The sequence below is a fragment of the Leptonotus elevatus genome, chromosome 12, assembly GCF_054856555.1.
Source record: "Leptonotus elevatus isolate MCC_2025b chromosome 12, RoL_Lele_1.0, whole genome shotgun sequence".
Lineage (NCBI taxonomy): Eukaryota > Metazoa > Chordata > Actinopteri > Syngnathiformes > Syngnathidae > Leptonotus > Leptonotus elevatus.
This window is the reverse complement of record NC_141250.1, coordinates 15,082,639-15,226,817: the sequence shown is the minus strand read 5'-3', so window position 1 is coordinate 15,226,817 and position 144,179 is coordinate 15,082,639. Positions and strand designations below refer to the sequence as shown.

General features: G+C 39.0%; 1 protein-coding gene across 6 annotated transcripts; it reads left to right on the top strand.

Moving 5' to 3' along the window:
- Positions 1-34,812: 34,812 nt before the first annotated feature.
- Positions 34,813-135,921, top strand: epha3 (eph receptor A3). 6 transcript variants are annotated; one of them, XM_086092115.1, is made up of 18 exons: positions 34,813-34,996; positions 41,505-41,569; positions 50,167-50,827; positions 82,935-83,090; positions 85,395-85,754; positions 92,451-92,575; positions 99,202-99,364; positions 99,516-99,621; positions 100,767-100,831; positions 102,340-102,465; positions 105,667-105,852; positions 108,939-109,000; positions 112,170-112,379; positions 114,537-114,686; positions 114,818-115,011; positions 127,098-127,253; positions 130,809-130,927; positions 132,564-135,921. In XM_086092115.1, exons 1-17 carry the CDS (start codon positions 34,903-34,905, stop codon positions 130,885-130,887), a joined length of 2,958 nt encoding a protein of 985 aa, XP_085948241.1. In that variant the 5' UTR covers positions 34,813-34,902; the 3' UTR covers positions 130,888-130,927; positions 132,564-135,921. The 6 variants fall into 6 exon arrangements, with proteins under 6 accessions (XP_085948241.1, XP_085948240.1, XP_085948239.1 ...); XM_086092114.1 differs by having other exon boundaries at positions 130,806-130,927; XM_086092113.1 differs by lacking the exon at positions 130,809-130,927 and having other exon boundaries at positions 99,519-99,621.
- The last annotated feature ends 8,258 nt before the right edge of the window (positions 135,922-144,179 follow it).

The following is a 144,179-nucleotide window of genomic DNA, read 5'->3' as shown; positions in this document are numbered from 1 at the left end:
TATTTATGAATGAAATACGATGACATACACCAGACATGTCCGCTGAGCACAGAATCTGTCTGCATGCGGCCCAATCACCAAAAATGCGTTATACTACCTGCGCCAATAGTTAGACGTGGTTCCAGCAGACGTAGTCAACTTTTAGCTACCAGCTTGTCATGTGTGCCAAATGCATATAAAAGGAAACACCGTCCGTATGCCAAAATGCCTACCATGGCACAGACTGGTCTGCCAAATTCAAAGTAGCAAAATATTGTGACACATACATATTGTGATTCCCATCCAAAAGGGCTAGAAATGCATCCATATTATGAGTGGACTGGTAGTCGTAGAGGTAGGTCAACTGCTTCCTGTCAAAGCTGATATACCCCCATATCGCATCTTTCTCAAGGGTATTTTGACAAGAGAGAATATTCATTTTTCCCTGCTGACTAGGACAGGAAATGGTCAAAAACAACTTCTTCGTCCTTGTGAGGAGATGCATTTATGCTTGCGTTAGCCGAAACTCTCTGAATGTGTGAGTGTGTGGACACAATACCTTGCTGAAGGAGACAGCCAGGGGGATATGGGAGTCTGAAGTGGCTAATTGATGACTGTATGTTTAAGCTGCTCTTATAAACACAGCATATATTTTGGCAAGCGGAACAGAAGGACAGAATGTTTCCACCCAGCTGCCAAATGATTCTTGAGTGGACTTCTGAAATATTGCAATATGGTATATTGTATAATGTCTTATCCGTGGAGATATCACGCAGTAGGAAATTCCCTGAGCAAACATAATAGATAAAAAATTCATAGAAAACATTGTGTAGTGCATATTAATCAATAGATGTGATATAAATTAAAATTGTGACAAATTATGTAATTATACTGTCTAGAGTTGACAATGTCCAAACATGTACAGTTAATAATATTTTTACAATGGTGATATGCTGGATCAAATTATTTCGGTTTCATAAAAAAAAAACATCTCAACTGAAAAATAAATCTTTGGGAATTAGAACACATTTGGAGATGATCGATCAATGTCATGGAATGGAATGTACTGTATAATTTAGCGTTCCACTGTTATTGTAATAATTATAATTAGCGTTATGAGGCATAGCAAAACAAATGTGAAAAGCCACAGCTGCAATTGGCAAAAAAATCCTGTCTGACTTTAACTTCACACAGTCACATTTTCAAAATCAAAATGTTAAAAAGGACAATTGGCCAGTTTTCCTTAGTGTGCTTACAGTATATCTGTATTGCATATGTGTGTCTAGACAGGCTTGCAATGTTTCAATGACTAAAGTGTGCCTTGGCTTCTTCTTTGTGTGTGGGTCTGGGAATCTGTTGCCAAACATAAAGCAAAAGGGATTGTCTCAAATCTGGCCCTCACTATGTTTTTTTTCCTGTCCTTAATTTGTGTTTTTGGGTACACAGAGAGATTTACTCAATACAGTGAAGCCCAGTGTCCATGTGCTTACATCCAGATTGCCACCCACCAAACACCCGTGTATGGCATGCTAAATAAATCGCGTTTCAATTATGCAAAAAAAAACTACGCTCATTTGAGTGAGTTCAGCTTTACCCCAATGAACTCTGGAGAAGCAAGACCTCACAGGGTTGCATAACCTGGATTTGGAAAAAATACAAGTAGTCTTTGTTCAAATCTCTATCTTGCAAAATTACAAAATACCTGGCCTTAGCATCAATGAGGATATGGCAAATAAAATAAATCTGTTAGGGAGATGGAGGTTCACTCTTAAAAAATGAGAAAAGTTTTTCGTTTGACCCATAATTGTGTTATGATCCAACAGTTTTTAGTCAGGTCAAAAATAACCAAAAATCTATAATATAAAAAAAATAATTATTATGGGTCCCCCTTTGACACATAATTGGGTTATTTTTTATCCAACTTATTTTTAGAACAGATGGGTCGAAAATTATGGAGGATCAAAATTGCCAAAATTCAAAATAAATAAATGACTAAATAAATAAATAAATGACTAAAATTGAAAATAAAAACAGATATAAACAAATATATAATTTGTTCACTTTTCTGGATAATAAGGGTTGTAATAATACTTTACATATTGGAGCCTTTAGGAACGAAAATACAATTTAAATGGTGGTTATTTTATATTTCATGTAGTTGACTGAAAATCCACACTGTGTGCTCAAACCACATTGCTAATAAAGAGATGATTTATTTTGGAGTTGAGGGCTTTTTACACCAGAAAGGCAATTACCAGACTATTCTGTTGTTGTAGCAAACAAAGATCCTCGTCATTTTCATTTAATGAGCCAAGAGCTTTCTGAGAATGTGAATATCTGTAGGAATCTAATAATGATGAACTCTGGGAAAGAAATTCCAAGGTTTCGCAACCTTGTTGTCACAGTGTTAGGTAGCATTCAAGGATATTAAGCAAAAACAGACCCTGACAGTCTCATTAAAAGATGGCCACGTTGGACTCCCAAAAGACTTAAGTCATTCTCTCAGATGTTCAGAGAATGCATTTGTGGAGTCTTCTGCAAGCATGTGACCTTTCCTTGGCTCTACAGTATATGAACAAGTGTACAGTATATTGTATTCTACTACTCATTAGATGTATCCAAAATACAGTAGTACGTCGTGCTGATGATCGGTCAATTTTTCTGCCTTGCGTTGTAAGCAAAAATTTGAGTGCTAAGTGGTAGCAACAAACTTCACAGCAGCATCAGCAGATGGTGAACAACTCTTCAAAAATGAGGCCAGCAGCTTGCTTCAAGCCTTTTATAGGAATTCCCTGTTAAAAGCCTCATCGAAACAAAGATAATTAATTATAGGTTGCGTATTTAGTCAAACCACATAACTCATGGACGTCAGCTAGCTCAATGCTAACACACAATGGCTAACCATAGGCATGCTAACGAAAGTAGCATCTAGTTTGCCGTAGTCATAACTGAAGTCAGGGCAAATGTTATCACCTATTGCTTAGCCCTCAAAAGTCATGTTGTTTGGGTAACACGCTACAAAAATGAAATCCTTCATTTTGTAAGCTATATTCATCAAATCTAGGTCATGAAAGCTCTTTATCAAACAGATAGAAGTTTTATTGCTAATGTTTGAAAATTATTTACTTAGGGACAGAAAGCATTACGGGCTGACTTTCAGGGAAAATAAGTCCCCCCCCTTAGCATTCAAACTATAGCATTGTGGCACTAATGGGGCATTAGATTGGGGTTAAGCGGATGAATGGGGAATGGTCCGTTACCTCTAGCCTGTGGCTAAACATACAGGGACGCCGCTGTGCATTAGCATAATTGCTGGACACCGGAGCACAGCGCTGTGATTGAGCTCAGAGGACTCGCACTGAACTCGAAGAATGGCTCTTGGATGGGAAAAGAGGATCTGGTAAAATGGTTAGAGGGGATATAAAACAGCACGGATGAAGCAACACTGTTTAGACTGCAGTGAATGATCACTTAGATTATTCGCTGAAGGGGAGCGGTAGTGGAGGACAGAAAAAGAACAGGGCAGCTGCAGAGAAAACTATCATGTGACTGCTTGTAATTAACTGAAAAAAAAAGACTTTTATTCAACAGACAGCACAACAGTGCTTCATGAGATAAATGATCTTAGCAGGCGGCAACTTTGTCGTGTGTTGAAGCATACAAGCCATTCCACTATTAATTTTCTGTCTGTGCTGGCATATCGTTTTTTTCTTTTACTTTTATCAAGGCAATGTTCAAGTTTTGCTCTTATTCGTGTTTTTCAAAACCCGTATATTTGGTCATATAAACACGATCGGGCTACCTCCTTTGAACGGGACTGGTTTGTATTCTGTGCATGCTTCATTCACAAAGAATCTTGGTATTCAGGAACTACTTGTATGTGCGGCGGCCATTTTACCCTGGCACTCTTGAATACATTGATCTCTCCCGGTGATTCCACATTATGAAAACGCCACAATATATGCACATACATGTGTGACGTGTGTATATAAGCACGTGCATCTGGCGCGCAATACACACGCAGAGGTAAACAAAAATGGCGAACACTTTTGGAGCTAGGAGGAAACTGACCACTTTATGGTGAGTGACATGAACATAATGTCTTTTATCAATCGTATAAAGTTGAAAGCGGAAATGATGTCTATTTGCGTAATGACGTCCGTCCATCGCGGTTTAGGTCGGGATACATATACGGGAGTAACTGTGTTTGCTCGTGCATGCATACAGGGTATCCCGACTGTTTCAGAAATCGTGATTTTGACCTTAAACAGGAATATTGACTCCATTAGAACATAGTCAATGTGCAGGAAGCCATGATCCTTTGTTGCATGAATGGCAACGGGTTTGTTGTACCTTCTGCCATCTAATGAAAGAGCATTTGATCGTACATTGCTGGCATAGACAGATGGATGGATAAATTGTCATTTGTTGGCAAATTAAGTAATATTAGATAATTTCCTGTGGTACCCTTGATGGCTTCTCATGGCACTTATTGGTTGAGAACGACTGCAGTTACATTTTGCTTGATGTCTTACTGTCATTCATTGAACATATGTGCTATGTATTAACTGTGTTACTATGAACTGTAGAAGGGAGTTTTGTTGTGGGCGACATTGCTGTTATTATACACAAGAATGAATAAGTCAAGTTAGTTTAATTCCTGCCAAATTTCAAAGGCCAGTGAGTAGGAGTCCATCTTTAGGCTTAGGATGGGTTTAACATCTTTGCAGGGATACTGAGCCACAACCTCAGTGGGGCTTCCAATCAGGACCCATGGCCCTTACATTACGCCTGTGAGGGTTCCCTGAACCCGAACAAGTGTTTCCCCTCCCACCTCGAGCTATTGCTCCGCTCCCCTTGCTTTGGGTTGCTATTCAGCTTGTTTACCATACCAGCAGGCCTATTCAAATCCGCAGCGAGCAGGTCTTAGAGCCTTACAGAGCCACTGAACTCTTCCTAACCCACTAATCAGACCTCTCCTCCCTTTTGAGCCCTAAAACATAAGGCCCTAACTTGACCACCATTTTGTAGGTCAGCCACTGTGGGCATTGTGCAGCCAGTAGCCCCACCAGAGAAAGATCCTCCTCCTATTGATGCATCTTGTGCATCTCACCCAGACACCTCCCTTTGCAGATGGAGGCACCCAAAGACGTGCAGTTTATTAAGCTGTCACCGCGCATCTAAATCTGCCCCCTTTTGCAATGGTACGAGCGTTTGCAGAGAGCAAGGCGCCCATTGTGTGACACCAAGGTATTCACGGAAGTATGTAAGAAAATCCCACACGTTTAAACTAGCACACACACACAGAGGAAAATGAGATGCAAATCCAACGATTTGGTAGGCAGCGTGAGTGTGAGTTTAGTTGTGTGTGTGTGTAGTGTGTAGTGTGTAGTGTGTGTGACATTGTTGAGTGCATATTCACAAAATTCCTGTTTCTCAGTGTGCGGTAGTGGAACAGCACCTGTAGTTGTGCCATTTTTGCAGCGATTGTGTGCTGAAACAAGGAGGAAACTCACAGATAAATGTTACCAGTTAGTCATGACAGCGCTGATGGCAAATGTTCCCCAAATACACCCGCAATGTTGGAGATGAGGTCAGAAAACAAACAGCAGCAGAGTGAGCGTGAAGGGGGAACTGGATTCTGATAGTGAGGACTTCCAGCTTTTTTTCTTTCATTTAGACAAACACTCACAACACTGGTTGTGCTATTACTTTAGCTAATGCTAAATGATCACCAGTATCCGACTTTTTGTGCTCAGTTCAAGCTGCTATTGGAAGCTAACTCTGCCGTATACCTGGCGGCGGTTGGAAATATGCCGGCAGAAAAGCTCGGGTTGCTTGGGTCTCACCGGCAACCGCTGCATTAGGCTAGTAAGACTACATATGATATGATTCTTAGACACGGGCAAGGAAGTAGTTCTAGTTTCGGTATGACGAAAACACACCTGCTAGAGATTAGATGTGGATGAGCATGAGAACGCAAATGTGAATGTGAAAGTAAATAGGAAATAATGTAAGAGTTAAATTCCCTTTTAATTGGTTCATTGTATGAACCGCTATGACATCTGTGTGATTGACAGACATGGCGAAAAACCGGGACACCGGGGCGAGACCTGCGTGATAGGACAGGACAATGGCGACTGTCCGGATCAAACAGGACATCTGGTCACTCTACTCCACCCCCATTTTTGTACTTTTGGTATTATTTCCCTTAACTCGGTTGATCCACTGAATCCTGCCTCAAGTATACATGTCTCTTGGCGCATTATGCATTTTAAAAAGTATTCTTATAGTTGTCACTCTTATTTTTTCCTCTTTCTGCCTGGACTTAATGGCTCATTCAAAGTACGGCAAATTACCTTGTCAGACCTTAAACCATAATAAACCTGCCTTTGCTTGCTACCATACTCATGCAGGTGGTTTTCTGCGTGTGAGCGTGTGTGTGTGTGGCTGGTGGAAATTATAGGCTCAAAAAGGTAAATGCGCGCATTAGGAAGTAAAACTAACAGTAAGCCATTCAGTGACACCCTCGGTTGTTGATCCACTGGCCAGGCTCTCCGGTTTTAAAATACACACACTGTGTAAATATATAAACAGATATAAATGACGGACAGGAACATGGTGAGGGAAGAAGCATTATCCATTCAAATGCAACTTTCCCACCAACTATTGCACAAATGTAAGAATATATATGATTCATTTTAAATGAACTTGTTCTGGAGCACGTTTAACTAAATAGCTCTTTTTGGTGCTTAGAGGACTAGGTTACAGTAAAAACATTACAGTCTTGCATGTGTTTCAATATCATTAGGTCAGCCTTGTGTGTGAGATGAAATATGACCCAATTAGCAAGGGCAGCAGTTGTGTTTTCATTTCTCCTTGAATGAATCTGCTGGAAACCGAACTGTAGTGTGGTTTGGAATGGTAGATATTTCCCAAGGTATTGCTTCTGTGAAATGGTTTACATATGTACACTGCCCACTTAGGGCCTGATTTACTAAGATGACAAATAGCGGGCGCTAAATTGCGTGGTCGCTCTAACAGATTGCAGGCACTGTTGGTGGGTGTGTTGCGTGTGATACACTTAGTCATAATTTATTTAAAGATTGTTATTGAGTTGAGAAGAAATGTAATAGATTTTATGGCATGACTCCTTCTTGTGATTGGCTCTAAGTCAGCCCTGAGTTTGTTTAGAAGCTCAAAAATTGCCTTACTGAATTGATGATATCTCACAATATTTTTTGCTGGCATTTTAAAAATCTTTACACACCTTACCCAACAAAAACATTCATGATACTTCTGTTCGACACAATGTTCCATAATTTGCAAGTGGCTTAGGATGCCTAATACAAGTGGTTCTAGGATGCAAAAAAAATAATCACTTAAGTAGTTAATCTATTTAGAGTAAAGCATCATGCACAGTTACATAATACAAAATATTGTTTATGACATGGATAATCGTTATGACGAAAGGGTTTTTCATACTGCACTTAGTAATGAACAGCACACTGTCAACAAACCCCTTTATTGTCCTTGTGCTACAAGGGTGTGAGGACGAAAGTGATGCGCAAGGTGGGTGATTGCCGTGAAGTCAAGCGTTGGAAGGCGCATCCAATAGGAGAGGGGCTGGCGGAGTGATTTTCAAAGTGCTAACAGCAGACCTAGCAGCACAAAAAGCCTCTTTTTTACTTCCTGGTAGGCGACTACGCAAGGACTTCCAAATATGGGCAAGCTTGCACCAGGGTTGCCGTTGTCCGTGCTCGCTCGTCGCTGCCCCGCAGTGCACTCCTAGAAAACCAAGTGCTGTGTGAAAAGGCCTTATCATTACAAGACTGCATTACAAACTGTAATGACCTATTGTTTAGCTTTGGAAATGTGTTTGCTGCCATGGAATGCATATAGATGACTTTTTGAATATTTATTATGTGTAATAGATGTGGAAACGAAATAGTCTAACGGTGCTGAGTTGCAAATAGCAGACACATAAGAACCCTGGAGCACTTCCAGAAGCTCTTTCAATTACACCAAGTGAATTTCACTTTGTTTTCCAGCACAAGATGGATAACTTAGAGAATGGGCTGTCAACATAGTAAACAGCACCGTGGATTTAATCACAATAACACATCTAAGAGCTTAGAGATTGTTGAACAGGGGTACGTCTTAACGGGCAGCTAGACAGGAAATCGATAAGTTGAGCGGAAGGAAGAGCTGTTGTGTGACGGACGAAGCTTGGCGAGGCAAAGGGTGATTGAGATGAAATGACCAGGAAGAGGGAGGAGTTTATTAACTAAAGGGAACTGTCCTTTCAAGAAAGAAAAAAATAGATAATTTAAGTGGTGCATAGATAAGGGGAGAAAAGGAGGAAATAAGTTGAAGAAATACACCTTTTTGTACACAAATAAAAGTTTGTTATTAGTTAGGTCACTGTCGTCTTAGTCATTTTAAACTTGGAGGTCATGCAATCATGCTAATTTGTTGTAGTTGCAGCCATTTAACCCTTTGAATGTGTAAAAGGTACAAACAGTGGATGAGTCTGTAATTATTTTGTATCTAAAAAAAAAACTAAACTTGCTGCTTTTGATGCATGCATCGATATGATAATACTGACAACCATGATCGTTTGATGTCAACTTTTAACCTGAAAGTCAGCTGGGACAGGCTCCAACCCCTAAACAGGATAAGCAGTAGTAAATTGATGGATGAAAACTACAAAGTGCTCAAAGATAAACAGGCTGTACTAAATTAACCCAAACCAAATCCCTCTGAAACAATTTCTAATCAAGTTCAGTTAGCTATGAAGTTGTTACCACCCCATAAAATAAGATCTATTTGGGCAATGCAATGGGAGAATAATGTGGTGATGCAGTTTAGATTAGTTCTGCAATATGAAGATGAACCGACAGTTGAGTTTGTCCTCAATTCAGCTCTTTGTTGCCCGTCTCAAAGTGGGGGAGGTAGACAAAATTCCCACTCTTATCAGTGTGACTCATAACATCCAAGATAAAGGTGTAAACAAAACATGCTGCTCCTGGCTGATAAATCTCGGCCAAATTATCAGAGTGTATCAGAGTGTGTGTATATATATATATATATATTAGAGCTGTCAAACGATTAAATTTTTTAATCAGATCAATCACATTTTAGAATTTGGATTAATCACGATTCATCGCTGAATAAAAAAAAAGCCTTTTTTATAATAAAAATATTCCCGCCAAATTTGAAGAGCAGTGGTTATGTGTTCATTATTTTGACATTTAATGTTATGAAGACGTCTTCAACATGTTTTGATCCACTGCACACGCTCTCGTCCTCTTTTTCTAATCAGTTAATTACTTGCAAAATTTAAAATACCCAATATTTTGACATGAACAAATATTCTAAATGTGATACGCAAACATTTATTAAATGCTTTATTTTAATGCATGTAATTTTGTTTATTGCTAAAACACAACCTGTGCTACCGTAAATGTAGCCATCCGCTGTCACGCTAAAGGATAATCTATGGTCAAAATTAATAGTGCGATTAATATGCGTACATTTTTTGTGGTTAATTACTCAGTTAACACTTTAACTTTGAAAGCACATATATATATATATATATATATATATATATATATATATATATATATATATATATATATATATATACATACACATATACATACTGCGAGCCTGCACACAAAGCCTGGTCCTTACTGGTCTACTGATATAGACACACAGGATTTTTTTCACATGTTGGTGGTTATGTAGGACTGGCAGTAGCACCACCACTTTTAAGAATTGCCCAATTAAATTACATTTAAAAAGCATGAAAACAACACCAATTGGCTGCACCAACAGATGACCTCAACCGCTTTAGATCAGTTTGACGGCTTCCTGATACTCACATTTGCCTGGCACAGTACAAGCAGGAAGTAACATGTTTCTACAATACTCTGCTGAAATAGTCCCTGACATGTTTACTTTTCTTCATTGGATGGTGGTTATGTTGCCCATGTGCCTTCTATTGAGTGGATTAGTTGAAAGGCAGGCTATATGCCTGAACATAGGATTTCTGTTCCTATTATATAACTGAAGACCATAACGCCTTCACCTTCCTGCAACTTTTGGGATGCTTTGAATCAAATCAGGAAATGCTTCAATGGGAAGTGTTGGAAACAGTCATCTGTGTAGAGAATAATAGTTGGTAATCAAGCTTTTTCTGTCTGCTAGCAGCATTTCCCTCACTTTTGTTCTCTCGCCATGCACCAAACAATGAGCCATATACGTCACAGCCAGTGAGCAGCCACATTTGTGAAGAGCTTCTCATTTAGGTCATTTTCAACATTTATGACATTTGATAATAAAGTCTGTGTATTACCAGCTCTACCGAAATCTAGTTTACATCATTCTCGTCATTGCAGAATTTCCTCCTGGATCAATAAAGTGCTCTCCTAACCTAATTCCAGTTACTACTGCTCCCTTTGAATGTGGTGGTGTCCCTGCCAGGACACGCAGCATCCACTCAATGAAAGACCAGTCTGTCAATGCACTCTGAAGTACTTTCTTGCAGACATGTGGTTCTTATTTCGAAGCCGGAGGAGCAGATTAACATAAAAGAGGGTGTGTAACAGTTTTCGTATTCAAAACCAAGCCTGGAGCAAGAGGGGGCCTCGGTGGGATTACCTCATTTAAGATCCCTTAAAACTCTGTTTACCTTGCAAAGTGCACATCTTAAATGAAGTATTGCTGTGGCAGCAAGCATATCAGGGTCATTGCCATTAACTACCTTATTTCACAGAGAACTTAGCATCCATTGACAAGCTAATACAAACGATGATGTTCTCAATCCAACATAAAATTTGTTCATACGATTGAGTCATGGTGCTGAACAAATCAACAAAAAAAGATGGCTGAGTCATGCATGCCGTGATTGTGATTGTGACGTAAAATAGAAAAGCCAAACTACAAGCTATCTTAAGGTTACACTTTTGTCAGATTTAATGAATTGAGGACAACCTTGTTGAGTTTTTTTTATATCATGTGAAAAAAAGGTAGCAAGCTATTTCCACGGCAATGTTGTTACTAGAGAAGCTAAGAAGTTGTTACTAGAGAAGCTAACAGCTAACCTAGCTTTCTACTGCTAGTACACCTACCACTACGACTAGTACAATGGAGTACCGCAAGATATACGTCTCCACATTGAATTAATATTCATGAGTTTAGCGAGGGGGTCAAACCGGCCAGGCATGCTAGACGCATGTAAACAGTCTACTAGTGAGATGTCTACTGCGCTAAATTTACAAATTCTGTCCAAAAGCAAAAAAAAAACAACAACGTTCATGCTGGACTCAGCTCATTCTAGTTCATTTAGATGTAATGCTATATGTTCGAATCCACATCCAACATAGCCCTCTCCATGTCTTTTCTACCAGATCATTTTAAAGATGGTTCCTCCTTCATTACTGCACCCTCTCTATACGAGTTTATTTGTCCCACAAGAGGCCTGGAGAATGGTTAACTGGAAAATACCTGATACGAAGAAATCCACTGTATAAGAGAAAAACTATTTAATTCTGAGCGTTTTGAATAAAACATAATACAGCTGGTAATGGATATCCCCTTTTACTTTTTCATTACTCTGGCCAGTCATGTTATTAAGCTCTAAATATAACCTCATTATATATTCTATTTCTATCAGCTTAAGTGGAAAACCAAATGGTTCTCTGAACGTCAGGTGTGTATTTCACTTTACAATTCATGCACAGACTGGGGCCCTTTCTTTTTTTTCCTCTCTTGCTCTCACGACATCTTTAAGAGTTATCACCAGCATTCACACCCACTGAGACCAGATAAAGGTGGTGGAATTGGAAATAGTTGAGAGAAACAGGTTGAAACTCCTCAATGAAAGGATGAAATTATTTTACTGATTGGTGCCCGGACATCACAATGACACTAATTTATTTAAAGTATCTTTGTGGGGGTAGGGAAGCTGAAATGAATCACCAAGATGTGATCCTTTTGAAAAATACATTTGTGAAAATGCTTTGCACCCGTGTGTGTTTTAAATGTATTGAAACCCATTATCCAATGGGATCGAATCTGTAATTAGAATTAAGATGCTACTTAATGACCTTGACCCTTGGAGGTGGGGCATATGATGTCTGAATCTGAGTCAATGAGCTAATCCATCTCGACAGAGAAGTCAAAGGTCATGGATGAAGCTGCGATAACAGACAGAGCTAATGAATAACAATAGGTGGATTAACTGGATGGCAATCCTAGTTAGCGAGGACGTTTGACCAATGATGCCCAACAAATTTCACATTAGGGACAAAAGTAATTGTATCCAATGCACCTGAAGGTCTTAGTTCAATATATATTTATATATATATAAATATATATATATATATATATATATATATATATATATATATATATATATATATACAGAATATAGCAAGCCTTTGTGACCCAGTCAAGCCCATTTTTCTTAATCGGCATTTTATCAATACCCTTCCTGCTGCCACTCTCCCTGGCAAACCTGCAGTTTGCAGCCAAGTCTTTTCTTCAGAGTCTAAAGCTGCTTGAAGTTGTTGGCCTTTGGGCCGACTGTCAGAAACCCATCCTGTGATTATGTTGTGGCTTTCGATCTGACAGACCTCTTCCTGCTAGTTTCCTCCACTTTACACTGGACCTTTGATGGAAGAGGAAACCATGTTCACTGACTCCTCGGTTTTCTTTGCAGGCCTACACCTGAAGGCTGTTATAGTCCGACTGCCTTCCTGTAGTGGAATAATCTGTTCCAAATTGAACCGTCTGAAGGTTGAAATGTTATCACCAACTGTCTTGGATTCATTTCATTCATTTAGTTGAATTGCAGCCAAGGATCTGGGAGCTATAAACTTTGTTTATATAATGTTTTCCACTTTTCTTTTATCCCTCATGTACAACCAAAGGTTACGACAAAGTTATAGAAACCTCAAATGTAAAAGACTTGACCCTCCCATACTCCCTGAAAAAAATGGGGGAAAACAGGCCATATTAGAAAATATACGGAACAGTAAACCAGTAATTGAATGGCACATTCCCTTGGTTCCCACAGTTGAGAAATACATAAAATATCAAGCTTGCAAAAATAAATAATGTCATATGCAATTATTAATTAAACTGCATTATTATATAAAATCCAATGCATACTTAGTCAATTTATTTATTTTAGAACTTTTTATGGCATTATTTTACAAAACTTTACTTCCTATTAATTCTAAATGAGAGCGCTATTAGCTGAGGTAATTTTCTGTCCTGATGTTCAAGTCATATCATTTAAACCAGGGGTACTCACGTTCAGTCCTCGAGAGCCCCTATTCAGCCTGTTTTCCATATTTCCCTCCTGCAGCACAGCTGAATATAATGATCAGCTAATCAGCAAGCTTTGCAGAAACCTGATAATGATCCTGATCATGAATCAGGTGTGTTAGTGGAGAGAAATATGGAAAACAGGCTGGATAGGGGCTCTTGAGGACCGAATTTGAGCACCCCTGATAAACCTTCCGGATTTATTATATGTTAAAGAACCATATATTTTAAAATATGTATAATGTAAATTGTTCTGTACCAAGCAAAGATCCTTGGGGTTCTCCATGAAAGTCTTAAAGGTCATTGTGGGGGAGGATACCTGCTTCCACCCCCACTTTTTTTTTTTTTGACCCACAGGGTCACTGGAGGCCTGTATGATGGAGATAGCTGAAATGAGTGAAGATAACATGATGGAATAACAATATGTGTTGTGCTTAACAGTACATTTGCACATACATTCAAGCATTAAGTGCACATGTGCTGATGAGGTCTCCAGTCTGTTGGCTTGTTTGTATGGTCAGTGCTGCATTAAATCCTAGCACTTTGCCGCTGGCCACATGCATGAGCCGGAGATAACTGTGTTTGCATCTTGGAGTCCACAGCCCAAATATTACTTTGTATTTTCCCTGTAGATTAAAACTGGTGCTTGGAGATAACAAAGGGGCTTAGAGAGCCTATCGTGTTGTTTACAGCTGCTGCCCATCTTCCACATCATTATAGATAAACTTTTCCTCCCCTCAAAAAGATGAGTTAAATATTTATTTTAAGATTTATATAAAGAGCAGCATTTAATGTCCGAGCTGTAGCACAGTGTAAATGTAGTCAGTTAGTAATTGTAAATTGTATGTAAATACAAAAAATAAATGAACATATTTGAATGTGCTGTTTTCTTTTGTTGCACACTTGATATTTTTTTTTAAAACAAACTTATTTGTGTTGCCTCTTGGGCACAGAGCTGCATATTGACACAAATGCTGGACTAATGTTGGTCTAATTGCAACTGTGGTACTCCTGGACTGTTTTTCAGAAAACCTAATTGTGTGGACAGGCAGAGTGAACTAATTATCTGCATGCTGTTTTCCCAGCCAGTGCTGGTAATTTAACAGCAATTGACCTCCTGCAGTCTGCTTGCAAATGAAAACATGTAGGCCGGTTTGCTAATGAGGGGACCGGAGACCGCAGGGTTCTTCAGGGCCCTGCACTCGACACAGAACCCCTCACTTCATTTTCAATTTAGCTCTGAACCACCTCCAGGGAAGACATCATAGTCCTCATACTGTGTAATGGCTGAGGCTTACAAACATTAGTGAAAGAGATGCCTGTCAGGAAAACAATCAAATCCTTATGAGTGTAGAGACAATATTGACGGAAGACAAGTCCGGGTGGTATCCCACCACTACGATAGGCCACGGTTTACTTGTGACCCTGAAGATTATGCCGTAGATGCCACGGACTTCCGACTTCCGGGTTTTACACATCAGCGCCATTTCGGGCCACTGCTGGCTGCGTTCCAACACTCGCTCCCCCACCCCTGCGTCCCCCAACCGCGCGCTCCCGCTCATCGGCGGGAGGGCGTCTCGGCTAACTGAAATGCTTCGGACACTGGGACAAACACTACACACTCGCAGCCTCGCACCCGTCGACGGGAACGCGTAATTGAGGGGCACAGAGGAGGAAGCGCAAGTACTGGGACGCGGCCCACACGTCGCAAACCGGAAACGGAAACAAAGTTGATGGGTGAAAACCCGAAAGTCCGAAGTCCCGACTCCTCCATGGCATATAGTCCATAAACTGTACAAATTGAGTGAATGTCAAAACAATTGGAACTTCATAATTCAGGTTATTTGATACATTTACTAACTTCAGTTTGTTCACTCTACTTAACTTTTTTTTTCCTGTAACAAGGTAAAAATTACAAGTTATATACTTGTGTCCTTGTCTCATCATTTACCTCATCTCCACAATTGGTGACCCCAACGTGATCATCTATAAATTATTAGTTAGTCTTTTTATTATATATTAAATTATAGTATTGCTTACAACACATGCTAAATGCACAATGGGCGTCAGCGCAGCCATTTTGGCTTCGTCTGCCACTTTGACTAAATGGCAAGCACACTTTAACAATGATTGACAGCTGTTGTGGTCCAGCTGCCACAACGAGAAGAGGCAAAAAAAGGATCAAGCGTTCTCCAGGCTATCAAAAGAGGAACCAATGCGTGGCTAATAGATCACAGCAGCCATAAAAAGAGTGAACAATAAGACAGAGGATTTGGGATCCTCCTCATTGCTTGTGTAGTGATGACTTCATATCAGGTGAGTCAATTACAGAATCAGTTAGTCGTGTAGATGTAGATTGGTTGGATAGTTATTAAATGAAGGCAAAAGACGTATCCGGGGACTTTGTACATGGTGGCTTAATCAGCAGATGCAAGTTACCACACACAAAATATTGGGGAAATAATCAATTTTGTTCGTTTGTGCTGCTACGTTGATAGATATTACCCAGTTTAATTTATTAACTGACCATAAAGGCTTTTTACGGCATAAACGACGGCGGTGGCGGCCGATTTAGCAGATGCTAAGTTGCTAACGTACCTAAACAACACTGCCAAGACTTGCGTGAAAATGCTAACTTTAATGGCATTTTGACCACACATAAAGGGGAAATGAATCCGGTTTGTACATACTTTGTATGATCAGATTTGAAAGCACTCACCGGTGTAAGAGGGGGTAAATTCCGCTTGGCAGTGTCGGCAAGTTGAAAAAAAAAGGACTCCTGACAGTTGACGGATAAACGCTAGTTTTAACCCTCCTTGTCATTTTAGTCCATTAACCACAGGAGGAGTGTTCAGAGAAATAGTCACGTGATATCCGGATCTCTACTGTGTGCATGGGTGGAGTTTTCGTTCTTATGTTATTAGAGACGGGAGCTAGTAGAAACGGGCCTGCCTTAGCTTTGCTCCGAGCCAGTCTAAAGTCTACTTTCAGTCACCAAATTTTCTGCTGCGCTGCGGGCATGTAAATAGGAAAAATCCTTGATCTGTCCAGCGAGGTACAAAATTCCCAAACATGGTTAGCGAGACTTGTGCTAGCACAAAAATGAAGATTCACTAGTTTTTACACCAAGCGCACGTGCGCCTGTCTACAAAATTAGAGCTCTTGAGCTAAATCTTAAGTGCTCTTCATGGCAAGTAACAGCTGAGCAGACCAGCTGACTATTTTGCAACTCCAATCAACAAATGCTTACTGAAACCATTTATAAAGAATACATGTAAAGCATGTTAATAGGAGACACAAAGGATACGCTAGTGTTTCAAAAAGTTTATACCCTTGGAATTTTTGACATTTTTGTGTATGCTCTTTGTATATTTTTACTTCATGCTGTGGCTTCTTAAGCAAACATGACTGCTTTATGAAGACTAAGTAACTTCACCACCATAGTGAGTTTCTGTGTATATGTGTGCGTCGTGATCATTCACCGCAACCAAGATGGCTGGTGGTTGTTATCATGACTGTGTCGGTACCCAGTAATTTGTGATGCCAGTGACTGGCTTAGACAGAAGACAGCTGTCGTCAACATGTCCAGACCCAAAACATGCGTCAACTTGTATGTTTTGTTGAGGCAGCTAGACAAGGACGCTAAAGTTAAGAGTGGGGAATAATACCAGAAGATTAGTCTTTTCTTTTTTTTTCTTTTTTTTTTACCAAATACCAATGTGTCTAAGAGGAGCTCTCCCACACCCATTTCCAGAGTCAAAATAACTTCTGGACTGGAATGTATTAATGGCCCGGGCCAATGCACAATGCAACTTCTCAAGGAAAACCAAAGGGAGTGTGTCAATCTTTTGTGTGGAAAACTCATCCACAGCTAGGATTTATATTTTCCCTTGACATTGTACTCAAATTAACATTACACTAAAGAATAGTGTGTGTGTGTGTGTGTGGGGGGGGGGGGGGGGGGGGCGTATATCAAACGCAACAGCTTTCTGGCGAAGATCGAAATCTGCAGCAAGCACATTCTTTGCTGGCAGTACACTGTAAGCTGTTGATGCTCAGCATGTGCTGATTTTGCAGCAACAATCTGAACTGCTGAATCACTTTCCAGCCTGTGAGCAAGTCCAGTAACTTGTGGAAAGGTGGGCACGAGCCACCATCCATCTACCACCTGTTTTGGACTTTCTTCATAGATGTACCCGCCGTGGATGTGACACCAGATTGATTTAAGGTTTATGCGTGTGGGCTCAAATTGGATTGCTAATGCAAAAACAGATGTGGAATCTGATTTACTAAGTGAACGCACCCAGGATTGCAACTGCCAACCGCACATTCTGGGCGGAATACAGTAAGAAAATTAATTCAGCATGCACGATGTGATTTATCGAACTTGGAAGAAATTGCGATTCAAAATTTTGTCTCTTTGAATATTTGAAATACTTTATGTGCATCAGGGTCATTTCAGCACACTGTGACAAATGGTGCTGGTCTCTCCCAGAGCAGTTTTCTGTGCTTGTTTTTCTTCCACTAACACTTCCAGTTCCATCAATTAAAAGTTCATTTTGCGCTTGTTTTGGTTTACCTAAAGCGCAAACCTCTCTTTTAAATCACATCTAAACCCGTTGCCAACACTTTGTGTATTTGAGCAATTTAGCGCCCACAATTTGAGATCTTAGTCATAAAAATGGCATTCTTAGTAGCTTAGGTCCACTAACAGAATGTGAAATTGTTAGAATGAACATTAGAAGGCCATGAATGATTACAGTTTTAATTTATGCCATCTGGATAATTTTAGTTAAATAGTTTGAACTGTAATTGTTAAACTATGTGAGGTAATTTTGACAAACTCATCGCAGTAAGGATGTTTCCCAGTATAATACTACAAAATTCCCTTTTTTTTTAAAACTTAAATAGGTGCCGCATCTCAATTAATTGCCATCTAGATTAAAAATAAATAAATAAATACAATTCTTAGACATAATAGAACACACAAGCAGCAGTTAGTTTTAATTGTATCCGCCATTTTTAAATTTAGTCTCAGTTTTTTTTCAGTTTTAATCACGCTTGTTAATTTTTATATTAGTCAACCTCATCCTGTTTTTATTTAGTCCATTTTTACTATAAATATAGCATTTTAGTCTTTATTTTAGTCCAAGAAAACATAATTGTATTCATCTAGTTTTAATCAAGAAAAACTGCCAATGTTTTAGTCAGGACAATCATCAAATATATTTTTTGCCAGCAGGTTATGTTGAACATTTCAGATCTAAAACTATTTCACATAAAATGTGTCTTATCTTTTTGATGAAAAACTACTTCCCACACAATTACAGTATATCAACAAATGGCTACTATGGCCCCATGCTACGAGCTAGTAAGTTAGCCAGCATTAGTTAGCGGCCGGATTAACATTATTGTTGGAACGTTATAGCCGTTGGATAAATGTTAATTATAACTATATTTACTCTTCTTTTTTTTTAACCTTTCATCATGAATCCTCCTGTCTGTCCCATGTGCTTGTGGATGTTGCAGTTGCTAGCTGCAGATTTAAAGGGGGGGTCACATGATAGTGTCACAGTGGCAGAAAATCATATAATTTGCGTCTCGTTTTTTGTTCATGAACTAAAATGTTCATAGATTTTAGTCCAGTTTTTATTAAGTGAAGTAGATTCGTCTCATCTTATTTAGTCGACAAAAATGCATTTAGTCCCAATTTTTGTTTATTAATAAGGGTTTTAGTCAAGTCTAGTTTTAGACCGGTGAAAAATGTGCATTGACGGAATTATTTATATTTAGTTTTCGTTGACAAAATTAACACTACATGCAGTAGATATTACAATGATAACCAAAAGAACATTAAAAATAAAATCAGAACGTACAGTAAATATTTCGCAGTTTGATCATGTCATGAGGAAAGTTGCCACAACCAGAACGGAAACATCAATTTGGTCCCCGCAGCCAGAACATCATGTAAATGTTTTCAATGTCAGTAAAACAGTGTTCATCTGTTCCCAATGAAAGTCATTGTTCATCATCCGCTTCTCATAGTAAACATTTACATGACAGACTCAAATAGGGACCATGTATACAGTAGTGTCATAATCAGTTGACAACCAGTTGACATGTGACTTATGTGTGGTCAGCCTTTATTATATTGACCTGCCATTGATTGTTAGCTGTGAATGAATTCATTTGTTCCTCAGTTTAGACATCAGTCATAACTTTTCCTAACTGGACAGCTGCAACGTTCGAGTGTGTTTGTGTTTTTCTTTCACCTCTGCCAGTGGTTTGCTGTAGATCAACATGATTGCAGAAAATCAAACAATTTAAAAAAAAAATGGCGGTAAAATAGAAAGTTGGGAATCTGGGTGGCCTTCCTGGCAGTACATCTGTGCATCTGTGCTTTGCAGACTACGTCATCCAATAAATCATGCTAAATGCACCATGTTAATGAAAAACATCTCATTTGTGTTTGTATGTCTGGACATATGCAATTGATGCCTTCAGCAAGCTTAATCCAAAATGAATCGGACTGGATTCCAGATGAATATTAAGAAGTAGTTGCGTGGATATTACGCAGCATGATAAAAATATGGATTTCATGGATATGATGATGAAAAATGTGGATTTCAAATCGTTTTCAGGTCGCTGTCACCCTGCGCCAATGTCCTTAAATAGCCTCCCCGGCAATCAAACCACCCTATGACAGTTGCTAACAACAGTATCATCCTGCACTGTATGATCAGCTGTGCAATTAATTTCCTCCCTTTTACGACATGAAGGGCAGTTAGGATGCATGACGAAAGAGGGCAACCTTGCGTGAGAGAATGGGGAGTGTGAGGTTGGCAGAAAAGAAGAAAGGGAAAGGGAGTGTGTCAGAGTGAGATGTCTGACTTGCAGCTGAGTTCTTTGACCTGGCAGGGCCTAGAATGGCTCGGGGAGAGAGAGAGAGAGAGAGAGAGAGAGAGAGAGAGAGAGAGAGAGAGAGAGACAGAGAGAGAGACAGAGAGAGAGAGGTCACGTCTGGAGAAAAAAAGGAGGGGCTTCCCAATTTTATTCAAACAGACAAGTGAATGGACTATTTTCGTTCATGTAGTATTTAAGTTATGGTGATATTTTTCTGGGGGGACTCACCTGGGTGTTAAAGGCCCATGTCCACATCAAAAGATATGGGGATTGGAGGGAGGGGTATGGGCGGGGGGGGGGGGGGGGGGGGGGGGGGGGTTGTTCCTCGAGTATTCTGCCAGACAGTGTGGCACCTTTAATCACATCCAGTTAAGGTCCAAGTCACGCTAAACACTAAATCTGCACCAGTCTCGCACCTTCTGTCATATATCCCATACGGTTTATTTTTAACACTCAGCGCCTGCTACACACAACATCACCATCAGTGGCATCACTCACTTTGGAAAAGTGGAACTTATTGTTTACCCACCAGTGCTGTTATGCAGACATTTTTGGTTACTAAACAGTGATGCTACAGTTACTTTGAAAACATTACTTAATTACTTTACTCATTAACTTGATTTGTTATGTATATCTATTGTTGATAATAATGGGGGGAAGTAAGTATGATGTAAATTTTGCAAAAAAAAAGTTGATCAAATCAGTTTCTCTGCCATGGCAAATTCAGCACAACAAGATATCCATATGCCCGCAAATTTTGTACATCCACTGAGCACAAGAACACTAGGCTGTTTTTTTTTATGTGTTAGTTTGCTCGTACATTGTTACCGGCCTTGTTATTGTTTGCTCCTGTTTGTTTATTTTGTAAAGACGGTTATTGCTTAAGAGAATTGTCAGGGTGTCATTTTATTTTACATTTCTATAGCATTTTTAACAATACATATTGTATTTTTAAAACAAACAATAAGTGAATTTATTGGCATGTTCTTATCATCATTTGAATACCAATCCAGAATTTAAACAAAATTCCATGAATGATGAAAGTTTGGTCTGTCAATAACAACAACCTCTCTTAAATATAGTTTATGTGTTCAGCTTGCCTTTATTATTTTTTTTTTACATTGGCAGATTAGCTAAAGTGAGCAAAGAGATAAAGCGTCTTTATGTCTGAGTGCCATTCCTAGTTTGACACTCCACCGACCCGGAATGATCACTTAAGAAGGGCAACAGTACTTTAAGTATTCTTTGCACAGAATCAGGAAAAAGAATCAGAGCGCTTTGCTAAAGTGATGCATCACTCAACAAACACAACTTAAACACATTGGATTCATCACTTAGAACAATTTTCATTACTGACTGATGAAAAATGGTGATGCAGGCGGCCAATGTCTGCTGTAACACTAAAGTCAGGAAGTAAATTTAAAAAATGGTCATTTAGAGGTAAGGGATGACGTGATGCTAAGCGTGTGTGTCAGTGAAATTGTGCCACTGGGCCTGTGTCACAATGCTTTAGAGTTTAGGCTGTCTAACAAGCGTGCGTGTGTATGTTGGTCGGATATACACGCAAGCCAAGCTGCACCCTCAGGCCAATTTCAAACTGAAACATATTGTTTGCATACATAGTTAATGATTATAGAACAATTTCCGTTTCATTCTCCGTTATCATTTTCTGTGTCAACAATGATGTGTAATGTTCCGCTACTAAGTTAACTACAACAACCACTGTATGCCATCTTTCATTTTCATTTTGATCTCCTTGATTACACATGATTTTAAATAATGTTGATGTAATAAATCACACTGCAACTGGTGCACAGCAGAAATAGTCCAATCAATTATTGATTTTAGAGAGGCAGCACTCTAGCTTCACATATGTATATTGACAACTTATGGCCAGCAAATTCCAACGCCTCATTCTGACCTGAACTCTCTGAACTCGACTTTTACTGCTTGATGCCTAGGCAGGCAGCTTAGCAACCACAGAACCGCAACAAAGCCATGCAAAAATATCCCCTAATTGGCCACAGTTGCTGGAATATTGTGTTTGTTTGTGCCTAGCAATTAGCCACATTTCAGCTGCCAGTTGCTCTGTTTTACAGTACACACTTCATAATTTCACTCACAGTCTATTGCGATCGTCTATGTATTAGACTAGATCAAACATCAAACATCTACTCACTGGCAGGTGCTATATATGCAAGGATTTTTATTTTTTATTTTTTAGCTTTCATCTAAAATAAAGCAAATGAACTTAAATACCCCACATAAAGTGCATTCCGTCTAAAGATTGTAGTGAAAATGCTCATATTTCAAAACCTTGATGTCGGAATTATTCTTAATCAACTGGCCATCCACAGTATGTTTGATGAGAGTGATTTCCTCTGTGTTTTCATATACAATGTGCACGTTAGAGATAACAGTAAGCAGCGTAAGAGTCAAGGTGAAGTTCACCTCTGGAATCCCTTTATTACCGAACCACACAAACACATCGCTCTATAGATTCCTTCAGTGATTTAGTTTAAAGATATCTTAGCATTAGAGCTGTTTCCCACGCTTGCTCTAGCAGCAAGACTGTTAGCTAATATGCTAATGAAGACTAATGGAGGTTATCACCCTGTGCACAGGATAATTCCAGCAGCAAAGACAGAGAGAGCATAATAGAAATGTTGATTAAAGAAAGTCACCGGTCTATTGGTGTATTTATTTTTCAACCATGCAACACACATTTCCTACCAACCGACAATACAAAGGCCAAATGGAAACACAAAAGATCACAGCTTGTGATGCTAACTCCCTTTGCTGACGGTTAATCCCTCTCCATTTAATAAGTCTGAAACAAGACAGGAAGAGCATGAGACAGACATTCCTGACATGAAAGATGTGATGACTGAAAGGCTTCTGACTGCTCAGGTTCAATTGAATGTGATGCAAACATGCTTTTAGTTTTCTGGGTCACATTGTGTTTAAAAAATTGTGTGTGTGTGGGGGGGGGGGGGGGCATTTTTGAAAATTAGAGTAAAACTCGACTAACTAAAGATTGTTGGTCAACTCTGTACATCTTATGTTTGTCGTTTATTAACAAGCTGGACAGACAAAATAGATTAGGTGAGTCCCATGTACAATACATTTGTCACGTGAGGAGCGGAATTAGGACCTAAATGCATACAAGACACAAGAGTTTGGAAATTATTTTTTTATATACAAAAAGTAACAGCAAAGAGCAGGGCTGGAGTCAGATGGCCTCGAAGAAAACACAAGCAGGGCTGGATGCAGTACACATAGAAGAAAAATGTTTGTTGGAGAAACATTGATTGATAAAGCAGGGCTGGATACATGGAAGCAATCTCGATCACATGAAAAAGTAGGGATAGGAAGCCTCAATGTGCTGAGAGAAACCTCGGCTAAGGAGCCTCGATTTACTGACAAACGTGTAATTCATTAACTCTAACTAAGGAAATGCACAAGTCTGTATGTCAGAATAAAAACGTATACGACAAAAAAGAGTGACTAGACAAACTAAGAGTGACCAATACAAAACCATAGCAACTGACAGCATTATCATACATACTAACTACATAGCAACTTCAAATTAAGAGTGACTAGACAAATTATTAGTGGCTAATACATCATCTCATAAAGGATAAGGCAACTGCATAGCAACTGACAACATCATCACACATAGTAACCGTATAACATAATGACCCCATGACCCAACCCAAAATACAGTTGTAACAAAATTCATACTTTAATAATAAATCTATTCTCCTCAATTGATCTAAATTTCTTTACCAACTTTACGGTTTCTTTTATCCTTGAAATTAGATCACGTTACTGTGGTTTTCTGTTAGATTCCACAAAATGCTTGTATAAAGGCTCCATTACACTAACAGTTTTGTTGCATGTTAATTGGTAAGCATTTCCAGCCATGTAAGCAACAAAATTCTCTTAGTTTGAGTCGACAGTTTATGTGGTTATTGTGGTTATTTGCAACTGCGTAAACAAAAATCCGCTTCTAAGAAGTATGCATCATTATTTGATTGCTCACATCTTAGCTCCGCTCAGCGCTCTCACCAATTTAATAATTGATTTGTGAGTCCATCACTCAAGTACATTCCGCTTGGCATCCGGCAGGTCAACTGAACTTTATGTATCTATAAATTTAGGAAATTCTCATTTAGCACATTGTAAAAGTGGACCAATGCACTCAAACCTCTCAGTACTTCTAATGAAAATCTAATGAAATCAGTGCTTCATGTTTAATCTTGCAAAAACAAGTCGGACAACAACAAAACTAAACACATTTGCTGATATGAAAAGTGGATCTTAATGATTGCTCAACTTAAAAATCCTTACAAATATTAAACTATAATGGTCAATAAAGACATAATGACATTGCTGTCTAGTAACTTGAAGCTATGTTGTCCCATGGGTTGAAAGCTTCGTCAGGTGATGTTTGACTTCCAAACACTATATTGGAAGACAGTGTTTACCTGTTATTACTGTGGGTTTTTAATTTGCATATTTGCATGCAAGCACTTTGGAAAGTGTTTCCACAAAATACTTTAAATGAACAAGTGACAACGGACACTCAAAGCTAAAATAAATGGTCTTTCCATAGTAATAATATAATTTGTGCTAAATCCTGAAGAAAAAAACCCCCGAAAGATGTTTTAACTTAAATTAATGGACTGATCAAAATTAATGTAATCCATTGCTGCAATAAAAAACTGTTTTTAGCATTCTCCTTTTAGGGCCTGGCAATGATTATATACAGCACATTTTATGTTTTGAACAAATGTTGACCCAGACAGAAAAATTAACAACAAGCTAAAAGTATCTTCCTACTGTGGAATCTCTGAGTTTGAACACAATTCTGGCCGGGTTGCTGCTTGGCCTCTAAATTATACAAGCATTGTACAGTATAATATGTACTATGAACTCTGGCTTTACTTCTGTAGAAACTGACGACATACTACACCTAACCCTATAAGACCGATTTCAGTCATGTTTTTTTTTTGTTTTTTTTAAATAACTTTGCTCTAGTTGTGCTCTATATTGTGTTGTGTGTTTATAGTCTTCCTTGTTGTCTTTACTTTTGTGCCTCTCTTTTAGAATCTATGCACTCAAGCAAGATTTGATCAGATTTAAAACTATTTATTGCACGTTTTCATGTACTTATTATCTTGCCTCCATACATTATATATTACACACATTAAAATATATATATATTATTTTTTTTCCACCAGACCAGACCCTAAATAGGTGTGGCACACCCACCGCCTTGCCTTTTACCAGACATGCCCAACTATTCATAGTTACAAAAGTGAGACCAGTGGGAAAGGTTTACAATTACAACTGAGGAAAAAGTATATTACCATTAAAATGTTTATTTTAGTTTCTGTTCTGTTCCCAAGCCGGTTTCTTAAACAATAGTCAGTATTAGTATATTTGAACATTTTTTCACTTGTTTAACATCATCTGTCTGCGTAACACATTAATCTTAGTGTAGTGTGTTTGCATCATAGTCATACATTTCCCATTCACAAATAAATCAACTCAGTACCTCTTTTGAGAATACTACGTAGGTCCACAGAGCACAATTACTTGAGTAGGTGTTGAAATAATCAAAATGAATATAAGTTGTCGCGCATTTACAATACAGTTTGGCGTCACTTGATGCCTCGGTTGCCTTTTCTTTGCATGACTGCTCGACTGAAAGTTGCTCAGGTAACAGCCATGATTAATGAATAAGGGCCTGCCCATTAATAGCTTTGGCAGAGAGCAGGCAACAAGTGAGTGCTTTTGTACAGAGCGTTTCCTGACTCCAGTGTCGTCCTGTTTATCCCAGAGCTTAACACAAAAGTCCCTATTAATGTGCCACACTTAGTTTGAGAGCAGATTTAAACAGGCTTGTGAATGTGAGCATGCACAAATCGTAGTCTGTCATGCAAAGAAAAATAGTGAAGACAAAAAACTTATGAAAAACTTGAACTTGTGTTCCATGACTTGACAAGTCATTCTGTTTACATTTGAAAATCTATTATTTAATATAGTTTGTCTTCTGGTTTTGAAAGAAAGGTTGTTGCGCAACAATCTGGCAACCACGGCCATAGGCAAGGGCTGACGATGACCCATTGAGCAAGTGTCATAAAAAAATAATACTTTTAAATTTAAGAATGATCATTTTCATGAAACGGGCAAAAATCCTAATGGCAACATGCCAGGATTGAAACTCGAAGATACGAGACATCACATCTAGGGCATTTACTTTCATCTGTCGGACGCAAGGTAAACTAGCTGTGTGAATTTAGAAGCTAATCTAGCTATCTTAGCTCAACAGTTTAGCTCGCCAATAGCTGCTCAAATATGAATAAAACTTGATGTCTGTTATGTATTTAATTGAGAAGACAATAAATCGTTATTCAAGCATAGATATATATACTTGGACTCCATTTTGCGTACTTCACTGGTAGCGAACGTGTCTGCCGTATTTGATGTGGCAAGGCCCAGATGAACTCAACTTCACCGAACTTCATAAAGTGACAACTACAAAGTGAATGCCTCTCATTCATCAATTTACACACACTAATAGTTTTGGAAACCAGATTGGCACCATTAAACATGTGCCATTTTAATCTGATGATATTAAACAGGTTTGCTCCCACATTCTGCATATTTCAGTAGGCTATTTATCATCACAGTGTTATATTCATACAAATGCAAGCATGCATTCATCTAAATAATCTAAGTATTGATTTCATACATAAACATGGCATTTCTTTATTTTATTTTTATTTTTTTTAGAGATAATGGGCTTTTTGTGTTATGATCAATGAGAACATATTTAATCAACATTCCAATATACATATTGTGACTGAGCAAGATTTTTTATTTTTTATTTTTTGCTTTGCTTGAACCAAATAATGCCTTGACTCGACCTGCTTGAAATTTGGTGACAGTAACTTGAGACTTGAAGGTAGACTTACTTGCACATATGTGACTTACTGTCACATGCACACAAAGACACAGTATAGTAGGGCCTACTCTCCATCATCTGTATAATTAAGGTGTTTTTCTCCTGAATATTTTACTTGAAAGTCTCTGCAGCAGTTAAGCAACAGAGCCGCCAGAACCGCAATGAGTGAAAGCCATTTAAACATAACTTGGCATGCAAACAGATCTTATCACACTGACTGATGATCCCTTAATGCCCAGATCATTTGCTGGGTATTTGCTATCAAATGAGTCCATATGTAATTATCCAATAATGTTTAATTTGACTTTGACGGCATGTGCGAGGCTTTGAAGTCAAATTGAATTAGGAGGCAGAAAAGAAGAGAAGCATTTGTGACTGCTTGTTTGATTTTTTTGTGCAACTCCCGTAGACAAAACCAAACCTTAAAAAAGACCATATGGTTTTTTTTTCCCTCCTCTCCAATTAAACATTCTTGTGGTTTACTTTTTTGTTTGGTCACTTTCCACAAAATAAGCGCTCTTACGACTGTTATGTTTGGGGATGTTTCTCAACTTAATGCCTTGCCAATTTATAGATCCCCTCAAGCGATAGCAATTGTGAAAATGTGAAAAAGTTATAGGGGCACATTTTGGTATGTTTGTTCTGAAAATTTTCTAACTGCTCTCTTGGGAAAAAAACTAACAATTGGTGATCTACATAATGCTTTTTTTGGGCAGTGTCCCTGGGGGCCTATGAAATTAAACTGCACACTATAAAATTTTAACCGTTAATCATTAGGAACAATGTTAACTTCTCCCATGTTTAAAAAATAATCCTCAAACAACCAACTTTCACACAACATTACCTTCATATTGTTATTCCCATCACTTCCCACTGCTCCATTTGATTGACATGACGGTAACTGGCTGTAGGAAGTCAGTGAATTGTTTCTCATAGGGCCTGTGCATTGTGGCAGGTTGGTCCTTAAGCAGAATATGCCAAATGAAGCGTAAAACAATTAATCAGTTCTAACCAGAGGGGTTTTTTGTGTCATTTGTGCAAATGACAGTAAATTAAACACACTATTGCAAGATAAGAAAATATGTACCTAAAATGACACAGAAAATTCTTATGCCCAGCGGTAACAGCTTTGTCAGGAAGCAACAATTTCAATAAGGAGCACCAACTTTCATTGCTTTGACACGTCATGGGGAGACCGGGGCTAGTTGTATTGCGGGTAAGTTGTCACATTGTCATTTTCTTCTCCACCAGAGGGCTTAACGAAAAACTGGAATACTAGTTTTCGTCGCATACATGGCCAGGGGTTGTGTACTGTCTGTGAAGAGAATAGCATATTGTGAGCTGAGATGAGAATATTTCAACTTCATATATTTTGAAACAGGTGTCGTACATAGACAAATTCTAGCAGCAAATCATGTGGACTCGTTAGAGGAGAGATTCAGGCATCTTGTCATGCCTCAGTCACGGCTCTGTTTTAAGCTAACTTTAAACTAGAGCAAGTATTAGCCAACATGGTAGTTTGGAGGCAACTTGTCTCAGTCATTTTGGGGTTTGTTGTCACATATGCAAAGAATCGGCCAATAAAAATTGCAACTCTGGCAACTCTGTTTACGCATGCCAGAATTGTTCTTCAGATGATGAGTCTGAAGAGTGAGGAAATTAGTTTACCCGGTTGTGTTTCATTGTTTAAAATGTGATTTTCTAGTTGTTGGAACTACAGTATGCTCACATGTCAGGACTGGTTTAAGTTTCATGCTGATCCATCCATCCTTTAACTGAAAAGCTTTATTTAAAAAAAAAAAAAAATGTAATCTAAAATTTCCAGTTTAAGCAAAACAAAACAGGCATTTGAGGCTGAGAACTATGATTTATAGGCCAGCAGTTCTTCAGGACTTTATTTCTATTTCAAAATATTTTATGTTTGCTCAGTGACCATGGTCAATTTTCAAGATCAATAATAAATAATTTCTCTGGCTATAAAAAAAAAAACTAATAAAAAAATAAATTAAGAAAAACAGGAGACCAAGAATAATTGTGTCCTTGTTTTATTAGTTGCAAAATCAAGTGTGACATCTTACCCCATATATATATATATATATATATATATATATATATATATATATATATATATATATATAGTGTGTGACAACTTACCCATTGGTGGGGCAACATGTCACATGTTCACTCCCTCTATTTGATAGCTTATAACTCTGCACTGTCACAAAGTATGTAAATGACATGAATACAACAAATATACCTAAGACCTTGGTCTTTCATTTTGTATACGTTTTGTTCATAAAATATGTATTGATTCCAATAAATATATAAAAGTATAAAAAGTGATACAACTAGCCCCGGTCTCCCTATAGGGAAATGTTCCTGCTACTATGACAAGCCCAATTTCTGAGGATTCTGATTTTACTGTAGATCCATAATTATGCTAGTATTTTTAAAGATACTGCTAGTAAATATCTGTTTTCACTGAATGGTGAGGTCATCAAAAATTGCAATCCAAATTTCCAGCGGACTTCTGGCAATGTTAAAAACCATGAAAAGCGCCACTCGTGAGATGTTTGGCACATCGGGATCGTGTTCCATGCCAGCAGCCCGCTAGGCTCTCCTCCCTCACTATGCTGGGAGTATGAAGGAATGTGCTGCCCGAGAACCGCAGGGAGGAAGAAGGTACTGACAGCAAGCAGGAAACCCAGCCAGCCAGTCTTTGTTTGTTGGTGTGTTACTGTGTAACAATGTCAGGCCTTGGCAGCTTCATAGACGTTCAAAGCTCTCTACAGCCGCGGCTAGATACTTCGGGATTTACATTGCGGCTCTGAATCAATATTTGCTTGCATTTCATACTGGATTGTTCCACTGGCAGAGGTTCAAGAATGGTCAGTATTTGGGGAGAAAGGGTGGGGAAAATGGATCTTATCGGACCGAAGGAAATGGCAAATCTGTTTGTGTTGTTGACATTTTTCTTGGTGTGAATCTTCTTTTTGCTGAAAGCGTACACAGTAATAGTTGTGCAAGACAATGATGGAAACAGAATTTCATTTAATCATCCATCTTATGCTTCGTATCCTGTTAAGATGTCTTACTATCACAGATTTTTTTTGTAGTCAACTCAAACGTGACAAAAGTCGAGTCAAAGTCGATTACTCGATGATGTCATTGATATTTTTTCAGCAAAGTAGTGTAGTAGCCAACCTTTTTTGCACCACGGACCAGATTCACGCGAGGCCATATTTTGATGGATCAGCATAGAAACAAAAACAAATGATTAAAAATACAACTTTGTCTCATCTTGTGTTCTTTAGCATAGCATGTTGTATCATTGTATCCATGCTTCAAAAAATGTAACATTTCTTTGTTTTACTATCGCTATTTGACTTGTTCCTTTACTGCATTTGAGGAGAATTCATGTACATGACTGTGCTACCAATCAATTTTTTTTGTCAAATATTTCCACACACTTGTAGCATAGTTGCTACAAAGTGTTACTACATAAATGTTGCGATGTTGGTGAGTGCTGTGATATAAAGTTCTTCACCATAAGTCCCATGGTCCCTCTGGTATGAATATTTTAAGACTTGAAAAGTCTGAACAAGATTCAAAACCAAAACTTCTGACTGTAAAGCAGAAGTAGCCTGAATTCACATGCTGCCGCACATCTTCAAGTAATGCTAAAATGACTAATTACCACAAAATATATATTGTTTGAACCAACAATATAAACCTTGTTTGGCATCTCTTATACCAGCATACATTTTGACTCTATTTAAAAATATATATGCAAAATAAATATACAATATATGTATTCATAAAATAAATATTATAGAGTCATCAAATTTCCTTCGGTAGTTAAATTACTCATGACATGACATTGACTTTTTTTTTCTTTACTCTAACAGCTATTTAAAACAATAATGAGCTAATTTGAACAATTTGGTTGGCAACCTTCCATATTATTTTGCATTCTGCCATTCTGCTTGGTTATCTTTTCTTGCAGCAAAATAAAGTGTTTTGTTGTTCTGGAATTGCCTTTCATTTTTGTGCAAATTTCTAATTGAATCCACTGTGATTGTTTCGTAAACAAATACCTGCATTAGAATTGGCTCGGCGGTGGGAGGAGGATTTGGAATAATAGTTCTTCCTGGTGCTCAGTTTATCTATTTTAAACAGGGTTAGGGTTAGGGTTTTTACTAATGCGAGAGCGAGCAGCAGCCTATCCCAGATGACTTTTGGGCGAGTGGTAAGGTACACCCCAAACTGGCCGCTTGACAATCCCCAGATTAAAACAAAGTTATAACTTGAAAAAAAAAGTCTACTTTCAAATCTAACATTAAATCTCAGTCAAAAAGGCTTTGAGCGTGTGTTGCTCTTTTAGACCATCATTTCTAGCTACTCAGCAATCTCCTCCACCTGTTGGAATAGGGTGGGACTTCCTAAAGGAACATATGACAGTCAGTCCAAAACCAATCATCCAAACAAGTAATTATAAAGTAGTGTAACATTCTAATATATTTTAGTCACTATACGCCAACATTCCTTAACATAGTCTACCTTGCATGAACATGGCACGTCTCTTGTCATATTTACTATTTAGTATTTGTTTGCTTAAACAAACAACTTTTTTAGGGCTGTTTCCATTCCTAGTTTGCTGGTTGTACCAGAAAACTCCACATCAACATTCCTGCACCACTGAGGTAAAGGAAACCCCATTTTCTGGTAACCTCATGGATATTAATAAAAGAGGAAAGGTTTGTGCTAAACAGTTGGTTGACGTAGCACTGGTTAGCGAGAGCAAAGTTATTGATCGTATAAAGACTTTCAACAAAGACCAGTGAGCACTGGCTTGGCCTTGCACATGATTTAGCTTAGCACAAGCTTTAGCTTAGCACAAGCTCAACAGGCATGGAGCAACCCCGTGACATGACCCCATGTCAGTCAATTTTAATCCAAAAAACAAATCCCAGTTCGGGTGAGATGGATGAAAGCTAAAGGGCAATTTATTTATTTACTTATGTATTATTATTTTATTTTATTATTTTATTTTGCCATTTAAGAAGAAAATAATAATGATAAGAAATCTGGAAAAATACTGGATTTGAGAAAATCTCACTCACTATTCCAAACTGGATTGAATCAGTTGCCCATCTGTCATAATAATGTGAGTCACAATCAGTCTTGACATGCTGTTGAAAACAGGGATTGAACTGTAAATGCAGCGAAGCCCACTGTTAGCGGAGTCACACCATCAGGAGTGGCAAACCAGGCCCTCCCTGAAATGAAATGAAATGTGAGGAGCCCCTAATAGCATACATATGCATATACAGTACACTCTATATAAAGATTCCAAAAAAAGCTATGAAATTAAACAAGTATTGCATTTATATATCCAGCCCACTCCAGATATTTCCAAAAATGTAGTTGACATAAACATGACATCAGCATAACATCAAAGTGTTGTGAAAATCCACAATCACACTGTTAAACCTGTTTGTATTGATTTCAACCACATTTGTATTAGTTCCCGGCTTTGTAACTTTACGTGAGTTCTGGATGAAGAAATACAGTCATTTAAATGCAGACGTTGTTTCCAAGAATCTGAGCGAGTAGCCGTGTTGTTAGTTGCTGTCTCCTCTAACTTTCCCCATACGTCAAATGCCTTAGCAGCCGTCAACCCCCCACCACAACAGCTGGTGTCTCAGCACGGACCCTGACGTTACACTGTCAGTGCAGGCTTTTGCCGCGGATCAAGTCTAGTGGTGTCAGGGGCCCCTAATGGCCCTCGCAGAAACATGCACACAGTAGGATATAATATCCCTCGATGCCCAAAGATTTGGCCTTCAGTCGTAAATTGGATGTATCCTCTTCAACCAACGGTTTGGTCCGACTCTCCGCATTTTGATTTACAACACATTATAACCATACAAATGTTTAAATATCCATTTCTGTCACTTGTTATGAAATGAACTCGACAACTGGAATCTCCCAAATGACTTGCTATAAAGTGCCGTTTTTTAAACACAAGAACGTTTTTGTTAGGCTGGAGGAAGAATTAAGACAAATCGTACAAAACCGCAACATCCAAAACTTCCTTCAACTTTACTGTGTTATGTTTATTGCTGGAAGTCCAAATCAATTAATTCAAGACCAATGCTTATGTTCCATTTTCTACCCAATCAAGCTTAAATTTTAACATTTGAACTTCAAAAAGAAAACTGTCAAATACATGAGTCTTTATGTACTGTGGACAAGAAGACTGGCATGTTTTCTTTTAGCTTCATATATGCATCGTTAAGCCAATTACCTTTTCTGATTGCTGTTGATCAATTTCTTAACCTTTCTATTGAGTCACATATTCTTTACGTAACTATTATTGTTATTTTTACCTTTAATGGAGATTACATGTTTCTTTTTTCTTTTTTTTAAGCTCTCAGTTTTATTGCCGTCCCGATGTTTGAACCACGAGATGTTTTTGGCTAAGCTTTACCAGGAGTGGGCAAACTCGGTCCTTGAGGGCCGGAGTCCTGCAGGTTTTGGAGGATTCCTTCTTCCAACACAAGCTGATTCCAATCAACAGAATAATTATCAGGCTTATGCAGAGCTTGCTGGTGATCTGATCATATACCAGCTACATGTGTTGGAGAAGGGAAACATCCAAAACATGCAGGACTCCGGCCCTCAAGGACCGAGTTTGCCCACCACTGCTTTACATGATCAGGATTTTTTGGGCTGATCACTGAATTTGGATTCTGCTCATCCAAAATGGCCACCACATTCCACAATGCACCATGGCCCCCTAATCATACACTGCATGCAAAAGCTAAGAGTTTGTATAGTGAATTACTAAAGTGAACATTACATACCTTATTGCTTTTTAATAAAGTGAGTTTTGATTTATTTCATACTGTATTTATTTTTTTAGCTACACATGGAATAAAGTAAATATAACTTTGTTCTGGGGATAGAATGGATTAATTGGAAATGGGAAACAAGATCAGTCCACATACGTTTCGTTTCGTGAGTATTACATTTGTTAACTGAGTCATACACAAGTGGCTGAAACGTCTTGAGTTTTTCATTTGTCTGTTTACAATATATTTTGAAACATGCATTATTAGTTGTCTGTACAGTGTATAACCTTTCAGTCAATGACTTTACAAATGCGATTCAATTGTGCAGTGTGAATTAGAAATAGAAAAACAACACTTGTAAAAATGTAGTGTAAGACACCATGAGTAAATCTAGAGAAAAAGGAATAGCACTGAAGGATATTTAATGTCTTGTATATGTGTTCCTTTGCTTTCACTCTGCGTTTAAATGGTCTCTCTCTCTCCTCCAAAAAGTTTTTTTTCCTTTATCTTCAGAAACTGCCATATTTATCATTTGTAATAAAATTACAAGAATTTTATTTATTACAGCAATTGGTGTCAACCTTAATTTGTAAATCGAACAGATTTGCACATTTTCACGTCACGAAACTCGTGTGACAGTTGCGGACCACTCATCTATAGACTGACCGGTGGAGTTGAGCATAGCTCTCTCTCCCCCCTCCCTTTACTCCCTTTTTATTGCCGACTCTGTAGGACCCAGCGGAAAAAGCGCCTGCACGATCTTGTAGAGTGGGCGAGAGCAGCGCGCATAGTAGAAGCTCTCAGACCAGTCAGTGGCTTCATGGAGTTATGCACCTCTAATGCGCCGCCATGGATTGCAATTCGCGATCACAGCTTTTCATTTTACCTCTTTTACTGTCTGTCGCGCTTCCAGCTTTCAGCGTCGTCTACCCTCCAAATGAAGGTAAGCAAAGTCTGCCTTCTTTTTTGTCTGTCCATGTGCTCTTTAGTGTGCGTTCTTTGGCCGGTGCTTTGCGCTCGAGTCCGACTTGTCCAAATGTGAGTAATTCAAACTAAACACTTCAATGGAAAAGGTGATGTACCGTAGGCTATGTCATAAGAGAGTTAGTATAGCCTACATATGTATCCATCGCTGAACATTGTGACAATAGACACAACACGCCAGACAGAGTTCCGTAATTTCGGATTATCGCTCCAATAAGGATTAAGTGCTTGAATGGGGGAGAATGTACGGATTGCCGACCAGACATGTCGCCAAGACATCGCAGAGTTACACCAGGGTGGGAAAGAAGATCAAAATAAACAACAGGTTTCGCCGATCTGTTCTGTTCAATAAAGCCACGTAAATCCAGATTGCAAATCTATTTTTGAAGCAGCAGTAAACGATGTAGGAGACGCACGTGCGTAAATACGCGCACATTGTTCTTTATGTTTTCACACGCTTCGCCAAAACAGCTCGTTTATGGTTGGGGTTTTTGGAACGCGCGTCGAAGTATTCCGATATTATAATGTAACTCAACACACGAAAACAAGTAACGGTACATATGACTGGCGCGGGAATATGAAATGAGTCACCTCTATTTTTGCCCGATCTTTGTCACTATTACAGTGTATGGGGGGGGGGGGGGGCTTGGGGGCTTTGTGAAAGGCGACAGAAGGAGAAGCGCAGTCCACTGGACGTGGATCGAGTCACCTGTTTAAACAGTTGATAATGCCCCGCAAACAAGTGAAAGTCGCACATGTCCTGTAGGTCTACAGCAACTGCAAAAAAGTTGTTGTGCTTCATAGTTAACGCCAGATATTGGTTGGTACAGTTGAGAGATCAAAATAACAAGCAGACGAGTACGCGCGTGCTGGATGACTGTGGCACTATCGGCCAGGGTCGAAGTGCATAAATTAACATGTAGCCTATTCCATATTGTCTATTATAGCCTACCGTGATTAGAGTAGCTATCCTACATGTATTTACTTTCAGCAACCAATGTCACTTTCTTTCCGTTTATCCATTTTTCTGAATGTATTTGACCCCTTTTGGTTAGGCTATCAATACATGTTTTGTGGCAGATATTGACAGATGAGCCCGTCAATGTAATCTCTGAATGTGGTTTCTAACACCGCTAAACGCTTCTTTAATTATTTTTTTTTTTTAAGTCGGCAATAATAACATTTTCAATCAGAAGGCTATGACTTGCTTGGAGTTTGAAAAAGTTAGACATACAATGATGTCACATATTCACATGGGACAGCAACAGTCAGAACGGAAAAGGTGACATAGACGTTGTATGATGAGTTTGGATTGTTCTGTCATCCCGAGAAATGTCACTTTATAATTTGTATTTTATTGCCAGCATGCAAAATAAGAGAAACAATTAAACACTAAAACATTTGTGAAGGCGTAGTTAAACTATTTCAAAAGTATTGTTATTATTATTATTATTATTATTTGGCCTGAATTGTTTTTCTTTCGTTTTTATAATTTAACTTCTGACCTATATGTGATCTTCCCTATAATTAAAAAAAAGTTGTAATAAATAAATAACTACATCTGCAAATATATTGAACTCTCAATATGATGTTTTACAGATATACTTTTTTTTTTTTACTCTAAGATCAAGCTGAGCTAATAGTCACACCAAGAACGAAGTCTAAAAGTATATTCTATTATATTGGAGTAGGCCTATGGTCTTGAATACCGTGTATATAGCAGTGTGTATGTGTGTGCTTTCAAATGAACTGGAAAAAAATAATCATTGGACAAATAGAAAATAGAGTAGCCTGTGGGATATTCGCATTTTTTTTCCTGTAGCACTCACTGAAAAAGTTCTTTAATATTTTGTGTGTGTGTTTGTGTGTATGGCAACCAAGTTGAGAATAAAGTTATAGTGACGTTTAAGAATTGCAACAGTTTAATTTATATGTATTTTTCTCTTTCTGGTTAATGAAATAATAGTATCATAATGAAAAGTGATAAAGACAATGTGTAGTTGCAATTTAATGACCTCTTAATATAATCTTTAATGCGTGGGACTATTTTACTTTTTTAAATTGAGGTCATCGATTATTTTTTGACATCACCTCTTAATTACAATTAGATAATTCCTATCTAATTTACTCTTAAAATACGTATTTACTTAGATGTGGTCAATTTTATCAGATTAGCCCAAAATTTTTGAAAACACAATTCATAATGTTCCTCTTTGTTTTATTCTTTATTACATTGTCTTGTGAATTGAGGGTAATTTAGAGGACATCTCTGTGTTTTGCCTTCATATGAAGCAGATACGATTTTATTTTATTTATTATTATTATTATTGTTTTAGTTCTTGTATTGTCAAGTACAGTAACGTGTTGTGAATTTGGCCCTTGTTGCTGCGCGTCGCGAGGCCTCGGACCCGCTATTTTTGGGCGGCGGTTGGGGAGCTCTGGCCCCGCGAGCCCCGCAGAGGATCCCCGCTGAGAAGTTCAACGTTTATGAGCGATGGCACCTTTTTTGAAAGCTGCTGAAATCAGGCTAAAACAGATTCCTTTAAAAACATCCAAAAACACGCAACGTCACGTGACGTGACGTTTGACAACCAATCACTGAGCTGGAGTGACGTTGACAAGAAACAGTGTTATAAAAGACAGGTTATTTTCCGGGAAACCACAAGTTCATGTTTTCATTTTTTTTTCACTATTGTGAACGTAAAGGTGTGTGATAAATAGCCTATACACTATAAACGAAAAGAGAAAGAAAGAAGAATGGGGCCAGAGGGGTTGGGCACGCAGAGCAACATCAGACAGAGCGACTCTGCGTTTGAATTATTCATAATGGGAGGTGAACACTTCATCCTTTAACACAGACACAAGTCGCCATGCTTTGCCTGCAGTGCAGCCTGCCAACCTTCACATGCTCACAGCCATATCAAGACAAAGCCCTTTGACTTATAGCGCATATACCATCTGCCTATTCTATTCTATTCTATTCTATTCGTCATGTGATTTTATCTGAGACCGTCAATAGTTCTCATTATTTTGTTAGGCATATCAAAAATGCTGATATCATTAATTTAACATACACACTAAAAAGTGAACATGTATTACAAATATTTCCCTCAACAAGTGGTGTCCATAAAAAAAAAAAAAGATTGATAATTGTAAAAAAAAAAAAAAAAAGGATATTTTGATTGCCTATAGCAGTTTGACCTTTACTTGAGGTCATTTTATGATCACAGCCAACCTATCTGTTATATGAAGATTTACCTTTACATTTCGCATAGTCTGACTCAGTTGTCTAAAAATACTATACCGTTTCCCGGTTAGTGGCACTCCCTCGCACCGGTAGGGGCTAGCAACGTCATGCTAGCATGCTAAGTGCGAGTACACGAACGAGGGGGCTGCCTCCGCTCGTGTGCACGCCTCGGTCTTAGTTTGTGTCTTTTCAGTTGTTTTGTATGTTTCAGGTTCAACATATGCATATAATATAAACGAACATGTTTTCAAGTGTGCGCACTTTGATGAGGACTTTGGTGTGAATGTGTGTATTTTTCCGGAAAACTGTGCTCCAGTTGAGTGTTTATATGCGTGTGCTGAATTCTCGTCCGAGAGCAGCTGGATGGAGCATCCCCCCCCCCCCCCCGCATGCGATATAAGAGCTGTTTAATTTTCTGCTCTCAAATTCCCCCGCTCGGCTCAATTTGAGTGGTGGGCTCGCCTCATTGAGAAATGTAAATTGGAAGCAATGGCCCTGGATGCTGAGCTGCTATTATCTGACATGAACAGATAGCTTCATTAGACTCTAATAGGAATGTGTCTGCTGCCACTCAAACGTGCTGATTGGCTAAGGAGGCGAGAGTTCAGGTGGATCCAAATTCAGTTTTGTATAAATGTAGATCGACGCAGCTTTTTTTTCCAGTGTGAAACTACAAGATGTGCTCAGAGAGCAGAGGGTTGGCTTTGATAATGCTGCTTGTGCAGGGGAAGTCTTGTTTGACAAACTAGGCAGTGGAATGTGACTAAACGGTACCATCTTCAGCAAATGTATACTCCACAATGGCATACAGAAGTTTTATATTGTCTGGTTCTGGCGTCACTTCTCTATAATCTAGTATGTGTTTTTGTACATGCATGCAAATAAATAGCTACCATTTGTTTGTGTGGGATGAGATAAGATGAGATCTCATTATAATGCAATAGGAAACTCACTGTTATGTCCAAATTGGACACTTTTCTTGTAACTCGAGTAACTTGTTAATGCGCCAATGTGTGGTCCATGAATATAGGCAGAAACCCACAACAAGACACCCCCACAAAATCGTCGAGTTTGGCAGCAGCACATTTCACCAACACGGCAGACATTCTGTGCTGAACGCATATCTTGGAGCAAAAAATGTCATATTTTGCCATATTTTTCAAAAGGGTCGCAGTTAGGGAATTATGGTTTGAATATATTCATGAGAAAATGGTCAGTATATATTAAAATCTCATCAGGGGCATTTTCACTTTTGTGTTTGGACTCACTGAGGGAATAATAATGTTTTTCTTCATTTCACTTTCTCATACATTATTTCCTTACTATGTTTTTCCACATTGTTATTGATTATTTTATTGTGAACAGAAAAAACTAGTTCAATGTGTTCAATAGTCACGTAACTTTTTTTTTTCTGAATAGAACAAAATAACATAATTGTACCTAAAACTCAGGTGTCCAAACCACAGGCCGGGGGCAATTTGCGCTCTGCCATCCATTTTTCAGCGACTCGCGGCATATACTAAAAATGTCCTTTGGCGCGGCCAAGTACTAATACGTTTTTTTTTTAAAGTAAGCTTTTCAAAATTCCCAAAGATACAAATAAACTATTTACGACAAACACAATTACAGTATTCTTCAAAAGACTGTGGCAAATAAGTACATTTCAATTTTAGAAGCTTACCACAGCAGTTTTTGCTTGTTTCGGTTCGAAATACTGTGTTGGGTTTCGGCTGCTGTTTGGAGCAGGGCCGGATTTATTCTAGTGCGATGCAGGGCTGTGGGACACCCCAAAATAAAATAAAATAAATAAATCCCAAACGATTTGCCTTATCACCTTTAACAGAAAGCTGTTAATCAAGTTGATCAAATTCACCAGAAAATATTAACAATTTATGTTTGAAATATTAAAGTCAAAGAATTTAAAGATGGTCCTTGCTTCCTTCCTCAAACCAAAAAGTTTGAACACCCCTGACCTCAAAGGTTCCAGTCCAACGAAATAGCGATTTGTGGCTATCCCTACGATGTGTGTGTGTGGCTACTACTGCTTCGCCCTGCTTTTTCCTCGCATCTCAGCAATACTGTAATGAAAATTACATGGCATACTACGCTGACAGCTTGTGTATAGGACCCGTGTCAGGTTTGTCGGGTTGACGCTCACCAACGCATTTTAAAATGCAAACCCCTGAATCGGCATTTAGATCAGATTATCTCCTTTATTCAAATCATGTTTGAGAAACTTGTGAAAACACTGACACTGAGTCGATGCAAATTTCTTTCCTTGGCTCACTTGAACATTTTTCCATTTGTGTAAATACAAATTAGAAATAAAATGCTCGCTACATAATCACTGCAAATGAAAATTGGTCTGCAGTCAAGTTTGATCCCCCCCACTTTGCCAATAGCGCTGACAGGACTGAATGTTTTCCAGCCAAGAAACTGCTCGTCACATCTCACCGTCAACCTGGGATGAATAATCAGAACCAAACTTCTGGAACTGTAACTCACCCACAATAGTTTTCTCACATATGTTTTGTCAAGTAGAGTGTCCTTCTGGGGAAAAGAATACTGAATGCCAGCTTATCCTCTTTGGAAGAATGTGTTTATAATCATAAAATGTTCAATATTTGTTTTGAGGCAAGACCTGTTCATTATTTATTGCAAATTTTATGCCTTTTTTTTCTCCACTCTTTTCTAAATGTTGTGGGTGGAACTTTCCGTATATTTTGCATCACAACATAAATTAAGTTACTCTTTATCTGTCATCTCAGTCCGGATACTTTACTAGCAAAAGGCCCGAACTGCGCTTCGATTTGTTTTATCTTTTGTTGTATGGCACTTTTCCGAAACTAGCAGTTGCGCCGCTCCCCTCAAAACGAACAACACGATGTTGGTCTGACAACTTGCAAAACGGGTCAGAACCTCACATCGGGAAAAATGACCTTTTTTTTCATTGCCGCGTGTTTTCTTTTCTGGTATCTGTGCCTAGCAACTTCTGCTTGTATGCTTGCGTGTCACTCGCAACTCTGCCTTTACTGTTGCCAAGCACAGAATATGTGTATTGTGTGGCAGCTGAGTAAACAGTGACATGATCAGCACAAGAGCGCTTGAGGTCGGGGATCTCTCCTGTGGGATTAGATAAGGGGCTAATTGGGGCTAACAAGGACTAGACACTCATATGTTCTTTGTTTTCTTCCCGCCCCCCCACCCCCCCCACACACAGTGAACCTGTTAGATTCTAAAGCAAGCCAAGGAGAGTTAGGATGGATTTCCTACCCGTCACATGGGGTGAGTATCCTCTGTCTTGAGTTAACTTAGACGTGTGATGCTACTGACATTGAGGAGCTACTGTTATTTCCACTGTGACGGTATTTTATGTGGGTTTTGATTGTTTTCACAATTTCTCTCTCTCTCGCAATGTAATGTCAGACAAATAAGCCAAGTGTAGATTAACCCATTTCTTTAGACATTTTGGTCCATTTTCCAACTCACAGGTTAAAGGTTAAACGTCTAGCACCCGCCATATGGTCGAGATGCTTAAGAGAAAATGTTTGTATTGGTGTTAACTGTATTTGTGTGTGTTAAAAGAAAGATTATGGTATTAAGGGATTTTGGGTTGTTTGGACAAAAGCATCCTTGCCGGAATGTTCAATAGGCTTAACCTCTTTCTGGCACGATACGCATTCAAAAAATTTTTCCAATGCTCAGTTAAATTAATATTGTCATAATACCATCTATTCAAAAAAATCTCAGCTATTTATGTTCAAAAGCAAAATAAAGTTCTTGGAGAACAAAAGTGCAGTTGAAATAACTTAATACAAATTAAAGTAGCGCTGTTTGACCCATTTCCTTTGTTTAAAAAAATATTTCATAGCGTGCCACATTTGACTTAATTTTACTAAACCTACAAAAGGTTCACAGAATCTCTCAGATTTTACAGAACAAAACTAAATCCTGCCTGCATACCAGTGATATAGCTTTTCTGGGATACTAAACAATAACGATTGCATGCATCCACAGAAATCTTTTTTTATTTTTAAACCACAACAATTTGCATTATGTAAATTTCACACTTGAGTGTGCTTTTTGAAATGAACTTGCACCATACTTTTGGGATAAAAAGGAAAAAAAATCTGCAGACTCATCTGTCAGCCTTTCTCCACTACAAAGTGTCTGCAGTGGGTTCTCGCTCAGAGTTTATTTGTCTAACTGGTTAGACTACTGTGCCTCAGGGCTGACCGGCGCACTCACATATGCACACGCACACCCACGCACACACACATTCACATAAGCGCATTTTCTTATTTTTTTCCCTGATTAAGTGTTACTTTTTGGCTGTGACTTAAAATAATTTTCATTTGCTCAGAAGAGCTGCCAGAAGTTTTTTCCTCAATCGCACCATATGACTGGCACTACATGAAGTTTTAACTTTACATATAAAGTTAATATTAAAAATATACTTAATGTGAAGACAGTTACAATTTCCTGAATCATTTGTTAAATACATTGAAAGGCGTCAGACAAATAAGGTATGTAAACTTTGCCTTAAATGAGCAAAGTAATAATACAGTGGAAGCTAGAAAGATGTGTATCCATGGAGAAAAAAATATATCATACAAAATGACTAAAAATGCAAAATCCAACATTAAAAAAAAAGTCTTAAAATAGAATCGAATAGAGATCAAATTGTGACATGCGTGATGTCAACAATTCTTGTGAGACCTCAATTCACTAAGCAGAAAATGTGTGGTGGTCAGGGGGGTGGCCCGATAGCCACCACTGGCCACCACATAGCTCCGCCTTTGAATGATCGGAGTAAAAACCAATTGAAGTTAGCAATAAACGCAGGTCCCACCCATGTCCAAAAACATTTTATTTTATTTTTTGCAGATTTTATTTTGTAGTAATGAGCAACAGAAATAGATGGTTAGGGAAAATATATGTGAGTAAAAGTATACATTTTATTGAGGAGTTGTAGTGGAGTAAAAGTTACCAGAAATGTAAAGAATATAGTAAAGTGCAATATGTGAAAATTATATTAAAATACAATAATGACATTATAAAATAGAAAATAAATAACCCGTGCTGTCACAGTCCTGTCATTTCCCCCTATTTTGTTCTTTGTATTCATATAGTGATTAAAACAAGGTGGATTGATGTTGTACTATGTTACCGGTTCGGTCATTGTTGTCCAAATTAAGAACAGCTTTTTTTTTCTTAAATGTCTTATTTTGATTAAACACAGAAGATAATCAGTCTTCTTTCATGAAGGACTACAGAAATCAGTCAACAATTACTGTTGATATGCTAAAATCAGAATCCAATAAAAAAAAAAGGCTCCAAAGTTGTTGATTAATTTGATAATCAATTACTTCTCGATTAATCGATTACTTTTGACAGCTCTATAAATAAGAAGGGCAGAGGTACCAATGCTGCAATGTCCTTACTGAATGTGAGATCAAAAAGACAGGGATTGATCGATATGACGGACGTAAAGAAAAGAGAAGAGAAAAGCAGGATGAGAGACAGAATGTGAGTGAAAGAATGCTGATGATGAAGTCCTCAAGGTGAATCATCTGTAATTACTCACGTCATCTAGTGACTTGCTCCGATAAGCAGCCTGCCCTGGGACAGTGCTGCGCACAAATGATTTCTCATAATGTGGCAGCGAGCCCTGACACGCACACGCACGCACGCCCCTTCACATTGACGGGAGAGGCAGTGGCTATTGGTCCGCTGAGACACAACACGCTCCGGTCAGGGCAAATTAAAGAGTTCAGCCTCCCAGGATGTTCGCAGTGCAGACAAGCTGAAATGATGAGTGTCTGTGTGTTAGTATATGCCAATGTGTGTGATCCAGATAGACTCTTATCTGTTTGGGAGGCAGGCTGATGGCTGAGCAGTGTCCTGGGAGCTTAGCCGTCCACAAGACTAAAGAGAGTTACAGATTACATTCTTGAGTGCTCTGAAAGCATTCTTCAGCAACAAACCAACACCCCAGACGCTCCCTGGACATGCAAATAGAATTAATGGGTACACATGGTTAAGTCTATTTTGCGTGGAAGCCAGTGGAGAATACAACTACATTGCGGCAGTGGCCAACAACTTTGCATATCCCGAGATCATAAACTTGAGCAAAAGTTTATGAATGAAGTTGAAATAAAACTCGAAAAAAGTTCGAATTTTAGGTCGTGGACAATGTATTGGTACACATGGCTGACTTGTGCAGCAAGTGTGAGATTGATTCCCACACAGTGAGTGAATTTTGTTTATCTTGATGTGTGATTGACCAGCAAACAATCCTCACATACTCTGCATTAAGTCCACAGTCAGCTGTGATAAGCTTGAGCTTCCCCGTGACCCAAAGCAGGATAAGCGGTAGACATGAACGGATTATAACAACAATAAAAAAAAATACCTTCAAAAATAACATGAAAAAACGTATACGAAGAAAAGCTATGTAACTTATACAGTATATATTTTTATTTGCGGTAAATTGCTTTGCCTCCCAAAAATTTGAAATGTTTTCACTTAATTGTAGTGTTTATTTTTATTTTTATGATGTTGTACGGTGACCTTGAGTGTCTTGAAAGGCACTTATAAATTAAATTTATTATTATTATTATTATGTTCTATCATTTGCACCACCACTATTTCGAATATTCTCCATGTTTTTTTTGTTTTTTTTTACAGTATACTTACTGTACCCTTAAGTTGTATGTGGGAAAGGAGAACCGCAATCCCCAAAGCACTTTTCAGTCATCCATGAAAGGGCAAAAGAACAATAAAACATATTGGAAGACAGTGAGCACTTTCATGCCACAGCTCAGGCCCAGACACTCACACACAGACTCAGTTCATGCACCACCTCATTGGGTACTGCCTCTTAAAGGCACATGCATGTACACAGAGGCTTGCAGTTTTTAATTTTTATGCTCAATTGTGTTTTTTTTAATGTGTTGGAGGGACACAACTATTAAATCAAATGGATAAAGACCTTTTTTTTTCAGGGTCGATACTGATTATTAGTCGCCAACGTGACCGATAACTGATATGTGAAGCCGATATTCATTTTCACAAAAATGGAAAATATTGGCATAAAAAAATATTATTATTATTATTTATTTGTATTTTTTTATTTAACTCTCTCTAACTGTTTAAAGCATACGTTTATTTATTATTATTATTTATTTATGAACTACTTTTTTTTTTAATGTCAATAGACATACTTGTTTTATAATTCTAACTAAAAGTTTAGTGACCTCCCCGGGTCATTAGCATGTGTTAAAAAGTTAAATAAAAAAATAGTAAATACAAAAAACTAAATTGCTCCATATTGTGTCCTACAGTAAATAACATTTTCCACTTAAAAAAAAAATAAATAAATTTTAAGTTGCTGCAGAGAATTCCCGGCGTGAGCAGCATCTCTTCTAAAGTTTAAATAAATACGCACTGATAGTTCCTTAAAGTTAACATAGTTTCAAATTGATCTGTTAAGATTCTTCAAAAAGGCAGATGCCGATATTGTTAAAATGCTGAATATTGGCGCCAATAATCAGCCAAACGTTTCATTCCATCCCTGAAAAACATGTTTTTTAATGGTCTCGCTACATCACAGATTTTCATGCAGGAAAAGCATTATCATTTTTTTCATCAAAGTTTTCCTCAATATTTCTCCCTGCAACACATTTGTTATGTTGGCATCAGTATAAAGGAGCATTGAGTCAATGTGACTGCTAAATAAAAAGACATCCTTGTAATTGTCTATAGCGCCCCAAGACTGCCAAAAAGTGACTTTTCCCATCACATCATAGAAGTTGCATATGGTAATAATTGCAACTTGTACACAATCTTGCCTGGATTGACGCTGGCATGGTTTTATTTACACCAGTTCATCTGTGTTGTGAACATTAAACACATTCACATTTTGTTTAAAAATCAGCCAATTTTCTTGAAGATTGGCAGCAAAGCCAAGCAGAGGAAGCATGCAACGTGTGCTCTTTTTGGATAACGGAGGCTGACCAAATGCCCTTTGACTGATATGCAGCAGTTGTCGCGTCTGTGACCCCCGGTGACCCCTACAGAGGCCAGAGTGTAAGATGGCTCCAACTTACTGTGGGCAGTGATCAAACCATTAACTACTCCGCTATCGTCATTAGTCCCCTCTATGTTTTATAGAAACGTGATTTTTGTTTATATATGTTGAGTTTTAAAGTATAGACTATTGAGACTCACTGCAAAGTTTCATCAACCATTATTGCTGAATTCATTCAGGATGCTTACCTTCTGTCTTGTTTCCTAAAGTCTTGTTCTAAAAGCATTGTTACCCTATACTGGCCTCTACACTGGCCCGTTAACTCTCATTGACCTTCCTTTGAAGCGGGTGAACTGGTGAACTGCTGAGACGTGCCTGTTGCCATAGTTGTCATTTCTTGAACAGCTCATGTTACCGCACTCTCATTTTACTGTCCCTTAAGTTGCTTCACCTACAGCAAAGATCAGAGCAACCTGGGACAGCATCACACCAAACAGTGGCCCAGCTGTGACCATGGGGGGCAGGGGGCAGAGGTCACAAGGTCCGATGTAGGGTCCTAGTGTTGTTATATGTCAATTAGGATCCAACGGGAGGGGAGTTTCACCCACTTGGTGATAAACAAAAGACTTGTCCGCTTGTTGCTTTTAATTATTGAGACATGTTTGGGAAGCAAGCGTCTCCATATCCACAGTTGGGTTTCCTCATCTGTTGGATGAGCTTCGCTAATAGTTACAAATTGTATGTTTCAAAAAAAGTATTCTTAATAGCTTCCCATGTTTCTAATTAATAAACTAAACACAGAAAAGCCAGCAATTTAGTTGTTTTAATTGTACAATGGCGATAAAGGCACAAGTCCTACAAACTTTGCTTCGCTTCAGCAGGTCATTTATGTATAAATCCATTTTATAGACATGGAATTGTCGCAATGAGAGGAATGTCTTAATGTGAAAGATGGGACATATGTCTTGTATGCAAGCAGAACCACGCAAAGGGAAAATTATTTTCTCGCAGAATAACAAAGGCAGTGGTTGACAGCATAAACAACAATGATCCAACTCCACTGAACTACAAATGAGGCACTAAGTAGACTCAAATGAGTTACCACACAGAAAACGCACCTCTGGGTAGAACACAGTGAAAGGCTGATTGCTGATTGGCTAAAAAGAGAAGAAGCAGGGCGGGACTGATGAGGCAGTGAAATTAATAACACTGACACTTGGAGGAAAAACATTCATCCATCCATTTTCTATACTGTTTATCTTCAATGGGGTCAAATGAAAAATCAAAAAAGACAACTGATTTAATTAATTAATGAATTAATAATAATAATAATAATAATAATATATATTTTTAATTACATGAACAAACTCTAGTAGTCCATCCATTTACTATGGCATATCATAATCAGGGTCACAGGTACTGTCACATTTTTTTTTACTCACGACTGCCACCTCTGGCCCAAAGCGTAACTGCAGCATCCCAACTGTAGAAAGTTAGCAGCTAATGTATGCAGTGTCGTACGCTAGCAAACACCACAGGCTAATGCTAGCACTACGCCACATGCCCGCTACTCCACTCAACCCCTCCCCTCCCCAAAGAAACTGTGCAGGGTCCGCAAACTCTATAAAGGGAAGATAAAAGCTGATAGGTGCAGTCAGAGTAAAACAGTTAGGGCTCTTTGTACTCATCTGGGCATTGGTGGAGCATGCATGGTGTAGAAAAAGCTGTAATATTACCTTTTTAAATGACACAATGCACCTTTAAGAGCAGGAATAAATACAATACTCCCTAAAAAAAAAAAGCATTGAAATGTTCACTTTATTTAGCCACGGCACTCAAGTATGTCTTCCTTTGCCTGTTTTTGTTGGACCTATTAGGCTACACTGTTGAATGAGGCGACGCTGTGAAACTAATACAGTGGTGGATAAACACCAATGGGATTTCAAGGGCCATTTTTTTTGTAGCTTATGGTGTTCTCTCCTTCCTCCATCACTCCGCTCTGCTCTTTGGCGCTATCGCTACTTGAGCTAGCGTCGCCTCGCCAGCTCTCCAGGCTTTCACTTGAGGTCTTTACTAAGAGATGAAAAGCAAGTGGCAATCCTTAAGCCTGAGAGGTCCTTGAACACTCAAAAGATATGATTTGCACACACACAATCACAACAAAATTAGTAATAGAGAGCAGGAGCGTTCAAACCTTGTCATGCTGTGTTCACACTTTAAAAACACCTGCTGTGTGTCTACAGTGGGCATTCCACACGAACTATATATGAATGCGCATACAGTATTGTTCCGGAAGGTTTTAAGTTTCAAGTAACACTTGTCAAAAAGTGCTGATAATTTTGTTTCCACGTATCAAGACAGTCTCTTTGTCACTCAAAAGTGCTGCCCATCATTTCTGTTTCATTTTACCAGAAGAGAACAAAGCATTCCTTTAGACTCAGTGCTTCTTAACCTTGTTGAAGGTACTGAACCCCGCCAGGTTCCTATTACTGGTGAACAAAATGAACAAGGAGAATAGCCTTTTCATCAAATCTGGCTCACTTACCTTGAATTCAGAAAGTGTTGTATTCCTCTATTCACTATCTCCATGCAGTTTAACTAATTATTCCTTTAGTTTTTCTAGATAGCTAGAATTAATCAACTTGGCATTGCAAATCATGCAGTTAGGACGCTGACTCCTATCACTCCAATCAACTCCATATTTATAGAGCACTTTAAAACAACCACTGCTGATTTCTTAGGAAGGAACCCAAAAAACAGCAAAAGCCCCAGAATTCAACCCTGTGGAACACCATATGTTATACATGTGAATTCATATTGCACATATTCCTCCGACCATTGTCCTTTTTTGCTGGCCAAGTGGGGAATATCATAACGAAACATTAGAGTCAGGTGTGTGTCTTGACCTCCGGCAAACACCTCAGACTGACTCACCGAACCCCTGGAGTTCGATCGAACCCAGGTTAAGAACCGCTGCTTTCGACCCAATCATTCTAATGTCTGTCAATTTAACCACAATGAACCCAGTGTTTCAGGTATTTTCCCATTCATCATCTCTCTGATTCACTGTTTATTTTCCTGAACTGCGAAGCCAAAGCGCATGATAAATGAGTCTTCCCACTGTGTTGAATTCAAAAGGAATGACCCCGCTTTCTTGTCTCCTTTCCTCTCTCATCGCTTTCTTCCAGTGGAGGGAAAATGTAAGATAGCCATGAACGTTCCTGGTATACACTGAAATCTCTCCATACTTTCTAGCTTCTTTATTTTCGTAGTAGTTACCGCACGTTTCTATTAGTAGCATTACTATGACGTAGATAGCCAACGACTGCAGTCCTCACTTGTAGATCAACAGTTAGTAAAAGGGGTGGAAAAAACTCTACAAGATTTTTTTTTAAAGAACAGCCTGCAAAATGTACTGATTTTAAAAATATATTTTGTATTTGTTTCATTTCTAGAAGATTTGATCAATTTGGTGTTCTATAATAGATCTGGTAGTGGAATTTTTCACCCTTAAGTGTTTAGATTTCAGCATGGATGTGTCTGAATCTAAATAACTTGACTGTAAATCTTGCAGAATGGTAATAACTTTCTTTTTTGTCTCTATTATCCTTCCCTATTTTTCCTTATTTCTGCTTCTCTGATGCTTTCCTTTCCTCTTCTGTTCACCCAAAATTGCTCCCGACTATCTCTATTTCCTCATCTTTTACTTCTTTGGTTTCTATCTTTTATTACTTCCTTACTTTTTCTGCCTTTTCTGTCCTGCATTTACCTCTGCGGCTTTCCTATCTTTTGCCTCTATTCGTCTTTCCCTACTCCTGTCCTTTGTCCCTTTCCATCAAATTTTTTTCAGTGGGAGGAGATCAGTGGGGTGGATGAGCATTATACCCCCATCAGGACTTTCCAGGTGTGCAATGTAATGGAGTACAGCCAGAACAACTGGCTTCGCACCAACTGGATCCCTCGCCAGTCAGCCCAGAAGATCTACGTGGAACTGAAGTTCACACTGAGGGACTGCAACTCCATCCCGTTAGTGCTGGGCACATGCAAGGAGACCTTCAACCTTCTCTATTTGGAGACTGACGACGACCAAGGCAGTCACTTCCGAGAACACCAGTTCTCCAAGATCGACACCATAGCCGCGGATGAAAGTTTCACTCAAATGGACCTCGGCGACCGTATTCTCAAACTCAACACTGAAGTGCGTGAAGTGGGACCCATGACCAAGAAGGGTTTCTACCTGGCATTCCAGGACGTGGGTGCCTGCGTAGCGTTAGTCTCCGTGAGGGTTTACTTTAAAAAGTGCCCAAAGACAGTGAAGAATCTGGCATCCTTTCCTGACACGGTGCCAGTGGACTCCCAGTCACTGGTCGAGGTGAAAGGTTTATGTGTCAATAACTCGAAAGAGGAGGAGCCGCCGCGAATGTACTGCAGCACGGAGGGCGAGTGGCTTGTGCCTATTGGAAAGTGTCTGTGCAACCCAGGCTATGAAGAAAGAAGCAACACCTGTCAAAGTAAGACAGTATTTTATTCTTGCATGCATTATTGCGTCTGTCACCTTCCCATGTACCATTTATTTTCTTTTACACATTCTTGAATCCGCTTCCCTGAATCACACACTTGCCTTTGAAATGTTGGATGCCTTATAACGCACATTTAACAAATATGTGTTTGATGTGAATACTTTCACACCCCATATCTGTCAGCCCAGAATTTTTATAACATAAAATGTCCAATCTTTATTTTTAAGTTGATGCATGTGTGTCCTGCGTGAGTACAAATAACCCAAGAAAATCATAGTGGGGGTGGATGAATCAGCAGTCACACATTTATTTTTCCATTCATGCATGATTTGTTATCCAGGTCTTGGGCTGTAGTGTTCAGCACACGGTAGTTTGATAGTAAGCCGCTCTGTGTCACATCATTAACTTTGGGGAGATCTGAACAAGAGCACCAAGAATGGAAGTGATAACACACAAGAGGGTTGGAGGCTGAACGGTAAAATACGAAATAACTGTGGTGGTGGTTGTGGGTGTTGGAGGAGACATGAGTGAGTCGGCGTAAAATCAAGTCTGGAGATACTCAGTTTCACCCTGGAAGTGTATTGATACCCTGGAGGTGGTTTCCAGCTATCCTGCTGCCTAATTTTGGTCTGCTTACGTCATTATTATGCGTAAGACTGATGTGAGTTGTTGACAGTTGGTTGCTGGAGCAAAAGTATGCAATGAGCGGATGGGCTGTTTTATTAGTACTTACCAACGCTTTTGAAAGTATACTCAGTATTTCTATTTTTTTGTTTTTATTGTTCTTGTATATTATTTCATGTCATTTTCAAATATATTGTTTAATATATTCATTTTAATTATCCAACTGTTTTTGTGGCGTGGCTCCGTGATAGAGTGCTCGTCTCCCATACGTGAAGTTGAAAGCTAAGAAAGCGCTATATAAATAGCAGTCCATTCCATTTGATAAACACTTGTCCTCATTGCTCTTTACTATGAAGGGGATATGTTAATCACTATTCCATTAATTTATTTGTTTTGTATGCACAATAGGACATTGTCTATGGTTTTTGACTGTGATATTCCCATTGAGTGGCTTCACAGGATCACTGCCATAATGATGATGATGATCGTATCTCAGTAGCCACACTACACAACTTCAACTTTTAATATTTGAATTGTCTCTTGTTTCACTTTGAAAAACATAATTCACTTGTTCACAGTGTTCACAGTAGCTCGCATAATGCTTTATGCTAGCTACTGTGAATAGCTAGCATAAAGCATTATACTAGCTACTGTGAACACTGCGAACATCTCTTATTATTCAGAGACAAATACGTAATTCAAAAATCTGACACAGGATATCGTGACATCCTGAAACACAATTAGAACATCATAGCAATTGATGTCATTTTCCAGAGCTACCACACAGTTTGAACAGAACTCAAACATCATTGCGCCCATTCATCCCTCTTGCCTCTTTTGTATCTATATAAAAAGACCATCACATGGCCACCTCTGCTTTTTCAAAAATTGTTTTGGAAACTTTGAGATTACACATATCGGTGGTTTCTGGCAACTTCCTGTTTAATTCATGCTCCTCTGGTTTATGCATGTGTTTACATTTTTTGAAATTAAAGCCAAAAGTGCTTGCAGACACAGCATGTGCTGTAAAACCCCAAGCTGTCTTCAATGTGGCTGGCAGCGGTGGTTTATGTCATTCTATATGTTCTCCTCCAGAATATTAATGTGTTTGAGGCAGACATTTCTGCACTAGCTTCTCCACAATGGCTGTAATGTTCTTCTTGTATGGGAGAGAATATCTGCATCTCTTTTATCATATCTGGTTGCAAATACTGCCATGTTGATGCACGTTCTGCTTTCCAGAGCCAGGCTCGTTGTTAATTAAAGATCAAAGAGAGTGTCACGGGTTAAACCCCTGCTGCTGGGGCCAAGGGAACTTCTTTTCTGGGATGGTGGACTTCTGGCAGACTGACTGTCCTCATGCTTTGTTATCACTATCATGCGGGTATCCTGTGCTAACAAAATGTCAAAAGATAGAGAGGAAAGAAATGTATACTCGTTCTGCTCTGATAAATAAGGATTATCGTGAGTTGTTGCTGTTCTGATAATGCTTAGAAACAGTCTACCTCTGACCTGGGTTATGACCTGTGACTGCTTAAATATGATAAGAGTAGTTCTAAAAGCATGGCTGCTGTAATGGCGTACATACTGCAGATGCAATATCAAATGTTCATTGTGCGAGACAATGCCAACCACTTGAGCCAATCAGCCTTCTTTCACATCCTAACTCCATGTGAATTGTGTGAATGTTTGGATGTACTGGACAATCTCTTATTGAATTCAGAGTGCTCTAATGGACTCTAATAAGGTCTTATGTTACTCTGGAGTGGGACAGCTGCATCAACAGGCCCCTGCATCCCCCACGTGCAGCCACCATGGGCCCCTGAGTACAGCTCACTGCCCAGACCCTCTGTGTTAACAGACAGATGAGTGTATGGAGTTAGGTCACCTTACAGACCGATAGCAAGGAAGCTGAATGCATATCAATGTTGCAGTAGACAGCTCAAGGTGATAAATACAGGCATGTGTAAGACATATATTAGCCGCACACAATATCAGTGGCAGTATCAAAAACGAAGGCAAGAACACCCGAAAACAAGCAGCAACAGAGGGTCTGATTGTAGAGCATCTGCAGGGAAGAAACTTGATGATGTCCGTGGCCTTTATTAGCCAAGTATTGATAATTAGGTGATATTTAAAATTGTGTCACTTTTACAAGTTTGACAGCGATATTTTGGCTCGCTGTAAAAACGGGCACATCTTCATTATCATGGCGGGGCAAGTCTAGTGTACTAGTTTTGGAATTTGGCAGACTTGCATTATAATGGCCACAATGTGCCTAACAATTTGGTGACATAAAGTAGACTAAACTTCAGACCAGGTGAGACCAGGTGGTTTAATGCGATTTTAGTGTATTTGATCCAGGCGCAGGCTGGTCTGATTCTGAGACCTGCAGACGTGTGTAGTGGATGTCGCCGGTTGTCACACACAGACGCAGAATTATAAGTGCAATGCAGTCTCCAAGTGCCACAGACACTTTTAAACATACTCTACACATGCTAATCTCCTGCATGGACTCCAGTGAGTCCGTTATGCTTCCATTATGTAGACCAGGTGTCTCTCCTGAGCTGAATTTAAAGGGAATGATGGGAGCCTCGGTTGGTCGGGAATCAAGTTGGCTGTGTTCACTCCAACAACGGCGCAAATACCGACTTTTAACTGCACTATTCTACGACAATACCAAAAGAAAGAAAATTCCACCTATGCACAGTTAAACTTATTCACTCCCAGCCTTTTTTGCTGAAGCAACCTGGCTGTTATACTGGATTTTGACTGATTTTGCAAGGCTTACGGAATATTGTGTGTCGTTAAAGTTAATCTAATTTCACAAATCTGTTTTAAAACAGTGGGGGAAAGAGCTTTTTGCAACATGGCCCTGGTTGATCTCCTACACTCTGCTGCGGCTACATCAAAGCCTTCTGTATGCTCTTGCATAACAAAACATACAAAACGTAAAAAAATACATTTTTGAGAGCATGGTAGGTTAAAATGGTTAAAATAGAGCGTATTTATACGTTTTTGGGAGCAAATGAGTTCAACTGCATTCATTTGACATAAAATGGAATTTCTAACTAGTAAATGGCACATTTTTGTGGACCATCTTAAAATCAAAGCTAAAATTCCACATGATTTACATCTTGACTACAGTACTTTATTTCAAATGTATTGTGGTGTTGTATAAAGGTACGATTCTGAATAAAAAAAACACATCCCATTTCAAATATTTATATATCTAACTATAGTCTCTTTATTTACAGGTACACGCCCAAACAAAAGTTCATCTAAAATCACAACTGAGTAATCAGGTCACTATTGAATTAAAGAGAATGTTGACATGGAATGCGATGCGAGAGTTGTTGATATTGAATGTTTTTGCGCCTCAGTGATTCAAACTGCTCTTTGTTGAATATTTCATGTTTTGTTTTTCATCACGGCTGTAGCATTAATGCAGGATCTCCCATTAACTGACACCTCTGGCGTGATGAGAGAGGGGCCGAGAGAGAACATTAGAGCGGTTTTCTGTTTATACAGACACAGTGTGTTTAAAGGGCCTCTATAGAGTACACTTGCATTATAATCTCGTATGTGTGTGTCTAGAGTTCCGTTCATGATGTGAACTGTTTATGGAAACAAATGAGGTTTTTTTTTTTCCAAGGTGCCGTCAAAAGCATGTACCCGTATTTGTTATTAAATGGAAAGCATGGACAATAGAATGATCAGAATGTGCATTTAAGCCTTATTTGTGTATGTGACCAGTGGCACAGAATGGATATTCCATCATCTGCATCCCAGCGGCCAATGTGTTGGGGTCTTAGCATGTGAGTGGTTATGACGGCGGTGGCCAGATTACTGTATGTTTTGAGAGTAGCCTTTCCGCAGAGAATGTGGGGCCAGATCTAATCTATACTAAGTCAGTCTTTCATCTGTCAATAGAACAAACTGCAGCAGGTGAAGCGACTCCTGTCTGCCATCAGTGTGAAATTCCTGCGACCTTAATTTGATCCTAAAACAGCAAACGGATGTCTGTAAGGAGAGTGTGGATGTGTGTGTATAAATGTGTTTGTGTGTGTGTGTGTGTGTGCCGCTATATATGCATTTTGCAAATGCAAGCAGCTGTCCGGTTGCATGTTGATGAGAGGAGTTTACGTTCTCACTTGATGTATGAAGTCACACAATAGCTTAACCAGACAGCCACATTGTTAATGCTTTAAACATTAATGCATTCATACGCTGAACGTGACTCAATGTTCTCCTCACATCTGATTTACTAGAGTAAAGGGATTGTTTGTTGGTAAATATTATGGCACTGTATATAAAATGGCCAAGATATGACTATCATGTCAATGAATGTGTTTTTTTTCCACTAGGTAATTTTAAGGAAAACCAATAAATCTCAATCTTCAAATTTTGCTGTTTTGTTATAGATCAGTGGAGTTAATCAAGTTCAGTGGCATTGGGGAACCTGCTCCATTTATAATTTATAGTAATACTGGTGTCTTTGTGAATTATCTTCTGAATAATTGTTGAACTGGACCTGAGCAAGGATGCAATAAAATTGAGTATAGGCTATACAAGTACAGTTAAATTGCCAAATATCTCTCTCAGAGAAAAAAAAAAAGCCAAATAAGATGAATATTTTCTCTCTGTGGGCTAAAGTAGTAGTGACATTAGACATAAAGGGCACAAAATTGTTTAAGTAAGGGCCAAAATTGAGGATTATACAGTAAATTTTGTGTTCACTCATTGAAATAGATCACATTGCACTGCTGGTAACACTGAAAGCGATATACAGTTTGTTATATAAATGAAATAATATGCCACGACAATTTTAGTTTCTAGCATTGAAATAATGTGAATATTTAAAAAACATTTTCTCATTCATTACTTCTTATTTTTTCCTGTGCCGCCTCTTCATAGCTCTGCACAGCAGTGCTCTTAGCATCTGGCTTTTAGAGGTAGTATTTAAACACCAAATCAACCATCACAAGCGGTCACAGATTTGATTAATCACTCCGTGCGTGCTAAATTATTCCATTTGCAATAGTCTTCCCAAAATGCGCAACATGAAATGTGAGGCATTTTAGCACATTTGGCAGACGCAATTCTGGGTCGGCTCGGTTAACGATTCAGCTTCTACGTCTGCCGGCCATCTTTGCTTTAGTAAATCAGGCCCCCGCAGAAATTGCTATGACCTGGTTTGGTCTGACTTGATTTTGTTTGTCACAACATTGTCTCTGATTGCCTCTCTCTCTCATTTTAAAGTGGAAACTCCAGATAAAAAAAAACACCAAAAAAACACACACACAATTCTACTACTACTACAAATAATAATAATAATAATAATAATAATAATAATAATAATAATAATAATAATAATAATAATAATAATAAAAACATTACCTAGTTTTTTTTTTTTTTTTTTTTTTCAAACAAGCTTCCTAGCCAGATATTTGTCCGGGTTCCATAAAATCACATTTATTTGGCTCCCCTAGAAAGTCTGCCTTTGTTTGTGTTGACCGTTATATAACCGCTCGCCTCTCGAGAGCATGTCATCTCTGCTCACACATGAGCGTGCATCTGTATAGTATATGTCTGTGTGCTGTAGCTTTTATATTTTCTTCCCAGCGTAAACGGAACAATTGTTCTCCGTTCCAGAAGCACTCAGCTACACATGATACTTTTACTGTAGATAATGTCTTTTACTATTTGCTGACCAGATTCGGGCTGCATCGCTTTTTGTGGTTGAGTGTAGGGTTATTTAATATTGCACAGAGACATCCAGCAAAATGCACACATATTTTCAACATAGACGTTTGTATCAAATCATTAAATTTCGCGGTCCGATGTATGAATGCAGTGCATTTTTTGTTTTTGTTTCGGTAAATGAAGTGTTATACTGTCGATGGCTGTGTTCTAGGCTAGTGTTCCATTGCATCCGTCCTCTCCTCCCCTGTCACTTTAGTTTAGCGTGAAGGCTTTCTTCGCTGCAGCCTTTTGGCCGGGTGCTCACTGGAATGTAGCCATTTTGGAGCGAAGAAAGAAATAGAGGAGAAGAGGCGAAAAGAATGGACACGGTTTGGATTGAGTGCTCCAGTATCATGGTCTTATTACCATATTGTGAAATGGTAAAAAAACAAAAAACAAAACGTCAGTCCAGTGAGAAGTTGCTTTGTAATAGATTTTTCATAAAAATCAGGCAATGTAAATTCTTACTAGTCTTCACTCCAAGTCTTGACTTTTTGGGGGCTCCTCCATAGCCTTGATGTATACACAAAGCTAATTAAAAAGCTTGGTGAGGGGCCTGCAGTAATCATACCACTCCACTACACAGCAGCCTGGAGGAACATCTGACTGGGGAGGGGGAGCAAAAAAAAGAAAGAAAAAAAAGAAGGGAGTGTGGAAAAAGTGAAAAGAGAAAAGCAAGAGGATGAGTGTGTAGTTAATTAGAGACACCATTAATTCAAAGACTGGAATTGACTTAGCAAAGCAACTCAGCAATAATTTTGACCGCTGGAGCATGTACTGATCCCTTTGCCCGCGCATGTGTGTGCGTGTGTACCCGTGTGTTTGTGTGTGGTGGAGAAGGAGAGGGCCAGAAAGTTAAATAAAACACACACTCATATGCTCACCCTTGTGGTTATAAGTGTGCTTTTAATATATGTATGGACCCATCCAATGTACGGCATGCTGCTGCTATATTGCGGTTCATTGCTAGCACCCACGCTAACATATATCATGTTAATAGCCATTTTTTTTCCACAGAGCAAAGAGAATATGTGCCTATGAGTAATGTTGTGTGCACTTCATATGTGTTGCTAGCTAACGTTGTTTGAACGTTATAATTACTGCAACATCTATACTCATTTCCGTTGTTTCTGTCTCATTTCTGTTTGTAGCATTTCATGCTGTATGTTAACATAAAGCTAGCGGACTTCGGTTAGATGACATTTTACAGTTTGATTGAACATTTTGGTGTTTTAATATATAACGTTTGATTCTGTTGTGTTTAATATGCCAGTTTTACAGTAGACTTCAACTGGAAGGGACAAATAAACAGTTTGGACTGAGCAGACTTTAGAGAACTGTGGGAGCAAGAGAGGGCGAACAGGCGCTAATGAATACTTTGAAAATTGTGTTTTAATAAGTTTAGGCGTGTTTTAATACAATTTATTGTCTTTAAAGTGTGTGTGATGGGATAAAAATCCCAAATATATATTTAGACACCTAGCAAAAATTGTCTCAAAAGATAGTGACAAACTGAATTTGTAGCTGTTAGCATTTGTAGGCGGCAAATTAGCAGGTTGTAGCTAAGGATGCGATGTTGTTGTTTTCTTGTTCATTTGTGGCATCATTTCCTGTTGCGCTCCTCTTTATGGGCCTTCCACTGCAAGCTGGGGATGGCGGGTAAACCTGCCACCCTTGGGTCCTTGTAATGTCGGGACTTCAAAGCTGCTGGTAACCACAGGCTCAGGAATTCAACTTAACACACAGAAACAAACACACACACACATCCATTGAAAGGATAGATAGGGTGTTTATTTGTTGAAGAGGCCTGGCCAGTTGACAGCACCACTTCCCAGTGGTCAGTCTTTGTGTGTGAGCGTGTGCGCATAAGGACTCGATGTGTGTGGTTTTGTGTCTTTCCACAGTAAAGAAAATGTAAAAATACAGAGTAACATTTTATATAGGCCCTATGTATGTTTGCATGCAAACCACATACGCAATTGATGGGTGTTGAAGTTTTCCTGACATAGATTTTTGTGTGTGCGTGAAGTGTGTTTTGTGTGTGCATGTGTGTGTACACTCGTTTGCTAGTGTGGCCTTACAGTGACAGCAGGATGGACATGGTGGGAAATGCTGCACTGACACTGTGGATGTTTGGAAACATGCAATGTAACAGGGAAGTCAATCCATCACTGCTTGATAGGCAAGTAAAGGCGAATTGAATAAGAATAAGGAAGTAGGAGGGGGAGGTTGTCACAGAAAGAGAAAGCTGTCAATGGTTTAAAGACTTCTCCAGAAACTGTCAAAAGATTTCTGCTGTTAGATCAGCAGATAGTGACTTGCAGCATTTTTTTTTTGTCATCCATGTTCCTCCACTCTCTGTGTTTACTTTCGATGTTGCGTAATAAAATGTATCTATATATTTTATTTTGACAATATTGGTGTACCTCTGGTTTGTTTAGTTGCTTTGTAGGTCTTAGAAAATAAATGAATAAATGAATCAATTAATTAATTAATTTAAAAAATACTATATATATATTTTTTTTTACTGATCTTATCCCACAATTCTGATCAGCAGAAAATATACGACCAGGCCCGTGATCGAGATCGGGACATACCTAATGTATACAGCTTTGTATTATCATATAAATATGATGGTTTTGTCTAATACTTTTCTGAATGCGATAAAGCCCATATCCCGCCCGCTGAAGGGGCAAATGATTGTTTGCAAAAGTAGCGAATGTTGATTTTACATCAGGGTTCGTATGAGACTTTCGCTAAGCGTAGATTTAAAACATTTGGCGAACGTTTAGCGAACATCACCACCTTGAACAAACCCTGACGAGAAATCAACATTTGCTACCTTCGCAAACATTCGCCCTCTCAGTAGATACGGGCTTAAGATGTTTCTAATACTTTGCACTATTCAGTTAAATATTTTTCACCAGTGTATTAGAAACATTCTGTACGGTGTGGTTTGCAACCACAATATTACCTACTTGTCAATTAACTCATTCACTGCCATTGACGGCTATAGACGTCAAAAATTATTTTGAACTTTTTTTTATTAGTTTAAAATGTTTTCCCTCTTTTCTTAACAAGAGTATGAAAACCTAGATGTTTTTTTTATTGTATTAAAAAGGATGTATAATTTGTAATTAATCGTGAGTTAACTAGTGAAGTCATGTGATTAATTATGATTAAAAATTGTAATCGCCTGGCGCCCCTAATTTTTTATTTTCTTTAAAAAAAAAAGAAAAGATTATTTAAAATTAAACAAAACATTTTTATTTTTTCAAAAAAAGAAAGAAAAGATTATTCAAAATTAGGGGCATCAGGCAATTACAATTTGTGATCGTAATTAATCGCATGACTTCACTAGTTAACTCACGATTAATCACAAATATTACATCTGTTCTAAATGTACACAAAAAAATCTAGGTTTTCATACTCTTGTTAACAAAAATGAAAAAAAAAAGTTAAACTAATAGAAATAGTTCAAATTATTTCAAATTAAGTCTATACCTGTCAATGGCAGTGAATGAGTTAATACCAATCTGTCTTTGTCAAACCTGAGCACATTTTTCATACTAGATCTCATTAAATCGTAGGTGCGGCGTCTACTGTGCAGAAAAGGCTTATTACTAAAAACCCATCATGTGTGAAGCATGCTTGTCCCTCAGACTCATCTGGGCGCCGCATCTGTCAAGTGTCTCACTTATCTAAACAGCTCCTGTAGGCATATATGGCAACATTTTGAGTAGTTGTCAGGAGCATCATGTCACCGTACAGCTGCAATTCTGCGAAGGGAGCTTCCAGCCACATAAATGTCTGTCTTGCAGCAGCCGTCTAATCTCACTGCACTGCTTTGTCACAGACGCAAGCGTGACAAGAATTTCCACAAACTCTTCAATGACAGCGAAGCAACATCTGTTTTCACTGGAAATAATTGCTATTGCTCAGCTCCGTCTCTTTCTCTTTTTTCCCCATATTAGAGAGAAGGAATGACAACGGTTCTACTCATCTCTCCAGATGAAAATGTTCTGCTAGACGAATCACACAAACTGTTTTAATGCATTTCTTTATGATGTCACACTTTTTAACACGCCCTTTTGCTATCACGCTGTCACAGCGTGTCACTTGTCTGGCCCAAGTTGAAGGCTTTCATTCTTCATTATGGTTTACGGTTTTTTGACACGTGTTCAGTTCACGGAATACTCCAGATTATGTTTTTGTGTGATGTGAGTGTGAATGGCTGTTTGTCTATATGTGATGCGTAGATGGATGATCTGTACAGAACCAAAGCTGTCTTTAAGCATTGTGCCCAAACTATGGCTCGGGGGCCATTTGCGGCCTTCCATCAATTTTTTTAGTGGCCCGTGGCATAAACTAAAAATGACATTTCGACACAGCATGGCTTGTTAAAAAAAAAAAAAAAAACATAGGTCAGATGCGTTTAAAAAAATGATCAGCGTACTACAATTTGCCCTTTTTTTCTGTTCTGAATGTGGAGATGGAATTTAGTTACCGTCAAGTGTGACACGGGGCTTTTGACCACCCCAAAAATCTTGAAAATCCTAAACCTTTAACAAAAAGCTGTTTTGTGGTAGTTTGACAAAATATAGAAAGTATAAACAATATATAATTGCTTGCTTGCTTGATTTCAGTTTTTAATACATTAAATAATTTAACGCGGCCTTCAAATGAAAATGTTTGGACACCCCTGAGGTTTTAGGTTTTAATTGCTATTTCTCACTGATTTCACTGAAGCAGTTTTGAAGTAAGGTAATCAAACAATATTGTGATGTGTAATATATTTTATTGGTACTTTGTAACAAAGCTCAAACAGATCCTTGGACGAATGTTGCAACGGGTAAAGCGTTGATGTGGGAAAATGCAAAAAAAACGAGCATGTGTACCTAATTTTATGGTCTGTGACAAAGACTTTTACTGTGTGCCCGGAAGAATTTCTTCTCAGTAACCATAACAGAACTCAATTTAACATCAATAAGACATTTTGACCATTTTTATCTTACTTACTTTTGCTGCTCTTTGTGTCAGCACAGTCTTCATTTAAGGTCTAAAACGATCATTTTGATCTTTCAAGTTGCTGATCTTTATTTCTCTCTCTCTCTCATTCTCTCTCTCTCTCTCTCTCTCTCTCTCTCTCTCTCTCTCTCTCTCTCTCGATGATCAGTCTGCGAGATTGAAGTAACATCCAAAGATTGAAGATTCACCCTAAAAATGAGCCCGCACAATATCAGAAATCTTAGCTTGGCATATTGTTAAAAAGCATATCGTGCTTCGGCACAGTTATTCCTAAACTGGACAGGATGATTTGTTCTATTTCATGTTTGCTTTTTTTTTTTTTTTTTTGAAAAGACAATGGGAACTATGCTGCTAGAACTGCTAGAAGCAAAATGTTCCACCACTTATGTGCGTGTGAGAGCCAAGGAAAGAGAGAGAGAGAGAGGAAATAAATGCACAATTTAAGCGAAAGAGACACATCTGTCAATATACTGCATACAAGTCATTAGTAAAGTAGCGGTGGTGAGGACAAGAAGACGATGTGCTTACCACTGCACAAAGGCATCCTCAACACCCACATACACGGACACTCGCACACATCCTGTGGTTGTGCGCTGTTCGGGGCTGTAACAAGTTAGGGTGTTGCGCACACGCCGCCCTTCCAATTGATCATATTTGTTGGTTATTGATTAAAAACGTGCGAAATTGTACGTGCAGGTTTTAACGGGTGTGAAAGTTCGTTTTGAAGGTTGGGATTGATGCTGGTTCATTTGTGCCACTTGTTCAGGAAAAGTTATAGTTGAAACTGACACTATGGAGATGAGTCACCATCAGTTCTCTTTATAGGCTATGCTTTCTGAGTGAGGGGAATACCTTGGGTTGAACAAAAAAAGTAATTGCATCATTACCCTCTCAAACATGAGCTGTACCGTGTCGAATGGAATCATAATCTCAATGAATCGTTCCATTTTATAAAAATTGAACCATTCTTGAATTGTATCGCACCGTGAATATCGAGATGCATATCGAATTTTCTTTTATTGAAGTGAAGAATAACTGAAACGGTTGTTTGCTTTATAATGTTGCTGCTCGATTATGAAGAAAATATTAATCACAATTATTTTGGTAATAATCAAAATATTTATATATTTTTTATGCAAAACAAGAAAATGTTTAAACATCAAAATTATTAAGACAAATAAAATTCCTTGAAACACTATAATTGTGCACGTTGCTTGGATGAAACAAAAAGTATTACATTTGTTCTTTTAAAATGTAAAAAAGGTGCAAATGTATAAAAATGTAAACAACTCAAAATTTGTATTCATCATTTTGTAATTGTGGAGTGTAATAATTAAAATTGCACAGCCCTACTTCATATACTGTTTGTCTGGAACTTAACCTTCTGTAATGGAGGCAGGGTGGGCGTACACACGGAGTTCAAGTTCTACTCGAGCCGAAAAATGTCTAAACGATCCCTACGCTCAGTTTCCATGCATCAATGAGCTGCTACCATTCTTGATAGAGATAAAGGACAAGCTCACTGCACACTCATTTATTGCACAGTCCACACTTCTCCGTCCACTTGTAAGAGGCAGAACGGTGACATTTACCCTCAGCCGTAGCGCTTGACTTGGAAATGGTGTCAGATGGAATGACGTGCCCTCGAGTGTGTGAGCGTTTGCGTGCGCAACTGTGGTAGTGGGTCATTTGCGTGCGAGCTGCACAGTGCTCTGTATGCATATAAGTGCACGTGAGTTTGTGTGTGCTGATTAAAAGCGGTCAGGCCTCAGCGATCAGGCCTTTAACTGCCCTGCACTCTGAATGCCAAACACAACTGAGCATGCTCAGTGCAGCCAAGCAGCGCCACTGGAACGCGGGCGACCTTAAAGGCCTGCAGCTGTGTGGATGTTTGGGTGTGTGTCTTTCCTCATCCCTGGCTTGGCCTTTAGCCTCTACTTTGACCGTGCACCGCAGTCTCGAGCTTCATGCTTTCTTAGATATGTGCGCTGCATGCAAAACCTGTCAACGGTTTTTATGGAACGTACAGTACTCACGTGCAAAAGACCTCATGAACAGAACATATCTATAATATTAGGGCCAGACCGATTGCAATTTTTTTTTTTAGGCCAAAAATTGACGATTACGATTAATCGGACAAATATAATACATAAAATAACAATTGCACCCAATGCATTTTAAGGGGCATCTATTATATGCAATCTTGAATATAAATGTTATTATTATTATTTATAATAAATCGATTTTTAAAAACAATAACTCTACTTTTTGGGTCCCAGAATGCATTGCAATGCATTTAATTAATTACCTTATAAGGAAATTATATGTGTATATGTGAATGTGTATCATATTTAAACACATAGTTTTATTTATTTATTTATTTATTTAGTTAGTTAGTTAGTTAACTAGTTAGTTAGTTAGTTGGTAACAAACCATGACTTTAGGTTGTGTGTAAAATAAAGACACTAAGGTCAATTACTTGCACAACTTGCATTGCTCACCTAAGTATTGCTTGTAGAGAGATCAATATAATTACCTTATCAACAAATTATTAGATATGTATGCATTCAAGGACAAACGTTTTTGTATAAATGTATGTGTAATAAATAAGGAGACCAGTGTTTCTTGTGTACAACTGTTGTAAATGGTGAGAATACATAAAGATAAAAAACAACATTTGGGCTATAATCGGCCTGGTCTTAATTATATATATATATATATATATATATATATATATATATATATATATATATATATATATATATATATATATATTAGGGCCCGGTTTGAATCTTGAACATCAAAGAAACAATTAAGTCCAGTTGTGAATTAGTACTCATTTTCATTTGTAATATTATCCCTTTTTGTTTTCACTTCATTGTTGTCTGTGCAAATGAACTCTTCACAAGTAGGTCATTTTTCCAAGTTGGCCTCGATCACTTGCAAATACCGCTGTTGCGTACACAGCCAAGAATGTCTGATTTAAGCTACAAACATGGTTCTTTATTCTTCTGAATTGCTCTTCCTGTTGGGATATTAATCTGTTATTTATACCAGGACAAAAGATCTAACCTTTAAAGGTTCTGGGCCACAGTGCAGATGAGCACTGACCTTTCTTCCTAATTACACACACTCATGCACATATTTTCTCTCCCTCCCACACACACAAAGCAGCATAGGAGCAGTCTGGAGAAGAAAGGAAAAAAAGAGGCAGACAGTAGTGTCCAAGAAAATTACTTTACTCATCATCCACAGATTTCCCACCTCCGATTCATTTCCCCTCATCTCCGCCTGTTCAGAAACATGGCAGCAGGTATTTGTCACGGTGAAGGTAGCATGACCTACGCCTGCGATACACGCCACCAGTTTTCCATTCCTTCCACTCGACTAGTCTTTCTCCGTTAAATGTCCAATTTCAACACAGGAAGGTGATGCTGAAGAGAAAATCCTAACAGGATTTAGGAGGAACGTCTTTGATTAATAAATGAAAAAAAAAAAATCCATAACAACTCTTTTTTTTTCACCTTTCATAGTCAACACTGGGAATCTTCATTTTATCACTTGTGCTGTTTTTTTTTGTAGCTTTGTAAATTGCCAGTCAATTTCCATTTGGATTAAAGCATTTTGCAGTCATTTACTCAAACGATGATGATCATCATGAGTTCCAAATCTGTGATGTAACCGATGTGTGTTATTGATGAGATCCCGACTCTAATGAGCTTTGGACAATGAATCCATTGATTTACATTTAAATGGATCCTGAAAGGTTACCATGACTGCCATCTGCATGCACTTACCATGCTAATGCCACATGTAGTGACACGTACACACGCGCGCGCGCACACACATACGTGATTTGGAGGGTGATAGACGAGGTGCATGTGAGATGAAGGTAGCCATGGCTGCTTAGTGCCTCGTAAATTGCAATGCATCCAATTATCAGCAAAAGAAGGTGTTAATTATGACGCCAACCTACTAATTGAGGGTGTGCACACCTTTTGATTATCAGGTGAGCATCTTTGCATCTGGTGCGTCAATCACACGTGCAGTGCGCAATGCATCCACCCAAAATTTAGGGGGCCCTATTTTCAAAAAAAAATGGACGCGTCTTCATTTTCATGCTGGGGCAAGTTTACACTCTTAAAACTACTGGGTCAAAAACAACCCAATTTTGAATCTAAAATTGCGTCGACTCGCCAACTTGGGTTCATTTGACCCAATTTTCGGCTTGTTTTGTGCAAAACAAGATTGACCCAGGTTAAAATGACCCAAGTTAGTAGGTCGGTCCAATTTTTGATCTGGCAGCTTTAAGGGTATAATTTCCCGTGACTGCATTGCGCCTCTTTGATCGTTCTGGCAAACCGATATATCCTGCACCTGACAGTTCAGCGGACGCATGTTTGTTTCTGGGGCAAGTCTGGTTTGTGAATTCGATAGACCTCGCAATGCCTCTGTAGGCATTCCAGCGTTTAGCACGTCCCCGAACGCCTGTAGATGGTGATAAAATGTGCACTTTGCAAGCAGTGATCTCCCGCATGGAGTACTTCTGCACTTTTTTCGGCCTCCCTGTGCTGAATTTAACTGGATTCATGAGTGGAGCCTCTTCGATTGGCAGGGAGTCGGCTGCATTCTCTCCCCACAGCAATCTCTTCCATCGGCGCTAGTCCAGCAAAATACCAAAAGAAAGAAAACTCTAAGCAGAAAAATAGGGCCCACAGTTTCTAAAGGATCTGGTTGCAATCATCTATTCCTACTGGGCAACAGAACGTGGACTCTGTAAACTGTTTTTTTTCACACTAGGAAAATGCAACATTACTGGATTCTGCTATTGGCCTGTTAAATTACCGTGTTAATTACTAACATGCTTTAGTTTGCAAAATTGTCCCCAGGTGGGCAAAAAATAGGTTTCATCACACTTTAGTGTGAGTCGGCTAATTCTTTGTGTGTGCCACTTGAGAGTCATAAATGTGACGTATTGATACGTTTTTGTGTTCATCTTTCATAGGCCCAAACATTTCAAGCCGTGTTTCCATCCTTATTTTGTTTTGCTCGCGCACGAGTGTGCGAAAACGTTCAACTTGTACAATCGCCAAAGGTTTCCGCTACACGAGATGTGCCACTCGATAATAACGCCATCAATCACGGCCTCCGTGTCTTCATTCCGCTCCATGTCTGTGGCCTCGTTCATTTAGCTTACCATTTATGAGCCTATGAAAACAGTGGGGAAGAAAGAAAAAAAAAAAGACGATGAAGACGGCACAGCGGACGCTCGCAGTGCATTAGAATGATGAGGCCTGTGAAGTTCCATGCAGCATACCACATCACTTTCAATTAATTGCACTCGACTCTTAACATCTGGTTAACATTGGAATATGTTTTCATATACGCCGTATGTTTCTGGACATATCACAGCTCGTCTGTTCAGCAATTAAGATCATAGGGAGAAATTAAGTCGAGTCATGCTTACTGGCAATTAGGAATGAAGGAGACTAAATCTGTTTGTCTTCTCAAATATAGAATGATTCAAACGTATTCACACTGTAGGAGGCAATGTCTTACCTCCAATCTTCTAGTTATTTAAATGTGAATCTATAATATAATATAATAATATAATATATGTCTTGTATATTACCATACTGCTAAACTACATTAATTTAATTAACAAGATCAGTAAGATGTGTACACAAAGACCATTTGTGAAAATGTTAAAAAGAAATGACATTCCACAAGTCCTGCAAATTGCCAATATAATAATTTTCACAAAAAAGATTGGGTTAAGTTTTGGGGGGAAAAATCCCGGTTTGGCTTGAAATGTTTGTTATCTTGGTTTCTAAAACACACTGTCAACTTGGAAAAGTGAAAACCTGTGGTTGCACACAGGAAATTCTGTATTGCTAAATGTCTCCCGCTGCAGTCCTTCAAAACAGTTTTGACCCATTTAATATCTTTTGTGGGAAAGACCACTGCTTTTGTTGCTCACCCAGTCTTGCTTTACATAAACACAACTTAGGTATTTGTATGATAGTGTATATGATAATGGAGACAATGGGAACGCAATAACATAAAAAAGACGCATTGGGATGCGGGACCGATTCTTGAATAAATAAATAAAGCATTTCAAACAGTGATATAAGCATATACAGTACTGTATGTCAATCGCAGCAATCTGCCTGCCAGCGGGGTAATGCAATGTGATGCAAATCAGACGCGCTGACACGATATTACGTTGTGGTTGCCTTTGCTCTCAGGGTGCGAAGTGTGATTGCGGTTTTACTAAAAAAAAAATTTTTTTTTTAAAGAAATCTGAGTGTGTAACAGCCATGAGCATTTTTACTTTGATCTTGCTTTGAGTTCTAATACTGCAATACTGCAGAATACTGTGTTTCTTATTACATCAGACTCTCTGCTGTAAAGGTGTTGATTAATCGTTAAACTGTTGCGGAAGCCAGAATGGAATATGCAACTCACACTATTGGATCGTCTTCATGAGGCTGTAACGCTTTTTGCCTCCCTGTGTGGCTTAAAATGGAGGCTGCGTGGAGTTTGGAGTGGTACTCAAGTGCACTGGGGGCTGCGACTGCCTGCGTGTGTTTGAGCGCCTTGAGATGATCCTTTTTGCAGGTGGAAATGGCATGCGGATATTCACGCAGCATAAGCATTGGTGAGTTTTAGAATTGGGCTTTCTTAAAAACATCCATCAAATTCATTTGGTGTCTTTAAATTGGCAGCTGGAATTGCGGAGTGATAACCTATAAGTCAGAGGGGCCCCAAGTCCAGTCCTCGAGATCCCCTATTCAGCCTGTTTTCCATGTCTCCCTCCTCCAACGCAGCTGAAACCAATGATCAGCTCATCAGCAAGCTTTGCAGAAGCCTGATAACCATCGTGATCATGAATCAGGTGTGTTGGTGGAGAGAAACATGGAAAACAGACTGGATAGGGGCTCTCGAGGACCCCCGCTCTAAGTACTTTGATCTTAGCAGTAGGGGTAGGCCGATTAGTCCGGGCCCATGATTAGCATTTTTCGACAATTATTGGTATTGGCCTTTTTTTCTCCTTTTTTTTAATGTACGATTCTGAAAGCCCATAAAGCTGCTCTCTCACAAGTGGCAAATACTTGCAAACTTAGCAAATTTGTTTTTTTGTGCAGATTAGCAGTTAAGAGACAGTTTTACTTATTGCAAACAGTTCTTCTTGCAAATAATAATAATAATTATCTTTTACATATTCAGAGTTTTTTACTTCCTGCTAACATCTTTGGAAACCTTTTACGAACCCTGACGAAAACCCAAGAAGTTAGAATTTTAAAACAGAGATGTCTCTTCTCAATATGTTTAAAATGACCTTTTAACTCATTCACGCCCAGCCATTTTTGCTCCCAGCTGTTTTACTAGATTTTGACTGATTTTGCAAGGCCTAAAGAATATTGTGTTCTATTGCTATAAAAACATACCAAAAGAAAGATTAAAGTCTCTTCTTTCATCTGGAAAAACATTTAAAAAAAAGTATATTTCTATCTATTTCCGTTTTGCATCAATTAGCATTAGAATATAGCTAAGTTTCTTCATTATTCACAAATCTATTCAAAACTCTTGGTTAAATCAGCTTGTTTGCAACATGGCCCTGGTTGATCTCTTATACTCGGCTGCCACCTGCTGGCCGTTTTTGTAAAAAAACTACCATTGCTTTAACCTTTCTCGGCTGCATCAAAGCCATCTGTATGCTCTAGCATAAAAACAACAACATTTCATTTCGTGGTTTTTTTTTAATTCAAAGTTTTCTGTTAAGCTGCAAATAAATATCAGCTCCAATTATCGGTTATTGGCCTCCTTGACAACTTACTTAGCAGTACAGTTTGTTTCAGGTGCAGTTACAATGATTATGTTTTTATTGTATAAAGCCATAAAGGGACTCAAAATTAAAGATTTAACACATACAGAAGACAAAACTCATGTACTCGGATGTCTCTATTGTTTTTGTTTCATTTCTTGGTGCTATGATGTCACACTACTTCCTGAATAGGGGTTTAAACCGTCACATGGAGAGTTTTGCTGAACTGCAGCGCTCACTGGAAATGTGGCTAAAGATCATAAACTCCAGCATCTCCTGTGTTTGCCAACATGATGTATTTGTCTGCTATCAAAACTCTTTGCCAGATTTGTTTTTAATGACAGACTGTTCTGGGTGGAGGTTATCACCCTTTGCGCAAAGCGAAATAGCATGTGTGCGCCCAGCAGGGGGACATTCCTGCGAGCCCCATGATTTCCTCTGGTCATTCATGCGGTCTTCATCCCCCCCGACTGTAACGGTATTGTCTTGGGGCTCAGCCGCCCTGACAGGCCCCCCCGCACGTCAGTCTTTGGCCACCCTGACAGCACTGCCCTTCCGCTTGGTGTCAACCACGTTGACATTGCGATGGGACGGTGAGGGATGACAAAGATGAGCCCTTTGTTGGGGATAATCCGATGACTCGCTGGCAAAAAAAGAGAGATCATTTTACTGGTTGGAATTGTTTTTACATCGCAGGATAAGGGATAATAAGGTTTCCATGAAATGTTGACACAAACAAACAAAAAAAATAGAAAAAATATATTCCGCTTACTGAACTAAATTAGAGTCCTACCCTGTTTCTCTATTGGTCATTGCTAAAGAAACGTGAGAATGTGTGTGTGTGAACCAAGCAAGGGAACACAATGCTTTCTATTAAAGTCACGCCAACAAAATAGATGTAAGCAATGAAAGCAGAAAGCATCTGCCTCTACTTATGAAGCCCACAAAGGCCATTCAGGTTTTCTTTCTTGGACCTTCACTCTTTCCTTTCCTCGCTCTTACTTCATTCTGCGAGTGTAAAAGGCGGTTGCACGTCATCATATAAGGAGGAAGCTGATTAAAGGTGATTAAGGCCTGCCCATCTATCACTCCCGCTTTTCAGCCTGTCAGAGGCCCCCAAATTAAGGAGGACGGTATTGTGTTTATGTTTATGTGTGTGTTCAATAGAGAAAGAACAGCTATGTAGTCAAAAATAGCACTCTTACTCTAATTGACTGTCATTTTTTTTAATAAACAGAATGCCACATAAACTAAAGCTGCATAACATTATCATTATACGCAAGGGTATTGGAATGACCGAAATGGGCCGTAGGAACAGTTGCAATATTCTAACGTTTTGCAAATCAAATGATTGATGTTCACATTCTGCCAGTGAAAGACTTTTTTTCCCCTTGCCATGCTTTTCATTAGAATTATTTTATTGAGCGAGGAACCATATTTGGTTACTGACCATGAGAACCAACAGATTTGTCCCACTTTTTAGAAAAATAAACTCATTTTAATAAGGGTTATGATGCAGAAATGGTCATATGAAAATAAACAACCAAAAAAACGAACTTTTATTATGATTAAATAAAAAAAAATATGGGCTTAGAATGACCTAAATAATCGTTCAATGCAAGACTAATTGTACCCGTATAATATTGTGGTTATAAATTAATCATGTCAACAGAAAAAAGAACACATGTGATGATTTTCCTGACAACTTTCCAGTAGCGGTGTTCTTCCCGCAGCATTTAAACTATCACAAGCTGCTTAAACACATGGATGAATTTCATTGCAGGTTTTGCACTGTGTTGAGTTACATCTCACTAACTTGGGTGTGCAGAGGAAACTGCGTATGACAGACCGGCTCCTGTCTGATTTCAATTAACAAACCCAAACCAGCTCCATAACATGAGTCAGATTTGTTTTCGCAGCCCAAAGACAGTTAAGTGGTTTGGGACCGTGTCAATGCATGCGTAAGTTGTGTATGATTATGGTTTAGTACAAAAAGTACAAAAACAACCTTCTGCTTAGAAAGTTCATAGTAATACGAGTGTAAGATAGTACTTATAGCGGTTCTGGTAAAGCTGCTTAGGCATTACAACAAATTCGTTTTGGGCTCCTTGCTACTGGTGGCACTTCAGGGTGCTATAGTGGGAAAAACTTTCTGCTGAACATGCTCTTCTCCGAGCGTCTCAACCCCGCTGCCACAAACCACTCGCTGCACCACACCCTTAGGACACAGACTTACAAAGATAAAAGTTTGGGAATTAATAACGATGCAAATGTAATTCATGAATGTGATTAACTAAGGGTTGTCTCCTAAAGTGGAACTATGTGGAATGTGGTCAATGAAAAAAAAGTACCCGCATTAGGTGAAATCCATGAAGTAGTCAGCTTTTTTTGTTTTTTACATATATGTTTGGCTTAAAACCCCTCACCACACACGTTATACACTTTTCTTAGACAGGCATAAACGTGTCCGCACATTTCTCTCTTTTTTCTCAATTGTCAAAAAAAAAATCAGCAAAAGGTAAACTGTGTTATAGCGAGGAGCCACTGTAGTAAAAACACAGATGCCTTTTTGCTCTCATTAATGTGCATTGTCCTAAAAAATAAAATAAAAAATGTGCTGGTGGGTACTAGTTAGCCCCAATGACAACATGAGAAGCCCACACGGGTTTGTTCTAAAAGAAAAATAGCTCACCAGTGAAGGCACACTGTGATTTACTAAGAATAGTTCAAACAGAAGAAGTATGTTAACGTATTTACAGTATTTATGTAAATTTAACAGGATACACCTTTATTCCGTAATAAATATTCTATATTTTGTTTAACAATAAAATTGTGTTCAATGGGGAAAAAATACTTTTATTTAGTCATATATAGAGAGAAGTTATTGTAGCGCTGTAATTTTAATACCGTGATACCAAAATATTTTTGCTCACGGTCATAATACCAATAAAATCTCACAGTACTAATTACTAGGGATCAAGTATCATTAACTGTAATCCAACAGTAGTAACCTCTGAACTTTCTGGAAAACATCACACTTCGTATAGGCACACTCAAAATATTTTGTATAGTAGCTATAAATTGGGAACCTCTATGTGTCATTTTTTTACATGGAGGATATTTTCATTGCGTCCACTGTATGCTCGCTTTATGAGACTTGAAAGTGTCTTGGAACCAAGGTTAAAAAGTCCAACACTCAATGGCAAAGCGGGCCATAGACATATGATATCTACATCGTATGGACCCTGAATGTTGCAACCATACCTTCCGTCCAGTCAAATTACTCTTTCGGGAGGCTGCAATCTCAAATGACATTGCGCAAGAGGCGGGGCACCTCCGGACAGGTCATCAATAAATCACATGGCTGTCATTGTACAGATAGACAATCCACACACACTCACACTCACGCCTACAAGGAATTTGAAGTAACTGTCGGACGATCTTCTCTTAATGTGTTTGTTTTATGAGAGGAAACAAGAGCACCTGGAGGAAACTCATGCCAGCAAAGGCAAAAAGCCACAAAAAAGGAACCAGCAATATTTTATGTCTCGCTTTCTTTCATCTGTATATTATGCTCGGGAGTGTCCATCATGGTGGAGAAGTCTTTGGATCTTAATTGGACCCTAGAGAGTTGTTCCACTGAGCGCTTATGAATCACCACAGGATTCTTTGACAGTGTGATTTGTGTTTGTGTGCCATCCAAGTTTAGTCCAGGGATAGTGTTTGGAGAAGAACCCTGCAAATGCCGACCATTCTTATGTCCATCAGCATTGGCGAGATTGCGGGCCCTGTGTTTGCACGTGTGTTTGATTTACTTGTAGCAGGTGTGCATTTTTGCGAGCGTATGCGCAAAAACAACTTAAAGTCGGCGTGAAACTCAAATTTGTTCTGTAATATAAAACACTCAAATGACAAAGACTTCATGGTTTTTATCAACTTTGGTGTGTGTGCATGTGTAGATGATGATGTTTGGGTGCATGAAGCGTATAGAGGTGCAGGCGATGAATCACAGAGTGTCCTGGTGGAATGGACCTGGCAGGGATAAGGTGAGAGTCTTGATGTGTGTACGGATTATGCCAAGATGACACTCACCTGCTCTGGTCTGTCACTCTCACACAGTACGAGTGTATCGCATCCACAATAATTTTGACCCTAAAAATGAGTATCACAATACAGTGATTGTGCGATCGCACATCGCAATATCGGTGGAGAGACCTTCATTCAACCATCTTCGTAGGCAGCCAAAAGGCGACCGTCTGATTTTAAATCAAATAAAAATAATGAACACAATAATCATGGAATAATATAAATATTAACATGTGTGTTTAATACGCAGTGAGAAAACAAACAACTAAATCAAAAACACACATTTCCATTGTAACCTTTATAAGAGTGTGCTCCCTGTATACTCATTTCTCATGAGAAAGGTATAACAGACAAATAAAGGGGTAGTATTATACAAGGGGCTTAATAAGAAACATAAATTGTTCACATTGTTTAGATAATAATAATAATAATAATAATAATAACAATACATTTTATTGGTAATACATGTTATAATCCAACACGTTTAAAGTGCTACAGAGTAAAAAAGTAAAAAGCCTTGCTAAAGGGTTTTGTAAAAATAAAAGTTTTTAGAGCCTGTTTACCATTACCTTGCCTAGTGGTCTCAAATATATGGCCCGTGGGCCAGAACCGGCCTGTCCCTGACATATATATATATATAAGATTATAAAAAGTACCAGAAAACCTGGTGAATTTATTTATTATACAAAAAGTCGCTTTTCAAGGCGAATTTTTGGATGTAATACAAACGGGTGTGTGTTCACTGGATTTTACGGTCGTTTTGCTCTCTGTCAAAAAGTAGCACTAAATAATAAGCCAAAATTATCATAGCTAGAATTTGCTGTATATTATTTGTCCCCCTAACAAGGCAAGGGTTTCTTCACCCCCCCCCCCCCCACTTTGTCATCTACAATACAGTCTTTCATTTTATGCGCTGCAAAATGCGAGTCTTGTTATAGAATGGAGGAATTCCTTTGAATGTGTGTATAGTTATTAAAAACATTGATATATGAAGATATTTTATTGATAGAGCATCACAAGGGGTGAATGCATTAACCATTCCTTAGTAAAGACTGAGTCCACATGTACTGAAAAAACACATTCAAGGGCACAATGTGTTAGTCACTGTCTGTCTTTTTGTCTCTCTCGCTCTCTATCTCTCTCTCACATACACACACAGTGTGTGAGACCCGCTCGGATCACAAGTTGCTGATTTATAGAAAGGTTTATCCTTCTCTCCGTGACCCAGTAACCGCTGCCCCTGGGTCTCTCTCTCGCTGTCTGTGTGCACCAACACATGTCCGAGCACCCTGTGGTGAGGTGTGTCAGTTGAGGAGTGATTTAGCGTTGCTCTGCCCCAACCAGCTGACACACCTGCCTCAATGCATTCCAAGTGGACACACACGCACGCACACATATTACACGGATACCCGTACTTCAGTTTTAAAGTGTGAAAAGGATACACGCTTAGGATAAATTAGACGACCCCACTACATGTAAACCCATCAAGTATTATGGATGTTGGCTCTGTGTCCATAACTCACATTTCATTAGAATTCCTAAAAGTGGGCAGCATGCTCTGAATTTTGTGACGCCATATGCAACTTTGAAGAACTCTACAGACAATAAATGTTAACTTTTTTTTTTTGCGAGTTTCCTAAAGCCATGTGATAAAATAAAGCTTAAATTCAGATCGTACCCCGATATGTACGTAACATGTGAAATCCTTTCTGATACAGTTCATGCGTTCCATTCAACAGATGCGCCTTACGGTAGTTAAATGACTAGTTACAGCTAGTAAAGAATTTCATCAAATATAATGAGTAAGTGCTGTACAGAGCTCGGACCTTGACATATTATGATATCACTATCCGGTGTATGCTCCTGTTTCAATTCAATTGTCTTCTTTGTTTGTGTTATATTTTGACAGGAACACTAGCAGGGGCAGAGCCACAAAATCGACATGGAGCTATCGATATCATTATTTTATTGAAAATAACAAAACTGAAATTTTACATCCATGTGAGATTTTTTTTTTTAAATATCATTTGCCGCTCGAAATTAAAGACACAAAGAAAAAATGGCTGTTGGAAGCTCTATATTAGAGCAAATGAAATATATATTCATGCAGTAGCTGCGCTGTGATGTAGAGAATCCTTATAACCGTAATACTCTCTTGCACACAACACGGTATTTACTGCATATTGAAAACCTTGTAAAACATCTCCAGTGAATGTAATTATGTTGAGGAGACAAACAACATCAAATGGGGGAAATGAAACCTGGATAAAATTAATATGGAGGGAATGGCTGTATTTTAGTTTTTGTTATTTCCAAATAACAAATGCAAACCAGATGGTGAAATATTAGACTTGTAGCATTGTGGCTTTTAAAACATAAAAACATCTAGCCAACAGTACATTCAGGATAATAGGGGATCAAGCAAAACATTTTTTGTTTTTAACAGTCTTAACTACAATATAATGATGTTTATATACATGATGGTTAATTTCCTTGGTTCAATCAAACACCAGGGGTGGTCAGTCTCAGGGGTCAACTAGATCGAGTAAAAAAACAAACAAATTAGTCAAATGAATATGAGTAATATAAATTTACATGTATCACGGAACGTATGGTATTCCGCAGGGTTCAATTCTGGTGCCTCTGTTGTTTTCATTGGGTTCCATTTTAAGAAAACAACGGTGTTTGTGACTAACAGCTTCGTTTTTTTCATTACTCCTGACATCCATTCTTAAGACTGGTTTGTGCAGAGTACCACTGTGGGGAATACGCTCATGCTGTCTGAAGTACGGTGAGACCAGGGGCTCTTTAGCGGATGGCATTGCCCCCTTACTGAGTGTGTGCAGACGTCTGTCAGTGTGTCTTTGTGCATATGTGTGAGTATGTGCGTCCTTCACTCGTCCTCAGGTGCTCCCAAAGTGAAAGTAGTATTCCCTGTTGGAATTTTCTGAAGTTGTGTAGGCAGAGGAGCTTCTCCCTCTCTGGGACTCAATGTCAGCAGTATCAGAAGGCAGCCATTTTGCCACTTACTCTAAACTAAAGATGACATTTCAGTTGCTCAGGGCTCAGGTAACAACCAATCACAGCACAGCTTCAGAAAACAGGTGAGCTGTGATTGGTCATTGCCTGAGCCCTGAGCAACTGTGATGTTATCTTCAGTCGACAGCAAGTGGCAAAATGTCCATCCCCCTGAGATGGATAAAAAGGCCTGGATTTTATATTCCACAAATATAATATTAATCAGAATGTCATGTTTAGACTAGTGAGATCACATATAACATATTATGGTCAATAAATGGTTAAGGTTGACTTCAACTTTAAGTACATTGGTAAATTGTATTCTTGTGTGAAATAACTTACTTGAAACTACTTGAATCATGTTGATTATTCATAAGCAACTTTGCTCCTACTTCTTACCCCCGGTTCTTTATAGGCCTGGCGGGCCGACAGTCTTTTCTTGCCCTCCCCCGCCAGGCTAAGCATCAGTAGTAATCACAAACCGCCCTCGACCAGCAACGAATAGTAATTGCTGGATGTCGTTCCCCTTCCTCCCGTTGACGAATATTTTCCTGGGCCGAATTACGTTCGCAGTCCATCCCTGACCACCAGGCTTAGCGAGATTTCTTGGGGAAAACCTGAGATCCTGTAGCTGGCATTGACACAGAGGGAAGTTTAAATCTTATATTTGACTGGAAATTGTGATGCGGTTGCTATTGGATAGTATTGTGACGCTAGTACAAAAGGGTGTGTCGCCCTGAATCACCGAAACGATGGCAGCTAGTGTGTTTGTGTGAGTTTGGTGTACAAGGGTGCTGGATCGGTGTTCAAAGCAGCACAATAGTTGTGTAAAGGATGAATGAAGGCGAATGGCTTTAAATGTTTAGTTGGGAAATGTCCGTTTCCAGGGAATGGACCGTGGAATGCGTGAGTGTCTTTATGGGCAAGTGTGAGGGCGTTAAAGGGTCAGTGTCACGCTACACAATTCACACGTACCCTCGCTGATACACAATGTATGTGTTTTTGGGTGTGGGTTTACAAGCGTCGACTTGCTCCTGTGTGCTGGTTGTCCTGGATTTCCTCACTGACCCGGTTAATCTCTGGAGTGTGGACTGCGTATGAAACGGTTATTGCGTCCTTGATGGATACAGCGGGGAGTTGATCCATGCCTGACTGTGTGTGTGGTTTATAGGACTTGCTGCCTTGTTTTGGCCCACTTTATTGCCCTACAAACAACAGTAGCTTTACACAAGCACACACTACAATTTAGAAGATTTAATACATGAGCATTAAAGGTGTTCTGATTGATCGGCAGTCGATTATGATTGGCCGAGATTCGTGAAAAAGTGCATGATCGCCGATCCAAGCCATTAATGAAGACACAACAGCAATGCAGTATCGTGGCAAACAGCAAAAGTGGCATGGCTCAGGGGGTAGAGTAGCTGTCTGAAAGCTGAAGGTCATGAGTTCATTCCTCAACACTTGAGTAACTTTCTTTTTTTTTAATAAACTGGTAAAATGTACTCAAATCTCTTTATAAAATTGACTTACACTTTTTGAGTGAAAAAAACTAGGCTTTTTCAAGTAAATATTATTGTACTCTTTTTTTCTTTTTCTTTTAAGTGAAGACACACAGACAGACAATGTTATTGTGATCTGTGTAAAAAGTCAATCAGTGACCATGGTTCATTATTTTTATTCAGTGACATGAATTTTTTATTGTGAAATTTACAAAATACCATGCTTTCGTAACAATAGATTACGTTTACATCAAATATTAATTGATGTATTTGTCATGATAAAAGCAAAATAAAGAGACATGATGACCGGATAAGGTAGACTGGTGGACGAAGGGATTAGTAGCTAGAGGAAGTCATGCCTTTTTCCTTTCTTTCTGTAGACTGAATGATAAATGAGCCGATGGTGATATACAAATAGGAAATCAATAGTTGAGTTGTCGCATTGCTCCGCTGCTGTTTGTCGCCAGACTGGACTCTGATGTTTGAGTCAAGATTATCAATGATGAATTGGAATGCAGATTCTATTTAGGCCAGTGGGTCAAGGGTAGAGAAACTTTCCTATTTCCCTACCGCGATAAAAATCAATGTAAAAGTAAAGCTAGAGGTTGGTGGTGAACATAACATACAGTTATTAAGTATGAGAGATCAGTCATAATGAAGTCCAACAAAAAAATACAACAAACTAAACTTTGATTGAAACACTTAACACACTAGGGCCACTTGATTCAGGACAGTTTTTCAAACTTCTTGTCAATAACCGACTTCAACTGACCACCATCCAAAGACCTTGTTAATTATTGATGAGGGTGACCCATGACCTAGCCTATTGATTGGGCAAATTGCAACCTTAGTTATTCATACAACCGACATATCACATGGCAGCTGCCGTTGTATGCGTGCGCTTGTGTGTCTGTGACGGTCTTCACAAGTGAATGATGGGATTGTGTTTCAGGCGACATTTTGTCGAGAGCGGCGAGGCACTGTGATATACCCTTGTGAGGGTGGTTTCACTGTGAAAACATGCTGGTATTGATTTGATGATTCATCTGTTGTATGTAACGTTTTATACGTAGCAGACGTTCAAGACTTTTACAAGAAATGCTCTTAAATACTGCTCTGAATGTAAAGACAATCAAGCTGTGTCTACTATGACGAGTTGGTGAAGACTTCATGACTAGTCATGCACTCATCGATCTTTTGGCTTTGTGGTCATTCTGGTGGTCGGCATAATAGCGGAGTGAAAATTCCCCTCCTCTTTCAGAGTTGGTACATCCCATTTCGAATGGCTTCTGTCATCTGAAAAGAGGTGCTGGGTTTCTGTCTCACTGCACATATGCTATCACACTCTCTGTGCACGCCCCTGCACACACTGCTGGTGAATGTCAGTGGAACACATGTTGGTTCTATCCTCAATGAGGAGTTAGCTCCTTTGAGTGGAATCTGATTTTGCCATTGCCCTGTTTCAGAAGCCACCCCCTTCTCTTTCCTGGCAGACCCACTAAAAAACAGAACTTTTATTATCTAATTCCAGCTGTTAGGAAAATATTTCTACAGTTGTGGTTAAAAAAAAACACAACAAATCACCACTGTCATATGAAAGCTTCGTGTGTGTATGTGGGGACATTAATTTTCACACTAAGAAATGTTATGAGAGCCTCACTGTGCTGTATAGTTTTCATGGTAATACTTTTGTGATAAAAAGTTGTGGATTAGGAAGGTTGACAGTCTTGATATGTATTTATTTTATTTTATTTTTATTTATTAAATACATCTCAATTACAATAACAGTACCATAACAATATGTTACAATAATATACATCGACGCCTAAGTCATTTTTTCAGATTTTTCCGGAAACACAAAAAAATGGAACCATTTGAATTGATGATTTGAGCAAAAATAATAATTTTTGCACACACAAAAAAAGACGTAGGCAATTATTTTAAGAGCGTGACGATATACCATTCTTGCGCAATCAGCTACAATAAATTTACGTGTCAACCTGTTGCCACTTTCACAACAGGATAATTTATGGCTTCCAGCGACTATAACATCTTTGTGTTTAATCAAACAGGCCCAGATTTCACACTGAGTAAGGTCATTTGTTTGGAAATGAGGACGAGATCATCGTTATTGCAGTATTTTTGTTTGGTGGATCAAAATGAGGTGTCATGGCTCAACGCTTGTATGATGGTTTTGATGGCTTGGGTTTGAAGATACAGTACGTACACTACCCTGTGTTTCTAATCCCCACTGATCGTGTTATACTACAAGTTTGTACGTCCAGTAATGGCAGCTGATCCGATTGGACCCAAGCCAAGTGTTCAGCTGCCCAATGAATGTCATAAAAAAGTCTTCCCTTAGTATCGAGAGGTTAAGCGTTTGGAGCGCAGGTCCTCCGTCAAAGGTCAATTTATTGATAACAGGATCAGACAAAGGGTCAGTTTGGCACTAAAATCAGATGAATTAATTTTACCTGTTGTCTACATTTCTGGTTTGTGTTCCCTGCAGGTTTCTGCTGAGCCAGCGATTATCCTTTTGCTTCTCTTGTGTGAATGGTTGGGGGTTCTGCCTGTCACGTCTAATTTCCTGGCATATCATCCTGGAGGGGATAGGGAGGGTCTGTTTTCTGGGTGTGTCAGCAAGAATTGTGGTTGTCATTCTAGTAGTAGGATCATATTTGGACATTTAACCCTGCATTCAACACACGGACCTATACACACACATACACACACACACACACAGACCTGATTGGATGTAGTGGAGTATTTACTGCAGCACTGGGACCTTGGTGTGCCAATGTCAGTGATGGATAAGGTAGTAGTGGTATGGGCAGTGTCATTGGCTTTTGCAGGGGTGTGTTCTGCTGAGCCAACATATTCTCCTATACCTGCCCTGCAGTTGCTATTACTGTTGCATTTCTAACAGGAGGGTGGTACATGTGCAATAGTGTCAGTTTCAATCTCTTTTTATTTGATTTAATATTGTTTGTGGGTCTTACTTTTTCTTTTCTTTTTTGGCATTTATTAGCATATCACATTGGCAGCACTTGAAAGTGCACTTTTAACTTGATGTGTTATTTGTATGTATACGTAGCATACATATAGCTTAAAACGTACTAAAACGAGGCTCAAAATAAGCGGTTTCTCATCGCAGTTTGCGTGTCAAAATTAGTAATTTGCGCCTCATTAACACACGTAATATTTTAATAGTTTATAATGAGATTCAATTTTTTTTAAATGGCTCCGTAACACCTATATACATTTTAAACAAAGCGGCTCCGGTGGAGGCATGAAACAGCCCAAGATAAAAATAAATACATAAATATATTTTTAAAAAGTCCCTTGGAGCCTTAAACCTAACAGGAAGTCCATCGTTTTGGATTTAGTTTCAAATTTTACCCCATGTTTGCTTTTTTAAAGGGGTTACATTTTAAAGAACTCCTCCCACCAATTTTATCCAATTGACTTGAATCTGTAGGTATTTTATCTAAACATGTTAAAACCTTTTATTTTGCCAAACGCTGTTGCCGTGGTGATCTGCTGTTTGTTTGCCTTAGTTTGTTGTTTGCACATTTTTTTAGCTCTACATACAGCAAATAAGTAATCATTTTGAACACATTTTATTTTCTAAAATTATATTACAAAAAATCGATTTAGCTTTTCTTCTGCACAAGAAAATAAAGTACGCAGATATACTCAATGTAAATTTAAGAAATACAAACTTTTCATGACCTTGAATAAAGGAAAAAATGCACTAAAAAAAGAAAAATCAAAAACAATTGTTCATTCATTATATTGTCATATTTTCATTGTTTAATAAAACCGTGGTTCACATTTACATGCATACACAGCAGAGTTAGAAAGTTACTCCTCCAATGAAGTCATTAATTCGCAAAATGGCTGTGCAACGAAAACAAAAATCCATCCTTGTCTTTATTAATCACACCATCACAAAGACCCAAAAAATTAGGTAACAGTAAGAACTTGAAACATTGGTATCGAAGTTGCTTTATCACATACAACATTTGTGATGAACTTTACACAACACAAGAGAATTCAGTGAATTATTTCTTTTGAGATAATGGTTTATTCCTACATTCATTTTTGTGCATTAATGGCCACGCTCCTATGTGCATATGTGTGTGCATGTATGTGTTTTAGAGACCACCCTGGCTTCATTTCTTACACTTCAGGTGCTATCTCTTAAGTTGCTGCTGATCTGCTCCTTCTGCATGACACTAATGTGTCTCTGTCTTTATCTTGTCCCCAGTGTGCAGGTCTGGCTTTTACAAGTCCACGCTCGGAAATGTGGAGTGTGCCAAGTGTCCGCCTCATAGTTATGCTCATCATGAAGGCTCATTACATTGCGGATGTGAGAAAAACTTCTTCCGTGCTGAGGGAGACCCAGCCTCCATGGCCTGTACACGTAAGTGGGCATGTTAACACGTCATTGTGATGGGAATGAAGGTTCTGATCATCTTATCAACTGGTGCCTCCCGATGTCTCACAGGAAGAAAACTATGATAAGGGTGGGAGGATTTCTCATTTAGTAGTAACACATACAATAAAATGTCTTCACCCTGCTTTGAAGAGTTAATAATCCCCTATTAGTTTGACTGTCAATGCACTTTAGTGTTCCATGATACTCTAAATGCTTCCAGATGTTTCTCACTCTGAGTTATAACGCATAATCCTTCAACATCAAACGGAGAATGAAGGTAATTGTGGTGTAATATGTGAAAACAAAAGATTTAAGATTATCAGTTAAGACCATTTCTACAATGTTGTCTTATTTAATTTGACAAAGATGTTAGTGGCTGAACACATTGACCGTGATTTGCCATGTTAACTTCAATTTACTGCCCAATGTTGACTATAAAGTTTGGCTTGACAGCTTCTGACTCTACATATGCGTTCACAAAAATTCTAATATAGAGTCGTAATGACTTCTTTTTTGTTTCCAGTTTTGGGGGAATTTTGTTTTTATTCATCCTGTCAGTGTTTGAATTCTCTAGTGAGAACACCCTTGGCAAATATTAACCTATCATGAAAAAGAAAATCCATGTTGATTGATTAAAAGCTGTTGACGGGAAACCACATCAAGTAAACCTCTCTGGCAGTGGTAATTAATTCACGGATCATTCAAGTTACAAATGTTTATTGGTTTGATCCACTCTTTCTCCTGCCGACATGATTCTGTTTGTCCTCCTCTGATGCAAATTGATTACAGATTCATCTTACAAGCTTTCCAAAAGCCATTCCCCCATGAAACTATAAATCAGCCCATTCCCCGATGTCTGATTACGTATTAATTTATTAGCAATGGTCTAAGAGAGAAAAGTAATTAATCATGTTTCACCAATTGCAGGAGAACAGTAGAACATGCAAATGGATGCCCTCACTAATGGGCAGAATTCTAATTAGAGGAACTGTCATCACGGGCTGTTATGACCTAAACACCATCTGGTCAGCTGGCCAGATTTTCTCTCTTTTGGAGCAGACAGAGGGGTACAAGGGTTGCAACTACAGAATATAAATTATTTATAGAAGTGTGGATCTTTAGAGTTGGCATTTAAAATACTTAAAAAAGTCAAGATTTGTCATGGTTCAGGATTAACATGGACCCAACATTACAATTAACTACAAAAAAAATAAAATAAATGCTAGCAAGGGTCTTGGGGAGCAATCTAAATACAAAATCAACAAAGTCCTTTAAAAAATGTATCTCAAAGAAACACCAGGAATCAAAAGACTCAACAATAATGGCAAGGGTGCAACTTTTGAATCTAAATATGTTGCCTTAAAAATTATCTATAGTAATATAAAGTTAAAACAAATACTAATCTGAATAAACAATAGACCTTCCCTTGTTATATATAACTCTTAAAACAGGTAACACAAAACATTGGAGCTCCTTTGAATCCCCTTCATACAGGCCAATTTTTTTTGAAAAAGACCCATTGGCTACTCATGTTGTCCTGTTGGCTCCAACCCCCCCCCCCCCTATTTAAATAAAATATATAATTATACTAATTATTTAATATGGAGGCAATTACTGTGCCTTCAAAGAGGCGGATGGTTAAAGCAACTCTGAAAAACTTGGTGAGACCTCTCTACAAAATAATAATAATAATAATAATACAAGTAAAGAGCCAGTATTAGCGGTTATTGGTGGATGACTAAATGACACTTAAACTGACATTAAATTATTAAATGTTTTCACGCTATGTGCTGACATACCCCTGGTTGGGAAACGCTGCTGTACAGTATACCACACAATTGTTCTTAGTAATTATAAACGTGAATGGAATAGTTGGTGTGGAATGCTGAAATACAAAATGTGATACTTGCAAAATATCAGTTAGAATAATAATTTGATACAAAACACTGCTGCACCAAAACCATGGTCGACTCTTACACCAGGAATAAAGATTAAAGATTATGACCTTTTCTGTTGTTGCCAACACAAACTGTAAAAATCCAGGCCTTGTAAAAGCAGAATTCAAAACTGCTGAGCTGATGTATTGGCTTACATCGTACTCATAAAATGGCGGTGAGTGGGTTTGCCATTTGCCATTAACTACCATTTTCTTTTCTCTGCTCCCCTTTTTTTCCCATCATCTCATGACTTCACTTTCCTTCTACTTTTTGCTTCCTTTTCTCATCCTGTGTATCCATTGACCTCTTGGTCTTCTCACCTCCTCCACATGCCCTCTTTTCTGACCACCAGGCCCTCCCTCAGCTCCTCGTAACGTTATCTCCTCCATCAACGAGACCTCCGTTATCCTAGACTGGAGCTGGCCAGAGGACACAGGTGGCCGCAGGGACCTCACCTTTACTGTCCTCTGCAAACGATGCCGGGCTGGAGCCGCAAACGGAAGTAACGGCGGCAGCCCGCGATGTGAGCCCTGCAGGAGCAACGTGCGCTTTCTTCCAAGAGCCACAGGCCTCCAAAACACCACCGTGACAGTAGGAGACCTACTGGCTCACACCAACTACACTTTTGAGATCGAGGCACAGAATGGAGTCTCGTCACTGGAGCCCAAGACGAGGCAGTATGCCGCTGTCACCATCACCACCAATCAAGCCGGTGAGATGTTACAACAGATGGTAGATAATACCAGTCAAATATTCTGTTGCCAACGTGTGCTGGGGTGCATTTCACAGGCATGCCAAATGTGTTTCTCGGCTCCTCTTTAAAACACATTCAAAAGCATTCTTGTTTGTCCAAAACACATTAGAAAGCCTTATTGGTTTTCAAAACATAATGCAACTCTCTCTCCCCCCCAAAAAAAATACATAATGCAACATAGGACTGCTTACTCTAACTTTCAAGTGTTTTTCTACCAACGTTCGAATACGCACTTGACTGTTGACAAATTATTTAGCTTATATAGGAATGTTTGATATGGTTTTTTTCCAGTATGAGTATTCAATTCAGTAGTCACTGATACCGATATCAAATACCGATAATGATAATGAAAAACAACAACAAAACCTATGACACATACATTTAAAGAAGTACTTCTATATCCCAATAAAGCATTTTTCCTTAAAATGTAATGAAATTAATGGCAATTTTCTATTCTTCTAATTAGGGATGTTCGATACCATTTTCCACCCAGACAGATACCAGTACGAGTACTCATTTCTTGAGTAGTCACCAATACTGACACCAAATACTGACACCACTAGCACATACAATTCTTCCAAAAAACAATGACAGATAATTTTAAAGAAAGACCTATATATCCCAATATACATTCTAAAAACAATTGGGTCAAAAGTAACCTAATCAAAAATGGACTGATTCACTTTATGGGTCAATTTGACCCAAATTTCTGGGTTGTTTTATACAAAATGACCCAATTTTTTGAGTAAAAGGATCTGACCAATATTTAAGAGTTGTTTTACACTAAAAGACCAATTTCTTGACTCAAAGTCGGGTCAAATTGACCCAAGTAGAGGATCGGTCCATTATTGACCCAACAGTTTTTAGAGTGTAGAATTTTTCCTTAAAGTTGCATGAAATTAATGGTAATTTTCTATTCTTCTAATTTCTAATTACTAGTTCATGATTGTAAAATTGCCACAAGAGGATGGCTGATACCAGTATCGGCCACTGTCGCGAGTACTGATATCTTGAAATGATTCTCGTATCGCTGCTGGCAAGGATACTTGGTATCGGTACTCACCCATCCCTAAAACTGATACATTCACCCCTACCTCAAAAAACCTAAATAAAGAAATACTTTTTTTTAATCCCAATATAGCAATGTTCCTTAAAATTTCATGAAATTAATGGCATTATCTGTTGTTCTAATTCCTAATCAGTATTTCATGATCATAAAATTGTCACAAAACAGTGGCCGACACTGGTATCGGCTGACGTCATGAGTACCAATACCTTGAAATAAGCCCCGTCCAACGACACAAAATCACCTATGCTAACAAAGTATAAATAAGTCTAGAAAAAGATGAAAGACCTTTCTACCAAAATAAAAGCAAGGCAGAAAACTTTTGTTCTAAAGAAACCAATCCACTGTAAACACTAGAATCACAATCTTAAAGAATATCAACGAAATAAATAACAAAAATAATCTTTTCCCAAAAACAGTACATAACCAGACATTAAAACCATGTATTCACAAATTTACTCAATCTGGCAATTACTTTTGAAGTCTTGCCTAGGATGAAAGGTTGGGTCGAGAGGAGCTGCGTTTCGCCAAAACAATTGTGCTTTAACTAACTCATTGGGAGTATCAACGTTTTGCTCAGTACAAAAGACAATCAAATGTCTGTATTTCAACTACACCCAGCCAAAATCCTCAATCAGGGATGTAACTGTGTATCCCCTCAATGCAACTAAAACACCCACATGTAGCATCAGCGTCGTCGTTGCAGGTGTGTGTGTCTTTCTGGATGTCACGTAAAAGCAGTAGGTCATCTGAGAACATGAGTGTTAAATGATTTGGGAGGAAATGGGTGCAACCCTCCCATTAATGCACACCGGATCTCCCCATTAGAAACAATAGCTGCCTGCTGCCCAATAGATACAATACAACCATTAACCACTCTATCTGAGTAACAATGCATTCAAGTTATTTTGGGTGGAATCGTGTTCTCAAAGAAGGAATAGCAATAACAGACCTGCTGTGTTTGGTGGGGGCATGTGGACCACACATTGTGTTTTAATATTTGTATTTGTGGCTGCAACTGCTGTGGAGATGATGTTGTTTAAACATTACAGGCCTAGTTTAATTTCTTTTGCAAGATATTATTTGTTTTGTTTTGTTATTGCAGACATGAAATGGTGTCCGTAGCTTTTATTTATTTATTGTTGGTATTGTTATTTTTTTTATTGATTCAATTCTGAGACCAAACAGCCCAAGGGGCTCCAGGATGTCCTGTCTAAACTACTACTGTATTGTATATTTACAGCTGCGTGGCATGCCTCTTATAAATATCACAAAAAGTATTTGCACTACCTTTCTCTCATCCCCCAGCAGTTGTCTCCTACTTTGTGATGACACACTAGGATAGATATCTGGGTCACAGGCAGCAGGACAGAGAAGGGAGACGGCAAGGAGTCACGAGACACAAAGAGGAGCCTTAACAAACTGCACGCTATCTGAATAGCGTGAGGAACGAACACTGTCTCGACTCAACCCTTCTGGATACAGCATGACCTGGATGACATTTGAAGTGATAACTTGTGGCAGAGGCACAAAGAGAAATGCTTAAGCATATCACCATCATTACGCCTACACGAGATTGTATTTCTTTTATTTTTCCATTTAAAGCTTTAGCCTTCAATTTAACGTTCATGCCCAAATATACTTACACTAATCATAAATGCTTGGTATTTAGAAGTCAAGATCATGGTACAGCATAATCGTGTTCAATGACTGGAGCCTGACATCTCAGAAATGAAAATGTCATCCGTTTTACAGGCAACCTTAGAATAACAATGGGCTCCTAAAAATGCCATCCTTTTTTAAAAAGATATCTAACTAAAGATCTACAGCAGCTCTCAGAAGAACAAAGAAGCAAACAGAAGTGGGACTTCCATATTGCAGGTGTATAGTGCACAAAAGTCAAACAAAGAACCTCAATTTTATGATTCATCCACAGAGTTTGTCCTTGGTTTGGTCAGGATTGATGATCACAATAAGGTTCCGTTGAAATTAATTGACAATGACGGAAGGGTGTCCCGACTGTTGACGATTGGCAGACGCTCAAATTTCATTGATGAGCCCACCTCTGCTATTGTGTCATTCTAGTAGTATCAAAAGATATATTTTCCTGTGCACTCTATATAGGCAAAAGTATTAAGACACTTAGCCTTTACACTTAAAATACAGATAGAAAGAGATATAGAGTCGGGTTTCTGCCTGTCACGTCTGATTTCCTGGCAAATAGCTTCTACGTTCAACCCAAGATTTCAAGTGGCAATGTTTGTCCATTTATCTATGGCAACACTTGAGTGGTCAGAGGTCACCGGTGTGGAAACGGAGAGCCTGGTTCACAATCTCTGTTCTAGTTCACCCAAAATGTGTTTTGCGGGAGTTGAGGTTAGGGCTCTCGAGTTTTTCCGCACCAAAGTCATTCAGCCGATCGTAGACAAGAGGTTGGGAACACCCTTGAGTGATCACCACACTCAGAGGGCACAAAAGAACGATTTCAGGTCTTAATTTTGACCTAACATGCTGTTTTTGGCAAGTGTATGAATAATCAATATTTAATTAACTATTCAACTCACATGAGGCAAACACATGGGATGATTACGGATTGCGTGTGGGAGCAGTCAAATTGTGTGAACTCATAAAGTTACAAAGCATTTGCATGAATGTTTGCTATAGTGTAATTATATTGCATGATCCCAGCTGCGTTATATTATAGTTGATAAGAACCAGACCTATTTAAAATGACATGACAGGGATTAGCGGCACATAGAGATATTCTGCTTTTGTTTGTTTGCTCATTAATGTGTGACTTTGCAACAACACATTTTTTTTGACTATGTGGTTGAGCAGGGCTTTATTATTATGGTAAATATAATCTGCCTGGATAGTCGAGGATTTTTTTCTGAATATATATTTGACTTGAAGTGTGCTTGTCAATGCTAAGGGCTATGTGTGCGCTGAATACTAACAACTATCTTTGAGTGATCGTCAGAAGGGACGGAGCTTTATACATTGTTGATCATCGCACAAAGATACAGGCAGAGACACACGCTTTGAAGCTGACTACACACTCCACCTGACAACACCCCCCACATACTGTATGTGCACGTCTCAGTCTAAAGAATATCTCCGCCTGCAGCTGTACACCCTCCGTCCGGCCCTGGGAGTTTACAAGGATTAAGTATGTCGGTGTGCCAGCCCTACCTGATCTACTCACACATAGAGATGCCAAAGCAGTTAAAAGATGGATTAAGTGTTTCCCTGGGTAGAAGCAGTGTGTCCGGGCAGTGTTGTCAGATAGATTTCCTCCCTCTCATCTCTTCGTCCTCGAACTCATGGTCATCGTGATGTCGACTAAGTCTGTGATCTACATTTAAAGCAGTTTACTCCAGTTGTAACCCTTTGAACTGCTCCTTAGGCTGATGGAGGGAGACCGTGCTGGCACATAGCGGCCACTCGCTATTTTTACCCATTTAACCTGGACATAATATGTACAAGTAGCCACTTACAATCATAATTTTGGTTGATTCAAGTGGTGTAGTGCAGGGTATATGCGGCATACCCACGTCTACTCACTTTTCATTGCACAGTCCACTGGAATTGAGGCCAAGTAGGGCAGTGGCCAATCAGATCCATCAGATAGAACAGTACATGTAGTGCTTGATTGGAACAGTATGGCCTGTCACATTGGGATTTTTCAATCAAAAAAGTCAGATGGACAAGTTTTAGATTTGATAACTTTGGCAGATGTCTGAGGTTTGCTGAAGTGTGCAGTGTGAGCAAATCAAATAGAACACTGTATTCCATACAATGGTTAGATCATTACAAGAGTAATTATAGTGGCATGCACTTTTTAATTATTATTTCACGGTTGTTGTTTTTTTTTGCAAGGCTTTAATTTACTTTTAGTAATGACTTCAGCGAATTATATAAGTATATATGAGTTACAGTGCGCTGCCTGGCTAATGGTCCTTACGTATGACAAATATTCCTATAAGTGCCACTTAAAACACTTATTAATGGCGCCAAAGGCCAGTTTTTAAACCATTATTGCCCTGGCGTGGTACCTAAGTCATAAAGTTACAGTGTCGACAAAAACAAGAGACAACAAATTGAGCATTTTGCAGCAGACAATCCAAAAGAGAGAGGGGGGCGAAAGAAAGCAGATCCAAACGAAGATACAAGGAACTTGAAGTTGCCCTCAAGCTGATCAGACACACAAAATCATTACAATCATAAACAGTGCCAATATAAAGCAGAGCCTCACCCCACTATCAGAACCAGGAGCAGAGGAGGCGTGGGCGGTATGGGAACAGATTCTCCCCATCTGGTTTGGTTATAGAAAAAAAAAATAACTTCCAGCAGAAATACACTCGGGTATATGCATGGGAAGACAAAAACACACACCCATGCCCACAAAGGCACACTTTGTGGCTTTACAATACCAATCAACCAAAGCTCGAACATTTCAAAGACAAACATGTTTTTTCCTGTGGTCTAATAAAATTAAAAGTCAATGCCTCAGATGGTGAACAAGCCCCGGAGCTGCCTGGCAATTAGAGAGCAGTAAAAAAGAAAAAAAAGGAAATGAGAACGTTAGTGTAGAAAGACTGAAAAGGACGTGTGGGGTTCAGAAAATTACAGAGACCATGTGAACCTCCTCAGGTGAATAATTGCCAAGGAAAAGTGTAACAAGAACGAAAGATTTTAAGTCCGGCAATCTTGTCAACGTCAGAGATCTCTGACCTCACACATGTTAATTCCCAAAGACACGCTCCAAAGTCTTGTTGAGTCTACCTTGACAAGCAGAAGCTACTCCACATAATTTCCCATCATTTTCTGTTGATGTCATGTCCAGGTGTCCCGCACTACATTTTTCCATGTTGCGCAGCCAGCCACAAGTATTTCTTGAGAGAGACCTTCAGCACCAAGTATATTTGCTTATGCTTTAGTGCAAATAATATTTCTTCCAATATGCTCTTATACATTAGACTTTTCAAATACGAAATGCCATATTTGTATAGGCCGGAGAAACACAGAAGTGCGAGAGGAACCACAGGAGCATGATTTAAAATCCTTCAGGAGTATGAATGCATGCTTGTCTGCTCTTCTGTTTTTGTCAGACATTTAAGTAAATATAGAATTTTAACCCTAGCAACAGAAATCTTGAGGACCACTGCAAGCTTTAAAAATTATAATCTTAGTGTGCTCAGGTACACAGGAACTACACTTTGGGGATTGGAGGAGACATCATGTGTTTGTTTAGGTAGGGGGATATGTCAGTTATATAGACGAGTTAGACTGAATTACGATATCTAAACACTCCCCTAGTCACTACGCCTCTGCCTTCGCATGAGAACTGTGTGTGTTATTTGCATTTGCTACTTTGTGTAAATCATCCATATGCACGACAACCCCCCAATCCAGGGCTATATATCCTTTAATGTGGCCCCACTGGGCAGAAAACTGAATTAGCCTAACAGGAACCATAGACAATTGCCGGGATGCAACACCGGCAACTGAACTTCCACTGAACCTCGATATAGAAAAATTCACTGTCTCACGTGCTCTATTTTTCTGTCTCGTGTTTTTCCTACCAGCTCCCTCTCCAGTAATAGTGATCAAAAAGGAGAAGACATCACGGAACAGTGTTTCCTTGTCTTGGTTGGAACCAGAGAGACCGAACGGCATTATCCTTGACTACGAGATCAAATACTATGAAAAGGTTGGTACTTACTGGATCACATCACATTTTTCCTCATTAGCATTGTGTGCTAGCCTTATTTTGTGTTTAAAAACATCACATCAACAACACTGAAGGTCAAACATAATCAGTTTCTGGATGATGGCTGACTCCTTTTGCTGGTGATGGTCCATCTTCTGGAATAAGATTTCAAAAAGCCAATGCATGTCCAGAGTTAAGCCTTTGTCGCTGGCTAAACTAAGCTCCGCTTTTTGCTGTGTTTAGTGTGATGTCATACATGATGAGGATTCAATCTCCAGCATTTAATCTGACTTTAAAAGTAGAATTGTTCAGAAACTGCAACATTCAGATTTTGAAAAATTACTGTATTCAGATTTTTCACATGTCACTCATCCATGCTGTGTATTTCATAGTCCTGATCTGGTTTAACCATCATTGTTGAGAATTTAGGACAACTTATCAAAGTTACAGATAATATACGGTGTAAGTTAGAATTTACATATGGTCGGAAGTAACAATTTATGTACATTCAAAGTAACAGTTTATATAGAGTGTAAAGTTACAGCTTATATATGGTCTAAGTTGGAATTTATATACGATCTGAAGTAAAAGTTTATATATGTTCAAAATGAGAATTTATATACGGTTAAAGTTAGAATTTACATATGGTCTGAAGTAACAGTTTATAAACAGTCAAAGTTAGAATTTATATAGGTCTGAAATAAAGTTTATACACGGTCAAAGTTAGAATTTTATATACGATCTGAAGTAATATTTTATATACGGTCAAAGTTAGAATTTATATACAATCTGAAGTAACAGTTTATACACGGTCAAAGTTAGAATTTATATACAGTCTGAACTAGTAACAGTTTATGTACGGTCTAAAACAGTAAGTATTTTGAAAATAAAATAAGCATTTACATAGCCTATCCTATGATGGTTGCAGGAAGTATTTGGGTTGTTGACAGTACCATTGAGGATAACTCTGTCTCTGTCACTGACAGTAAATCCCCGCCTTTTCACTCCCTTGACAACATGAGACACACAACGTGAACTCACTGCATAGTTTCATCTATCAAAAGTTCTAAGATGAAATGTATTGTGTTTGACAGAACCCTCTTAGGATTCTGATCCGGAACAAACATCATTACTCCTAATAAAGTAGAAGGCACTTAAAACACCTGTGCAATACAACTGCAAATTAAGTTTCTTGGGTATCGCAGACAGCAGGATGAAGGTTAAATGTGATATGGAAATATACTGAAGTACAATTATATCTTAATGTAAACCATTAAAACAAATTTAAACGATTCTTGTGTTTCGGCAAATTGCATGATGTTATCAAGGATATCCAATTAAAATCAGCCCCATACTTACTCAGCTTCCCCACCTGCTTTTGTTACCACTGAACCTTTTGTATCAACTTCTCATTCCTCGTCTTGTCATCTTTATCATGTTTTTCTTTGCCTTTGGTAATATTGCTCCCCTTTACTTAGTCTCACCTTTTTTTTCCCCATGTTTCATGTTCTGCCTCTCATCTTGTCCTCCCTGCTCCTTAATGGAGTTTTATGTTTTATGGCAGACAGTGCACGGGGTCGTTCGTTCCTCTGTGAGGGAAATTAGCACAGAACGAATTACACTGGCTTTCAGCACCAATGCTACTCCATAGCTGACATTTGATGGTGAAATTAGCCGTGAATGCAAGTTTAGTCACTCGAGCAGATTCACTGTGTGTGTCTGTGAGAAAGAGTGTGTGGGTTTGAGCATGTGCGAGCGAGAGAGAAGAAAGTACATGTGTGTCCCCAGATCACAGTTTGCTTCAGTGCCAACCCTGGCCCCTAATCTCTTGATTAGTAGGCAGACAGAAGCAGTCTCCTCTCTAAACTCCGTTCCCTGCTCAGCCACCCTTACCTAAGATGCTAATACACGGCTGGAAAACAGCAAGGGGAAAAGTTAATGACTGATACTGTGCTTTTTCATTCGCCCACACTTGCATTACAAAACGATGAAGAAATGAAAAGGTGGGTTTTAAAACGGCGAAAAGCACCAGGGCCTCTGCATAAATCCTTGTTAGTCACATCCAGGGACACATAAGGACATGCACACAAACTCTGACACACTTTCCACGGGATTCTCCACGGTGACCGCTGATTTTGAACTTCAGACAAAGGGTTCTTCCATGCAGATGGGTGAACAAGGACACCAGTGGGCGATCCCCTTCAAAATTGTGTGTTCTGGATGGTCATATGCCAAGGCTGAAGGCCGCATTGGAGCACGCAAAGTTTTAAGGACATAAACACAAAGACACGCGTTAAAAAAGGATGGTGAGACAAACAGACATGACGGACAGGATGAAAAGAAAGGACATTCAGTAAAAAGATCATGAGCTGTGCCGGATAGAACAGGTTCCTCTTTCTTGTTTATGTTTTTTTTTTCAGTAAGGCATTTTCGTAGTAAACTCACGTTGTCTATTGTATGATGATTGCACTTACTGATATAAATATGGACATATCAAATTTAAGTGAACAAATACAATTTCCTGACCAACAAAATGCTAACTTACAAACAAGGTACAAACAAAATATTTCTGGAATTTTCATTATAGTTCGTTTTGACTCGATTAGCTTTCAGAGTGAGTTTGTTCATTTTTATTTGTTTTAGTTTAGTTTTCATTATTTATTTATTTTTAAATATCGTATACAGTATTTATTCTGTGCAAACGTAAAAAAAAACTAACATGATAGGTATTGTGTAGTAAAAACTCAACAAAAAAATATTTTAAAAACAACCATTTAAATAATCATTCACTTGAATAGTGCTTTTCGAGAGAGATACACCGATATGATTTTTTTTCAGTGCCGATACGATAACCAATTATTAGTAGTTAAGGAGGCCGATAACCGATATTTGTAGCCGATATTCACAGTCACTAATATGGAAAATAAAACTCCAGCGCTTAACTTTCCAACTCTTCAAAAATATGTTTATTCAACAATTTTTCAGATTTTTAAAAGTTAGTTTTAAAATTCTAATACAAAATTCTGGGATATCGGCCGTCATCTTAAAAAAAGAAAAAGAAAAAAAGCCGATTCCGATATTTATCAAATACTAAATATTGGCTGGCGACACACAGTTAAAGGACTACAACTCCTTATTCCTGCTAACAGCTGTAATACCGAAATGCATACATTTCAAATCAACCACAAAGGCTCATGTATTAAAATAATTGACAAAGATGAAGGCAAATTAAAAAAAAATCTATAATTATAGATAGTTTTTGTTAGTTTTATAAATGTAAAATGTAGGTTCAGTTAGCTTTGGTTTTCTTAAAAGCGTTTTTGTTTGTATTTCATGTTCATGCAAATATCAACATTGTTTTGAAATAGTTTTTACTCTATAGTTTCACACGAGAGAGCAGGACAGCAGGCAGACCAGTCTAATAGTGACAACTATTTAACCAACAAACAACACAGCAGTAGAATGAGTGTGTTATCTAGCTAGAATAAGCAGGGGTGGCCATAAAAAGGCATTTTCTGGGTGGCAGCACATGTTGCTGGGAAACCTGGAAGTGCTTTTCAGCATTAATGGTACTTTCACAGATGTGCAAGTTAGCTAAGATGCCACGAGCGCTAAGACACTCACTGTATCATCAAAGATTTTCAGCTTCAAGCTGCTCAAAATCTGGATGTCCTTTTCCTCTTAGCCTGGAGGACACAATTGTCCAGGATGTTCAAAGGCAGCGTGGAATGAAGACTCATTACACATCAGCACATTTAATGATAGTTTCGACTACTTTGGTGGATTACTCTTGAAACAGTTTAATGGGTATCGTTTAAGCAGATGCACTTTTTCAGAGATAAAGCTTTGTGTAGATTTATGAATGGAATAACCAAAAATTTGTATGGCGTGCCTGAGCCTTGAAACAATTTATCATGTTTGACAGGAAGTCATATCTGGCCAAATAATTGTTGTGCATTTGAATTTCGGATTTCTTTTTTTCTTAGCTACTGGTCTGTTGAGACGAATTTAACTCATTCACTTGCAACCATTTTCACTGACGCAACCCCCTTCGCTCCCGGCTGCTTTACTGATTTTGCAAGGCCCACAGAATATTGTGTGCTATTGCTATAAAAACATGGAACCTACTAAAATAAAGGTTATAGTCTTTTCTGTCATCAGTAAAAAAAACTATATTTGTATCAGTTTCCGTTTTGCAGCAATTAACATTATAATATAGCTGAGTTTTATCATTATTCACAAACCTGTTCAAAACACTGGGGAAAAGAGCAACATGGCCCTGGTTGATCTCTTATACTCTACTGCTACCTGCTGGCCGTTTTTTGTAATAACTACCATTGCTTTAAGCAATCTCTTCAGGTCAGAGGCTGCATCAAAGCATTCTGTATGCTCTAACATATTTTTATTTTTTTAAAGCATATAAATAAGTTTTGGGGACCATGGCAATATTTAAAATAGAACATTTTTATAAATTTTTGGGAGGAAATTAGTTTAAAAAAAAAAACATACGATGCGAGGTTTATCAAACCAAAACGAATTGTGGGTCTAAATGGTGCCACTTAACTCCAGCTGTATAAAAGTGGAATAAAAATAATGACTTTGTCTTTATTTCTGTTTCATCATCCTTGTATTTTATCCAAGTCGGTTCAAATATATAATATGATATATTGTATGTGATTTAATTATTGTTTTAACCAAGAGGGCCTGTAATGGGCGTGAAACATCTCCGCATTCAGTAAAAACCGGTTGTGCGGTTGAGGCCAACCATTACAGTTCTTGCATATGTTATCAATGTAATCTCGAGAGCACAGAGACCTTCACATGCAGAAGTTTGGCGTGTTTATTTGGTCTTACATGGAAGGAATCCTGTTTAGCATTTTTGTGTGCATGTTTACACGAGCAATAATTTTCTTCAGCTTTGTTTAGATTGCCAAAGCGGCATTCCGGCTATAGTGGTGATCTATAGTGCCCTGGTGAGACGCACATGGACAGGCCATAATCACAGCATTGCTATGCTTTGCTTCCTCACACACACACACACACACACACACACAGGTCGTCTTACCACACCTGTGTGTGATTTTAAAAGGGATCCCATGCTGTCCTGACCATTGAATGGTGACAAGCCGTGAGTGGATTTATAGTTGCGATGAAGAGTTATCCTGATGCAGGCCTGCTGTATCAGTTACCTCCTCACACACATACCAGTTTAAAAAGCTTTGTGCTCTATAAAACTCTAATCCCACCATTACCGGGCGTGAAGTCCTTTCATATTGCCCTGTGTGTGTGTTGACTTTTACAATGAGGGCCTGTAAATAAACCAGCCCCTCGAATGAGGATTCAACTCCGTCTTGATGTGGTTTAAACATTTTATCTGCTTGCCTTAGTTGGGAAGCATAAGGTTCATTTTCAGGATTGTTAAATTAATCCCATTTAGGTCGTTTAATCTTGTTTTATCTGCCTTGTTTATGTTCAACTATTTATTTTGTTAATGGGAATTGGTCTAATACTGCTTGTAAGACAGTTTCAAGATGAGACAGGGACAGGAGGCAAGAATGGAGAAATGTGAGTATTCAGTAACAGTAGTTAATCCTCTAATTGGCATTTTAGGGCAGTAAGTAGTAAGTTAGTAAAAATGCTAAATTAAACAAACCGTGAGGCCAGGATGTTTATCATTTGCTGTTCTAATTATGATATAATTGTGTATGTGCAGAGTGATTAGTGATTGTCCTTTCGTAGTATATACGCAAAGAATCACTGACTACCGTTAAGTACAGTTCCGTTGCTAACGTGACTCATCTCTAGTTATGGACTCAGTCAATCATAACATACTATTATAAAGCCTCGAGACGTGTGTTGGTATTTCAGGCTCTGCACTTTCTCAATTTAGAGTTTACCTTTCCGAGAGGATGCACTGTGTAATCCATGGCAATGTGACTTCTGAGTATTGTAATGTTACATGGGGAGTCCCGCAGGGATTGGGCACTCGACCCTCTATTGTTTAGCATTTACATCCTCCGATTGAACGTAAATATAACAGTAGCTTTAGTCTTTAAAAATAACAAACCTGCACAGTTGCTGCAATCTGGTGGCATGCCTTACTAGGATCTATTATATTGTGTTATTATATTATTAAATTAAATTATTAGGGCCTGAGCAGCGACCGCTGCAAGATCCCTCTTGTTCTTCTAGAAATTCTTATCATTATTCTTGCATTTCTCCGATCACATTTTTGGGGAACTAAACATGTACGAAAACTCACCAAACTTTGCACACTTCTCAGGCCCTATTCTTTCATCTGAAAATGTCATGCCATAGAACTAGAACTACAATTAAAGTGTGATTTTCATCTCTCACACAAGATTCCACATCTGGTTGCAAGGTGACGACTCGGTGTTCTTGCTTTGCTTTATCAGCGTAGATCAGCAGGAGAGAAGTCGTAAAATAGAGAGACCGTAATTCATCAGATAAAGGGAAAGCTGTCAAACTGTCCGCATTGTTTGGGTGTGTGTGCTTATGACGGCCCGCACTCTCAGATGACACACTGCACATGTTGTATTCATTAATATTTAGACCCAAGGCAATGTATTTAATTTCTCTGTCTGTATTTCTGCCTTGTCTGCTAGGAGGAGCAGGAGACCAGCTACACAATCCTTCGGGCCCGGGGTTGTAACGTGACTCTAAATGGTCTTAAGCCCAACACTGCCTACCTGCTGCAGATCAGAGCCCGCACAGCAGCTGGCTACGGAGCCAGCAGCCCCAGTTTCCAGTTTGAGACGAGTCCTGACTGTAAGTGGTGGCTACCATGCACAAAATATGAAGTGTGGTTTCAAGAATACATTCCAACAATCCATTCTGTCATAAATAACTTTGCACGTATTGAATGTATTGCTGGCAAGAGCACGCAACTCACTACAATATGTTGCTTTGTGTTTTTCAGCAGCCTTCTCCATCTCCAGTGAGAGCAGCCAGGTTGTTCTAATCGCCATTTCCTCAGCAGTGGCCATCATCCTGCTCACTGTGCTGCTCTACGTTTTGATTGGGAGGTCTGTCTACAAGTCACCGTGGCATTCTTTGGCACAGTCTTTTAGATTGCTTAGATCAGGCATGGACATCACAAGTATGGTGGACCAAAACTGCCAAAATTAAAAATAAATAAATGACTGAATAAATAAATGACTGAATAAATAAATTAATGAATAAAAGTGAAAATAAAAATGGATATAAAAATATCTCACATTTATTTATTTTATGCTGCAGACGCTCTGTCAGGTCGAAATGTTATTCAAATGAGGGGGCGTTCCTAAGCGTGTCTTTGGTTGGCCTCCAAACTGAGTGGGTCGGTGAACAAGGAAGTCTCGCCGGCTTGCATGGAGAGCTCAAGCAATGGACGACTATCTTGACCACTGTCTTGTCGAGCAACGCAAGTCGCAAGACATGCTTAGCAGCCCCCTCATTTGAATAAAATTTCGACCTGACAGAGCATCTGCAGCATGAAATAAATAAATCTGAGAGCATATATATATATATATATATATATATATATATATAATTTTTTTTTTACTGTTATTTATTTATTTAGGAATATATATCATTTTGTTGTTTTTATTTCCATTTATGTATATTTTTTGCATTTAATTTTTGAATTATATTTGTATAGCCATTTTTATTTTCACTTTTATTTATTTAGACATTTATTTATTTTAAATGTTGTCATTTTAGTCCTACAAGAACTATATCTAAATAATTAATAGGAAATTAATTGATTATTTTTATCAATTTACTTTCCAAAGATGGGTCATAGTAATTAAATGTTATTATGTTCAATAAAATCTTTATTCAAGATTAAATTGCAATTTAAAACAGCATCCAGTCATCAATTTAACAATAACTTCCTTATAAACAAAGTTGCATCCAAATAAAGCTGCATCCCATGGATTCTTGTTGAGAAATATATGCATGCCTCAGGGGCGATTTGTTGCAGATGCACAAGTAATTGGTATGCTAATGATGACAGCCTTTCTTATTGACGTACAATTTTAACATACACTGTGCTTCATAATGTTCCCGAACAGAAATGTGTCTTTGCTTTCGTTATTTATAGTATTTTGTACAAACACTATATTGGGCCAATGGGTGAAGCCTTATTAGACGTGGCACAGCTTGTGACCTTCTCTATTTGGATTGGCAGGTTTTGTTGCCACAGCAAATCCAAACATCCTGATGAGAAAAGACTGCACTTTGGCAACGGCCACCGTAAGTACTGGACTGTTTTTCTTCTTCAATCTTTCCTGTCTCCACTTTACAGTTCACTGAACTCCAATTAGCTGGTTGCATTATAAATTGCTTGAATGTTTCATTGCTGTAGATGTTTCTTTCTCACAGTATTTTCGCACTTCTAAACAAACAATAGTCTTGATGGGAAATGTTACCACAGCTTGGCATGTATTTTATATTTAAAAAATCTCACGGCATACCACCAAACAAAAATATCACAAAAAGTACGTACATATACTGAAATAAGAATGATTTGTGGTGGTAGTGGAAGGGCAGTTTATTATATTGTCACTATACAGTATATCGCTGGCATAGATTGATGAAGGAATATACATTATTTGTAGCAAATGCTAACAAATTTTCAGACCAATTGAAATTGAATCATTTCTGTCACACGGTGGTTGGGTAGGCAATGGGAATCACTTAAAGTTATTCCAGTGGGTGGTATGGGAAAACTTTTCAGCAGCTGGGAAAGAAATAATAAAGAAATTCTTGCAAGTAATTTCCATTTGTAGTCGTGTAACCATTATTGTTTTTTTCAATGTTAACAAAGAGCTAATCAAAAAAGAGCTAAAAGTTAGAGGAAAATAACAGACATCATAACAAAAAGGAAGGGCATGTATATTGCAAATATACGTCGATGTCATGTATATTTGCAGTGTATACATTACACTAAAGTATCACAAAAACATTTAGATTATAGTGTTTGCCTTTTCCTTACTATAACCTTTAACCTTCACAGGTATAAGCCCCAAAACTTTTCAAGACAGTAGCGAGATCTTGACTCTTGAATAATTTAAATGGGTCGAGATGTGACTCTAAACTATCCACTCGGGAAGTCCAATTTAAAGAATGTTTTTTTTTCTTAAATTTTCATCCGTCTCGACATTTTTGTTAGTCTTCAAGTGGCACTCAAATGCCTTTGGCTAGTCTTATGCCAGCCCCGCTAAGCTCGAGTGGATATGAATTTGGTTTCCGCTGAAAGTACTAAAATTGCAGCTGACCGGGAATAACTGAGCGCTGAGGTAACGCTGAATCTAATAAGAAGATTTTGCGATGTGAAAAACACAATTTTCTGTCATCTCTTTCCTCACTGAAGCCAAGTTGACACAATGTAACACAAATGAACAGCAGCAAAGTATTATTTGCATCTGGTCTTGATTGGACTGGAATTTTCCCTAAACTGATCAACTTAGTTTTTCTTTTTAACTTGGATATAAGCCATTCTTATCATCATTTAGAAACATCTGTAAGGTTGTTGTAACATGTGTTTGAGTGATATTAACTGGCTTCTGCAGAGTATCCGAATGTATCCTGACATGTTAGAAACTCAGTCAGACAAAAGAGATGACATCATCATAAAAAAGTTTTATTTTGATTAAATTGTGGTACTCCAAGGATTTAACGTTTAAACATCCAGAGTATTTACTTGAGAAGTGACAGTTTTTGAATGGCCATGTAATGAGACCTGCTCTTTCCTGCTCTAGTGCGTCTGCCAGGTATTAAGACCTACGTAGACCCCCACACATATGAGGACCCAAGCCAAGCTGTACATGAGTTTGCTAAGGAACTGGATGCATCCTGCATTGCCATTGATAAAGTGGTGGGAGCAGGTAAGAATCTACACTACCCAATGTTAATACAAAAACATTACAAGAAAGAAAAAGAAAAAATTACCGACATGTTTTTCACTTTGACTTTCTCTTCTGGCTTCATTCACATCATTCGCACAAAGTGCACTACAAAAAATGGAGCACGTGCAAGGCTCATGGGTTTAAGTGCAGTGGCAGGTTATGTTAAGTGTGTGCCATAAAGTGTACTGCGGAGAATGATAATTCATTTTAATACCCCAGCCACTTTGATGGAGGAAAACAAATGACAAATGACAGCAAGTTTGTTGTAGTTGAGTCATTTAACCTGTTTTCCTCATTCTGTATCTTAATTTTATAAGCAGCCTGTCTTACTCCACATTTTATATGTATATATAGATAACATATGCATTTGATGTTTCAGTTCGGTAGAGGTTTACAACTGTACAATGTGCCAAAAAGGTGATGGATAGATCTTGTAAAAAAAATAAAATTATATGCATGTATATAAAAGTCAAATGCGGACGTGTGACTTTCTCAGTCTAGATGGAAATTGTGGAATAGGCGCCAAAAGAAAATATGATTTATAAACTGCTAATTATGGCTCGGCACTTATTTAAACATTGTTAGCTTGTTAACAATTTATTAAAACTTGATGAACCATTTACATAACATTATGAATTATTAGTGCTCTCTAAATAACGAAACCTCTACTTTGGCTTGTTATTATAAATGCCAGAACCTCATTAACTCATTTGCTCCCCAAAAAATTTAAATACTGCCATGGTCCCAAAAACGTATTTGATACTTTTTATTTTATTTTTATTGTTTTTACGTTAGCGCATTTGATGCAGCCTCTGACCTGAAGAGGTTGCTTAAAGCAATGGAAGTTATTACAAAAAATGGCCAGCAGGTGGCAGCAGAGTATAAGAGATCAGACATAATATGCAATAAGCTCTTTTTGCCAGTGTTTTCAACATGTTTGTGAATAATGATGAAACGTAGCTATATTCTAATGCTAATTGCTGCAAAACGGAAACATATGCAAATATACTTTTGTTTTTGATGAAAGAAGAGACCTGTGGGCCTTGCGAAATCAGTCAAAATCCAGTAAAACAGCCATGAGCAATTGGGGTTGTTTCAGTGAAGATGACTGGGAGTGAATCAGTAAATTAACGTACATTAAAAGTTATGTTAAACTGCTGTAGGTCATTTACCATGCTTAAAAGGGTAACTTTATTGCATCCATGAACTCTCATACACAATGGTCCTTGAAGTTCTCATCTGTCTTAGACGGTTAACCAAACTTTGATCTTTCTGCAAATTGATGATTGTGTGTTAAAAGACAGAACACAGTTTTAGATTTTTTTTACATGGGACTTTCCCATCAAAGTGAGATACCCCGCTCCACTTGAAACAGGAAGTGAATGAGTGTCCCTAATCAAGCCTTATTAAAACTCCACTCTGTGGGGGTGACCACAAAAAGAGCTCCTTTCCCCTGTCTGGTCTGCTCACTGCAGGACGGAGCAGGCATGATGTTGGTATTTAGACAGGTTGTAATTATTCTGGCCTAAATTCTTCCAGACCCTGTTGCTTCACGTCCAGATTTTGACCCATGCTCTGTGTTCCAGAGTTGCACGGGGAAATTATAGTGTGGGCCAGAGGAAGCGCGAGATCTACAAATGTCTTAGCTCTGACATCACCTAGCGCTCCATATGCATATACGTTGTCGACTACGCATTCTTGATCCACTTGTCTAAAGCTGGGCCAAATCCCCGTAGCCAGCTGCAGCATTGATGGTTGCATTTGAAGCATGCGCTCTCCCTGCACCACTTACTGTACATTGTGCAAAACACACACTGGCACGGGATGAAGTAAACACGCACACATCCCCTCACCGGCAAGGAATTCTAATCAGAGCATATTGAGTCACCTTGCACCCAGTTGTACTAACAGACAATAAGGCTGTGTCAACAGGAAGGGAATTTTCTCCATTAGGCATTTTTATGTGTATTAATGAATCAAAAATACGCTAGTTAGCTCACTACACAGACAGTAAGTCACAGTTTCCATCTTTAAGATTTTGCTAGTTTTTAAGCAAACCCCAAGCTTAATATTGCTATTGTGTGTTACTGGATTAATCTAAGGACTCTTTATATCACCATGTGTTATGATTATATTTTGAGTTTGGTCATATGATATTGATGTTATCAGTTGCTATGCAGTTACTATGCCCCTTATGATGATAATGGTTCGTGATTATTCATTAGCCATGCTTAGTTTGTCTATTATTTTGCAGTTACTATGTCCCTTAAGATGATAATGGCTGATGGCGATGCATTAGCCATGCTTAGTTTGTCTATTCTTATGCAGTTACTGTGCCCCTTATAATGATAATATTTGATTATGATGCATTAGCCATTCTTAGATTGTCTGTTCATATGCAGCTAGTATGCCCGTTATGATGATAATGTTTGATGATGCATTAGCCATACCTGTTTGTCTATTCTTATGCAGTTACTATGTCCCTTATGGTGTTGATGTTTGATGATGGTGCATTAGCCACCCTTAGTTTGTCTATCCTTATGTAGTTACTATTTCCCTTATGATGATAACGTATTAGCCACTCTTAGTTTGTCTATTTTTATGCAGTTACTATGTCCCTTATGATGATAAGGTTTGATGATGGTGCATTAGCCACTCTTAGTTTGTCTATTCTTATTCAGTTACTATGTCCCTTATGATTTTGTTGTAAGTTACCAAGCAGTTGCTATGTTCTTGTATTAGTCACTCTTATATTGTCTAGACACTGTCATTTTATTATTATAAGCCTTTATTCTGCCATTGCCGAAGCAAGCGTTACTAAATGACACTTTTGTCAGCACATCGAGGTTCTTTAGCCGAGGTTTCTCTCAGCATGTCCTTATGCTAACTTTCTTTCATGTCTTTGTGGCTCATTCTATGCATCCAGGCCATCTGCATCCAGCCTTGCTCTCTGTTGTTATTTTGTATACATAAACTCTGTTTCTCAGCTCCCGTGTTTTGTCTGCATTTGCGTCCTAGCTCCGCACCTCACGTGGTACCACGGGTACCTAAGAAGCACAAATTCATCTTCATATATGGTTCATAAGTACTGTCTAATACAACAATGTCAGAAAATGCAATGACTGATTAGAACTAAGGACTAAGACGTTTTTTGTAAAACTGTCCTGGTTTGACCTTTAGGTGAGTTTGGCGAGGTGTGCAGCGGCCGTCTGAAGCTACCCAGTAAGAAGGAGATCTGCGTGGCCATCAAGACTCTAAAAGGAGGATACACAGACAAGCAGAGGCGGGACTTCCTTGCCGAAGCGTCGATCATGGGACAGTTTGACCACCCCAATATCATCAGGCTGGAGGGCGTCGTGACACGCAGTGAGTCAAATGAATTTGTCAATTTCCTTTTCAAAGTAAAATGCTTAACTGTTACATTTAACACTGTAGAAGAATGCACAGGGAAAGAAAGTTCTGATATATGATTTGTATCCACATTCCATGACACGTCCCTTCTCTCTGGAGTCTTTTTACTGATTCTGATCTGAAAACGTCTTTGACAAATGGCCCTAAAGTGGCCGACGCTTTAGAGAAAATGGCAGCGGTTTTATCGAGTTGCCGTGGTGTAAATCTCTGCAGATCAATGTACTCTGATCAAAGCTGTGTCCTTAGTGGGCATGAATCCATATCTTTTGCTTGCTCCCCTCTGGGTCTCTTTATAGGACTATCATCAGCGCACAGAAGGAGTCTTTAAAAAGGAATGAGTGCAAAAAAAAACAAAATAATGAGTCTGAACTTTGTCGCTGAGAAACATGCCTGGCCTCTATCTTTCCCTGAGGCGCCAGCCTTGTTAAGAAGCGCTGCTATAGAGTGACTAAAACACCAAGAGCCTCTCCTCACTTAATTGTCCTCAATTTTTTTTGCTTTCCCTTGTTTAATCTCCCTCAGTCTAATTCTCTTATTCTCTTGTGTGATCTCACTGTCTAAATTGCTCCATGCCCCTTTTTTTTTAATTCAGTTCAGCTGGATGGTTTGACTTTGCAGAAAGTACTTTTTTTCCCCAAAGAAGCCAATGCCGGCCCTAAATCCCCCCCAATACATAAAATGTTGATTATTTAATTGTTTCACATAGATTAAATAGTAGATTATTGTGTACTACATACCACATAACTCACTATAAAACACCTTGGAGAAACATGTCCATAAATCAGTAAAAAATATTTAATAATATTAATAATAACATCATATTTAATATATCCTACCTTCTAGCTGTGTGTATGTGCGTGCATATGCATGCTTATGTGTGTGAGTGTATTTGCGCGTGAGAGACATTTGGAGGGATAACCTGAACATGTGTGCATGAGTTGGAGAAGCCCGGGAGCAGGGTTTGATTTTAGGTTCATTTGCTCCGCACACAGACACACAGACACACACACGCACGCACACACACGGGGTGATTTATTAAGCTGTTCCTGTTAATTCTTAATCCTGAGACTTTCACACCCCATTTACCTTGCTGCTTTTGGGTGATCCACAGGCTGCATATTTTCAGAGACACACACTTGCATGTTTGATGCTCACACGCACGCACGCGCACGCACACTCAGTCATCCACGTGAGGAGAGCGACACAACAAAGTGGCTGCAGGGCCTTTATCTCTGCTGCCAATGCAAAAAGAGAAACGGATGGAAGTATAGTGGGAGGAACCCGTGTGTGTGTTTCACTCACTTACTATAAAATCGTTCTCTAATAAATGTGGCAGTCCATCACCATGTTGTAGGAGTTTAAGCAAAGATGTGTAAACTGTGATAGTAAAAGTAAGCTTTGTGATCTTATTGAGACAAACTACCGGTATGTTAAATGTTCGAATTAATCAAGTGAAACGAAAACAAAACATTTTTCAGTGAATGGGGCCGATAACTTTACTATATTTTTGGGCCTGTGCTTCATTATGAAGCACTACTTTAAAATTGTGTATGTGTGTGTGTGTGTATGTGTGTGTGTGTGTGTGTGTGTGTGTGTCCATGCCCACCCAAAAAACAAAAAACAGACAACAAAACAGGGTGTCATTAATTGCATGACTTCAATAGTGAACTCACGATTAATCGCAAATTTTACATCTGTTCTAAATGTACAATAAAATGTTAATTACAAATATTTTGTGGGGGGGGGGTGTTGACCTAACAGAAATATGGCTGCATCTTTTAGTCATTGATTCAGTAATTTCATAATAATTCATAAAATTGAGTTCAAATTAAAAAGATGCGCTGTACTGTAAAACATGAGTGTGATATTGATATGTGTTGAGGTCATGTTTCTGCCACTAGATGGCATAATTGCATTTGTAAGACGTTGGTGGCAGCTCAGTGCATTTTTCTTTTCATATTAAGAGCTATCTAATCTTTAATATTAAATAACTTGACCCCAGTCTACACAAATATATGAATTATTATTAAATGTATTACTGCTAAATTTTCACGTGTACGTGTCTGCTGCGTTGCAACTGGAATTCCCCCAGCTTTCCAGAATATGGGGTGGTCATTAATCGTGCGTTAAAAAAAATTGTGGCATAAAAGGAACTAAATTAACTAAAAACTAACAAATTGATTTTGACACAGTTAAACAAATATATATTATAAAATATAACAATGTTGAGCTTTGAGAAACAGATGTCAGAAGAAATTACTCAAAATTGTATATATAGCGGTGACCTGCAAACAGCTTCATTTGAATCATATTTTTGATTCCTCTTGGCTGAATAAATATCTAAATTTATATATTACGGCCAATCGAATTCCCACATAACTCAAAACCAATCATTTTCTTTCCATCAAGTATTTTGTGTCTAATTGAACTATTCAACAATGCCAATCAATATAAAGTACACTGATATATGGTTTAGCTTGTAATAGTAGATGGTGTGCTGCTCAAACAATAATTGATATCATCTATTCGGTTGCAGCCTGCTTTGATATAATTAAAGTGATCAATCATGACTTGGATGGGAATGTTATTTCTTTCATCGGCGGTGATAGATTTGTTACATTAAACACACAATTCCATCACTGGTGCCACATCCGATCCAGATGTGAGGACAGTTCACACATCATATGGAAAGGAGAGGAGGGGCAAATTCATCAGGATAAAATGGAGATGGAGCATATGGCTGGTGGCAAGTCAAGAGTGAAGCAGTGACAACAAAGCCATCTGGGACACAACAAGTCTTGACGGCAGGCCTGTTGATTTAACAATGGATTTTTTTCCCCCCTCCCTGTGTATTAAACCTCATGCTGGCTGTAGTTTGAAACAAAGATGCCACTCTTGATTGCTGACCTTCTGGATCCACTAAACTAAGTTTTTCAAGTAAAAAACTTCTTTAATTGCAAATTGCAATTTGGTTAGCATTATGACTGCATGGATAACAGATGGATAATGAATAGAAGTCATGAATGTCATTCTCTTTGCAGGTAAACCCGTCATGATTGTCACAGAGTACATGGAGAATGGTTCACTGGACAGCTTTTTAAGGGTGAGTACTCATGAAATGATGCAAAAAGTCACAAGTATACCCTTGTTTCACATTTTGTATTTTACGCCTCATGTTAGCACATTGAATAGCAAAAACTGAGAATCAGAAGCTGAAACAACCGTCAAAAGAAAAAACGTGGGTAGTCGAAAGTCAAAGGAAGCTCTGTGCTACTTACGCAGAAGCAGCTGGCTAGCAACAGCTTCAACTGGCTACTAGTGTACCTAAACGCGCTGCGGAGTCGCTCCTGAGTTAGTAATCATCGCCTGAATGGCAACAAATGAACTACCGGTAGATTTATGACAAATGTCATCCTGACAGAGGGATAACCATGAAATAACGGGTAGGCACGCTAAATGCTAAGCTAACCTAAGATTGACAGGACTTGCACGTTGAACATCGCAATAAAGTGTTTATTGTTGTTGTTGTTGTTGTTTTTTTTACCAATTTTGCTTTGCCTTCAAAACAAAAAATATATAATACAGTTTCCTGCTATACACAATATGAATTAAAGAAATAAAAATGATTGATTCTATATTTAAAAAAAATAAAATAATTTGTTCATTTATTTTATTCTCATATTTTCATTGTTTAAAAAACCCTTCCTTGCTTCAATTCCCTGCAAAATAAAGTCAACCCTCAAATGAATCATTTTGTACCACAGAGAAACAAATTAATATTTCGAGCCTTGCACTAATAATGAACTATTGCTGCTGATGAAAGGTTTAATGTCATAATTTTTTACCTGAGCATCTCCAAATAAAATTATACCTCACAAGAACAAAAAGAGAAACAAATTAAACCAGGTTACGTGATCCTACATGTCAATTCAAACTGTGAGTCAGACTACCTGATGCCTTTTTTAGTCAATGTCAAATGGTCCGTGTGCAATGAAAAGAATCGCAGTCATGGTGTCATAGCAAAGCGTAACGACTCGAACCGCATCACAATCACAGCCTCTCCAGACAGCGGTGACTTTGCTTACGGCACGGCTCATTTGCCAGCTACCTTTTCTAATTCAGTAAGCACGCACAAACATTGATTCTGACATTATTATGTCCGATCAAGAAATACGGGAAATTCCCTTTCTGACCTTGGGCTCAAAACAAGACAAATATATTGAATGCTCTCTTTTCAGTGACATAAATAGCTCTAACAAATATTACGTCAGATGTCCTAATTGGCACTGGGGATATCCAGTGGGTGGAGCTTGAACTAGTCACTTTCCCCTTTAATAAATATAAAGCGTCAATGACTATCTTCAGTTCTGGTTCACATTTAGTTCTCTGTAGAGTTCATACCCATTACATACACACATTTATCATGCAGGGAGGGACTTCTTTTTTGTTGTATTTTTACCATGTCTCTGCTCCTTAAAAAGGAGTGACCCGCCTCACTGAAATTAGTCAAAGCATGAGAGCCAAGTCATAACACTGACATCAAAGCTTGCAGACTCATGTTTTAGCCCTTCTGCACTGCATCATGGTTCATCCTGCAGGAGAAGCTGTTTGTTGGCATGTTGCCCGAGGCCTGCACTTCATCTCTGTAGATGTGTCATATGCGCACACACAAAACACACACGCAAACTCATAGCTTATGCATTATAGCATATGTGGGATTGTGGAAGGCTTTGAAGTGACAATTCCAGGTGGTCTGGCCACTAACCGCTGCTGTCGAAAATGAGATGGTCAAGTCGGGTTCATAAACAAACTAAAACAACACAGATGACTCATTTGATTCTGGTCTTGAAAAAGACGTAATCTCATTTTAGCTAGCCACTCATACACAAAAATTTACTCACAGACTGAATTCATTTATCAGTAGCAAATGGCAACGACGTATAAAATTGCTCATAAAGCACTTTACACACTGTTGGCCTTAATGGCTTCCCTTGCACTTCATCTGGCCACCATCAGGGGCTCCCACTTCCCCTGAATGCCTTGTCACACCTGGCATCATTTAGTAATTAGGGGGGTGAAGAAGTGTTGGGCAGGTATTATTCTTTTTACATGGGATGGCACAATGTTAGCGGAGAGGTCCATTTTCTTTTGCATTGTCTAAACTTTTTCTCTTTTTTTCTTAGTCTGTTCCACCAGAATTTTATAAAGGATAAAAATTATTTAGGATAACAATTTTGTTGTTTTTTGACAAATTCAACTTTTTGGAAACTTTGGAAATGTTTTTATTTTTGTTCAAACTGGACTGTGACCCAGTCAGGTTTAGAATTTTCATTTTAGTTAGTTTTCATTTTGTTTTGAGTTTTTTTTATTTATTTAGTTAGTTCAAATTAGTTTTCAGGGTGCTTCTGTTAGTTTGTATTAGTTGTATTTATAAAATGCTAGTTTTAGTCTAGTTTTAGTTCGTTTCAGTATTAGTTTTCGTTTAAAAAAAAAAGTGTATTGGAGCCAAAAGTCAAGCATGCAAAATGGTTGAGTCATCTGAAGGTGCTTTTCTATTGGCTGCTGCTAGATGATGTCACTTCTGCGTGACACACTTTCAAACATTCTAATTCCGGTTAAAATATAAATAAATTTCCTTTAAATCACATTTAAAATCAACCACAAAGGCCCATGCATTAAATTAATTACCCAATACTAAAACTAAGGACATTTTTGATATAATTATAGTTAGTTTTGTAAACATAAAATGTAGTTTTTTAAAAAGCATTTTTGTTTTTATTTTATTTCGTTAATGAAATAGTTTTTTGAATTTTAGTTTGAGTTTTTTGTTAGTTTTTGTTAACTAAAATAACCCTGAACCCAGTGCACAGAGAACTGTTCGTTAAAGGATGGTCGGTTGAGCTAAGTGTAGAAACAAACACAGTTGGGGTGAACTAGAACAGAGCCAGGCCAACATTAGTGATCTTTGACCTCACAAATCAAAATTCAGACGCACAATAGTATTTTGTGTCCTTATATTCTTATACTTAACTTATTATAGGTGCAATAGCAAATGATACTAATATTTTTGTGTGCCTTGTAAATGTATTGTTTATAAATTAAATATTATTTTGTACATAAAGAGGAGTAACATGGAGTAATTACAATTCCGTGCAGGTCATTGTTGTCATGTTATGTTTCACGCAAATAGCCTGCAATATTTGTTTGCCCCTGTGAGAACAATTTTAAAGTATTCCATTAACTTAAACGTTCTTCCTTATGCTTCTTCCCAGAAACACGACGCCCAGTTCACTGGAATTCAGTTGGTTGGCATGCTGCGTGGCATCGCCTCAGGCATGAAGTATCTGTCAGACATGGGCTACGTTCACCGAGACCTTGCTGCACGAAATATCTTAGTCAACAGCAACCTGGTGTGTAAAGTGTCAGACTTCGGCTTGTCAAGGGTCCTGGAGGATGACCCCGAGGCTGCTTACACCACAAGGGTGAGCTCAAACACACACCAGACAGGGCGGTGATTAAGTAGGACATGCACTAAATCTTTCTGGGAGGAGCAACTGAATTCAGAGTGTATTTTACTATTTTAAGTAATATAATGTATGATAGGAAAGGACGGTATCTTAGATATTCACTTTAATATGACTTACTCTGAGATTTAAAAAAAAAAAGAAAAGTATATTATTATAGTTGAAGATAGTCAGCGGCTTGTTAATATTTATACTGTAACTAGAAACAATCCCCTGCCAACATTTGACTGGCATTCCACTTACAGTACCAGCCGGCCTGGCATGCTGCAGACTTACAGCTGTGTTATTTTGCAGCATGTGTGTGGTCATTTTCATCACAGGGATAATACGGTCTAGACTATACACGCAGCCCCTTTAAGCATGTTGCAATTTGCTGACCAATGATTGCTTGTCAAATAAACAGCCAGGGTGCCATTTGCCTTCCTCCTAGAAACGCAAAATGAAATGTGGAATGATAAAACAATAATAAACAGACGTATGTTACAGTAACTGACAATGCTTCACGTAGGTATTTTATCTTTCCCGATTCGTTAGGCAAATTATGTTGGGATGTTTTTATATCATTGATCATACATTTGAACAAGGGAAGCAGATTGTCACATACTGTATACGTAGTTATTCCAAGTCTGTGTGTTGCAATTCTGTCTGTACCTCAGCCATACATCAAATATTATAATGCACACGTGTATGCAATTTTCGCCATATACATCTGACTGTGTTTCCTTGGAGCTGTGAGAGCGTGTGTTGTTCTAGAGGAGCGTGTGTGACTGCACACCACCATGCATGAAGTGAATAGTCTTGGCCGATGACTTTTGTTAGTTTTGGCTGCCATCAGCCTCCCTCCCTCAGCCCCACGTCCCTCATTTGTCTTCTTTCTCAACTAAAATGACAAATGAAGCCGGCGATACAATAAGAAATGTTGCAGGAAATTTTGGATTAGATTTGAAAGATGTGTTATTTTTGGAAAATATTTCATTTATTTTGGTAATGAATACATGCCAGTGTGGGAAACCCAATCAATCTATAATGGCCTTTTAAAGTTGAACACATGTGACTCAGCAGTTTTTTGGGGCCCACTGTGGTTTTTACAGTAAGTCTGACCTATACTGTATGTCAATATGGACTATGGTGTGAATAGTCTTGGCATATCACTGGTGTTTTTGGGTGTCCTCATCTTTATTAATCATCTGTGGCCATATTCCTAAAGATTCTTTGTGCACAGAGTTGCTCTTTCGTGGCCACATTTTAAGAAAATTCTGAAAAACATGATGTTTTCTTAGAATTTCCCCTAAATGTGAATTTCCCCTAAATGTGAAGAGCAGATCCTAGTAAAGAAAATACTTTTGACCGGCTTAGGCGTTCCCTAAGCAGAAGACAAAATGGCCAGCATAATGTGTGTGCAAAGTTTTCATATGTTTTCACAAATGTTTAGACCATCAAAATCAGTGTGATTTTTCTTGGCAAACGGCGAAATAAAAAGCTTTGCTTTCGTATTCCATCTTGAACATCTTTAGATGAAAAACTGACAGTGTAAGACAATCGGATAAAATCTCTAGGACTTCTTTCAAATGTGACCTCTATAAAAAGCCATTCATTTGGCTAGTGGATCAATTTGATGCTGCAATGCTGCAATGCTGCCCACTATCACCATTTTTATCCCTACTAACTTTTACCATCAGCCAATCACAGCTTTTGAAATGATGACTCACACTTAGCAATGGGGTCAGAAGAGAGAGAGGATTTTCCGAATCTTGAGGAATACGGGCCCTGATTAAGATATTTGGACACCACTATGATTTCAAGTTTTTGGGAGTAGTTTGGCGAAGGGCCTTTTTATGTGTTCAAAGCAAGATCTATAAATGCATGGTTAAATGAGTCTTATGTGGAATTTTGGATGGGCCAATCTTCTCAAATTTTCAGTTCCTGCGGGATGCTCCAAGGCCAAGCACAACATTTTGTATGATCGTGGTAGAGCCAATCCAGACACAACTCAGCCGTAACGTCTTCGTGGGCTTCAATGTAATAGTTTCCCATTTTTAAGTTGAATTGGCGTTTATATTTCAAAGGTTTTGGCAAAAACTCAATTGACAAACCTCTGTCTCTCTGGTCTCTCAGGGAGGTAAGATCCCTATCCGGTGGACGGCTCCAGAGGCGATTGCTTACAGGAAGTTTACGTCATCAAGTGATGCTTGGAGTTATGGCATCGTGCTCTGGGAAGTAATGTCGTATGGGGAACGGCCTTACTGGGAGATGTCCAATCAAGATGTGAGTACACGGATAGCCTTTTGCAGTGGCCTTTGTAGGACGCAGGCACAACCACACTCAAGTGGCAGCAAACATCCACTGCAGTAATGTCAAGCTTTAATCAATACTTTCATTTTCTTTCCTATATCAAGGTAATAAAGGCTGTAGATGAGGGTTACCGCCTTCCTCCGCCCATGGACTGCCCTGCTACACTTTATCAGCTGATGCTAGACTGCTGGCAGAAAGAACGGAACAACCGGCCCAAGTTTGAACAGATAGTCAGCATCCTGGACAAACTTATACGCAACCCTGGTAGTCTGAAAATTACAGCCAACACCACATCAAGGTATGGATATGCTCAGGATTTTAATAATGTCATGTGTTTCTATAGGCACCATTATTCAAAGAAAAAAAGCATCGCTGTTTATGTACTGTAGGTCGAGAAATAAGTGTGACCTCTCATGGTATGAGTACTCAAAAGTGAGCACACCCCTCACATTTCTGCAGATGTTTAATTCTAGCTTTTTATAAGACAACACGGAAGAAATGGCACTTTGACAAAATGAAAAAAGTAGTCAGTGTAACTGTATTGTTCCCTCAAAATAACCCCAAATACAGCCTTTAACAGATAAACCCCTGGCAACAAAAGTGAGTACACCCCAAGTGACAATGCCCAATATGTCAACATTTTAATAATGATTTGATGATGAACCCAAATACACTTCCGAGACGATCACGGCCTTGCTAAAGAGGCTGAGGGTAAAGGTGCTGTACTGGCAAAGCATGTCTCCAGACCTAAACCTGATTGAACATTTCTGGGATGGAAGGTGGAGGAGCGTAAGGTCGCGAATGTCCGCCAACTCCATGGCGTCATCATCAACTCGATGCCAAAGAGAGTTATGGCAGTGCTGTAAAATAATGGTGGCCTCAGAAAATATTGGCACTTCGGGCATTTTCACTAAGGGGTGTACTCACTTTTGTTGCCAGGGGTTTAGCTTGGATGGGTGCCATTATTGTATTTCAGAGTCAGCTTTCTTTGCTCCATTTACATGATATGTTGTACTCATTTTTTTTTTTTTTTTTATAGAGCTCAGTATTGTTCATTCGGAAATGTCATCATCATTGCTCTTTTTTTTTTTTTTTTTTTTTTTTTTAAATATATATATATATACATATACACATATATACATACATATATACATATATACATACATACATACATACATTTTTTTTTTTTTGTGTGTGTGGGTGAGTATGTGTGTGTGCGTGCGTGCGTGCGTGCGTGCGTGTGTTTGTTAGCTCACCAGAAAACCTATTAGAAAAAAAAAATCTCATACCGTTCACCTAAATCGAACACCAGGAGACCCGAGGGGACCGAAGAAAACCAAGGAAGGTGAAATCCAGCACCGACCAGACACCCCCCACCAGAACTCCTCCCCAGCCCAAGAAACATCCAGACCCCAACAAATCCAAAAAACATAAAATCAGGGAGGCCTCAAGAGACCAACGGAGAGACCGAGAAAAGGAAGGAAGGACAGACGAAGCCGCGTGAGATCCGAGACACCAGCCTCCACCGATTCAATAACCTGAGGAGGAAACAGATTGTGTCTGAGTTTCGGTAGATGCTGGTGTGGTGGATCTGGCATGCATGAAAATCTCCACCAAAGAGGGGAGCCGTCGACCCCCGCCGGAACAGAGCAAGCGCAACACCTCAGGGCCCCCCAGGCCGCGGCAGCGCCAAAGGACGACCCCCGGGCCCCACCAGGGCCACCGGCCGGAGAGCAAACCCAGGAGCAGGAGCGCCCCCCGCCCCAACCCGGCCCGCGCCCCCGGCCCAACGCAGCAGGACGGGGCACTGCAGGCCCACCAGGCACCCCACCGGCCCCCAACCCCCGCCCCCCCCCACAACCCCCCGCCCCCCATCCACCCCCGCCACCCACCCCAACCCAGCCCCAGCCGCCCCCATGCCCCCAATCCCCCAGACACCCCCCACCCCCAGCACCCCCCCACCCCGCAACCCCCACCACCGCCCCCCCCCCCCAACAAAACCGCCCCCCCCCCCGACCCCACCCCGACCAACCGGCAGCCCCCCAACCCCCGACCCCCAGCCCCCGGGGACCACCCGCACCCAGGCACCGGCGCCGAAGAGGGGCCGGGCAGCGGAGCGGAGAGGGCAGCCGCGCCCACCCCACCCCCCGCCGTGTGGAAGGACGGAACACCGGGGGCAGAAGGGGGAGATGGGGGCACCGGAGGGCGGCCGACACCCCCGAACCCCAGGCCCAGCGGGGGAAGGCCCCGGTCGTCACCCCAGCGTTCTTTGTGAAAATTAACCCCTGTTACTGAGTCCGCCAGCTCGCGGACTGGCGAACTCTACCCCTAAACCGTGAATGTGACCCCACCCAGTGTATATACAAGTGTGTGTGTGTGGTGCATTAAAATTAGGAGCAGGTGAACCGGAGCCGATGGAAATGATATTCCCACGCTCCGATCCACCCGCCACCCAAGCATGTTGCTGAGTGTATGTGGTGCATTAAAAAAAAATAGATAGGGCGGGGGGGGGGGGGGGGTGGCGACACGGACAGGGGACCGCAGCACTGCTCTATACTGCGGCCCCCAACCGATGGCACCCCCACAAGCCCCCCCCCCACCCACAAGTTGTGTGGTGTATTAAAATTGGAGGGGAGTTGTAGGGTGAAGACGGTGTTTCCACCCTACCCCACCCCCCAAAGTGTGTTATGTGCCCTATATGTCTATAAAAGTGTATTGTGCAAACCTAGTGTAGTGAGTTAAGAGGTGTGACCAGCGGGGCCCCCCCCAACCGGGCGGGGGCAGGAGGCGCACCGGCCCACCAAGCCCCCACCCACCCCACCAGGACCCCGGCGGGCATATGGGACCCGTCCGGCGGGGCGATAGGGCTCGCCCCCCGGATACTGGGTCCCGCCCGAGGTGTCAGGACGCCCACCGGAGCGGGGCGGGCACGACACCAAACCCCAGCCACCCCCGCCGGCCCCCATAGCACCGAGACCCGGGCCATGGATGGAGCCCCCGGCCCAGGGGAGGGGAAGGAAGGCGTACCGGGGAAGGGGAAGGGAGGAGGGAAGGGGACGACAAGAAGGGCAGGGGGCAGCGGCAGGGACGCAAGGAGAGGGGGAGAGGAGGAGGAAGGGCGACGAGGGAGAGGGGACAGGGAGGCGGAGGACGGGCGGGGAGAGGCGAGGAGGGAGAGGCAGCAAGGGGGAGGAAGGGGGAGGGGAGAGGGAACCACCGGGCACCCCGGCGGCCCACAGGCCCCGAACCGCGTCGCCGGGCCCAGAGCGACGGACCGCGCCGGAACGGCGCCGCCCCCGACACCAGGGAAAGCCCCGCAACGCAGCACCCCCCAAGAGACCCAGGGAACGGCCAAGACGCAGCCGCCACCCAGCAGCCAACAGAGGGGCACACCCGCCCACTCCCCGCCAGGGGGGACAGCACCCACAGAATTAACCCACTGGCATGCCGTGAATCCGAATATCAACCCCTGGTGCCCATCGGAGGTGAATCCGCTCGATCCCGCTGGCAGCAGCCGGGTTCCTGACTATGGAAACACAACCATTAGTTACAAATTGCCTAATACAGAAACATCAATGCCAGTTATAACGCTGCTGTGGCTCTCGCTAACAGGCAGAATTAAAATCCAAGTTTAGGTTAAAAAATTCTATATACGTAGACCATGTTTCTTTAAATTTTGACATTTGGTTTTTATTTGAGGCAGATATTTTTTCCATTAAAATATGATTTATGAGGAGGTTAGACCATTGGTCGATATTCAAAGTTTGTTTATTTTTCCAGTTAACAAGAATTGTTTTTTTTGCGATAGTAAGGGCTACAAGTATAGATTGAAATTGTTTATGTGGTAAGTCAATTGTTGTTAAGTCACCTAGCAAACACAAGTTTGGAGAGAACGGTATCCTACAGTCCAAGACAGCGGAAAGTTTTTCTAAGACTTTAGTCCAGAAACACATAACCGGAGTACATAACCATAAAGCATGAAAATAAGTGTCTGTAGTGTTTTGTAAACACTGGAGACAAATGTCGGAGTCTGAGAGTCCCATTTTCTTCATCATATATTGAGTAATGTATGTTCTGTGAATAATTTTATATTGGATAAGTTGTAAATTTGTGTGTTTTGTCATTTTAAAAACATTTTCACAAACTTGAATCCAAAAGACAGATTCCGGAGCTATAGACAAGTCTGTTTCCCATTTTGAGATGGGTAAAGACGTTTTATCAGTATATGAAAGTAACTTATATATTTTTGAGAGTTTTTTTGTTGTTGTCGGAGAAAGCTTGGTAATATCTTTAGCTAAAACAGGCGGTTGGAGCGTACCCTGGAGTGTTGGAATTTGTTTCTTTATCATACTTTTAACTTGCAAATAATGTAAAAAGTTTCCGTTTTTTATTTTATATTTTTGGAGCAAGGATGTATATGATATAAACATATTATCTGAGAAGAGATGGTGGAGATGTGTAATTCCTTTCTGCTCCCACACATTCAAATAAAACGATTGGTTGTTAATTTGAAAGTCGGGGTTATGCCATAGGGGAGAAAGCCCGCTGGGCTCCACTTTGGCTTTTGTCATTTCTAGTGCCTTCCACCAGGCAGTCAGGGTGGCGGAAATCATTGGATTTTTAAAGCAGTTATGGCGCTTAATCGATGTTGTAATAAAGAGTAAATCTAGGAGTCTGAGGTTATTACAATCCTTCTGTTCTAGTTCCAGCCAACAGTTAGTATCTCTATTGGGTTGTGCCCATAAAATAATATATTGTAGCTGGTTGGCTATATAATAGTGCATAAAATTTGGTGCCTCTAGACCTCCTTTGGATTTATTTTTCTGAAGAGTAGATAGACTAATCTTTGCTTTTTTTTTTTTCCAGTAAAATTTTGTAACGGCTGAGTCCAACAACTGGAACCAGTTAGCCGTAGGTTTAAATGGAATCATTGAGAAAAAATAGTTTATTTTGGGTAAAACTTTCATTTTAATAGTGGCTATTCGTCCTATTAGAGAAATAGGAAGATTATTCCAGCGCTCCAAGTCACTATAAATGCTATCCAGAAGTGGAGTGAAATTTAAATGAACTAAATCAGTTAATTTAGGTGAGATTTTTATGCCTAAGTATTTTAAATTACCTATAGGAAATGAGTAGTATGGGTCCTGGCTTGCAGGGTTCCATGAATTTTCTGTAATAGGTAGAAGTGTTGATTTTGTCCAGTTAATAGAATAGTCTGATAACTGTGAGAATTTAGTTATTAAGTTAAATACTTCCCCTAATGAAATAGCAGGCTTTTCTAAATAAAGTAAAATATCATCGGCATATAGATTAATTTTATGTTCTGTTACCCCAGAGTGAATTCCTTGAATCATTCTTTCCTGGCGTATGGCTAATGCAAGCGGTTCAATAAATATTGCAAATAATAAAGGCGACAGTGGGCATCCCTGTCTTGTGCCTCTCTGTAGAGTAAAACTCTTAGATATAATCCCATTAGTAGTAACAGTAGCTTTAGGAGAATCATATAATACTGACACCCAGTGAATAAATGACTTCCCAAAGCCAAATTTATTTAAAACAGCAAAGAGGAAGGACCAGTTAACTTTATCAAAAGCTTTTTCTGCATCCAATGATATAATAACTGCCTTTTTATCATGCCGCTGTGACATACTAATAAGGTTAAAGAGCCTTCTAATATTATTAGTAGAGTGACGCTCTTTAATAAAGCCTGTTTGGTCGCTATGAATGATTGTCGGGATTACTGTTTCTAATCTAGATGTAAAAGCCTTAGTGATAATTTTAATATCAGTGTTAATTAGTGAAATCGGACGGTAACTTGATGGAAGGGTGGGGTCTTTTTCTGGCTTTAATAAAAGTTTAATTGCTGCTGTATTCATGTGTGGGCGTATGTGACCATTAGTTTTAATTTCTGTTACTACTCTTAAGAATAGTGGAGCAAGCATTGACCAGAAGTGCTTTAGAAATATAGCCGGATAACCATCCGGGCCGGGTGCTTTGCCATTTGGCATACTATCTAGAGCACTGTACAACTCGTTTATAGTAAGTGGTGCATCTAACATATCTTTATATTCAGTAGTTACCTGAGGTATACTTAAGCTACTGAGGAATGCCTCAATATGCTCTGGGTTAGGTTTATTAGTTTCTGAGTATAAGTTGTGATAATAATTATAAAAAATTTGATTAATTTCTTCTGGTGATTGTGTACATTCACCAGTTGTACCTTTAATAGCCGTTATAAGCGATTTTTCCCGATTACGTTGAAGTTGGTTTGCAAGAAATTTACCTGATTTGTTATTATATTCAAAGTTGTTGTATCTCAATTGTTGTATTATAAACTCTGTCTTTTTAGTTAACATATCGTCTAACTGTATTTTTGTATTTTGTAAGTCAGTCCATATTTGGTTATTTGGGTTTATTGCGTACTCATCCGTCAGTTGTTTAATTTTATCTTCCAAGTCTTTTTCTAATTTTTGATCCTGTTTCTTTTTATAAGATGAATATGATATAATTTTACCTCTAATTACTGCTTTCCCGGTTTCCCAGAGAAGAGCTGGAGATAGGTCTGGAGAGTCATTTATTTCCAAAAAGTCCGCCCATTCTTTTCTTATAATTTTGTCAAATTCTGCGTCGTTTAGTAGTGAGATGTTAAAACGCCATGTAGGTGGTGGTTTAAAGGTATAATCAACTTGTAGGGAAAGGGAGACTGGTGCATGGTCGCTAATAATAATAGGATGTATTTTTGTAACGGTTTTATCAGCAATAGAATTATTTGTAAGAAAAAAATCAATTCTTGAAAAGGACCGGTGCACAGCGGAAAAGAAGGTAAATTCCTTCTTATTTGGGTTTTTAAGTCTCCAGCTGTCGACGAGGCCAAAGTCATCCATATATTCCCCTATTACTTTTGTGGATTGTGATCGCCTTATACATGTTGTTTTATTAGAACGATCCATTAATGGATTTAAGGTTGTGTTAAAGTCTCCTCCAATAATAATAGTAGAGTTCGCTGCTAATTCAAACAGTTTGGAGAAAAATTCATGGAAAAAAGCCGGATCATCATTATTAGGGGCATATAAATTACCGAATGTATATATTTTATTAAATATAGTCACCTGAATAATAATGTATCGGCCCTCTGGGTCTGTTATTGTATTATTTAGAGTAAAGAGTAAATTCTTATGTATGAGTATACAGACTCCCCTTTGTCTACTGTTATAAGGGGCAGAGTACGCTTGGCTAAAATTTTTATCAATAAGTAATTTTTCTTCAGATTTTTGTAGGTGGGTTTCTTGTAGGAGGCAAATATCTGCTTTTAATTTTAAGAGATGGTCTAAAGTTTTTATTCTTTTTGCCTGTGAGCGAGCGCCACAAACATTCCAGGAAACCAGAACTAATTTATGCATACAAATAATATAAACACAGTCCTATGTATATATCTGTATAGGCCATTTGCCACCACTGGCATGTTATAGGATAGAATCAAAGTGGTTAGGTGATTTATATAGTTTGTATAAAATATGAGGTAACGTATAAGGCAACATGTAAGGTAATGTGTAAGGTAACGTGTAAGGTAACGTGTAAGGTAACGTGTAAGGTAACGTGTAAGGTAACGTGTAAGGTAACGTGTAAGTAAATAAAACAGTGCAAAAACGAGTAGGGCGGTGAAAGTGAGGGAAATTAACAGGGGATTAAACATAACAATACACCAGTAACCCCAGCGAGATTTTTTTTATTTTATTTTTTATAAATATACTTTAGATATAGTTGTGTATTAATATTATATTTATAATATAGCCTAAACATAATAAGTATTCATGTTTTTGGTTTTATAACCACATATACAGTATATGTATACACCTAGTAATCAAACTAAGTTTAGTTCCACCAATGCTAATTAGAACAGCCAGGGAGTGGAATTGGGGTTCCGGAATAGTTGGCCATCGATATATAACTTATCAACGGCTATCGTAGTCCGCTTACCCTCCTGCCTATTTTGTTTCATTATAGGAAACAGTACCTTTCGCCGTTCATTGATCTCTCTCGGGAATTGATCATTCATTCCAAATGAGGTCCCTTTAAGCTCCCGTCCTTTACTTTTAACAAATAATTTATGTTTAAAATGCTCAAACTTTGCAATAATAGGACGGGGTTTGTTGCCTCTACGGGCTCCAAGCCGATGTACCCGGTCAAAAGAGATGTTATTTACCGTCTCCTGAGGAATTTTTAATGAATTCGTCATAAATTTTTTTATCTCAACCTCTGGGTTATCAGAGGTATTCTCAGATATACCTGAGAATATTAAATTCTCCCGCATACTACGGGATTGTACATCTAAAACTGTTTCTTTTAGCGTTTTATTTTCTTTTTTCATAGTTTCCAGCTCGGCTGAAACAGTCGTGAGTGTAGAATGTAACTCGGCATTTTCCTGTTTAAGGACACTTACCTGCTGACTGATAAATTCCATACTTACTTTTAATTCTTTGACGTCCTCGAGGATGAGGCCGAGGACGTCAAGTTTTTTATTTATGGACTCCAGCACACTGACCGAAACGTCCGTAGTGGTGGTGGTTAGGTCGTCCGTGTCCGTCGCTGAATCGTTTTTCCTCTTCTTCGAAGAGGGTTTCTTTGATGGTTTCTCGACGGCAGGATCCTCCATCGCGCAGCTGTAAAAATATCCGTCGATGAAACGTTCAAGGTCCTCCACGTTGGGTGGTATTTCAGATCTGCCGGATGAAAAAGAGAGAAGAGAAAATGCAAGATATATGATGGTTAAATTTGGATTAGTTTAGTATAATAGAGCTAGTTCTATCTTAGCAGCAGGACGCCGCCATGTTAGGGTTTCTGGTCTCGCTGTAGGTCTCGCGATAGTCACAGCATCTCGTGAGCGACTTCCTCTCCTTGTTGTACTCATTTTATAGCCACCAAAAATGTTTGTTACGCTATTTTTGTTTGTTTCATGCATCCACTATTTTGTTCTGGAGAGCCATGATGGAGGGCAGTATTTGTACAATTGTCAGTTCAGGCAGGAAGCAGGACAGGCAAGTGGGTCTGCAGCAGCCGCATGTGGTATTACGGAGACGTCAAAGCTCATAACATTGACTAATGATTTCTTAAGAAAGTGAAAATAGGTCCCTTGGAGTTTGCATGTAATTTTCCTGATTGGCTTTTAACACTGGGTGAGCACCGGCTGGCCGACAAAGTCTAGCGTGCTGATTTATGGGAAGTTTGTGTGTGTGTGCGCGCGTGTGCGTGGCGGCAGTTGCGCAGTGGGAGCAGCTGCACTCAACTCTGCACACCTCGTTTGTCACAGAGCTGTCCTAGCTGGCTAATGGAGCACCCCCTTCTCCCCCACACCCAGACAAGAGCCTGCGACCAGAGTCTAGCATCTGGAGGGTTCAGGGGTGGGACCCAGTCAGAGTTTACTGTCTCTGCATGGAGAGGTTCTGGGATCATTGGGTCAAGGTTGACTGTCAGAGACTAATTATAGGCCAACGACAGTCCAAACAGGGCTGGAGGGTACTGTCTATCATGTCGACTGTACAGTGGTACCAAAACAGAGATTTCAGAATGGCATCACTGAATAATGCATGTGAATGCTCTACAAATTAGGCAAATTTGCCAAACAAATGACTTTGTCACTACTTTGTACTGTTACACATGTATTTGGAATCCTACATAAGACATGCCAAACTGTTAAGGGATTTTTTTTCATTGTTTTTATTGATGTTGCATACATTTTGGATGAAAAAGCCAACAATAAAAACATATAGACTAAATGCTAATGCTTTCAATATTCCACCCTCTGATAGATCTCTAAGTCCAAATAATTAAGAGGTGCAATGAAGACTCAAATGTAATTTATCACCGTAGGGTTAAAACTACAACATTGGCATGATTTGCATTGTGATATTAAAACTCCTCAATATTATACTTATCAACCTATCCTTTCCATTTTGCAATACATAACGTTGGGATTGCAATTCAAAGGCACATCATTAACTAAATAAATCCATATTTTTTCAAGTAAAAATCTCATATACATCCATTCCAATTATGGCACATAATATTAATCACACATTTAGAGTAACAATCTTGCATGCGCGAGTGAAATAAAATCAAAATGTCACACCTGAAGTATTTCAGGTTAATAGCTTCCCTCAGACCACCTGAGTGGTACTGATTAACGCTACACCACATCAATCATATCCAACAGACAGATCAGAAATTCAATTTAAAGGGCCAACGCTGGCTCTTTGTGTCAGCCTCTCCTCTCTGAGGGACTCCATGGGAATTGTCCCAGTGGCACAGCGAGAGATGAATTGCTCTCCCGCTGTCCTGCTCTCATGTGTCTGCACAAGTTCTTCTCCTTGCCTATTTGCCTCCCTTAAGATCACTAAAAACAAGTTACACAACTGTGGTTATCTGGAGGTCAAAAGAATGACAAATAGTGTGGAAGGGAAGGAATAAAAAAAAATAAAAAAATGACGGGGGCATCAAGTTTATTGTTTGACAATAGTACTTTTACTTGTGTCTCGTGTTTTTCTTTACTCTGATGGCGTTACGGTCTGCAAGGGGCTTTAAAATTCCCTTTGCCGTCTTGTTCAGATCTCCGTGTTTCTTCACTAGTGACCCTGCCTTGGCTTTCTGTGAGATGCTGCTGAAAATGCAACAACAGAGCAAACAAAGAGAATGAGAAGGCAAGGGAAACAAGGTCGTTTGCAGTTTACATCTCAAAGGAAAGTCAAGGAGAAGGAAGGGGGGAAAGAGATCAGAGGGGAACGAATGAAACAAGAGCAAATACACAGAGATGATCAATACGTCGTTAAAGTAAACACATCAGGGAAAAAGTTTTAATTATTTGATAGTTTTGAATTTGTTTTAAATAACATCTGGTTTAAAAGTGATCATATCTTAGTTACAAGTATATCCTCTTTTTCACAAATAAGTCTTCTTTAGTTGCCCCTGTGGGCCGTTCGCTATTTTGACATTTCTCTGATCTGGCAGGAAACGATTCTGTCAATGTGCCACCCACTCACAGCCTTAAACACATTTGCCTCTTTTCCTTTCTCCGTTTGAGATGTCATTTTCCTTGTCCTCTAAGTTTATCGTATATTCTTTAACAAATCACAGAATAGATACCATTTCACAGAATGACGTACATGTAAAAGTCCTGTGAGTAATTGTACCAAAACAATCACCAAGAAGAGTCAAATTTTCAATGACATGACTATTGCTGTTGTTGTGTGAATGTTTAAACACTCAGACAATCTCAAAATCAGTGGTGGACAAACCATTCCTTGAATGTGACTTTTTATTTTGACACAAATTGCTGTATTTTTCCTTGTATTTGTTTCCATTAGTCACTCATATTTATGAACTGTACAGATTTCCGTTCCATCTTCTTCAGCAGCTACCAATCAAATTGTTTCAAAAAGTTTGCCTAATAGTTTTCCCAAAAGTATTTGAGATTCTGCAAAATGTATTTTAGAGGCGTTCCTAACACTCGCCAAAGCTCTCGATAAAACACTCTCATTCTCACTGTGTTCTTTTCCTTTTTTTCTTCTTCTAAAAAAAAAAAGGGAAGTACTTGTTGAGAGTTGTTAGATAAGGGCCAAGCATCGAATGTCGATTGTGTGTTAACTACGCCTGAGAAAGGAGCTGTTATGAAAAGCATTTGGAAGCTGCACTGATGAGTAAAGCAAAAGAAAAGTTTGGCTTGACAAAGCTCTCCCCTGACTTGAGGGATTATTGTACTCATCTGCCATTTAGTCAGTAAACACAGTTTCCTCGTAGGAAATGTGCTTTTCACTGATTGTTATGTGAGATAGTAATCGGGGTGAGGCTACGTCTTAGCCAGTCCTAAACTGATTTCTCCAAAACATTTTGGCCTTGACAAAGGAAGTACCCATGTGGAATCAAAAAATGTATATCCCATATCACAAATGATGGCAAAAGATAACACAGATCCTTCTTTAGTAAATATTTCATCCTTCTTAATACAAAATATCAGGCGTTTATGAGCTTGCAATTTCTGACCATGGATATTTGATGCTGATCCAAGTAAAGATTTTTGCTTTAGTGAGGGTCTGTGCCCTACTTAGTCCCATTCTATTTATGATCATTATTAATGGTAAGAGTACCAGTGTGTGCTTGGAGGTCTGCCAATTTTTTTCAGTGATGGTCAGTGAAAATAGACAGCTTTGTTTAAGCTCCAGCATTGGCTCTATAAAGTCCCTGTCCTTCTCTCTGAACTTTGTCAAGATGCATGGGATAAACCTGGAATACAAACAAAAAAAAAGCACATCTGCTGTACTTATTTATTTGTGCATATAAAATTCCTCAAGTACATTTTCCTTTCTGCTTTTTTGCTTCCACTCTCCCTCACAGGCCGGCCAACTTGTTGTTGGATAGAAGTAGTTCAGAGGTTCCCTCAGTGGGGACGATGGGTGACTGGATGGATGGAATGAGGACCTTGCCTTGCAATGAGGCCTTCTCTGGGGTCAGCTACAGCTCCTGCGATACCCTGGCCAAGACTTCCACAGAGTAAGACACAAACACACTAGGCTACTCTGCCTATTCATGTCAACAGCCTTTACAAGGGCCCAAATTGCGAGGGAAGCGTTACTGGGAATTTATCGAGTCCTTTGATTAAGAACACACAATCCTTCTCTCTTCTTCATCAGAAGATGAAAAAAAAAAAAGAAGCTATGGAGCCATTACTAAAGGTCTCATGGTAACTCATCATGACAGGCGTTTCGCCATGCTCTCGGTGTTTCGAGTATGACTATGAAGGTAGAAGGTGAGGGTGTGAAAAGAAGTGATAAATAGAGAAACCGAAATTGAGACTGGGGGAGATACAGTCGTAGGGGATTGTGAGCTTCACCAGAGATTGGAAAAAATAGAAACTATTCATGGATGGAATGAGAGGGTAAACTTGACATGTGAAAAGAGCAGCAAGGGAGGCCCTTGCAAGAGAAAATGCAGACATGCTTGTCAGATTGGTATGCAAGATTGCCACATTCGCTATAATGTGGATTATGAGAAAAATGCAAATCGAACATCAAGCAATATTGTCCAAAAGTAATGTGGAGATATATATAAAAAAAAAAGAGCAGATGTTTTAGTTGTGTATGGCCTCTACCACTGGGAGAGGATTACTGAATTCATATTATGTTCTGTCGCGTGAGGTGGGGAAATTGGACCCAAAAGCAGACATGACAAGGGAGGTGTGGGGGCGGGGGGGGTGAACTGACGAAAAGTAACATCAGAAAGCATGGGCTGACTGCCTCAAAGAAAACTCTTGACCAAGAAACCTTGGCTAAGCAACCTTGACATACTGACGAAAGTGTCACTTACTCTAGTTATTACCATGCTCCATTCTACATGACAGAATAAAGGCCTATATGACAAAGTAAGAGTGACAAATACTGGACGATAGCAACTGCATAGCAACTGACAACATCATCATTATCACAAGTGACAAACACAGGACAGGACCATAGCAACTGCATAGCAACCAAGGTTATTTTAGTTAATTAAAACTAGCTAAATAACTCAAAACTAAAATTATGAAATAAAATAAAAACAAAAAAAATTACAATACTAATACTACCTGTTTTTTAAATTTCATTCAGTCAAAATGCAACACTAGGTAAGAAGAGCGTTGCTTTTTTCACTTTACCATGGTATTTATTTAATATTGCACACAAGTAATACACAACATGTTTTTAAACCAAAAATGATTACTAAAACTAAGCATTTGTGAAATAAAAAAATCTAAGAGTTGCCCTGAAAGCTAATTAAAACTAACTAAATTTAAAAAACTAAAATTTGAAAACAAAATAAAAACATCATCACAGTACCTTTGGTCAAGTCTCAATGGCCAACAAGTTCATTTAAAAACAAAAAACAAAATCCAGTTTGTTTAAAAGACAGTCCTCACTCCCATTTATTATCTGATCAATTGTATTGTTGCTATCAATAAGTATGTTGAGTCAATGAAAAGTTATTTCGTCAACAACCCGCAAAAGAGCTTACTCTGCAGACTCGCAAATGACAAAACACACCACATAAGACTAATCTTGCACGAAATAAATCCCATTGCCCTACACCCCCCCCCCCCCCCCACACACACACCCTGCAGCTAGATGCTAAATTGGATCATTTCAGTATTAATCCTCTGAAAGATGAGGCTATAGCAACCAAGGCCAACACCAGCGCCACTACAAGACTAGCAGCCTTGACTGAGACTATGCATTGCTCTATATAGATTACTCTATTGATTTGTACAGACTTAATCTAGTCCTTGATAGTCAGCACAAGTGTCGGCAGTGCTCTGACCTCCGACGAACAGCAATCGTACTTGGCTGAAATGTGCTGACTCATCTGGTGGTGTAATTGAAGTCCAGTTTGGGGGATTGGTGGTTCCATTTTGTTTGATTTTGCGGATTAAAATGCACAGACAATTCATAACAAATTGTAACAAGGTAATGTACGGTTTAGTGTAAAAAAGACTACACTGGTAGTCCTCTCAGGGAAATTTTTCTTCTTCTTCAATATATTCTTTTCTTTTCTTTTGGGGCAGCATTGGCAATTGAAAAAGGACATTTTAGCCCATAGACACAATGACATCCAAAATTTGGAAAATAGTTTTGGAATATAATTTTTTGGGCCTTCATTGATCATTTTTGTCATGGTGGAGGACCCAAATGCAGGGAGGCAGGAGAACCAAAACAGGGATGCATGTAATAGTGAACACAATTTATTTGACAAAAACACTAACAAGGGAACTCTAAATAAACAAAACCAACAAAGTTCTAAAAAAAAAATAAAAAATCAAAGTTACAACAAAACACAAGAGGGGTGACAGCGATGGCGATGCAACCAAGACTGAACGAAACCAGGAAACTAAATACAAGCCAACTGACGAGACAACGAGAGACACCTGGACAAGACACAAGTGGCTGGGGGAGATGATTGGATGACACAAGGGAACAGGATGACGAGTACAGGTGCAAACAAAACCTAACAAGCAAGACAGGACACAAAGTTAAAACAACAAACCTAAGCATGATATACAGAAATCACAACAATTTGACCACTTTTTAAATTCAAATTTCTGCACAGCAAATTGTTGACAGCCCAAGAATGCACCCCATTTCTCACTTATTTGATTCCATGCGTGTGAACAGACATCTTTTTGGAGAATGGAGTGGGGAAAACACCTGTGTACATGCTCTTCACTAAGTTCCCCGCCACACGTGCTTTGTGCGCTTTTACAAATCTGGAAAAGCCTTCAAACCCTTCAAGGACATCGGAAATGATCGTAGCTCTTATCCAGCATGTCCTGAAATTTGTACTGCCCGGGGATGGGCTTCTCTCCCATTTATATAAAGACTAGCCCTCTCATGTAGCTTAGCTTTCATATCTGAAAGGTGCAATCAGGTTCATAGACAGCAGTCCATAGAGTACACACTGTGCTGTTGTCACATTTAATTATTCGAAATACAAATGCCCTGCAGAGGTATTATACTGGGGTCATGGGAAAGTCTGCACAAACACTGCAGAAAGAAACACTTGACAGCTTTTTTTTTTTTTTTTTTAGATACCTATCTCTGGCAATGGTGTAATCCAACCCCTCAGGTTTATACATATAGAAAATCATCGCATTGTTTTGGCAACGCTGCCTGTTTTTGAGCTCATTCCTTTTGGCTATACTGATGAGAAAATAACAAACAGGCCCGGTTAATTAAGATGAGGTGTTGGGTGGGGGGGTTAACATGTGGCTCATGAGATCATTCAAGAGGTTTTGAGTTTAAAGGAAAAATATGACACAAACATGAACTCACAGGGCCACAGATGAGCTTCAAATGTAGGGTTTGCCGTTTGCTATTATTCAGAATAAATTGTTGAATTCCTTCTGTCACGTCATATTTCTGTTTAGTGATATTAAATTGCAGTTTTGACAATGTTGCACCTTTTTGTAAATGTGTTAGATGAGCCTTCAGAACAAAAAAAAAAGTATGAAAAAATACCAACCAACAAATAGCGCTGGGATTCCATTTGTTAACATTGCTGGGCATGGCTGTGTCTCAGTAGAGTGATTCTGACAGAGGTCCACGTCACACCAGCAACTTGTCCAGAATGGGAGCCGTCCATGGGGATCACCACTCTCTAACACGCAGTTCCTCTCCTTTCGATTCCTCGGACTCTGGATGGTGGGTGGTGCAGCACGACCAAGGCCCTCCTCGGGAGCAGAACGTGATCTGTACAACTTCTGATTGGCCTTCACGTCTGGGTTTTAAGGGGATAGTTAGTGAGAACTTAATGGCTATGTTTCCATCCCACTATATATAACTGCTGTATACATGTTAAAAAAACCAAATAAAAAAAAATAAAATGAACATGTATGTCCACTTTGGGAAAATAATACCACCACCTCACCACTTGAGACATTTTCCATTATTTTTAACGTGCCAACTGAGGTCAAAAGGGCAATCAACCCCAACATTTTCTTGACAATATTAAAATGTGAGCACCAACTCTAGTCTAAACACGACATTCTGATTAATATTGTGTTTATAGAATATGAATTAAGCATAAAAAATGGCCACCCCCTGAGATGGATAAACAATACATGGATGGATTTTTTCTGCTTAATTCATATTCCACAAATGCAGTATTAATCAGAATACCGTGTTTAGAATAGTAGGGCTGTATAGAACATACTATTATCAAGAAAATTTGGGGGTTAACCTCCATTTTAATCATCATTTAGAAACGTTTTGGACATACATGTTCTTGTTGGACAGTGGCAATTATAATACTTAAAAGTGAGCACTACAAGCAATTGACTACGAATACCAATGAATTGACATATTTTAATTGTAAAGCTTGTTATATTTAAAAAAATGCATTTCTACAGTATGGATGGAAACCAAGCTATCGTCTCATTTTTGCAAACTAATGCTGCTTGTTCCTGCAACTCCTTTATTTGTATTGTTTGTTTTATTTTACTGCAAACCTGATACATCCCATTACATGTAACCCGTCCCTTTGTGTTCAAGCACGGATTGAAGCAATGTCTTTCTTGAAGTTTGCTGCTTTGCAAAAAAACAATGTCCTGCTTCCATAACGAACCACTAAACAAACAAATAAAAAGGACCAGAAATAGGTTCTTATAATGCCGCCACTTGGACTGCGACTTATCTGCTTCTACTAATATTGTATCTAAATGCACTCACCAGATTAGTGAGTTCTTGAATGAGTTTCCAAATTCACAGACTATGTTGTATTTCAATTGCTGATCTGTAAGGTTGAATTGAAGCGGTAGCTCTTAATGAGCAAATTTCCTTGTTTAACTGCATGTTGAGTTCGATACCATGTGCCAGTTGTGCTCCTTTCCCCACGTCCCGACCTGCCTGTTAGATCAAATCCAATTCAATGCAGTGCAGGAAACCAAACCATTGCATGTGATTGTTTCTTCCGCTGACAGGTCATAACTGCAACTGTCAGTGCATCGCCTCAGGCCTATATTGTTGATTATTAGCGATGGAGAGTAGAGACATATCCTCATTCAGAGCAGTGGCAGCTCACTGGCCTTCTGGGAAATGCAGTCCGGTGTGAATGGCAGCTGCATGGGAAAGTGAAGGGAGCCGTGCTGGGAGCATGTCATTAAATGTCACAAGGATGTCACATCCTTCATCACTAATGCACACTTTCTATCTCTTTTTCTCCCAATCTTTCCCTCTGTCACGTCCCGCTCCGTCGCTGTGTCTGCTAAATGACCTCCCCCTCCCATCCTTCTTTTCTCTCGCTTCCCTGTTTCTTCCCCTTTCGTTTCTTTCTCACTAGGGATTTGAAAAAGGTTGGAGTGACAATTGCAGGACCACAGAAGAAGATCGTGAGCAGCCTCAAAGCCCTTGAATCTCACACCAAGAACGGTCCAGTACCTGTTTAAAAGATGAGGCCAAAAGAGGGAAATCACCACGTTGGTGCGTCGGCAGATTGTTGGAGCTAATTGCTTGCTAATACACGCTGTGTATACATAGTGATGATGGCAGATGAAATGACTGATAAGGAATTCAAGAAATATGGGGTTCAGTCTTGGCAGAGAGCCCAGAATAGCAAACCGGTCAACTGGCTGACTATTGAACCCTCCGTTGTTCCAATGCTCAAGTTGAGATGCCTTACAGACACACAAAGACGAGAACTAACACAGCCAAACAGAACTGGGCCGGATTGGGATGCAAGGGCGAACAAATGCCAAGCTGCGGCTCTCTGTACAAGGTGGACGGCGATTCCCTGCCCGGGGTGCTCGGTGGATCCTCCCACGACGACGGCGTGGCTCAACCGCCCTGTGTGACACTCGAGGGAAGACAGCAGCAGCAGCTGATCCGGTGTGGACCCTTCCTGGACCGATGAAGTCTTGAGATTCTTTTGCAACTACCTACACGTTAACTCAATCCGTTCTGATCTTTAGCATTCTCTCGACTTGTCACATAAAAGCAATAACGATGATAATCAGATATGAGCTTGCACCGTTCGAAAGCCATGACCACGCTACACTCACAGTGGATTTGAACAGTAAGCTTTGAAGGTACAGGAGCAATAACACACTTCACACTCTTTATATGACAAATGTAAGTTCAATGTGATACAAGCAGATATTGTAATGTTATAGCGCTGTCCCCGCAACCCGGCAACCCTTGTGTGAAATCTCAGGATGCACACATTATTTGATCTATATTTTCTCTAACAAGCGGAAACAGATGAAGTGAACAGAGCGAACTGGAGCAGGGAATTGAGAGTGCACGGTAAGAGAGATGAGAGTGAGAAATTGTTAAGTTGGAAATGAGACGTCAAGAGATGAAGCTGGTTTTTTTTGGGTGGGGAGGGGCGGGGGGGTGGGGGTGTACTTGAATTTATTTTCCCGGGAAAGAAAAGTTTTATTCAGCAACTCACATTCTTTAGTCAATAAAGCTGGGCATACACTGAAAACTTTTTTTTTAATAAATTCTGAACATGAAAACAAAAACCTGAAACACTGTTTGCGACCATTAACTGTTGGCGAACATCAATGCGACCTTTTGCTACCTTGAATGAACCCTGATGAAAAATCAACATTCGCACACCTTTGCCGAACAGTGAGCTTCGACTTTAGACTGTTACGATTAGATCTCGCAAAAAGTAGATTAACAGTACTACCAACCATGTCATAAAGACCAAACAAGGGAAACATCATCGTTGCTAGCTTTGCTTTTAGCATCAGAACGTAGCCTATGCAGATGGGAAGACGACTCTCCTTTGTGGTTTGTTTTGACAATGTGCAACACTTTCAAATTGGGTGGCCAGACTCATAACAAATTTAATCGCGAGTCAATCTGGTAAGTGGTACTCATTTAGCTAATGCTAAATTCTATCTTGGTTGACAGCGTAATGCAGCGCTAAACGCACCGCCAGAAATGTTCAGCTCGTGATCCGTCAGACTACATTTCCCATTATTCTTAGACACGGAAACAGGAAGTAGTTTTGAGTTGCGGTATGACGTAAACATGAATGTTGTAACAGTTGAATTAATTTTTGATTGGTTTATCGTATGATTCTCTATGGCATATTTGTGATTGACATACATGTGGCTCAAACAATTGGTTTGCTAACTGAGCAAAAAAACCAAAAAAAATAAAAACACCAGGACGGAACCTGGGTAAAGCACACAAGGCTCAAAAACGGGACTGTCGCGTGTTTTGGACATCTGGTCACCCTACTTTAAAATTAATTATACTGACATCTACAGGACTTAAGTGGAACAACAATGCCCCCAAAATACACAAGTTGCAACCTTTTGATCACGGGCAATTGAAAAATGAAATTGAATGCCAGTAGTGTGTGCCTAGCTTAAATGGAGAACAACACAGAAAATGTGATGTGACATAAAAATGATAGTCTGCTATTCTTAATCTGAAGAATACGATTAACAGAAGCCAAGGGGATACAGGTTTTCTATTTTCTTGAATAAACTGTTGATGAGGGATATGAGAACAACAGTCTCCTATCCTTTGTCTGAGAACATGTTCAACCCAAGCCAAGGGAATACACGTTTTCTATTTTCTCCAACAAGTTGTTGATGGGGATCATGCAAAACGTTGAGTGCCTCATGTGGTCGGGTTGGATCATGTTGGGATGACCATGCAAAAACTCTTGTTTTGGTTTGACTGAATAGGATTTAGCATCACTACCATATACAAAGTGTGAAGTTTTCCTTAAAACTGCTCATATGAGATCCAAATATATACAGTATGTCCAGAAAGGGATTCCCTGAATGCACCCTCACATTTGGATGGTCCACAGTGTAGAGGTATGCATGGATTCTGGTCAATGACACGTGACCCGGTGACCGGTTTTCTGAAGTGGTACTACTCTATACTTTTGGATGAGAAACATTCAACTATTAGGGTGCACTCTAAATGCACTTAATACACAATGTGTGAGCACTTTCCTTTACATAGGAATTTTATGGGCTTGGCTGGAGATTAAATTTAGCCAACGAACAGAGATTTGGTGCTTTTGGGAAAACCCAGCTCTGTTCATGGTAACGGTATAGCCAGTGTTCGACCTGTGGATGCTGCTGTTGCTGCTATGTGATCTGATTAGCATGTATATAATGTAAACCATCATAACGATATAGCAACTAGCCCGACAGATCCTGCAATATGTACATGCCATCCTTCTTTGTACAAAGTTTTCTATGTATAAAAAGATTACAAATTGTGCAACAAGTTTAATTAAAAAAAAACAAAAAAAGCATCTGTATTATACTTTATCTTGTTTTGAATTATATTTGTCAGCCTGTTTTTATTTTCTACAATAAAAACGCAATTGTGATTACATAATTATTTATTTGTTAACATTACACAGCACAGTGTTTTTTTGTTGTTGTTGTTGTTTTTTTTAAGCTTACAGTAAATTATGTGTCAGTGTTACCTGTGTTTTGTTTTTTGACCTATTTTATCAACCTGGGACATCTGAGAAAGCAATACTGTTACGCACCCCATATCCAGAACTCTTCTTTTCTGTCTCAAGACTGACCCGTGTGTTTGTGTGAGAGTTTACGTGTTCAAACGTAGATGGCCTTGTCAACTAATGTAAAAGGATTTGTAGTGGAAACATTTATATTTTTATAATAAATATTCTCAAAATATTTTCCAAAAAAGTAATGATGCTAGACTTGGTTCTGTGTTTTATTTTGAACATTTGTTTCCCCACACAATGAAGCCACATAAATTACACATCCGTGTTGACAAAATGTATACTTCAGGGGTGGCACCAAACAATTGTTCCATCCTGTCTGTGCTGTAAATAAGCACTGTGCCATTCACGATGGAAATATAACTGATGAAATAATCTATAACATTGCTTGGGGTGATATTGGTATCACAGTTGAAGCTGTAATGTCAACCCCTGGAGTTGACCCTGTGCACCTTTCAGTCTGCAAATTACAGAGATTTACACTTTAAGAAACACTTAAGTCAGAAATTGACGGTCAATGGCTAATCAATTTATCAACATTTACTAATTAAAAAACACCTAAAAAAAACTGAAAGTCAAAACTATAGCTATTCTGATTTCCGATATATGATATAAAATGTGAACACTGGCTGAATCCCACTGAAGGGCGAACATTTGCGACCCTAACGAATGTTGATTTCACATCAAGATTAGTTTGAGGTTGCAGCGTTTCCTAAACATTCTTAATGATCTTTCTTGTCACAAGGAAATGTTGAACATGTTCAACATTTTCACAAAAAGTAGATGAATAGTATGTATAAACCATGTCATAAAAACTAAACGACAAGGGAAGCATCATCATTATTAGCTTAGCTTTTAGCATTAGCATTTCCGCAGATGGAAAGAGGACTCTTTTTGATTTGTTTTGACAATCTGAAACACTTTTTTAATGGTCTTTCTTAAACCATTAAGACTGTTTAGAGAACCATTAAGAAGGTTTAGAGAACGTTTATGAAACCCTGATTAAAATCAATGTTCGCTAGCTTCGCAAACGTTCATCCCTCAGTGGGATATGGGAAGTAATTATATAAAGCATGCCAAAATTGCCTGTAAAAAGTAACATTTGTGGGAAAGCTATCTTCTGAACCAGGTAAGTCAACAAAAGCTTAGTTGGACATGCTCAGTGTCAGTGAAAGTCCTGACCTCAACCTCATTAAACACCTTTGTGACAAGAGAGAACAAAGATCGTGTGCCAGGCCTTCTCCGAGGTCCAACATCGGTTTTGTTGACTAGTGCATTCCACTTAACAGGATTTTTGTGTCCAGAATCATTTGTCATATATCAGTCAAATTAGACAATTGTCCTCCTTTTTTTTTTTGTCACCGAGCTCCCTAATGAGCCACATTCAATAACCCAATCGCAAAAATGAAAAATGTTTGTCTCCAATCATTATGGTTCCTTTACTGGTGAAATGTGTTAATAAAAAGGATTTGTGTTCTTTGCTAAAGGGACAAGAGTAGAAAGAGTAATGGTTCCTCCGTGTTGTAAGGTTGACTCTGTCCAGATGTTTCTAGGCAGATGTGCAGGGAGAGAAAACAAGATCCTGCGCTCCCTATGTCAAGAAACAATGAACACAGTGTGCCAGACATCGCCACCAATTTTGTCCTGTTTTATCTATAAAGCCTCCCTGGTGCTCAAACCATCAGGGTGACGTGGCCAAAAAAACAGAGCCAGGGTGAAAGTGGGAGAGGCATGAAGAATATTGAAGAAAAGATTGGGCAGGTGTGCTCGATGTCACTTGTGTCCAAGTCTGGAGAACTTTGTGAACAATATTGCAGCTTCACAAGCAAAGGTTAACCAGTACCATTCATCATCTAATCCGTCAGCGCCCTGTTGAAATGCATTCTCTCTGCAGCTGCACAAACATGTTCCACTTAGACAGCAATGATAATTCATCTTCTACAACCAACTGAATTGAGGTAATATGCATGTAAAGATTATAGTTCGGTTAGAAGGCATTTTTCCAGATCTTTGGAAGCATGACAAAAACTATGGCAGAATATCCACCTCCGGGAAAAATAATAATTGCTCCTCCCTCATTTGAGCTTAATAACCTTGATCTTTAGCGAGATCTTAGCGAGAAATACTGTATGTTGGACTTTAATCCTCATAGCAGTGAACGGAAATACCATCCTTTCTGAAGACCCCAGGGGCAGAAAACACAATGAAATCAGCAAGGGCCCCAAAATAGAACCTTGTGGAACACCATACGACAGTGGTCTTGTCTGCCAAGTGCTGCAAACGAGCCAACAGATTACTGACTAACTGCAAAACCTCTATGATGTTATGCCACGCAGAACTCTAAACATTTCTGCTGGACAGCTTACTTTAACTCTCCATTATGAATAAGTCATACTACCAACAAGCAGCTTTGCAGCTTGTTTACAGTGCACAATATTTACACTGCCCATCTTGAGCATCTATGACATGCGGCTTTGGGCAGAAACTCTTTGACAATTCGTGAATAAGGCTACGTTCAAATCTTGCTAGCAGTCTTAAAACTCCCAACTCCCTCTCTAAGGAAAATGTTACTCTTTTAGCCAACTTGGAGTTCTGAACTGAATTAAGTTAGTTATAAGTTAGGTCACAAAAGTCTTTTTGTGGGCTCATGCTAGATCCCTGCAGTCTTTCGTTCAGTTCCTATTGAACGGTGAGTCTCCAACTGCGTGCAGCTGCCTGACGCCACGTTAAAAACTCATAACACTTGACTGAGCTCCTTTCCAGGCCGCAGCGTGGATCTAACTTTGTAAGTCCACTCCGAGGGGGGTTACAGCGCACAACCGCAATGTCATATTTTAATCATCCTTGTTACAAAACTTGTTTACTGGCATTATTGGACAAAACATTGAATACTCACACAAAGAAAGTCTTCTACGTTTTCTTGTGGAGAATGTTGCAAGGATGCTCCCTGCGGTGCACTGGTCCCCTAAGCTGTCAAACGTCTGTCTCAATCTCATACGCACATACGCACACACAAAGATGAATGTTAGCTTTGTACTGTCGGTGCTCTCGAAGGAACCTAAGCACACACTGGCTCCTCGATCATTTTATCACCAAAGTAACATGAAGTGCTGCCCTTACAACTCACACACTTACAGAGGTCCCAGGACTGCCATGCTCGCACCACCTTCTGTCAACGTAACAAATGATGTTAGCCCAAAAAGAAGTGGAAATGTAATCACAACGAATTCCTTCGCATCCTTGGGTGGTACAAGGTGGAGAAGCACATTTGTTCTTGAAATGTAAAGCGCAGGTCATCAACTTAGAGGTGATCAAAACTAGGAGCTCCATATTCATAGTGTAAAAAACTGGTGTGTCCTGAATTTTATGCTGACGCAAGCTTGTTTGGGAATCTGGTTCAATTCTAAGTGCCTTACTTTTTGCCTGCTGGAACCACATCTAACTCTTGGCGCAGGTAGTGTAATGTGATTGAGGTTCAGATTCTGAGCTCTGTGGATATGTTTCATGGAAGTCATCGCATTTCATTCATAAATATAACAACGGCGTGCATCAAACCGTCTGTATCAACCATTGCCCAAGTCAATGTGCGGGTCTGCGACAAGACCGACACTTGGTGTAGACTGCCCACACACTTTGTGCCACATATTGAGCCCTAGGTGTCTTGATTAATTACTCAATTAATTCCACTAAGCACACATTTCTTGCTCTTACCAAGATATGTTGGGCATTTATATTCGTCCAACATTGTGGACAGTTTATAGGATTAACTAAATCACTGATTATGAACCAGGGCCTTTGATTCATTGGTAAGGCAATCTACTAATATTCTTGAATTTTTGGTTTCTATGATTTATTGTGTTGGCGACGTATCGTAAATTGGATGTTTGTTTTTCACGCCATCTGTTTTGTCGAACAATTGTGACCTTTGTCACCTTTTCACATATAGATTGCCACCTGAGCGTCCAGAGTGCAGTCAAGACACATATCCGATTCATAGCCACAAACGAAATATTTTTTTATTTTTTTACGGTATCATAGTACACATCACATTGACATGAAAAATCAGATACATGTCACATTGAGCAAAAGTTTCAGAACTGACCTTCTCATGTCTATGAAATGTTTGCATTGCATCAGTTTTACAGACCGGTCCAGGAAAGAGTTCACAGCTAAGTTGAAGATCAAGGCGAAAATCTATCTTTGTGCTGCCATTACCTCTCTGTCTCTTAATTGTTAATGGCAAAACTGAGAGTAGGGCACACAGATGTTAATAGCAGTGTGCCTTTCAGAGAGAATCGATTTTCAGTGAAAGCTGAATAATGCGTCGCTTTGACGTCAGCACTTTGCCACCCCCGATTTTTTCCTTCCCATCTTACCTCACCTCGCCTCTTTTTTTTTGCAACTAACCTCCCCCGCCCAAACAACCAACTCAAAATATTGCTTGTCTTTCTCTCTGTTTCCTCTTTTGCATTAGCAGGATGATTGATTCTAAGGTTGTGATCCTCAATACCAGAACACTTTGCATTCGCTCACATTAAATGGCTGAGTTAAGCATAATGCAGTCCTTCATTCACAGTCGATTACATTTTAATTGTGTGCTATGTGCTAACTGTTCTTCCTCTTGTTTTCCATCACATCCCTCCATTTCTCTCACTCCATATTTCTTTCTTGTGACTCCGTTTCTCCACCCTTTCATGCACATATTAAAGTCGTACATCACCGGGATCAAACCCCACGTGTAAGAACCCGTGACAGGCTGATTTACTGCTGGGTTTCCTCTGTGTCTCTGAGTTTTTTGATTAAGGTCAAGTGCCAAGGATACAGAGACACACTTCTGACAAGACCCGTCTGTGGTCACCGGTGGCTCTACCACCTTTTCGCCACCTTCATCAGTTTGACCTCTGAGAATTGCAAGGCCACCTGTTAATGTTACTTTTGACTCAAAGGCTGAGTTGTAGAGTGTCCTGTAAACATTTTACCAAATGTTATATGGCTTAAGAAATAGTCTGGACCAGGATAGTTCAATACATCGATCGCCATGGTAGTATTGGTGATTGCATGACATAAAAAAAAAAAAACTATCATCCAAATAAGATGCGGAGATGTGTCGACAACCTAGAAATTTAGCTCGCTGGTAGCACTCTGTACTCCCTAACCAGAGATATGGTCACCATAGGTCTTGGAGCACAAAAGTTTGGGCACCCCTGATATGGACTATAGTATTACACTCTGTAATACTTGGCCAGGTGGGCAGGTGATTTACAAGCGTAAAATCATATGTGCACAATCCATCCATTCAGTTCCTATTCATGCTAATTATGCCCCTTGAAAAGTTTTCCACCAGTTTTAATTTGAAACGCCTCAACATTTTCCACTGCTCCATATTTGATACTTTTACTTTAATACTCTACATTTTCATTCATTCCAGTCTCCAAACATTTGTACCCAAGTGTGTGGTTTTCAAATCTTATTTATAAAATGTATTTTGAAAGTGCCCTTTATTTTGAAGACAAAAGCCTTGTGAGTGTAAACAAGCTGGTTCTCCAACTATTAGTCATGGCTCTTTTCTCAGAAGAACCATGAACTAATCCACATCCCATGTTAACAGAACTCGGGCCAGGAACCATGACCCAAGCCCAACAGTGAACACAACACCGGATCAGAGCACTGGGCAACTACGACAGCGGAGAAAACAACAAATGACACAATCCCACGTGCTGCTGAGGCTCCGAGGTCGGCATGCATGAATGCGTGCACATAGCGCATGAAGCAAGATTTCGATCTCTTCTTTTCCTTCGACACACCCCAGCCCTTCATCTCGCCTCCCTCATGTGTTTTCATGTCTGCAAAGGAGACATGACAAGCTCTTTCCGGCCTTTCCCCAAAGTGAGCCAGTTCATTTACCACAGTCCCTCTGTCAGCCAGCCAATCAGTCAATCAGCTATACCGCACTAGTCCTGCAGGAATGTCGAGGATGAGTCCAGGCCCCAGTTAGAAATTCACTCTTTTCATTTGCAATGAAATCCTGCTTAAATGGAGAATGCGGATTGAACCGACGAGTATACTATGACAGGAGCAGTTACAGTATGTTTATGCATAACATAAGTCTAATATATATATATATATATATATATATATATATATATATATATATATATATATATATATATATATATATATATATATATATATATATATATATATAAATGAGGATGTTGTATGTATGTAGGCCTGTGTTTGTTGTCTCCCCGCTCCCTCGAATGCACTGTATATATGTACACAAGGAGAAATGAAGCTATTTACTTTCATGCTAATTCTGCCTGACATGTACAATTACCGCTGTGTTTGGTTACAGCAAGGCTAGCTTTTACGGCCCTGTTGACTGTCAAATTTGGTTAAGTCTTTTTTTAAGCCTCGGCTTTCCTTTCATGGGAACCATCTTGTTTGGTTATTTCTGTGTGTGAGTGTGTGCGTGTGTGTAGAAGGAACATCACCATTAACATTTGTGTGTGAACGTGTAAAGAATGATGTGAGCTTATAAATTGTAACAGAAATGTGTTATATACCAGTCTAATATAGTTATCTATTGGCACATTTTTTTTTTTCTTATCTTTGCTAATTAGCTGGGAGAAGGGATAGGGTTCTGCTTATTAATAGTGTTGTGGGTTAGCTTAGCTAAACCTTAGCTCAGCTTACTTTTAGCTTAAAAAGCACGGTGCAAACAATGATGCACATAGTTGTAATGAACCCAAGTTGAAATGTGGGAAGTTCCATTGTGTGTTTGTCAGTTACCAAAACAAGAAGACCACAACAAAGCAGCTGATGGTAAAAAAAACTTGTTGTGTTCCATGTTTTAAAAGAAAACATGAAAACATTCTGGAGGGAACATAATAATGTATGTTGCGATGGCTCGAACGTGTATATGGCAATTAAAATGGAATACTTGTGTCAACACAACTTAAATAATGTCTGTCTTTGAGATAAAGTTCACATTAAGGTTAAGGATAGAAAACCAAAAAAAAAAAAGGTTATGGTTAGCTTGAGAAGATCGTAAAGTCTTCAATTTGATAAGGTTAGAGAACGTTGTGACATGGGTCAGACTTACAACAACATAAAAGTTCAACTTTTGGCTCAGGGTGACACGACTCAACCAAACAACCTCCTCTGCCTGTGTTGGTCTAAATGGATTTATTAGTTAAAGCTTCGGAGCATCATTTGAACATAAATATTACATTTATGACACCATTTATGACATTATATTTAAAAAAATTCCAAATATACTTTCATGCACTTTTCCTTCATATTATGTGTGTGTGCGTGCGTGTGTGTGTGTGATGTCTACCTCTTAAAGAATCAACCAGTTTTTAGTCACTTCCTCACATGGAGGATCAACACCAACATTCAGTATGTCTGTGTATATACAGTTTTCAGGAATTCATAGGCCTGTTGAGCCTTACAGAAACAGGATGGGTCTTATTGCTACAGACACAAATGGTTGAGTTGTTCCCCCTCAGATATTATCATAAAGGGGAAAATGACATTAACAAGCCCAGCAATATCATCTGGCTTTTTATGCATTCTGAATCCCACTCGCTCTCCAATTACAGCCAGCCAAACGGTTCAGGGAAGTGGCTGCTGAAATTCACTAATGGCATGAAGAGTATGCAGGGGACACACTGTATAGACAGACAGATAAAGTCATGAGGACTGTCAGACTGTCACTATTGATTTTGTAAGATGACACTATTTCCTAATGGAGGCCTTATGTTGTTAATTGGGAATTATTGCAGGCTGTTGTATGATGAAAGCTAACATTGTGCTATGCTGAAATCATTTTGGCCTTATTGATTGCATACATACAGTATTTCCTGGTAAAGTTAGAATAGGAGATGTATGTACTGCATATGAAATGGAAGCACATACTGTAAGGGATCTCAAACTCAATTTAGTTGAAGAGTCTGGCCATGTCTAGGATGCATCAAAAAGTAGCCTACAAATAATCCAGTCTTCTCAATCTTTATTACTAACAGTTCAAAACATTCATGGTTCTTCCTGAAATCGACTCTTTCTTTTCCTTCTATTTGGTGTCCCTTCAGAATGATTTTTCGCCAAAAGTTGTCATGACCTTAAGTGATTAAAAAAAATAAAATCAAAACAAAAAATACGGCAAAAAAAATAAATAATATGGTGTGGGCCGCAAACACCCCCCGGACGCAAGTTTGAGACCACCTGTCTTTATAAATGTGTTTGTTTGTTTCAATTTTTTTTTAAATTTTGTGTGTTTTATGTAGAAATGAATTCAGAAAACTTGATCTAAAACTGCATCAAAGCTTTTAAATCTCACCATTCGCAATCCTATGCACTTACAACTGCAATTAACACTGGTTGAATTCTCATTACGGTTTTATGTATTTATAATTAGCCTTCAGTAACAAAAATAAA

Coding starts and splice junctions, on each gene's coding strand:
- epha3 (XM_086092112.1), top strand. CDS start 34,903: ATGGATTGCAATTCGCGATCACAGCTTTTCATTTTACCTCTTTTACTG. Junction 83,091..85,394: donor AGCCTCCATGGCCTGTACAC/GTAAGTGGGCAT, acceptor TCTGACCACCAG/GCCCTCCCTCAGCTCCTCGT. Junction 114,687..114,817: donor GGGAGATGTCCAATCAAGAT/GTGAGTACACGG, acceptor TCCTATATCAAG/GTAATAAAGGCTGTAGATGA.